Source organism: Mesoplodon mirus (assembly GCF_964341445.2).
Source record: "Mesoplodon mirus genome assembly, chromosome: 15".
NCBI classification, from domain to species: domain Eukaryota; kingdom Metazoa; phylum Chordata; class Mammalia; order Artiodactyla; family Ziphiidae; genus Mesoplodon; species Mesoplodon mirus.
In genome coordinates, this window is record NC_138991.1 from 34540445 (window position 1) to 34677833 (window position 137389).

A 137389-nucleotide genomic window follows, 5' to 3' on the forward strand; every position below is an offset into this window, starting at 1 on the left:
CCGCCTCCTGGTTCTGCCCAAGTAAGCCACCCTTTGCTCTTGCCACACTTGCCAATGCTCTAGTCCCCTCTGCCTACCCCCTCCCCTCTCCCCTGGCTCCCTGAAAGTGCCACCCCCATGTGGAGTTTCCCAAACATGACATTTGCAGGGTAGGGACAGGGACATGTGTGAGTGGCTGATGGGAAACACTCCGGCCTGGGTTTGATTAAGATTCCTCTCATCATCCCTCTTCTGCTGGAGGGCAGCAGGGGAGTTTTCTAGGCCATGCCCCACATTTACCACCCTCTGAATACCCAGCAAAAGCTGGCTAAAGGAAGAGCCAGAGAGATAAATGATGCAGGGTTGGGGTGGAGGGTAATACATTGATCTACACTCTTTTAGGAATGCCCCTCACTCCTACCCCCATCTCTTCAAGTTAGCATCCAAACAACGGAGACAAAAGGAATCACTTCCGCAGATGAAACAGGCAGAACTACAGCTTCTAGCTGGCTTCCGACAAAGCAGAGTTTTAAAAATCCTTCTGCAGAAGCAAAGAGGGTGCCGGAGGCTGAGACTGGATAATTCCAGAATTTGGGGGAAGCTTCCCACCATGCTTACCCCAAATTTCCAGATACCATAATGCCAGGCTTAGGGAAAGAGGATAATTTAATTGGTTAGCACGCACTCTCTCTCTCTTAAAAAAAAAAAAAAATAGAGGTAATTAGTTGTGCCCTGATGGGAAGCAGAGCGAGAGCCCCAAAGCCTCGCTGCTGGAGTCCTCCTCAGGCTCAGCTCTCGAACACAATCTACAGACCGGGTTTTTGTTCAAATATCCTTGCAGAAGAATTTGCCCTTCCCCCTCTCTCCCCAGTCAGACTGAATATAATTGTGCTGAAACTACTGCCTTATTTGAGGAAAGTAATTAGTCATAGGTTCAAGGGGGTGGGGAGATTGCAGGAAAATGTTCATTAGTACTAGAATCCCCCAGCAAGGAGGAGACCTTGCAAACGGATTTGAAAAAACAAGCTTCCCATTTCTACTTTCTTTTTCTTTTTAAATAAATAAATTTATTTATTTATTTATTTTGGCTGCGTTGGGTCTTCGTTGCTGCGTGCGAGCTTTCTCTAGTCGTGGCGAGCAGGGGCTACTCTTCGTTGCGGTGCATGGGCTTCTCATTGTGGTGGCTTCTCTTGCTGCGGAGCACGGGCTCTAGGCGCGCAGGCTCAGTAGTTGTGGCTCGCTGGCTCTAGAGCGCAGGTTCAGTAGTTGTGGCACATGGGCTTAGTTGCTCTGTGGCATGTGGGATCTTCCCAGACCAGGGCTCGAACCCGTGTCCCCTGCATTGGCAGGCGGATTCTTAACCACTGCGCCACCAGGGAAGCCCCCCACTTCTACTTTCACATCAGTCCCCATCCTGTTGGTCTGTGGGGATGGGGATACCTGGTAGGGTTAGAGGTGGCCTGAGCTTGAGCTGTGTCCTGCTCCTGTCTGCAGGTTCTCCCTGGAGAGTGAAGTTGACCTCAGGAGGCCCCTGGAGAACTTGGGAATGACCGACATGTTTAGGCCAACCCGGGCGGACTTCTCAAGATTTTCAGGTAAGAGGTTTTCCTTTCACTTTCTTCCCCTGGTGGACAGTGGGGTCGCTAAGAGGACTAAGGAGCTTCTGAGAACCAAAGCTGATGTGTTTTGGTATCCACCTCTGTTTCAGATCAAGAGCTTCTGTACGTGTCGCAGGCGCTGCAGAAAGTGAAGATTGAGGTGAATGAGAGCGGCACGGTGGCGTCCTCCTCCACAGGTGAGTCAGGCTCAGGTGAGGCCTGGCAAGTCTCAGCCCCAGGCTTCCAGGAGGGGCTGCAGTCTGGCACCCAGACCCTGGGTGAACCGGGAAGACCCCACTGCCCATGTCAACCAGGTCTCTCCTGGTAGAGCTTCGCTTCCTGTGTGGAGAGCATCACCCCGATCCCACTAGAATACAGGCCTGATTTCCCCAGCACCCCGTTGCCTCCCCACTGGCTCTGAGGTCCTCTGACTGTGAGGTCCTGGCTTGCTCTCAGAGTGGTCAGTCAACTTAAAGGCACTTGCTTCCAATATGCCCTAAAAGGGTTTAGAGAAACGTGCCTGCGAGTGACTACCTGAGAGATCTCTACCCGATTCCTGGAGGAAACCAGGCCTCAGAGGACATCCCAACACTTTTAGGGTTCACATCCAGGAAACAACTGAGCCTCCTAAAACCGCCCCATCCCAGTGCCGCTGTCACTGGATCACCTGTGACCAGTCCAGGCTCCTGTGCCCACGTCCCTCTGCTCTAAGACATGGTCCCTTCTCTTCCAGCCCTTACAGTCTCAGCCCGAATGGCCCCCGAGGAGATCATCATGGACAGACCCTTCCTCTTCGTGGTGCGACACAACCCCACAGGTGAGCCGGAGGCCCAGGAGACCTCCCACCCCCCCTGCTCTCCTGGACTCGGGCACTAGTCCGGGCAGGTGTAGACGCCCCCACTCCCCCCAAGAGGACTCCAGGCAAGGAATCATAGCTCTGTTCCCCTTCCCCTCCTCGGAGGCAGTGCTCTCTCCGGACGGGGTGCTCAGTCTGTCCCCCAGTCCCAGCTTAGTCACTAGAGCAGCTGTGCCTCCAGACACTCACTCATCTCCCCGTATCTCAGTTCATCCGTAAACACCCAGCTGGGTGAGCTGTGCTGTTCCCCTTCCCCCCACTTCTCATCTCCCATGATTCTTCCGTCCTCAGGAACTGTCCTTTTCATGGGCCAAGTGATGGAACCCTGACCATGGGAAACACAGCCCTCATCTGGGACGGAACTGGAGATGTCCAAGAAGAAGAAAGTCCGGAGCAAAGAACTGTTATTTTAATTCATTTTTCTGGAGAAAGAGAAGATATTTATCTTTTTTTTTTTTTTTTTTTTTTTATAAATGGTAAATCTTTCGAATCTGCCTCTTAGACCTCCAGCTCTCCCAGGAAGGGGAAAGAGGACCTTTGAGTTCATCTCCCCAGTGGAGACTCTGGGAGAGATCTCGGAAGCACAACGCCCCGAAGGTCTCCCAACAAGACTGCAGAACTCCCAGGATCATTTGCGCAGCTGCTTCTGCCCATCGCTCTGCCCGTTCAGGTTTTCGGACCCGGATCCCACTGAGGCCCTGGCAGGATGGCACCGCAAGGCTCACGGGAAGGAGCTTTTGTGTGTTTGCTAGAAATAATTTGTGTTCCGGTCACGTTGCCGTCACTCTTGCACTGTCTGCCACTGCTGAGAAAGCTGGCTGCAGGCCAAAGAAGGTCGATGGGAGAAACACTCTTTCATGTCAAGGTCCGTCCTCCCCCAGCTCAGAGGCACGAGACCCACCCAGGCCTGGCTGCTCCCTCCCCAGAAACAGTGTGCATATATTATTTTGGAGTGTAGGTGACTTGTTTACTCAGAGAAGCAGGTTTCTGCTTCCCACAAACTTTATGTTGCAGAAATGGAGGGAGAGAGATGAGATGTATGCCTCATTCTTGGCGCCAATATCCTGATGGGGAGGGTGGGATGCCAGGGGTGTCCCTGAGCATTTATCACATCCTTGTCCTTGTGTGCTTGTGAGAGAGAAAGGACTATGGAGAAAACCTATTATTTAAACTTGTTCATAGTGTTCCTTTGGGGTCTGTGTCATTGCACCTCAGGAGTGGCCACTTGCCTGTCATTCCCCTCCTGGCAGCAGGAGTGATAGGGCCCACACTGCCACCTGGTGGCTGCCTGAACCCCATCGCTCCTCTCCTGGCCTTTCCACTCCGTGGAGCAGGACCCCTGCCAGGACTGTCCAACTTCAGCCCACTTTAGGGACCAAAAGGATGTGGTGGGTGAAGGCAGACAGAGCTGTTGTTTCAAAATTTTCCAATATACTTAGAAGCAGGAGTGCAAGGGGCTACACGACCTAGCAGGACAGAACTTTCCCCAATTATAGGGTGACTCAGAGCCGCATTGGTGACTCACTTCAGTGTGTCATTTCCGGCTGCTGTGTGTGAGCTGTGGACACGTGAGAGAGAGAGAGAGAGAGAGAGAGAGAATGAGAGAGACAGCAAGAAGCTCGGGCTCAATTACCCCCGTTAGATCATCTTTCTGAAAGCCAACTAGCTGGTGGGTAAGTCATGAAGACCAATTTATTGAAGAATTGCACATAGATGTCGAATGAATGTAACCTAATAGAACCCTAATCATCCCACTGCACCCTTCAGTGAAAAATCTTCGTTCTTTGTGTGTTTTTTTTCTTTTTTCATGATGCACTGGACAATGACAGCCACACACAGTACCCTCAAGGATACCCAAATGTGGGGTCCAACGTTCTTGAAAGTGTGTTGATTTCTATGCTTTTTCACTTTTGATATAGAAGCAACTAAAAAATGTTTTTTTAAATAATAAATAAATAAAAAGAATATTCCAAAATCGTCCCTGGCCTTGAATTTCCATGTTTCACACGGTACAAAATCCAAACCCTGTCAGTTCACAGACCTCTAGGGTGAAAGGGATCTTTAGGAAACACACAACCACAAGTTCAAGGCACACTGTCCTGTCATGGGCGAATCCACAGGGCTGGCCACCGGGGCTCTGCAAGACCCCTAGGGATACATTGTGCAGGACATGATTCTCCCTTTGGGCATCATCCTCAAAAAGGAAAGAGGGTTCCCCAAACACCTGCCACCTGCCCAGACACACCTGCTCACTGTCCCTGTCACTTCCCATCTCTGTTCATGCCATTTCCTTCCCCACCAAATGTCCCCACCCTCCCCCATGCCTACCCCACTCCCCATTTCTCAAAACCCAGACCAGATCCATTTCTCCCACCATGGATCCAGTCAACACCATCGCTCTCTGCTTGGCATGTACCCATCTTTCTTTCTCCTGGTGTGTAACAGTGCGTGAATGTATGTATGCTCTTTGAGTGTGCATGTTATCCTCCCCACCCCCATTGACATATCAGGTTCCTTGAAAACAAAGCTCTTTTGTTACATAGATTCTTTTTTTTTTAACATCTTTATTGGAGTATAATTGCTTTACAGTGGTGTGTTAGTTTCTGCTGTATAACAAAGTGAATCGGCTATACCTATTCCCCATATCCCTTCCCTCTTGCGTCTCCCTCCCACCCTCCCTGTTCCACCACTCTAGGTGGACACAAAGCACCGAGCTGATCTCCCTGTGCTATGCGGCTGCTTCCCACAAGCTATCTATTTTACATTTGGTAGTGTATATATGTCCATGCCACTCTCTCACTTCGTCCCAGCTTACCCTTCCCCCTCCCCATGTCCTCAAGTCCATTTTCTATGTCTGCATCTTTATTCCTGTCCTGCCCCTAGGTTACATAGATTCTTTTTTTAAAATTTTATTTATTTATTTATTTATTTAGGTTGCGTTGGGTCTTTGTTGCTGCACACAGGCTTTCTCTAGTTGTGGCGAGCGGGGTCTGTTCTTTGTTGCAGTGCGCAGGTTTCTCATTGCAGTGGCTTCTCTTGTTGCGGAGCACAGGTTCTAGGTGCACAGGCTCAGTAGTTGTGGCTCATGGGCTCTAGAGCGCAGGCTCAGTGGTTGTGGCACATGGGCTCAGTCGCTCTGCGGCATGTGGGATCTTCCAGACCAGGGCTCGAACCTGTGTCCCCTGCATTGGCAGGCGGATTCTTAACCACTGCGCCACCAGGGAAGCCCCTACATAGATTCTTAATATCCTCCTTAAAATGTTATCCTGAATAGTCCTTTATTGTCTTCTTCCAGTATCTTGAAGGCTTTTGCCAGAGGACATACTTCCCCCAATTATTTTCCATTCATATATTCAAAAATAATTTTTAAATGGAAAAAATACCAAGAACTAGCTGTCAAAATTGCGTGCTATCCAGCTCCAGAGCCCTGAAGACGGGATTGATAGACCCAGCCCCACCCCTGGAAACCTAGATCATGTCTTAATAGGAACTAATTATTGTCCAGAGGCTCTTGATCAAAACATTGTCTGATAGTTAAGCGGTAGTGACTTCTCCATCACTGGAAGTGTTCAAGGACAGCCAGGATGACCTCTTGGTGGGGATGAGTCAGCAGTCAGGGTAGAGGTGATTTTTTTAAATGACAAGGAACGCCTGCTCATACTAAGACATTCAAACAGTTTGAAAGGGTAAAAGTGGATCACTGATTGACACTTTGGTTGTTTCATGGCTTTTAAAAAAATGTCATTGTTTTTACCAACAATGCTGAGACGGACATCCTTGCACATTTATCCCAGTGCACATGTGCTCGAATATGCATAAGATAACTTCCTAGCAATGGGACTAAGTATCGTTTAAGAATTTCCTAATCCCGCAAGAATGTGATTATGTTGGTAACACCAACATTTTCAAATGGTACAAAACAATCAAAGGTGATCCTCTTGCCTGGTAAGAATTCTACCTTTTCTGAAGCTTAAAAAAGCCTTCACAACTTTCCTGAATAACCCCACTGCCTTGAATAAAGATAGATTTTTAGACCTTGAACTGAAAGAAGCTTCACATTATAATTTTCCCTAAAATTACGTTAGACTTCCTTGGAGCAAATTTTGATTATAATGTTTTGGAGAGTAAATCTAGAAAAGGTCTCCATTCACTGACTCCCTCCTCAGTCATTCAACACGTACTAAGGCCTTCTCACTGCCCTTCCGCCCCTGTATCCCTCTCAAGGGTCAGTCCAGGGGCATTCTTGGGGCCTCCAACACGATGCACTAGGATGTTCCAAGGAGATGTGGTTGTTACACCTCCTCCTCATGGTTTCCTCTCTTTACATTCAGGATTTCTTGTCTCCCACGAGGCTGATGTAGTAAGAGGGGCCCCAAAGTGCAATCAAGCCTGGAAGGAAGGTCTTCCTCTCCCCTTAGAAAGCCAGTGGGAACCAGGGCAAGACCCAGAGGAACGAGGCCTAGAATGAGTAGCTTCCCAAAGCTACTCTCAGCTTTAGAGAGAGATGCTCTCCTTTAACCTCGATGACTTCTCCGTCTTTCCTTTCCTATTCTCACTGTGCAACTGGCAAGCCTTGAAGGACTAAGATACGGTTGTAGAACTACAGGGAAAAAGGCCAGAGAGGCCACTTTGCCTCTTCCTAGCTGGCTTAGAGCCTGTACACAAAAACTAGATGTAGCCTGAGCCAGTTCACAAGATACTTCTATGCTGAGATTTATGGCCAAAACTTCAGCTGGGGCTAAAGGATTCCTCTTCCTGCAGGAATACTTCCTTCCTCTCATACAGATCCCACTTCGGGCTCATAAAGGATAGCTGGCTCATGAAGGCGAAAGTCCAAGAATTTAGGACACCAGGATCCAGATTTATCTTTTGTCCTCCTTATACCCTGAAAATATGACCAATGTCAGACACTGGGCTAGTTGTTGAGGAGCTACCCATCTGTGACAATTTTGCTTAGAGACCAAAAGAGCCTCCTTTTTGCACAAGATGCTTCCAAAAGCAGAACACATTATAGCCTTAATTCTGCAGGATGTAATTCAAACACTGTCCATACATGCTGAGAAGGCTCAGAAGAAAAGAGTTCTTCAGAAGGTCTCTTCGCCACCAAGGGAGTTTGCCCCAGGAAGTGCCCCATTTAACAGTACCTTCTGTTCTTCTCAGATATTTTGAGGACAAAGACGGCGATGCAGCCTCACAGTGTGAAGCCCACCCAGCCCTCCTTGGCCACTCTTCCTCTCTCTATTTCTAGGGATGAAAATTCCACAAGATCTGCCTGCATCTATCATAACTGCAGATTTCTTGTTCACCTCACCCATTGGAATTATTTATCTGCCCAGGTGTGGGCAATGAGTATGGATTTTGTAAATCCCTCAAGGGTAAAAAGATTCTATCAGAATGAAACTTGTCAAGGAGACACCATTTGTTTTTCAAATCATTTTTTCCCCCAGGTGGTTCCTCAAGTAAGTTTCATTGTACTAATCATGGCATGCACTTCTGTAGAGATGAGGAAGGTAAGACACAGGAAGGTTGAATCACTTGCCCCAGCCATGCCTGTGCTCCTGGCCTCTACACTGTACCACCCTCTCTGTGGCATTTGTGAACACAGGTCTCCCTGAACACAGAGGAGGGCTCAGACGCAGTCAGGAGCAAAGGTGCTGCCCTCACGTGCCCGTCACCCGGGCATCCTGTGTGCACACCTGTGCCTTACCAGCTTGAACACCAGCATCCTGAAGGTAGTCTTTTCTCCCCTGGCCACCAGAGGTCGCTTTGGCGCCAGTGGAAAGCTTCTGAAGCAGAGCAGCTATGGCTTCAACCAAAATCTTGCCAAGTCTGAGCTCCAATTTAACAAGTTTTTCTTTAAACGTGTAACTGTATACTGGGGGAGGTGAAGCACTTTTAAAACAGAGTAAGTGAGGGACTTCCCTGGCGGTCCAGTGGTTATTAAGACTCTGCAGAGGGTGCGGGTTCCATCTCTGGCCAGGGAACTAAGATCCCTCATGTTGCTCAGCGCAGGCCAAAAAAACAACAATAATGTAAGTGATTGATGTTTCCTACTCTCAAGTACAGGCATACCTCGGAGATACACTTAATTTATAAATAATTTACTGCTAAAAAACGTTAACCATCATCTGAGCCCGTAATTGTAATTTTTTGCTGGTAGAGGGTCCTGTCTTGATGTGGATGGCTTCTGACTGATCAGGGTCATGGTTGCTGAAGGTTGGGATGGCTGTGTCAATTTCTTAAAATAAGGCAACAGTGACTGACTGCACTGATTGACTCTTCCTTTCACAAGCAATTTCTCTGTAGCCTGCAATGCTGTTTGATAGCATTTTACCCAGAGTAGAACTTCTTTCAAAATCGGAGTCAATTCCCTCAAATCCTGCTGCTGCTTTATCAACTAAGTTTATGTAATACTCTCATTCCTTTCTTGTCATTTCAACAGTCTTCACAGCATCTTCACCAGGAGTAGATCCCATCTCAAGAAACCACTTTCTTTGCTCATCCAGAAGAAACAACTCCTCACCGTGAAAGTTTTATTGCGAGATTGCAGCAGTTCAGTCACATCTTCAGGCTCCACTTCCAATTCTAGTTCTCTTGCCATTTCTACCACATCTGCAGTTACCACAGTAGTCACAAAGATCACCGATCACAGGTCACCATAACAAAGATAATAATAACGAAAAAGTTTGAAATATTGCAAGAATTACCAAAATGTGACACAGAGGCATGAAGTGAACAAATGCTGTTGGAAAAATGGCGCCAGTAGACTTGCTCAGTGCAGGGCTGCTGCAGTACAAACCTGCAATTTGTAAAATACTCAGTATCCGTGAAGCACCATAAAGCAAAGCGCAGTTAAATGAGGTCTGCCAGCATCTACGGAGAATACTCACCAAAAAGCTGAAATGTTATGGGAATCACTGCAAAAATGGTTGAAAGAAACATTCTAGAAATTACCACTGGAGTGTAAAGGGTCATCAGGAACGGCTGCTTTGTTCAAACTTAAAGGATGAATAAGATGGATTTGGGTCTCTGGGGAGGGAATGGCAGGGCATTCCAGAAAACAATATGAACAAAATCACAAAGGAAAAATAATAGCAAGGCAGGTTCCAGGGACATGCCTGAGAATGAAGTCCCAAGTCATCAAGTTGGTTTTCAGATTGCTGCCTCCCTCCCCTGATAACCCAGCCAGTCTCCCCTTTTTCCATACTCTCTCCTAGTCTATCAGGCAGGTCTGATCTATGTCCCTTGAATAAGCCATGCTTTTTGTGATCCTTCATGTCCCAGGCTGATAATCTGCAAACTTAGGAAAAGGTGGCGAAGCTGACCACAGTGGGAAACCAAGAAATGGGACGGTTTCAGGAGAAGGTGGAAGGAAGTTACTCATTTTGGGCAAGTGAAGTTTGAGATGACAATGAAATTTTCAAGTGGAGGATCCAGTGTACCTTTCTTCAACAACTCTTGTGTACCTGCTGTGTGCCGGGCACTGTGCTAGGCACAGGAGAAACAGCAAAAGAAGGCAGTTTATCCTCTAGCAGGAATAATAGATATTAAATATGTACTATTATATAGAAAATTAGAATTTAGCATATTTGGGGTGAGATGCAAGATTTAAATATCTCGATTAGGTAACCATGTATACCAATCATAATTGAAGCCAATCAACAAGCACTGTGCTAGGTGCTGTAAAGAAATAAAACATGAGTAAGACACTTTCCCAAGAAGAGCTTACAACTCACATGTGCCATCAACAGACAGTGTGGCATGATTACCTAGTTTACCAGTCAGAGTCCTTTGTTACCAGGAACTGAAACCAACTCTGGCTAAATGAAGCAGAAAAGGAAACTGGGGAGCTCAGGGAATTGCCAGGAGGGCCAGAGAACTAGCAGGAGGTCTCACACTAGAGACAGAGCCCCAAATCACAAATCACCAGGTACCCCCACCCTACCTCTTACTGGTATGGGACACTGCCATTGGCGCCACTCCACCTGCGCCCTAGGTTTTGTCCTCTGACCCTCTGCCAGAGTCTTACCTATCCTCATCACCCCATCCCCCCTCATTCCCTCCTGGACCAAAGTCCAGGTGAGAGTAAAGATTGGCCGAGTCCAGCAGACATGCCCATGCTGTGGGCACAAAGAGGGCTGCCAAAGGGAATATCTGGGAAATTCGAATGCTACACTGGGAGGTTGCTCTATCTCCCCCTAGACTTGTAAGGTGGGGATTCTGAAACCCTAGGAAGGGGGTTTAGAGCCAGGGAAGTGAAAAAGAATGGCAAACATCTACCACAGAAAGTATTCAGGACCCTTAGGAATAGCAGACGATAAGGTCCCAACTGCTTAGTTAAAAAAAAAAACCCCAGGGCTTCCCTGGTGGCGCAGTGGTTGAGAGTCCACCTGCCGATGCAGGGGACACGGGTTCGTGCCCTGGTCCGGGAAGATCCCACATGCCGCGGAGCGGCTGGGCCCATGAGCCATGGCCGCTGAGCCTGCACGTCCGGAGCCTGTGCTCCTCAACGGGAGAGGCCACAACAGTGAGAGGCCCGCGTACCGCAAAAAACAAAAACAAAAACAAAACCCATCGATGAGTGCAAATGACATCATCAGGGAACAATGAGTACTTAAAGAATACACCAAAAATGGTGGCGGGGGCTTCCCGGGTGGCGCAGTGGTTGGGAATCCGCCCGCCGATGCAGGGGACACAGGTTCAAGCCCTGGTCCGGGCGGATCCCACATGCCACGGAGCAGCTGGGCCTGTGCGCCACAGCTGCTGAGCCTGCATTCTGGAACCCGCGAGCCACAACTACTGTGCTGCGGCTGCTGGAGCCCGTGCTTGACAACAGGAGAGGCCACCAAATGAGAAGCCCTCCCACCGCCGCGAGGGGTAGCGCCGGCTCGCTGCGCTAGAGAGGGCCCGCGCACAGCAACGAAGACCCAATGCAGTCAAAAATAAATAAATAAAAAATAAATTAAAAAAAAAGGTGGCAGGGAGCATCATCACAAGAGAGAGGAACACAGATCATAGACTCAGAAATGAAAGGCTTTGGAGGCCATGTGGATCACCCTTCCACCCACCACAGGAACCACCGCTCCACGCAGATGAGGGAAGAGGGAAGGCTTGGGGAGGTGTCAGCATGGGGTTCCCAGGATAACAATAAAGACACCATCCACACTAATGAAGGAGAATCTCACCTCTTCTATTTTTCCATTTATACAAATGGCACCACTAATTCTCCAGACTCATCTTTGATTCTTCTTCCTTCTCTACTTAGATGAGTTCTAAATTCAGGTGATTGGCCCATTACAGGTATCTCTCCAATTTGTCCCTCTCCATTTCATTTTTGTGCCTAGATTCCCAAAACTGCCTCCTAGGTGATCTTCCAGCCTTCCATTTGTCCCTTCAAATCATCCCCCATATTACTATAAGATTAACTTTTTCAAAGCTGTTTTCACCAAGTTATTCAGCAGCTCAGACAACTATAATGACTCCCAACTGCCCACTGCATCAAATCCGAACTCATCTGCAGACAAAAGCTCATTGGACCCACTAACTCATAGATTCTCTACGTGTATCATTCACTAACCATGAAGAGATAAATGCGGTCTGTCATCTTCTAGTTAGTTTAAACCACTTGAGTCTATGATTCTATGTGAGCAAAACCCCTATTTCTCACAATTCTCTCATGGATCTTATCTTCTCTGCAGCTAGGCATGGCACGTTGAGACAAGGAATTCTAGAAAGTGTCATCTTTCCAAGGTGTGTAGGAGGTTACATCTCTAGATCTTCCACACTTCCTCGGGCTGTTGCCTAGATCTCTGCTTTACATCTTTACCTCACTGCTCATTACTTCTTCTTTTTTTTTTTTTTTTTTTTGCGGTACGCGGGCCTCTCACTGTTGTGGCCTCTCCCGTTGCGGAGCACAGGCTCCGGACGTGAAGGCTCAGCGGCCATGGCTCACGGGTCCAGCCTCTCCGCGGCATGTGGGATCCTCCCGGACCGGGGCACGAACCCGTGTCCCCTGCATCGGAGGCGGACTGTCAACCACTGCGCCACCAGAGAAGCCCTGCTATCTTCATTTTTTAAATGAGTAAACGGAGGGTTAAAGGACCCATCTGAGACTATACATCAAGTAGAGATCAGAGACTAGATTGCATCCCAGGTGATTAGGCCCACCCCCTTGCAACTAAAGCATATGACCTCCATAACAAAGAGTAAGAAGAAAAGAATGCAAAGCGGAGTCAGGGAGAGCCTTACCAACATTTGCTTCAAGTGCTACTCAAAAACAATAGCATCATTAGTTACCAACAATTACCTAGAAATATGCCATTAAGTTTTCGGCATGACAAAATTTAAGATTTTTCTCTTATCCATTTATATGCAAACTCCTTTACTACGTGGACACACACACACAAATATACACACTCACACATGCACATCCTCAGTCAAAAAGCTTGTATTACAATTTACATCCTTCTCATCTTTACACTTGTGCCTGGGTTACGACTGTCCCTTTTTAGCTTTGACCCATGCCAACTTTTTAAGATTCTCTTTATTTCTTCCTCTTTTGCCTTAATCATGCTTCTCCTCCTCTTCCTTACATCACTTTTCTATCAGCCCCTCCTTTTCTTGTCTGCCTCATTACCTACACCTTTCTCTTACTTTGAGTGTTGTTGCATTTAGCAGGTTCCCAGTAGGTATCTATTCTGAGCTCCATACTTCTCTCATGCCTGCCCCACCACCACCCTTTGTCTTTGCCTTCCTCGTCATTCCTCCTTCCCTACAGACAATTCCCACCTTGCTCCCTCTCAATCGCCCACGCCCCTTCCATTAAATCACCCTACTTCCTCACAAACTCCAGCGGTCATCTCATCCACCTCTCACCCCTTTACCCGCCTTTCTCCCCCAAGGTTCCAAAGCGCGAGGACCTCATTGTCCTCCTCCCCCATCCTCCAACCAGCCCACAAGACAGCCTTGTTACCATGACGACAGGGCTACTCAAAGCTGAAGTCAAGGACCTGGTTGCCATGGCTTCCGCTTCTCCACCTCCAGCCCCGCCCGCGCGCTCCGCAGCGTTGGCGCCTGCGCAGTACTCAAAGCCTTGGCTCTCTGAACCGCGGCGGACAGGGCGGGGCTTCAAGCGAGAGGGAGGGAAGGAGGCGAAAGGATAAGAAAGGGAGTGGAGCTGGCGCCTACGGTGGCCGAAGAGGGACGCGCAAAGCCGGAGGCTGCAGGATGGTAGGCTGTGCAAAGAGGGAGGGGAGGGGGAACCGAGGGGCGTGGGCTGCACCTGCAGGGGTCCTTGGGGCCGCCCTCGGTGTGAGCCGCTCTTTCTCCCTCCGGTCCTCAGAGGCCCTCACTTACCTGGGCGGGTGGGCTAGCCGGCCTCGGAAGGAAAACCAGCTGGAAATGGCTTTAGGGAGAAGGCGCGGAGAGGGGGCGCATTTGTAGGGAGAGAGGGAGGTGACTAGGGGGCGGTGGGACCGTCCGAGGCCAGGGGGAGCGCGCGGGTCGCGATCCAAGGGGTCCCAACCACTGCCGCAGGGAAGTCGCCCGAGGAATGGGGGCTCCGGGGCCTGTTGGCGGAGGGAGACAGCGGGGGTCGCAAGTCACCGAGACCCTCTGTCCACGTGCAGCCCAGAGCAGCGGCGGCCGGCGGGAGGGGCGGTGTGTGCGAGGGGATAGTTTCCGGGTCCGAGGAGTGGACGTCCTGCCTCACCTAGAGGCGGGGGTGAGGTGGGGAAGCCATGTGGGCTCGAGGTTTTGCTCTCGGGGACCCAGGCTTTGGCTTCCCGGTTCCGGTGCTCTTGGCTCTCCGGCCCCCACCCCATCCTCTTTCCGGAACTCGGGCCTTCCGTCTTCCTGCTCCCGGCCCACCCGCATCGTAGCCGCACACGGCTCCCTTGCGCCCCTCTGTTGACCACCCGCCGCGCTAGCAGTGCTTCCCCTTCCCCGCCACCAAAAAAACCCAGTTCTCTCGAATTCTGATCCTTAGCCGTCTAAACTAGTGCTGTTCCGCACACCCAGGACTCCGGCCCTGGTAATGTACACGGAGAGAAGAGCTCCAGGGAGAGGGAGATGACTCCAGGATGTGGCCCGGACCCGCCCACCCCCCGAACTGGGAAGCTGTGGTTGCACGGGGTAGTGAGGGCTCTGCACGCCCCAGTCCACCCCCCTGAGCTTGTTCCACAAACATTCCCTAGGCGAGCCACCCTGAATGGCTGTGTCCAAACTGAGGGACTGAAAGGGAAATTGGTCACCTGGTATCTGGGGAGGTGTGGGCATTCAGCAGGAGGCACCCTAAAAGGAGGAAAAGAGGAATATGGCTGGCCAAATGCCTGGAGGGCCGAGGAGAGCAGAGGGTGGAATCCGGGGCTCCCAATACCATGTGCTAACGTGAAGGATACCCCTGGGCACAGGACTGGCACTGGAGGGCAGTGTGTTGGGGACATCAGCAAGGGTGTATGGCTAGGATGGGGTGGAGGATTGAGGTAGCTTCTTGAGAACAAAATACCTGATTTCAGCGCGGTGGTGGATAGAAAGAGCAGGAAAGAAAGCAGACGTCTCTGACATCAGCTGTGGGCTGTTTGTCACCGTGATAGCATTTCACCCACCTTTGGAAAACAGGATTAGGAAACAGGAGGTCAGGAAATAATAATAATGATACCTAATGTGTTATAGTGCCTCGTACGTGCCAGGCACTGTTTCACGTATCAACTCCTTCAATCCCACTTAACAACTCGGGAAAGTAGGTACCTTCATTATTTCCATCTTGCACACCAAGAAACTGAAGCCCAGAGACATAAAGTAATTGCCCAAGGCAAATTACTCAACTACTAGAGCCAGGATTTGAACGCAAATGACAGACTCAGAAGCTCTGACACCCCCTACAAGGAAAGGCACCTGCTGGTGGGAATAGCCAGAGTTACAGCAAGGGCTGATGTTTTGAAGAAAGTAGGAGCCGTGAGTAGAGAAGAGTTAGATGGGATGAGTTTGGGGCTGTGTATTTCTGGAGGAAACCAGCTCAGAGAGGCAAATCTCTGACCCTTGGCTCTGACTCCCCCCTACCCCCAGATGCGATTTATGCTGCTGTTCAGCCGGCAGGGGAAGCTGCGGCTACAAAAATGGTACCTGGCCACCTCAGACAAGGAGCGAAAGAAGATGGTTCGTGAGCTCATGCAGGTCGTTCTGGCTCGCAAGCCCAAGATGTGCAGCTTCCTGGAGTGGAGGGACCTCAAAGTTGTCTATAAGAGGTGACTCCCCACCTCCTTTCAGACCTGCCTGGATCCTGCTTGATTGGGGTCTGGGATGGGTTCACCTGGCCAAGAAATAGGCAGTCCCTTAGGTCAGGAAGAGCTTAGAGCTAAGGACGTCTGGAGGGCAGCGATGAACTCCAGCTGCCTTTACTTTCCAAATTCACCTTGAAGAAATTCTTGTTCCCTTTTGGCTTTGCTCAAGCCTGACACCTACTTCATGCACCTACCTCTGCCCCGAAGGCCCCATCTTGTCTCTTGCACACGTCCCTGGCAGCCTCATTCAACAGTCATAGATCCTGCACCACTTTCCTAACACATACACACACACACACACACACACACACACACACATATGTGCACCAACCCTTTCCAGTTCCTCCTCTGAGCAGGTGAATTCGTGGCTCAGGTGTTTGCTGAGTCAAACTGAACAGGTCAGAGGTCCAGAGGGAAAGAGCTTGCGTCTGTGAGAGGCACTCAGAGGCAGAGTGAGTTACTGTTTGCGTACCCTGGGGCCACCCCGCCTGTGTCCAGTAGGGGCACAGACTGGGAATGGGGGGAAATGAGAGGTTTGGGCACAAGATGCCTGGGTCCCAAAGCAGCCCCAGCAGCCGTCCCAGCCATCCCTCCTGTGCCCCTGTCCTCAGATATGCCAGCCTCTACTTCTGCTGTGCCATCGAGGGCCAAGATAATGAGCTGATCACGCTGGAGCTGATCCACCGGTATGTGGAGCTCCTGGACAAATACTTCGGCAGCGTAAGTCTCCCCATCCACCCATTTCCATACGCAGCAATCCCCTCTTTTTACCAAACTCTGGGATCCTTCTGATCTCTGCCCTGGAAGACTCAGGAGAGGGGAAGTTGGAACAGTGAGAACAGTAGTTAATCTTCCTCTTTAAGCCTTAAGCCTATTAGCCATGCCCCTTAATCAGCTCGGGGGAGGAGGGTGGGGACCAGAATCTGCCACTTAGTCAATCCATCTAGAGCTCAGCTCAAACTTCTCACACAAGGACAGAGGCCATGTTCAGATTTTTATCAGTGGTTCCTGACCTTGACTTTGCTTTGGAATCTTCTGGAGAGTTTTTAAAAAATAGCGATGCCTATGTCTCACCCCCGGAGATTCTGAATTAACTGATCTGGGCTATAGTCTGGGCACTGGCAGTGAGCTCAGATATTAGGTGGGGAATAGTAATAACTCCATAATTTGTATTCCACATAATAATTTACACAGTGCTTTCAGGTTCTCCTGTTTGCTCCTCATTCCGTCCTATGAGTAGGTGTTGGTGTCTCCATTTTCAAATGAGAAAACTGAGACTCAGAGAAATTAAATGACATGTAGAGTTAGCTGGTTAGTTTCACAGTGCTGCTTGGAACTGAAGTCATTTGCCTCATGATCCAGAATCTCCTTCCCTGCCCTGTCACAGTCCCGAGGGAGGGAAGCTAGCCCAGCCTCTGGTAGGAGCTGTGTCACAGATTTGGGGGGAAGGCAACAGGAGTGAAGGTCAAGAGTAGACTAGAGCAACTAATATTTCATGATCACAGAGAAAGAGGCAAGAGAAGGAGAAGGAAAAGCCGAACTAAGGACTAAGGCCTAGGGGTTGGGAGGACATAGACCTGGGGCAAGAACCCAAGGCGGGGAGGAGTGGTCACGAAGGCCATGGAACCGTGATGAGAAAAAAGTGGGGTCGAGATGCACCTTGACGCTCAGTTCTGCCTCCCCGCCTCCTCCCAGGTTTGTGAGCTGGACATCATCTTCAACTTTGAGAAGGCCTACTTCATCTTGGATGAGTTTTTGATGGGGGGCGACGTCCAGGACACCTCCAAGAAGAGTGTGCTGAAGGCTATCGAGCAGGCGGACCTACTGCAGGAGGTTCGGGCCGGGACAGTGAGGGGGAGGAGGAAGAGGACCAAGGCCAAGGGCGCCCCCCCTGCCCTGGACACCTTGCCTGCGGGCCCCAGCTGCCCGTTCCCACCCTCCCTGTGGCGTCTGGCCCCCAAGGCGCCTGGTTGGCCAGCTGGCCCTCAAGCCCTAACTGCTCGGGGTGGGAGGTAGTGGGGGTGGCAGACGGCCGCCTGTGCCAGTTCCCCCCTCCTTCTCCCAAGACCCAGGGTATCTCATCCCAGCCAAATCGCCTTTGTCCCCTGCTTCTCTTGGCATTTAGGGTTGCTCAGAGAATTGGAGAAGGGGCACATGATAGGTCATTCTTTCTTTTTTTAAAACACACACATATTCAAAGCCTCTGCTTCTCAGGAGCAAAATTTTGCTATGGGGATTTGGGGGTTGGGGTTGAGGGCGCCTGGTTGTTGATTCTCCCTTCTATCCGGCAACCCCGCCCTCACGCCATTACTGCCTGCCCCCTCTCTGCTGTGCCACTGCTGAGCCTTGGTGCAGGGAGATGAGTCACCGGAACCTGCAATGATGAGCAAGCCGGCCTGAGCTGGCTCTGAGGAGGGGGAGAGATGGGGGGCGGGGGGGGCTCATCCCTGCAGAAGGAGAAAGGGCAGAATCCAACTTGCCACCTCACTGGTCCAGCTCCATCACACACACACGCACACACACACATGCACACTCATACACATGTGCCCTGGCATTCACACACCCACCCTGTTGCTAGTGCTCTGCTCAGACCCTAATGACTCATCTCTCTGCAGTCTGGTCCACCTTTCCTCGGGGACCTGATGCCAACTTCTTACTCCCTCCCCGCACCCAACCATCTGCCACCCCCAGCCCTGGGAAAGCCAGTTGCCCAGCCCCCAGTCCCAGTTTTACTCCCTCCCCTTCGGATACTAAGGCCGAGCCCCCTGCTTGCCAAACTCCTGGCTTTGGGTTCTCTGGGTGGTGGTGGACTCAACCTGGACCCCACTCCTTGCCATGGTTGGCTCTGGGGGGTGCACCTGGGAGGCACTCCTGGGAGACTGGAGAGCTTCCCTGAAGGGTCCCCAGCTGTTCCAGCCTTGGGCTCACGTTGGCTTCTCTCTTCCCTCCCCGTGTCTCTCTGTGCTTCCCCCCTCTGTCTGTCCTTACGATTGCTGTCTTGCCCACCCTCCACTCCCTCACCCCGTCTGCCTCTCCTGGTGTCTCCACATCACCCTCTTTCTGTCTCTGCCTTAGGAGGATGAGTCGCCGCGCAGTGTGCTGGAGGAGATGGGTCTGGCCTAGCCTCCGCCCGGGGCCGCGTGGAGATGTGGGGAGCTGGCGGAGAGGCAGGGCATCGGTGGCCCTTTTCTTGGTGGGACCCAGCTGCTCCTCGTCTGCTGCCTCACCTTCTTTTGCAGTGAGCTGTGGGCTCAGGACCCTCAAACATTCCCTCCCTCCACCCCCTACCTCCTGTTTCCCCTTTCCCACTGAAGGTTTTAGGACCTAGGAGGCAGGAAAATGTGACCAAGTCGGGGGTGCTATTTGGCTTTCATCCCCTGCCTTTGAAGAACTAATGTCACCCCAAACTCCCCCCCACCCTTATAACTGTAAATATATAAATATGTCAGGTTAAAGGGAAAAGGTTTTCAGGGCTCTTCTCTTCTCCCTGCCCCATAACCTACCTCCAGCCCTCCCCGCAGCCAGCCAGGGCAGCTTCTCTGCCTGGGAGGGGTACCTCCGTGTCTCCAGAGGGAAGTCCTTTTCCCTCATCTGTCTCCTCCCCTTCCTTCTTGGCTGCAGTGGGGCCTCCGTTCAGTTCCAGGGGAGGAGCAACATAGTTAATGTTTTTCTAACCTTGCTACTTTGAGGGAAGGGAGGGCTGGGGGAAGGGTAGGCTTTACAGAAGACTGGGCCCTGTCCCTCCTTCACTCCCGAGTTCCCGGTGAGGCAGGAGCTAAGTGGGTGGGGTGGGGAAAGTGTCTGATTTCTTTTTTCTTTTCCTCCAAAATAAAAGGAAAAGCATTTCTGGACTTTGCCTGGCTTAGGCTCTGTGAAGGAGAGCTGCTGCGATCAGTCAGGACGGGAAAGCAACACTGCCCGTTCCACTCATCCTTGGAACTAGGGCTGCCAGATTTAAGGCCAAAAAAAAAAAAAAAAAAAGGAAGATACCCAGTTCAATTTGTTATGATAATGAATAATGTTTTTAGGATAAGTGTGTCCTGTGCAAATGTATTCATTGTTTATCTGAAATGCAAATTTGACTGAGTGTCCTGTATTTTACCTGGCACCGCCCTCCCCCCAAACAGACTTGTGAGCTCAGTGTCTCTCTGACCTCAGTGACCACTGACCAAGGTGCCTCCAGCTCCCTGAGCTGCCTTCAGACAGGGAGGAGCAACTCCTGGGTAGTGGTTTCACTCCTTTGAGGTTTCTTTGTGGTCATTCACCTGGTTTAGTTTCATTTGGGGAGGAGACTCAAGAGTTCAAGGATATATCCCATCCTCTATGATTAGAAAAGGCTTGAGAAGCAGTTAAAAGCAGGATGTTTCCGTGGCCGCCAACCCCTTCTCCCCATATATCTTGTGAGGTACATAATAGGACCAGGGAATTTAGGGAGCAGTTAAGGGAGGTGGGTGGGTAAGGTAGAGTAGGGGTGGTGGGAGCCACCGACACTGCCTAGGTGGCCCTGAGATCGTGCAAAGAAGAATTTACTAGGTGGCGCAGAGCTGCAGCACCTTATCCGCTCTGCATCTCTCTGCCAGGGCCTGGGGACCTGTGACTTTAACCCCCAAGCTGGAAGTGGAATTTAGGGTTTCCTAAAGGATGTGAGCCTATTCTACGCCCCCCCCCCCCGCGCCGAATACGGTTGAAAGAGGTTCTATCACTCAACCTTCGCTTTTGAGCAGGAGGAGATGGGTGTTGTGGATGGCGCTTCCCTCACCGCCCCTTGGGTAGGACCACGCAGGCCCAAGGGGACGGGTGAATAACCGAGAACAAAGTCCTAATAAAATAGTCACTTTTATTTCTTAGCAAAACTATTTCCTCCGTGAGGGGTATTTACAACAGAGTAGGGAAAGAAGGGATAAATTCACAGCGATCCGGAGAGGGTGGAGAGGCTCTTGGGAGGCCCAAAGGGCGGGAGACAGACACTTCTTCACACAGTTAACTGGAAATCCTTTTTCCGGTTTCAGACCGGGACATCCCGAGAGGGACTAGGTGGGGACGGGGCCCCGCGGGGGCAGGGAACTCGCACAAACTACCCGCCCGCCTGTGCTGGCCCCGAGACATCCGTGAGTGAGTTTGGGATTTCGGGCTTCCGGCGCACGAAGAGGTCTGACAGGTCCCGGCGTAGCCCGGGGGCGGGGCGGCCCGCGGGCGGAGGGGTGGGCCGGGGCGGGACTGGGCGGTGGCCGAGGGCGGGGCCGGGCGCATGCAAACACTGAGAGGGGAAAGGAGCGACACGGAGGGGGGTGGCGGCGCGCGCGGCGGCGCGCGGGGGCGGGGCCGGGGCCGGTCACGGGCGCCTGAGCAGCACGTGTTCGATGTAATTCTCCAGCTCCTCCTGCTCCTGCAGCCGGCGCTCCTCTGCCTCCGCCTGCTCCTGAGCGCGCCGCGCCTGGGCCTCCCTGTCGGGATAGTGGCTCGAAGGCGGCAGGGCGTGGTGGTAGTGGCGGCGGCGCGAGGCAGCGGGTGGCTGCAGTGTTCGCGGCCGGATGTAGTTGGGAAAAGGGTGGTAGGGCCCCGGCGGAAACACCTCGTCCTCCTCCCGATCCCAGGGCGGGAGCACCTCGTTCCAGTCGGGCAGCTCGTCCCGAGCCGGGGCGGGGGACAGGGGCTGGGGCTGCGGGGAGCGGGCGTGAGTGGGGACGGGGGCGGCCCGGGGGGGCGGCACAGGCTCGGGAGGGGCGTTCTTCTTCCGCTTCCGCTTCTCTTCCACCTCCTCGATGATGCTGACCACGTCGTCCGCTGGCAGGTGGAGTTTGGTGGACAGCTCAATGAGGCTGTCGATTGTCTGCGGGTCCATCTCTTCGTCGTCCTCCTCCTCCTCCCCGCCCTCCTCTGCCCCCTCGGCCTCCTTTCGTCGGTGGCCGGGCGTCTCCTCCTGGGAGCGCTTGTCTTCGGCTCCGGCTTCCCCGTCCTCCTCCTCGGCGAACAGTAGCGCGTTCTGTCGCGCCCTCTCCGCCTCCTCCGCCTCCGCCTCCGCCTCCGCCGCCTCCTCATCCTCTTCCCCCGCCCTCTCCTCCCCGCCGCGTCTCTCCTGCTCCGCCGCCTCCTGCCCCCTCTCGGTCTCTCGCTCCTCCTCCTGCTGCAGCCCCCGACCCCCAAGGCCGCGCTGCCGAGCCCCGCCCTGCAGCAAATACTGGAGCAGCAGGTCGGAGGCGAGGTCGGCCAGCCGCTCTTCCTGGGCCGCGGCCTGCCGTGTGGCCTCCGCCTGCCGCCGCCCGGCTTCCACCTGCGCCAGCCCTTGCTGTAGAAGGCGCTCTCCCGCCTCAGAGCCGCCCAGGAGTGAGGTCTCCGGCCGGCGCGCCTTGGTAAAGGGAGCGCCCAGGCCTTGGTACGCCTTGGACAAGGGTGCCAGTGCCTCACCTAGGTGCGTTTTGGGGGAGGACACTCCTTCCCCGAACTGGTGGGCTTCGGGAAGGGGACCGCTCTCGGGCATACGCGCCTGGAATTGCGGAGGAGCAGGCGGCGGCAGGGCCGCGCGCTCCGGGACGCGCGCCTGGAACTCTCCCCAGGAAGCCCGCCACACGCGCTCCGGCCCGGGGCTCTCCAGGTTGACTCGGGTCAGCGTGTGCGTGCGGGTTTCCGTCTCTGCTGCCGCCGTCTCTTGCTGGCGCTTGGCACTGCTCGGACTGAAATCTCGCAGTTCCTGAAGCAGGGAAGCCAGCGCCTCGAGCTCCTCGGAGGGGTCGGTCGCCTCGGGACCATTCTCCTGAGTCTGAGGGCGAGGCGGGGCCGCGGGCGCCTGGGTCTCTGGCGCTGGGAGACTGTGGGTCTGGCTGCGCACGGTCTCGGTCAGCAGAGCTTCTGCTGCTTCTTCCTCTGGCCGCTGCTGGGAGCCGCCAGGCGCTGGGGGCGAGGCCGGGCGGTCGAGTGCCTGCAGCAGCACCGCGGCCAGCGCCCGGGGATCCACGCCCTGGAAAAGCTCTCCCTCGTCCTGCGGCTCTGAATTCCTAGCGGCTCGGACCTCTGGGGCGCTAACATCCTTCGGCCCGAGCACTGCATCCCCAGCTACCGGCTCTTTATGCTCAGAGCTGGGGGGAGGTGGCTGAGCCTCAGGGTGCCCCGGGGGCGCTGCTCCCAACCCCTTGGTCAGTAGAAGGAAGCAGAGGAGGACAGGAGCCGGCAACCTGAGCGATTTCATGACCGAAGGGCTGCCGGAGACTGTGAAAAAATAGAAGTGACCAAAGAAAGAGAGGGTTTCTGTAAGAATTTTCCGCTCTCTGATTTTATATTCCCTTCCCCCACCTTTAATCAGGAAAGCCGGGGCTTCCCTTATCCCCCTAACCTTACCCTGAAAAGGGACGTTTAGGAGCAAAGGAGGAAGATGTTGTGCCGATCTCTGGAGTCGTGTAAATGGGAAAACGCCTGCAACCCTTGCTCCCCCGGTGCCTCCTCGCCCCCTTCCCTGAGCCAGCTCACTGGCAGCGCCCACGTACTAAGCAGCAAGGATACGGGGAAAAAAAAAACCTCTGCTCCCTCCCCACAGGACTTCCCGGATGGTGCGTGGGCGACTTCAGCAGCAAAAGAAGAGCGGCGACTCCCCCATTTACCAGGGACCCTTCCCGGGGGCTCCCCGCTGTGTTTTCAACACTCCCAACTAGGGGAGAGAGAACCCTCCCTCACGCCCACGGCTGCTGAGGGTTTGAGGGACGGACAGCAGAGTATTTACCAGCTGGTGCCACGACGCGAGAGGTGGAGAGGAGGGTCGGGGCGGGGTGGGGACAGGGGAAGATCGGGACTCGTCCGCCTCGGCTCCGAGCGGTGGCTAGGATACGAGCGATGGTCGAGGTCTGGCGTCCAGTGGGCTGGGCTCAGCTGGGTCCGCGCGGCTCCGGGAGACTCGCTCGCTCAGGCTTCAGCACGCTGGACAGCGCCCGCGCCGCTACCGCCTTATAAAGAGGAGCGCGCGGGGTCACGTGGGAATCGCCCCGCCCCATTGACGTCAATGTTCATTCATGGGGAAGCGGGCGGGCGCCTAGAGGCGGGAGGCCGCCCAGCGATTGGAGGATGTGTGCCTCTCCCGGCCCGCGCCTGCGCGCTGCAGGCCTCGGTTGGAGGGGTGTGCGCTATCCTGGCACCAGGGAAATGAATGAATGAAGGAATGAATGAATGAAATGCTGAGGCGGGCGGGGCAGGGGGGCTATGAATGAATGAAGGAGGGACGAGGAGAAAAGGATGAATGAATGAATGGCAGAATGAATGGAAGGGTGGATTCAGAGACGCTGCAAGGCGGGAGGGTGGGTTACAGAGCAACTTGGAGCGGCGGGAGCCCGACGAGCGGAATAGGGTGGGGGCTCTCCCAGCGTCTGACTGGGCCCCATAGGAGATCCACACTGGGAAGGGGGAAGATAAGGATTCCAAAACTGAGGAGGGGGACAGACTCCCCATTCCCCGACTGCACGGTGCGTGGGGAACACGCCCAAGGACGGCGTGAACCTGAGAGAGGAGGGATGGTTCTGCGCGCCTGCGGGCGCTGTCCGCGGATCTGCGGTGCGGGATGCGGGCCCTGGGCCGGGGCACATGGGTGGATCTTGAGGCTTGGGTGATCCTGTCGGAAAGGATCCGAGTTGGAAGAGATAGGGAAAAGACTGAGGATGTGTGTGCCTCTGTGTCGTGTCTGTTCATGGTCTGTGCGTGTCTCGAGAAAAAATGTGTGTCTGTCCTTCTGTCCAGCTGACTCTGTTGGCCCCTTTTCAGACCACCTCTCCCCACCACCCTCCTGCTTCTTCCCCTCTCGCTGCTACCCCCCAAAGGACGTTTGGAGGACGAGAGCAGACCAGGTGGGGAGGGGGTGCGCAGGTGGGGGGTGACTCAACTCCATCTCTCTCCATTGCTTAAAGGGAAGATTTAAACGCGATGGGGGGGGGGTGGAGGGTGGGAGTGCAACGTCAGAGATCGCCCCTCTCTGCCACCAGACCCCTCGTCCGCATCTCCTGCCAGAGGGGTTGGGATTGGGGGCTTGGACAGTTAGAGGTTCCGGGGGGATGGGGGGCGATGACGCACAGATTGCGCAAAGAGAATCCATCAGCGAGCCGGGTCCAGTGAAGGGAGACCAGCCGTGGGCGGGGGTGGGGGAGGACGGAAATGAGGAGGGGGGCAGGGGAGAGGGGAGGGAGGCAAGGGGAGCAGCCACTGCAGAAATGAACGGGAGGGAGGGAGGCTGGAGGGGGGCTGCGGTGCAGGCAGAGAGCTGTGCGGGGGCGTGGGCAGGGTAAGGGGGGAGTGGAATGACACATGCCAGACACACAAGGACTGCAGACACGGGTGCCTGTGGGCACACACAGGGCACTCGCGCCCTAAGACTCAGGAAACCGGGATCAGAGCTGAATGTCAGGAGCTCAGAGACTCTTTCAGAGTCAGTCCTCAACCCCTTCCTCATCTCTTCCTAGCACTGACCCTCATCCTCTCCTCTCTCTCTCTCAAACTCTCTCTCTCTCTCACACACACACACACACATACACACAAACACACACACACACACAAACACACGCTCACGTGCTTTCCCTCTATAGCCAGCAGTGGCTTCTCGGTTCCATCAGTGGCTCCACTTTCCCAGAAGAAACCCCATCAGCTCTGCGGGGAAAGAGGTGGGGAGAAGTAGAGAGAGAGGAAAGAGGAGAGATGGGGGCAGGAGAGGGAGGAAGGCAGGCAGGCATCTGGAACAGGTAAAGCATCAGGCTAAAGAAAAAAAAAAAGAGAGAACCAAGGTGACAGTGAAGATGCCAAAGAAGGAGAGGAGGGGGCAACAGACCTGAGACTGTGCCTCATCTCCCTCCCCAAACTATCTAGGACATCCCTCTGCCCCTATGGGTTCCCCTCATTCCTCTTCCTCCTCATCCCACTCCCCTATATCTTCCCTGCCTAGTTACTGAGAGCAGTGGAATGGGGGGGGTCACGTTACCTTCCTGAGGAGGATGAATCAGAGAGAGATGGCTCAGACATCTGGTGGGGGGAGGGGAAGCCATCCAAGAGAGAAGGAAAGAGGGAGGGAGGGAGGCGAGGTGGGGGGGCAGCCTAAGAGGCTGATGGGGCTAAGAGACCAAGTATGAGATGAGGGAGATGGGCATCTAGAGAGATTGTTTGTGTTCCTGTGGGCTTGTATATGTGCACATGCATGTACATATGTGAGCATTGCGTTTGTGTGTGTCCAGAGATTAATGAAACATGGGGGAAAGAAAAATAAAAGGAAAATGTGGGAACCAATTGTGTATTTAATCAGCTAGAGAGTGGATGGGCATGGTAGTGTTCCAATTTAAATATGTAATTTTCTCTTCCAATCTGTGGAGCTGTGTTTTTGCCTGTTTCCAGGTGTCTCTGTAACGTGTGAGTGTGTGTGGGTCCTGATCCCTCTGAGTGCCTGTATACCTGTGCGGTTGGGAGTTTGAGTGCATCCAGTCTGGGTATCTGCTGGTGTCTGAAAATTGTGCCTGGCTTGGTGTGTCAATAATATGTGTGTACCCGTGTGTCTTTGTGCATTTATCTGGATCCTTCCATGTCAGTTGATATATGTTACAGGTTATGTGGACTGCTATGTGCTTTTGATCTTTCATGCCCCTCCCCACTTACCTTCACTTCTAGATTTCTGTGCAGAAAAGCCTCAGTATCCTAGCCACTTATCTGCAGCCCCCAAGTTCAAGTCTTGCCCCGCGTTTTTTAGAGTGTTCCCTCATTCCTGCATTCTTCCCCAACGCTTTCCTCCTCCACTCCGCCCAGAAGTCCAGGGGAGCGTCTCAGAAATCGACATCCCAAGAGTCTCAGCCATTATGACATGGGGGAGGGGGCAGTGAGATGGAAGCCAGGGCAATAGGTTTGGTGATTCCACAATCTGGATTGTGTCTGCATGGACTCTGAATCTCTGGGTCTGTTTCTGCCTCTCTCTATCCCAGTTCCCTGCCTGGGTCAGCTCATTCACACGCAACCCACCTCTCAAAAATGTGCTGTGTTCTTCACACCTGGCTGCCTCTAGGGGCTTCTGGAAAAGAGCTGGACTGGGGACAGGTTCCTGGGGTTTGGGAGAGGAGGGAGATGGCAGGAAAGAAAAAGGAATGAGAGAGAGCTGGGAAAGGCAAAGCTGAGATGGGGACCAGGAGGGGATGCCTGGTGTTTGCTCTGAGATGTTTGTATAAATCCGTCTCTTTATCTTGGTTTCTGAATCTCTCATACTCTCCAGGAGGGTAGTAAGAGAAGATGGGGTGCAACCAAGTAGTGGTCCAAGCTGAAGATTTGGAAAACCAAGGCGGGGGGGTGGTCAGAGCACTGGGTCTTTTCCCTGAGAAGGTTTGGGAAAGAAAAAGAGGGCAGGGGCTTGGGGGTCCCCGCAGCTCACCTCCCCTCTCTTCCTCCCTTCCCCCCAACCGGTGACTCACCTCTGCAGCCTTTCAATGCGTCAGCTATGGGGGGAACAGGCAGGGAGGGGCACTTTATGAGAAAGGCAGGGGTCTCCACCTTGAATTGAAAGAAGGTGCTGAAGAACCCCGTGGAAATGGCCCCATGAGAACACATCATTGCCTATCCCCTGCCCACCCCAGTTCAGGAGAGTGGGGAGTCCTGGGAAGGGGACTGGGAGAGGGCTACGGGCCACTGGTGGGTCTGGGAATGATGAGTAATAAAGGGGTGCTCACCCTGATTTTTAGTCCCAGGGTCCCATTCCTTCATACCCCCACCCTCTCCTGGGTGGGGGAGGGGAGACCCAGCAAGATGGGGGAGGGCTAAACCGCAGAGATGAGTCACCAAGAAAGGAAGAGAGAAAGAGGGAAAGAGACAGAGATGAGGAGAGACACAGAGACAGCCACTGGAAAGACTGAGAAAGGAACACACGCACACACACACACACACACACACACACAAACCATGAAGGTGGTATCCACAAGCTAACAGGAGAAAGGAAATTTTGTATTTCCATAATCCTGGACCAGCCTCCTCCAGCATCCACCTGTTACACAAACACACACACAACACTATCATTCAGAGTTATACTGATATCCTGAGACACATCCACTTACACAAACACAATGTCACACCTAGTCCAGCAGAGTCACCTGTCCAGGCACATGCTGAAGATGTGACAAGTGTAATGGAGGTTCAGGTTGAGAGCCCTCGATTCCTTTTACACAGGATGGTGGGAGGGCATAAAAGCGCTAAAGGAATGTAACTTCAAAAATCCAAGACTCACAGGCTATGCCTTGCACATGCGACGATACACACAGTCCCCTGCTTCCCCGTCCACACGTACATAGTAACCTATCAAGCGCCTCCTCGTCAAGAAGCCACTTGGAGTACCTGATTCTGGGGTACTCCAGGCCCGTAGCCCCGAATATATCCCACCCAGACACCCCCTGATTCGTACACACATGTACAGAAACACAGACACACAAAGACGCCCATGGACACACTCACACGGACGGAAACCACCTTGCGCTGCCTTGCCCGCGTCCGCACACGTCCTGGCGCCCCCGCGTGGTACTTTTCGGGATCGCAGTCTCCGCCGCTTCGGAGCTCGGCTCCCGCGGGGCGGCGCCCAGGCTCCCTCCACCTCTTCCCCCTCCGTGCGGTGCCCACCCAGGAATGGGGAGAAAGCAAGGGCGCTGGCCGCGAGAGAGCCGAGAGCTGGGAGTTAGACGCCTGGATCGTGGGAATGAGGCAGGCTGGTTCTGGATGCCAAGGGGAACTTGCGAGAGAGCAAGAATTTGGAGCAGCAGCAGACTCCCAGGTCCAGGGGAAAGCGAGGCCGGGGGCTAGTCCAAGCGCCGCGCCGCTGCCCGCCTCGGTTCTGAGCAATCAATTCTTTCTGCCGCTTGGCTGGTGTGGGGGGTAGGGGCGCGCAACGGCCAGCAGCCCTCCCCAGCTCCCCTCCAGGAAGTCATTAGCCCCAGTGCCACAGGGCTTAGAGATCCTCTCTGATACAGGCTGCTGGGGAAGGGGGAGAGGACAATGCAGCTCATCCCTCCCCACCGAGAAGAAGTGAAACAGACACAGACGGTGGGCCAAGGGCCCGTTTTATTGCAATACAGCCATGGTTGAAGTGACAGGGAGGAGGGCAGCTTGGTCAGGTGCAGGAGGCAGCCGAGCAAGGCACAGCAGCACAGCCGGAATGGGGGAAAGAGGGGAGCAGCGGCTGTCTTCTTTGTCCACCTTCTTCCACCTCTTGGCGCCCTCCTCTGTCCATGTCTTTGATTCCATCCCCAGCGAGCCCTGTGCTTGCTGTCCATTGTCCAACAAGAAGTTCCAGATACAGTGAGGTTTGAGGTATGCTCTGGGCTGGGGACGCCTGGTTCCTAGTCTCTGCCAGGCTCCCAGCTATTGTGAGCCACTTGGAAGGCACTTGAGTCTTTCTGAGCCTCTCTGTCCTCCCTCTGCGGGAGATGTGAGGATCCCGTGTAGGAGACATCGCGGTGCAAATGCAGCTGTTACTACTTGCATTTAAATAGAAGACTGTCAAAGTCCACAAAAAGCATAAAGGAGCAAGAGGATGGGAGGGGTTGCAGAAATATCTGGAGGAGGGGGTTCCAGTCACACTAGAAGGCAGCCCGCGTGGAAGCAGGAGACAGCCTCGCACCAGGCTGAGGGACCTGCCCTCCACTACACCAGGCTCTCCACCCAGAACACTCTGGTTCACGGGCCTGCTTTGGGCCCCTGGTTGGGGGCATAGGGAAGGGAGCCTGCAAAATAGCACCACTGTGCAAAGTTGGAGGAAAACCCAGTCAGAGGAGGCAGCCTCAGAAAAGTGTATCACCAGAGCGTAAGCAGGGGCCAAATGGGGGTGGGGCATTATAAATCTATTTCCTTTACAGGTCCTTCTCCATATTACACACAGGGCGGGTGATGAAGAGATCATGGGGAAGGGGAATGGAGGGGCAGACAAATGGACAACGGAAAACTAAGAGACGTCCAGGCACAGGAGACTGAGAGGACGGTGAGGAGAGGAGCAGAGGGCAAGCTCTGGGGCCCTGAGAAAGATCGGGAGGAAGAAAAGTAATACGTATTGGGCAACTGTGCTCCTGGCCGGGTATTGGGCGTTGCACACACTTCTGCCAGCTTCCATCCACGACAGGGCAGAAGGGAGAAGTCACAAAGCGCAGAGTACACTCCCAGGCTGGGGCACGGACAGAGAAAGGCTCTGAAGCTGTGAAGGGACCCATTCTTTGGCAGGGAAAGGGAATGGGTGGACAACAGAAGCGCGAGTGGCTCTCCCAAACCCGGCGGTTCAGATCTGGGTGTGGGCAACTGCGTTTGGGGGCGCTAGAGTCAAGATGGCAGACAGAGATGTAAGGGGAAAAGGGAAGGGAAGGGTGGACAGCTGGTAAGTGTAGGCAGCAGAGCCGATGACCGAGGGCGGGGGGAGGGGGCGGAGCTTGAAAACAGCAGGGGCGGGGCTTTTGGGGGATCCGAGGAAGGAGGTGGGTCTAAAGAGCATCTTCTCTCCCCTCCGACTGGAGAGGCCTTAGATGTCGGCCTCCAGCAGGTATTGTTCGGTATAACCCTTGACCAGCTCGAGCCCCAAGCCAGCCTGGCAGAAATCAGCCAGCCTGGCAGAAATCAACCAGCCTGGCAGAAATCAGCCAGCTGTAACCACAGCTGGGGCGCCAGGAAGAGCTGACACATGACGTTGAGGTCGACGAGACGCGGGGCCTGGCGCTGCAGATGCCACAGAAGCTGGCTCTGAACCTGCGCGCCGTCGCTGCCGAAGGTGTAGATGTTGAGGTAGCGCCACGTGCCGTTGCCGCCAGGTGGGATGGGGAAGGGGCGCGTGCACAGCGTGAGCACGCACGGGCGCGCGCGGCTGTCCACGCGCCACTCCAGGCCCTTGGCCGCCAGCAGGCTCAAGTTACTCTCGCTCGGCCGGTAGGGCTGCCAGTCCTGGATGATGGTCCCGCCCGGAAGCACGTCGTGCTGCACAGAGGGCGACAGCAGGAGAGGCGTGCCACGTCGCCGCCAGCCTCCGACACGGCCTCCGTGGGCAGCGGCGAGAAGGTGCCGGAGGCCCGCAGAGCCGCCAGCCGCGCGCCCAGCCCCTCCAGCAGGGCCGACACGTTGAACTGGACCGAAAGGATGCCCTGCGGGGGGCACGAGTGAGCGCGGGGCGGGCGGCGGGAGGGCTGCGAGCCCGGCGCCTCTTGGCATCGTCACTCCCACATTCACACCCACGGGCTCCCACCTGGGCCCCTCGAGGGCCGACCGTGCGGGGCCGGGTGGAGTGGGATATGTGAGAGCATGCAGGAACCAGGGGCAAGGCCTCCGTAAACCTGGGTCCCCAAGGAGAGTGGAGATCAATGTGGAGTAGTCAGGGTCGTGGGGATGTGGACCCCAAGAGTGGAAGCGAGGGAAGCTGATCAGTCAGTAGGATGGGGGAGACGGAGGGGAAGGACAAAGGCTCAGATTAGGATGTTTGGGTCCCTGAAGAGAGGCGGGATCAATGTAGGGGAGGCAGGGACACTAAGTCCGGACGCCTGGGCTCCAGCCTCGTGGAGTAAGGATGGAGGATTTAAAGACTGGACGTTGGGAGCTGTTTGACTTTCCTTGGGCAAAAGGGCCTGGGTAAGGACTGGGAGTCCCAGGGCAGGGCTCATGGGCGCCCCCACTCGGCAGAGCCGGCAGCGAAGGAAAGCCGGTGACCGGCTGCATGTAGGGTGACAACGCCCGGAGGCCCCTCGGGGACAGGGCCGCCCATCCGAGCTCCCTTGTCCTTCTCACCTGCTTGGTGATTAGGTGGTATTTCTTCAGTTCCCGGGACCCCTGCTGGTCGTCCCGGGTGAGTCGTGCCACCTTGATCCCCGGGTGCCTTCGCTTGACCAGCTGCGAGCAGAAGCGCTGCAGCATCCTAGCCACGCCCTTGCCGCACTCCCAGGGCGCCGCGCGCAGCCCCTCCACCAGAGCCGTCTCCCCGGCGTCGATCATGTGCACCGACCCCAGGGCGATCTGCGGACCGAGGCCGTTAGGGGGCCCCCGCCCCGCCTTCGCCCCTGCCAGGGCTCTCCGTTCAAAGGGCTCGCCTCTTCCCACACGCTGAGCACTCCGTCGTCACCACCCCGGGCGCTGGGCCAGACCCGGGGCCTGCCCAGGGAGCTCTCCTCAGCACTTGGGTCTTGGATTCAAGAGCCTGCGGAAAGATCATTCGCGGGCGTCTCTTCCACCTCTTGAGATGCTCCAGACCCCTGAGCCTCAGGTCCTTGCCCATTCGCCACGCCCCCTTTCTTTGGCTCCACTCCCAGGAGCCTACTACTCCCAGTTTCCTCTTAGTTCCGCCCCAGAGCCCATCTCTTAGCTGCTCCTGCATTCAGGCCCTCTTGGTGCTAGAGTTCAGTCTACCCAGGGGTCCAGACCCCATTCTAGCTGCTCCCAACCCCAGACTACCCCCTCTTGTCTGCTCCCCTCTTTCTGTGCTCCTTCCCCCAGAAACTCGTCAAAGGAATCCTAAATTACAGAAGCTGTCAGGTTCCTCCGCTATTCTGAGTTCTACACATCTGCCACGCACCCTTACTGGCTGGGCCCCTGGATCCACACGCCCTTCTCTCTCTCTTCTTTTCTTCTTTTTGGGAAATTTCTTCCTGTAATCCTTGCTTCGTCTCCCACTCAGGGTACCCCTGCTCTTCCCATTCCTCAGAGTTTCCTTTTTGGGTCAATGGCCTGTGGATCTGGTACCCCTTTGGCATCCAGCTCTTCTTTTTCCCCTGCCCAGAGACAGGATGAAAGAGACAGGCCCGTCCCCAAGTCCGGATGACTCCTCATTTCCAGATCTCTCTCCCCCAGACCAACCAAATCAACCAATCAAATCCCCTCTTCTCTCTTTCAGCCAATTAGAATTCTCCACTCACATAACCTACATAAGCCTCAGTAACCAACATCCCATGGGACACACATACCAGCTACTTTGAGGAGGGTGATTTTGGGATGATTAGACTTTTTTTTTTTTTTTTTTTTTTTTACAAGAACATGACCTAGGTTTAGGAGATGGGACCAGCAGGGGCACCAAGGGGTGGGTTAGGGATAATTTTAGCTTCCATATCACAAACATGGCTTATGTAAGCACAGAGTGGGTCCGATACAAACAAGCTTCAAAACAAGGGCTCCATCTCCCTCTTTCTTTTCAGTCTAATTCTTAAGGCTTAAGTCTCCCCAGGTAAGCTGGGGTGAGGTAAGACAGCTCAGGCCAGTATCATCAGAGGGCAGGGAGAAGCACAGGCTCAGAGGATCTTAGAGCCCCTGCTATGGCCACTAGGGACCATCAGGTTCAACCCGTTCCTTTCACAGAAAGGAAATCAATCAAGGCCCTAGATGGTTAAGATCTTGCCTAAGGTGAGTCAGCTTGGACAAAGTCGGGCTAAAAGTTAAATTTTCCTGGATCTCAGGCCAGTGGGGAGATCTCCGACCCCAGCCTGAAGAGCAAGGATAGGAATGACTGGGTCCTTGGCAGGAGTCAAAGTTTCCAAGTGCTAAGGGTTAAGCTGACTCAGAAGCAGAGATGAGATTGCGGGAGGAACCCCCACTGCCCTCTCCCCACCGTCAATAATTTCTATGCCAAAAATGAGCTCAGTCAGATTACTTGAACCAGGTTCTAGGGATGATGAGTCCCAGAGAGGAGCAGGTTAGCTTGTGGCTCCCATCTGGATCTCCAGACAACCTCATCAGCTGTTCACAGGTCCCTGGAACATACAAGCTGGTACTTCAGGGATATTCCAGCAATTCCCCACTGCCTCCATAAGGGGGCAGAATGTGAGCAACTTGTAGACCGGAACACATCCTACTAGGTGCAAACATTAGGCTCCATTTTCCCTCTTACTTTCAAGATGGGGAGACTATTGCCAAAGAGTGTGTCTGCATTTCAGATAAAGATGTGTGTAAGGGGAGGGGATTCCCAGGGTCACAGGAAAGAACGGGGAACTTGCTAATTCACCCTGCATCTTTTCTTCCCCGGCATTCTACTCCTATTCGCTTTGGGGGAGATGTAAACGTTCTAAGGTCCTTCAACCCTGGAGGAGTTGGGAGCTGGGAACAAAGCAGGTCAGGGGTAACAGGCCAAGCGAAAGCAGCCAGCTGGCCCCACAGCCCTTGCTCCACACTCTGATCCCTTCCCACCCTCCAACGTGGCTCCTTGAGTTCTAACTCCCATTAGGTGTCTAGGCAGAGACAGAGGCAGCCCTGTGCCCCTGGGCACTATGGGAAATGTAGTCCAAGCACCCCCTGGACCAGGCTCCAGGAAAGGGGGCAGCATTTCCTTATCATCCTTGTATCCTTTCTCTCAATCTCATAAATATGAATGATCCACTCTGGCGAGAGGATGATTCGAGTCATCGCTGGTAATGCCGGGAGCCCATCCCCTACCCCATCTCTCTCCCACCAAACACACCTGAAATATTGATGGCCCTGAGGTCGCAGCTTCTCTGAGCTGGAACACGGAGCAGAGGAAGCTGAGAGAGGAGAGGCGGAGTCAAAGAGACCGCAGCTACACAAAGCGCCCAAAGAAGAGAGCGAAAAGGACTGGAGCCGAGGCAGAAAGGAGACCAAGGCAACCTGGAGATGATGGGGGGTGGGGGAGAGGCACGGATACCAAGTCACAGACATGACACCTCGTGACACAGGGCACAGCAGATGCCATCAAGTCCTAGCACGCGCCCCCTCCCCAAGGAGACCAGAAATAGAAAGCAGCTTGACACACCCCCTTCTCCCCGCGGTGTGTGGTGGGGAAAGGGGTCACGGGGAGGAGAAAATCAGCAGAGGCTGGAAGAGAACAGAGACTTGAGAGCAGAGGCAGGGGAGACAAGATGAAGTGAGGCAGGGGCAGGGGATGAGGAAGATGGACCAACGAACTGGGGAGAGAGGGTGCCTCCGAGGGCCACGATCATGGAGAAGGGGCGGCTGTATTGGATGGTGGTCCCCGGTCTTTTGGGGAAGCAGGCGGGAGGGAGATCCGAAGAAAGCTGTCTACTAGGCAGGGGTCCCCCTGGGCACCAGTCCTGGGACAGGTGGGAGCCAAATGATGATGGGAGGCGGAGGGAAAGCGCCTCTGAACACCTGGGCGAAGTCGGGTCTCAAGTTATCTGGGACGCGGGGCTGGGATGGGTTGGGCGGTAGGGGGCGCAGAGACTCTCTTCCCCTGAGGGGCGTGGTTTCTGCTGCCCCCATTCCGCGGGGGAGGAGCATGCCAGCCCCCCGCCCCCAGGCCCGGCTGCCCCCCTACCTCTCTCAAGCCAGGGCCAGGGACTGGCTGCTGAGAAGCCGATCGGGGCCGGTCGCGCAGACAGCGAACGGTACCTAGAGCGGGGTCACCTCGGAGCTCCGAGGGTCAAATTCCGATGACGCGCGGGGACCCGGCCGCCGCCGTCCGGTCCCGACTCGGAGTTCCGATGCGAAGGTCGGGTCTGCTCAGTCCTGCACGCGGGCTCGGGCGCCCAGAGCTTCGGGATTCGGGCGGTACGCGCGGCCGCTGCTCTGCTCGGGCTCGGCCGAGGGGAGGAAACCCCAGTGATGCAGAGGAAACATGGCGCGGATCTGGAGCGGATTAGGTTGCGACCGGGGGCTGGCGGGCGCTGGGGGCAGGCGGTGGGGTGGCGGGGCGCCTGGGAAAGCGGAGTTGCCCCTGGGCGGTGAGGTGGGCACTGCTGGGTGGCCTCTAGCCTTGCAGACGAGAATCCGCCCCTTGTCCCAGTGTGGGGCGGGACTGAGGGTGGGTAGGCGTCTTGAGCGTCGGTGGAGGGGCCTGACTGCTGGCTTAGTTATGGCCCCATGCCCGCAGCATCTCTATGTTGGGTCCGGGAATACCCCCCACGCCCGGTCCCCCTTCTCCGGGGGCCACGCCCCTACCCCCCGCAACGTCAGCCCCATTCTCTGACCTCCGGCTGCTAGACAAGTAACAGCGGCTGGAAAGGGGACGCGGAGCCCAACACCCTGGGGACCTGGTCGGAGAAACTGATAGAGGAAATTGGAAACCCATGAAGATCAGGAAGGGTAGAGACACCAAGTGGCAGAAGCCAAGAGCTGAAAGGAGCAGAGCAAGGCCAAGACGGGTCAGACGGGCCACCACTCCCCGGGGGTCGCCGAGCAGCCTCACGCCCCCCTCCCCGTCCTCCGCACTGGCAGGCTCAGCTCCACTCAGCCGCGGACATCTCAGCCGCGGGCATCTCACCCGCCGTCAGGCAGCAAGGCCCCCGCGGGGCAGCACGCAGAGAGAGACTTCAATGTACACCTGGGGACACCCGAGTACAAGAACACATACCTCTGTGCACACGGCTGGGCACCCGTGCTAACCCGGTGGGTGGACGAAGGGTGGGAGGGAGAGCGCAGTGCAGACCCAGAACCGGAGTGGCTGCAGCTCTGCTGTTGACTCTGAACAAGCTGGTGACCCAGGCTCTTAACTCCTGGGGGCTCCCCACCCCGTAAAGTGAGATAAAAACACCTGCAGTTCTACCTGCAAGGAACCAGGAAAGGGATGGATGTGAACGTCCTTTAAAACCTGTAAAGTGCTGCGGAGGATGGGACACCACCCCCTTGTCTCCACTCTCGTTCCTGCCCAGCTCCCATACCCCCCGCTTCCCACCGAAGTTGACCTCTCACCTACCTCATCCCAGTTTTATACTTTCCAAGGTAATCGCTCCATAGCCTGGTAATCCCACTGGCTGTGCTAATGTGAAAAGATGGAGGATCGTGTTCCTGGACTTCCACACACAAAGCCACCCCAAGAGTTAAAGGGATCAGAGTCATCTCTTGTTCAAGGCCAATAGGTCAATAAGTAAGTCACTCAACCTTTTTTTAAAAATAAGACTTCCCACCATTTCTGATTTTTTGAAACTGCTAACACACTGCGCATCTCACAAAGCTGCAGTCAAGGTGGAATACATTCCAGTGTGGGAAAGGACCTCCAAAAGTTAAAGGTGTTGGAGGAAAAAGTCACTAGTGGCCGAAAGGAGATGTGATCACACTCTAATTCCTTCTCTTTCACCAGAAGACTCCCCTCTGCCACCAGAAACGCTTGGATTGGTCCAACATTCACCCACCTTTAGTTTCCTCAACCAATCAGAATCGAAAGTTTCCCAAAGTTCCAGTTCTTTCACGTCCAAGCTATAGGTGGTGTTGCATTCTTCCCTCAAAGGCTCAAATACGGTTGTCTTACAGAAATTTTATCGAATATTGATGTTCGATCTAAATCCAATCATTTATTAGGGGTTACAAAACGGTGATATTCTTAATCCGTCATTCTGGGTTTTTTCCCCCCCTAGCTGGAATATGCCTATAAAAGGAAACTTGTTCTCTTCTACTATGATTACCCTTAGAGATAGTTTGTTGAAGGAAAGACCGGATAAATGCTTACATTTTCCCCTTTGTTTGTTAACTGTTCAAATAATGTGGTGGTTCCTCAGCATCCTTCAGTGGTGATCCATTATTACTTTCAGACCGTTATGAACTCATTGATTTTAAACAGGCTTAATATGGTGCGATCCAATGCTGTTATTGCCCTTATTAATGTTGAAGCTAGCCAACTTTTTTGATAAATTGATGTTTTAAAGCGACACAGAGGATCGTGCTAGATCTTCAGGAAGCACTACGTGGATGCAGAGGAGAGGATGCCCTGGACCAGCCTGGCACGTTGGCTGGTCAAGGGAAGTGAGACCCCAAGTGCGTCTTAGAAATTCCCCTCTGGGGACTTTCCTGGCAGTCCAGTGGTTAAAACTCCGCGTTTCCCATGCCGGGGCGGGGGAGCTGGTTCGATCCCTGGTCTGGGAATTAAGATCCCACATGCCACGGGGTGAGGCAAGAAAAAAAAATTCCCCTCCAGGTGACAAAGAAGGGCAGGGTCCCTCCTGTGCAAGGGGAAGCCTGAGCAAAGCCCAGAGCTGAGAAGCAGCCTGCTTTGCAAGAACAAGCAATTCTGGGTTGCACCCACCCTGTAGGCAGGGGCTGGCCAGCTAGGGGAGGGCTTTAAACAGGAGAGTGACAGATTGGCCTTGTGAGTAGAGGTTGCCCTCTGGTGGACACATGGACAATGGCAGGGAAGGAAGAAGGCCTGCCAGGAGGCAATGAGCTGTGCTCCTAAGGCATATATTCATATATTTGTAAGTTAGACTCTTCCAGATAGGAGGAGAAACCACACAGTGTTGGCGGTTATTATCCAGATACACGGCAGGAGAAATGGGACAGGGAACCTTGACGGCTCTGTACTGTGGAGTCCAGAGCTCTTGAAAATACAATAGATCCTTTAGGCAGTTTAGTGATCCATCTTCTCTCTGTGCACGTGGCACCGGCACTTCCCCAAAGAGAAGAACCCATAGCAAATGTTTGTCACCGCCCAACCTGGAACATTCTTTGCCTAATTTGCACAAAGACCACGTCTCGGTGGATGCAGCCCCCAGGCAAAAGCAGACAGCACTTTTGTGTGTCTGGTAACCCTGTGTGTCTACAGGGTAGGGCTCTGTTTGTGAGGTGCCTCAAATGCTGTGCTGAGGAGTTCACACCTTCTGACAATGAGGACCCGGTCCCAGTGAACAGGAGGAATGACATGATGAAAACAGTGTTTTAGGGAGAGCATCTTGCCAGCGTGAGAAGGTGTTAGATGGGAGATGAGAGGCAAGACCCCTACTCTCTGAGGAGTGGTCCCAGAGGACGTCCACGGGAGGGATGGGGGCCTGGAGTAAGAGAAGAAGCTAAGAAGCACTTAGAAGACAGGAGGCCAGGAAGTGTGACTGGGGTTCTGGAAGGTGGGGAGAGAGGAAGGAGGTGAAGGTGATTCTGGCATCCCTAGCATGTTACCGGGGAATGATAATGTCTGGTGGCAGCAGGCAGTGCAGAATATTAAGCTCCTTGGATACGCAGATGCTGTGTTTTGTCTACAGATGGGTTGCTTTTCAGGGCTGCAGGGACTAGCAGTAGGGAAGGACCCACTGGGGCTGGAGCTCTGGAAGAATGACCAGAAATAGGTCTGTAGAAGAGCCCACATTAGGGTCTGCATGGGTGGCAGGTGAGTGGGGATAGCCCTGGGCGCAGGGCTGAAGTCTGACCCAGTGGGATTCTCACTGTCAGGGGCTGGAGCTTCCGAAACAGCTGTAAAGATTCTCTAACCGACCCTAACCTCCTCCAGCCTGCTGGGTCGACTCCTCTACCCATTCAAAAGGCTTGTCTCCAGCCCAGCCCATCTAAGTGCTGACCCCTCTCTTCTTTCTCTGAAAAGGCTTCCAGATGTTTCCTCCTGGCTCCATCCTGGGTGAGTGGGCACCCACCCAGCAGAGAAATCCAAGGGTAGAGATGGGTGGGAAGACGATGGCTGACAGTTCTCCTCAATCCACACACAAGGACGCCAGTGCAGCTGTCCCATGAGCCTGAGTACGTCTCATTCACTTCCCAGGACAACCCCGTGTATGTTCAGTGGATGAAAAATCAAGCCGTGCCCTTGTGATCTGTGCACTTCTCTGTGCTGTATTTCAATAAAAATTAGAAACCCTGCAACTCTGAAGTAGGTAGCCCCATGTTATAAGGAGGAAACTGAGGTTTAAAAAGCTTAAGTGACTTGGATAAGGCTACAGTCAGTTGCTGGTGGAGCTGAGAATCCGATGGTGGGCATCCGATTCTATGAAGTAGTGGTGTGAGAGAACTACCTTTTATTGGCGCAGTAGCATGGCAGTAGGTGGGGGTCTCAGGGCACTGGGATCAGAGGCTGGTGGGGCTGGTGAGTGTGGGGGGAGGGGTAAGGCCGGGGCTAGATGAAGGTGGGGCGAGTGGAAGCTGGGACACCACAGCTTTCCTTGTGCTCATCAAACAGTTGCTCCAGAGCCTTCATGTAGAGCATGTGAGAGTGGTCCACCTGTTCCTCGGTGGGCCGGAGACACTGGGGCACCGGGATGGGGCAGCCCACTGAGGGGAGAGGGGAGACACAGGTGAGGTGCTGCTCATGAAGCTGATGGCAGCCTTCTTCCCTGGAGACGGGCACTCACCCACAGTGGTCATGGGCCTGGAGAAGGGCACCAGGCCCCAGGAGTTGGCTGAGAAGAGACCACAGCCCCAGAAGATGCAAGGAGAAAAGCCCAGGAGCTTCTTGAAGCCCAGCATCTTCTAGCACAGATGCTGCCATGAGTCTGGGGCAAAAGCCTTAACTCTGAAGATATCATTCTCCCCAGAGGAGTACACGGGCACCAGAGAAGTGCTGGGAAGGGGCGGCAAGAGAGAAGATGGGTGGTCAGATCAGTGTCTCAAGGAGTGCCCCAAATTCCTCCCTCACATGATTCCACTTCCCAAGGCCATTTGAAGCAAATGACAGTGGCTACAAAAGAGATCTGAAAGAGGGATTTACATTTCTTGAGGAAAGACTGTGTACTGGGCCTTCCTATATACATCTTCTCATACAGTCTACAACTGCAACATGGTGGCCAGGTAGGTATTAACCCTATTTCACAAGTAAGGAAGAGTGCAAGCATTTGCCTTTGAGAGAGTGTCATAAAAGAATGTGAACCAAGGGCGTCTGAGCCCCGGGGTCCTGTGACTTGCACTGTGATCCTGTCTCTCTCCACCTGGGAGGAAGCCTGAGAAACTGGCACCGGTGCTTGGCACAGAGGAAACACTAAAGGGGCAAGAGCGCCCTCTAGGTGTGGTCACAGTGTAAGCTCTGGGAACACACAGGCCCACCTACAGGGGTGCGGGTGTGTAAGGACAGAGAGTGTAGACCCCCAGACGCACTGTGACTTCTGAGAATTCAAGGCAGCACCCCTGGGCACCCACTCACCCATGCCTCCGTGCCAGGCAGACAAAGCATTTCCGATTCTGGACAGTGAGGCAGTGCTCCCCTGGGATGGCATACAGGGACCCGTGGGCCCCCTAACCAGGACGACCACAGCCTGCCCGACCTGAGGCTGCGACAGAATAAAACCCAGGCTCTGGCCATTCCTGGAACATCCTCCTGCAGGCACGAGGAGGTGTGGGAACAGTCACTACCCCGTCCTTGACTCCCTAGTGCCTTACCCCACCCTTTAGCCTAGGAAGGGTGGGCCCCCCATCCCTTTCCTTCCAAGCTCCCCTACCCCTGTGCCCATGTCAGTGTGCCCTACAGCACCTCTCCCAGCAAGGATGCAGGACACTTGCTCCAAAGCCATTCACCGACGCCCACTGTGAGCCTGGCCAATGTTCAAGCCAGGTCCCTGGGCTGAATGGTGGATGGGGGCCACTGTGGGGGGGTGGTTGGGGGGTGGCTGCCTCCTCCCCTTAGCTCAAGACTCACCAAAGGATAGAAGGTAGTCTCGGTAGACTGGGAAATGGAAGAGGCCATTCAGCATGGCCGTCAAGGGCCGAAGCCTGGGGAACTGCTGGGAGAAGCTGGAGCTCTCAGTGGAGAAGTTACAGAGGATTCCCATGGCCATGATCCCATGTGGGTGAGTGACCAGCAGGTAGTTCTGGTCAGGGGGCAGCTCTACTGTTTTCACCAGTTTTGGGGGCAGTGGGCAGGATGAGGGGAAGAAAGCATAGACAGCAGGATACCAGCTGAACAGAATTCCCTCCACACCAACAGACTTAACTTAGGGTTAGAGTTCAAGGTCCTACGATGGGGTCAAGGGTACAAGGGGCCCCCTCTGGTACACCATCCCACCCCTCCCCCATTGCCTGAACTTAGGCAGCTGGGGGGCTCAGACTCCAGCATAGGGAGGAGTGAGTAGGTGGGGTACATAGGGGAAAGGGAGGAACCAGAGCATCTCCTTGGAGGGTGACCTGTTGCCTTAATGGGGAAATAATCCCTTAGGTGCTTCCAGTGGTCCAGTTCCTCATCCACTCAGAACGCCTTCCTCCTTGGGCAGACAGATAAGGGTGGGAGAATTCCTGGAGGCACCATTTATCACCTCTCACTACTTGGGTCCTTGTTTAGTGCTCACCTGGGGGGCGGGGTGTGTGTCCCGGTCCAGGAAGAACCATACCAAGTAGAGAACAGAGAAATACCAGAGCGACGTGAAGAGGAGGAAGAGAAGAAGGGAACAGAAGGGGCCTGGGGGAAACATGAGAAAGAAAAATGAACTAGCTTTTGAAACTCGGGGGGCTCCTCCCCTACACCCTCACCAATGAGATCACTGGCCATCTCCCAGCTGGACCTCTGGCTCCTTCCCCCTCCCTTGGTCCTCGGACATCCTGGCAGGTGGGGCTCCAGCCTTTCTCCCCCCACACTCCCCCTTGCCTCCTTCCCCAGTGGACCCCGGGCACCACTCACCCGTGAAGAGGAAAGTGAGCACGTAGCAGTAGGCGCTCAGTATAGTAGGCGCTCAGGACTTCTAGCCGCTGCTTCTTCAGGGTTTTCATACTGCGGGAGGGCGGCGGGGCTGTGGAGACTCCCATTCGCTCCCCTTCTGCCAGCAGGGCTCCAGGACCCGGAGGACAAACGATGAAGATTTCGGTACGAGCCGGGGAAGCCTTTCTCGTCTGAGTGCCCACGCCCCTGGGGCCTCCCAGGGTTGCTTGTAGAGGGCTGTGCGGATGGGGAGACCTTGGGATCCGGAGCGCCACAGGTCTTCACACACTGATCTTTGAACTCCAGACGGTAGGTCTGGGCTGGCCGCTGGGCGGGGCTGGGAGCTGGGGTAGGGGCCGTGCGATGGAGGTCCACCCCCGCGTGTATTAGGAATCGTTGTGGGGAGCGGTCGCAGAAGAAACCGGAGAGCCCACCGACTGGGTCCCAGCCGAGACTCTTTGATCTCGAGTGCGGCCAGCAGATCCTGGACGCGCGCCCCGGGTGTGTTTGCGGGTCTCCGGGAGTGTCTGGTCCCCTCCGAGGCCCGGCCAGGCGCGCGGACTTGCCCCGCTAAGTACAAACACACACACACCGCAGGTCTGTACCCACCTTTAATTTCAGTCCCCACCCGCAGTCACCGAGGGCACCGGTGGGGACCGGCGGCGCGTCTAGGTGGGGGGAGGTGCCTGTCGGCGGGGACGACAGAGCGCGCCATGTGCTCTTTCAACAGCCGCTCCAAGTAGACCTCGTGCTGCGCGTCCACCTGCGCCGGTATCGGGGCCCCCACTGAGGGCGGAACAGGAGGCCAGAGGGGTGGTCGCTAGCAGCCGCCCGCAGGTCACCTTCGCGCTCGCCGCGATTAACTGGGACAGAGTTCAGGGCTGGCGCGGTTGCCAAAGGCAGCCTGGGGGCATGGCCGGAATCCAGGATTTCAGGCCCCAACCCGGGGGACCTTCACCTCCCGGCGCGGGGAGGGTGCAGGGGCCTTCAGCCCGGGAGGAGCAGGCGGGCGGGCCGGATAGCGGAGCGGTTAGAGGCCGGGGCTCGCCGACGGTGTGGATGGGCGTGCGGAAGGGCACGAGGAGGCCCCGAGGGCCGTGGAACAGCGGCAGGGCCACTCTCAGCAGTGGCTGCAGCGCTTCCTCTGTCCTTCGCACCCATGAGCCCGGCGGGTTAGGAAACTGCTGGATGAGCTAGTTCTCCCCGAAAAAGAAGACTGGCACCAGGGAGGCCCTGGGGTAGCAACTGACTCCGGACCCTGCCCGGCGCGCGCTGCGCTCCCTCCCGGGCAGCGCTGCCCTCTTCCAGCGCCAACTTGACAAATCTCTTCTTTTTTTTTTTTTTTTTTACGATACGCGGGCCTCTCACTGTTGTGGCCTCTCCAGTTGCGGAGCACACGCTCCGGACGCGCAGGCCCAGCGGCCACGGCCCATGTGGGATCCTCCCAGACCCGGGCACGAACCCGTGTCCCCTGCATCTGGCAGGCGGACTCTCAAGCACTGCGCCACCAGGGAAGCCCGACAAATCTCTTCTGATTCCGGATTCGCAAGCTCAGCGCTCCGGGCTTTGCCTCCCACGCCTCCAGGGGCCCTCCCACGGCCAGGAGGCCCCCGGGCAGGGACAAGAGATAGGAGGTGCTGGCCTTGTCCGAGGACACTGATCCTGCGAGAGAGGGCGGAGGCCGGGGGACCTGACGCCTGATTCTTCCAGAAAAGAGGGCGCAGGGCTCTGGGAAAGTAAGTTGAGGTGGGACCAAGTGCCGGCATGCGGGAGGAGGGCAGGTAGGAGGTGACAGCAGGGAATGGGGCTCCTGAGACCCAGCGCTCTCCTCACCAGCACACATGATGTAGTCCCGGAAGTCAGGGAGCTGGAACCAACAGGGGACTGTGAGCAGGTGGGGCTGGAGGTGAGGGAAGAGGTGAGAGAAGCCAGTGGTCTCTGTGCAGAAGTTGCTGCAGGCCCCGCTGACCAGGACTCCGTGAGGGTGGAAGCCAAAGAGGTAGTTCCAGGAGGGATCCGGATCTGCGGTTTTAACCAGCTGGGGGACAGAGGGTGCACACCCCACTGGGGAGCTGACATTGGACTTTGGGGGTGAAGGTCCCGAGAGTCCATTCTGAAGCCCTGCTCCCAGCCAGCGCACCGTTCCCGAGTGCCTTGGCGAGATGGGGAGGTGGTCACGGATATGTCTCCGGATGGCCCGGTTGCGGACCCAGGCAGAGCAGCGGCCCCCTGCCCCAGGTGTGTTTCTATCTCCATGGAGCCAGACCAGGTCGAGGACCGCTAGGATCCAGACCCGGCCCAGGAATACAAGGAGCGAGGCAGCCAGGCACACCTGGGCAGGAGGTGGTGGTGGTGCGTGGGGTGTTGTGGGGACTCAGGATCCAGAGGTTCGAGTCCCAGGTCCCCCGTTTGCCCCCTTCCCTGTTCCATGGTTTCAGGCCCATCTGACCAATCTACATCTTTCTCCCTCATTGAAGGACCCCACCCCACAGACGCCTGCCCTGCCTCCCTCCCTCCCGTACTGGGATGGGGAAGCAGAGTGCCAGGCACAGAGCTCCTCAGGTCTTCAGGGACTCAGTGAGCCCCCAAAAGGGGAAGACCCATTGCAGGATGGCAAACACTTGGAGGCCCCGGAAGAGGTGGCTGGAGGAGGATGCAGAGGGGAGTCACTCAGGGGCCACCATGGCTGTGAAGTGTACCTTCTTTTTTTTTTTTTTTTTTTTTTGCGGTACGCGGGCCTCTCACTGTTGTGGCCTCTCCCGTTGCCGGACGCGCAGGCTCAGCGGCCATGGCTCACAGGCCCAGTCGCTCCGCGGCATGTGGGATCCTCCTGGACCAGGGCACGAACCCGTGTCCCCTGCATCGGCAGGCGGACTCTCAACCACTGCGCCACCAGGGAAGCCCAAAGCGTACCTTCTTTGACCCAACCCACTGGTCCTGATCCCTGGCCTGGATTCTGCCCTCGCTTCCGCCCCTGCTGCTGACCTGCACATTGGAGCATTGTGAACCCCGGCATGGAAGGGTTAACCACTATTTGGGCTCACAGGGCTGTGACCAGTAGGACCAAAAGGAAAGACCAGGTCTGTGGCTTGGAGCCTCGGGGTGAGGAAGGTGTCTGACTTTGTGGAGGTCAGGACTGGCTCCCTGTTAGGAGCAGGGCTGGGAGAGGTCTGGGCCGGCAGGGGTTGCCATGTGTGTGTACCCTGAAGAGCAGAGCTCCCCATTTGTCACCCGGGCCTGGCCCCTGAACGGTAGGTGACCTGCAGGAGGATATATTCCCTAAGGAGTAGCTTAGGCCTCTGTGGGGAGACCTCCAGAGGGAAGGGCTTTATGGGAAAGGCTACGGATTGGGGAACCCCTCCAAGAGAGAGCCCACTGATCTGTGGGCACACCCTCCAGTGGGCTGGGGCCAGTCCTCACTGTGACCGTGGCCCTGTTTAATATTGACCAGAGGCCTGCAGAGCCAGCACTTTTTCCAGGTCAGGGAACGTCACTTGTTTCTGGTTTTTTTTGGCTGCACCTTGCCTTGTGGGATCTTAGTTCCCTCACCAGGGGTGGAACCCATGGTCCCTGCAGTGCAAGCCAGGAGTCCTAACCACTGGACCACTAGAAGTCCCGGTAAAAAAAAAAAAGTCCCCGGTCTTGTCTTTTTCAAGGCTGCTTCCCATCGCCCCTCTTCCAGGAAGCTTTCCTGGGCTGACCCTCAGGATTCCCCTCTCCTGATTCCACCTAACAGCTTAGATGGAAGAAGCCACAGTAAGGTTCCAGCCTGTCTTCCCTCAAAGAACACACGCCCCCAGGGGGACTTACTTCCCCAGCAATGTCCCTGGAGCCCAGCTTAGGGCTGTGCCACCCCACACGTCATGCACTGGAGAAGATGCCATCAGGTGAGGAGAGAATCAGGGAGGAGAGCTTGGGGGCTTTGCGGGGGTGGGGATGGGTGGTTCTCACCTTAGCCCAAGAAGGGAAGTCCTTCTTTCGGTCTGGCCCTCCTCATGTCCTCCCCCAGCTCTGGCAATGACAGGGAGTTAGACATGGGAGGCAGGGAAGCTTCCAGGCTCCCACTCTGCTCTCAAATCATGTTTCCGCCTTTTCTTCTTCTCTGTTCTTTTCCTCTGGAAAACCCTGGGTCTCCCCTCTACACTGGGTGGCGGGAGGGATAGAGGGTCCACAGGTGGATGAAAGAATAAATGGACTCAAGAATTACAAATCCTCTTTTATTGAGAGGGAGACTGAAAAACAATAATTTATCACGTGGTGAACACCCAGAAGCCCTCTCCCCGGGAACTCTTGGGGGCTGAGGGGTGGAGCAAGGGGGCTCCCTGAGCTTCCTGAGGGCCGTGTGGTAGGGAGCGAGGCGACACATTCAGTCCCAGGCACACGGAACATACACCCAGGAGGCGAGGAGCCGGACAGACCCCCTCCGAGGAGGGGGGCACAAGAAGGCACAATGGCAGGGAAGCTTGGGCAGAGTGGTGGAGTGTCAGGGGTCGACAAAGGACACCATGATGTAGCGAGTGCCCCGAGTGGTGGGCAGCCCCTCGTGGTAGTGGGTGAGGCGGCCAGGGTGCAGGAGCCCCCAGCCCTTCCGGGGGGACGACACCACACAGTCATAGCGCAGGAAGCGGCAGCCACCTCCCTGGGAAGATGAGAAGGGCCAGGAGTGCAGAGTGAGCGGAAGTGGGGACTGGGCGGCGGGCTGACAGAGCGGGGAGAGCCCGACCGGGGGAATCAGGGAGGGAGGACACAGGAGGTTTGGGCATCAGCAGATGGGAGACCCAGGAGAAAGGGTGAGGCTGCCAGCCCGGAAGGGGTCCAGAAGAGGATACCCACAAAGTCACTGAGAAATATAAAGAAGGCAGACAAGAGGGAGGGAGGTGACTGAGGGGTGTGTGTAGGGATTGTGAGGGGGCGGGACACAGGGTCCTGCGTGTGGGGAGGGGCCCTGGGGGCGCCCTGAAGTGGAGGGCAGTAGGGACTCACCTCATAATCCAGGCCCTTGTGGTTGAGGGCAACATTGAGGGTGAAGGTAGATGAGTCGTGATGTGGCCGCAGAGAGGGCTGCTCATCTGGCCGGTAGCGGACCACAAAGTTCATCACCGCCCGGGTCTGTGGGGCCACGGGAGGAGAGGCTGGAGGGGTGGCCACCAGGTCCGGGGAAGGGGAGGGGTTCTCACTGGTAACTGCGGGCTGCCCTCCTGTAGGATCTCACTTTATGGGGCCCCAAACACCACGGGGGCCAAAAAGGCATCGTGTGGAGACGTCCAACCCGGACGGGGTGTGGGAAGGCGGAGGTGCAGGGGTGGCGAGTGCAGCGGCCCACCTTGGTGTGGTAGCCGGGGAACAGGCTCTCAGTCATGGGCCCCACGTACGTCCTCAGCAGCTGCAGCCACTGGTCCTCATAGCCCACCTGCTTCATGTGGATGTCCACGGTGGGCACGTTCTCGTAGCCTCCAGCCAGCCTTGAGTCCTGTGGGCAGTGGGCACTGAGCCGATAGGGCAGTGCCAGCCTCCCCCTCCTCTTGCTCCCAGGCCTTAAAGCCTATACTCCCTCTGTCTGGAAGTCTCGACCACTTCTTAGCTTGACTCACTCCTCCTGTCCTCTAAGTGTCAGCTAAGATGTCACCTCTTCTGTGAAGCCCCTCGGTCCCCCCACGTCTGGGTCAAGGGTCCCTCCTGAGGCTCCTGCAGCACCTGGGCTGCCCATCACAGCCTTTAGAAGCTGGGTTGCTGCTGTTGCTGACAGCAGGTGAGACCCAGGAGGGCAGAGCTCGACCTGCACCACCCAGGTCAGGGGCTGGCATCTAGGACCCACCCCGTAAGTATTTCTTGAACGAATGGATGAATGAATGAATACAGTTGTGCCTCCTGTGGGCCCCTCCCCCTTGGGGACCCCTCTTTGCTCCCACTCTTTGGATTCCATTTTCCCTCAATCAGGGAAGTTTCACCTCCCTCCTCCTGGGGTCCCCCCTCCCCCCTGCCCCAGCCCCTCACCTCATGCCGGCCTCCTGACCACTGGCCGTAGTGCTCCATTTCCTCCACCAGCTCATCACACATTTGCTCAGACAGCAGAGGAAACCAGTACACGTCGGGGCAGGGCTGAGGATGGGCAGGGCAGGGCAAGAACAGCAGGGCTGGGTCATGCTCGGGGAGTGGACAGGCAGCCAAAGGAAGGGAGAGAAAGCAGGGAGCAGAAAGGAAAGCCAGGAGATGAGAGAATCTGCAGGCATGGGGATCTGAGTGTGGCGATGGGTCAGGAGGCACTGGGCCAGAGAAGCTGGGAGCAGTGCTGAAAACATGGCGCAAATGGCACTGGGGTCCTGGAGCCCCAGGTTCTGGGACAGTGGTTTTCAAACTCGTCTTAAAAAGTATCATTTCAGGGCTTCCCTGGTGGCGCAGTGGTTGAGAGTCCGCCTGCCGAGGCAGGGGACATGGGTTCATGCCCCTGTCTGGGAAGATCCCGCATGCCGCGGAGCGGCTGGGCCCGTGAGCCATGGCCGCTGAGCCTGCGCGTCCAGAGCCTGTGCTCCACAACGGGAGAGGCCACAACAGCGAGAGGCCCGCGTACGGCAAAACAAGCAAAAAAAAAAAAAAAAAAAAGTATCATTTCAGGGCTTCCCTGGTGGCACAGTGGTTGAGAATCTGCCTGCTAATGCAGGGGACACGGTTCGAACCCTGGTCTGGGAGGATCCCACATGCCGCGGAGCAACTAGGCCCGTGAGCCACAACTACTGAGCCTGCGCGCGTCTGGAGCCTGTGCTCCCCAACAAGAGAGGCCGCGATAGTGAGAGGCCCGCGCACCGCGATGAAGAGTGGCCCCGCTTGCCACAACCAGAGAAAGCCCTCGCACAGAAACAAAGACCCAACACAGCAAAAATTAATTAATTAATTAATAAACTCCTACCCCCAACATCTTCTTTAAAAAAAAAAAAAAAAAGTATCATTTCACCCATACACCAATATACCCAACAGGCAAGAGAGGACCACCCTGATTAATGCCAGGATGGGGGCTGCAGGCCTATCTGCTCAGCCTTTGCCCTCATCTTGTCTGAGCAGAAAACCCTAGGGCACCACTAATCCAGGCGGTGGACCCAGGGGGTGATGGCCATGCGATGGGTCGGGGTCCTGAGTGGGGCTCACCTGTTCCACGAATCCCTCCCCTTCCAGGGCCCGGCTGTAGTTCTCGTGAATATACTGCTCCTTCCAGTCCTGGGGGATGGGGGGAGGTGCACCTTGACCCGGGCCCTCTTCATTCCATCTGCTCCCACCCAGGAAGCCCCCTCCCCAGGCAATAGGAGAGCCTGCACAGCGCGCATGCACGTGCGGTGGGTCTGGGGCATCCTCCTTTAGTGAAGGAGGGGAAACTACCTTCTGAGCGAGGGGCCGCCTACTCACCAGGGGGTTGTCGAAGATCTGCCAGAGGTCAGGGTGCAGGTGGTCTGTGTCATACCGGGAAGTGGCCAGGAGGCGCCCAAATTCATGCTGATTGCTGAGGTGGAGAAAGATGCCCTGGCATGGGGGGAGGGTGTGAGAAGGGTGACAGGGAACAAGGGCCTTGCCCCGCCTCGAGCCCTCAGGCCCACTCACCTTATCCCGCAGGCTCTTGCAGAAGGCCATGTCTGGGTCAGTGTCACTGCCTGAGAACACCTCCCTCTGGGGCAGCTCCGTCCTCAGGGTCTCCCCGCGGATCACATAGGCCTGGGATATGTAGGGCACATTCCACACGCCCCTGGAGGCACCCACACCGGGGTCAGCTAGGTGGGCGAGCCCCACAATCCTGCCCTGTTCCTCCCAGGGGCCCCTTCCCTCGAGGGCTATGAGCTGCTAGGTCCCACTGGCTTCCCCTGTCAAGCCCTGTTGGTCGCAACCCTCTCATGCCCCGCTGCACGGTCAGTCCCTGCCCACAGCCCCCAGCGCGTCTTATGGGTGGCCACTGGACCCCCAAGACTGGGGCTCTGGGGCAGGAGGCAGGGCTCTCCGAGGGCCCAGGTAGGGGCAGGGGCGGGGCTTCAGGACTCACACTCGCTTCCGCTGCACCAGCTCCACGTAATCCTCGGAGCGCGCGTAGTACTCATCGGGGCTCAGGGCTCCCCAGAAATTGGACCACAGCTTCCCGTGGCGGGACAGCATGGGCGCTATCACCTTCCTGTGGACGAGCAGAGGTGAGGGCCGGGTGGAGTTGTGCCCCACGCCCAGGGGAGGAGGTGGGGGTTCCCTGGGGACTATTTGGGGGCCCTCTGGCCGAACCAGGTGAGTGACCTGTTCTCTTCGATGAGGATGCGCAGGGTCTGCGGGTTGCTGATGACCGCGTCTGCGTCCAGGCTGAAGTAGAATTCACACTTGGGGTCCTGCCGGCAAGTGTCCCTGGAGGTGACAGACCAACAGACAGGTGAGCTGAAACGGAGCAGGTGGTGGGGAGAGGGGACTGTAGAGTGGGTGGAACTCCCCCTACGCGCTGAGAAGAGGAGGAAAGTGGGTAGAAGCACCAGCAAGAGGACAGGAGGGAGAACAAGACTGGGGGGGAAGGGGAGGGCGGGAAAGGGGGAGGCCGAGGCCTCTGTGCCTCCTCCCCCAGGACCCCCAGATTCTTCCATCTGTGCGGGGCAAGGGAGGGACAGCACACGTAGTGGCTGGGAGTGCGCCACTGTGGAGGCCGAGGAGAGGCTGGATGGGGAAGGAGAGGGAAAGGGGCGTGCAGTGGGTGGCAGCTCCTCCCCCACTGCTTTCACCCCTCCCCCGCAACACCCGCCCAAGGCTCACTCACATGGCCATGTCCCTGGCCTCGCCTGGTGTCAGGCCCTCCTCGGGCCCCACCAGCTTCACAGCTGAGAAGTGGTCCTGCAGCTGGGGCCAGGAGTCAGCAATGTGGGGCTCGTGGTACACCTCCTGGAGATGGCGGGGGGGAGAAGGGGGAGATGGGGAGACTGAGAGGGCAGAAAAGATGGTGCCTGAGGGACAGGAGCGGGGAAGGAGGTGAGCGGAAAGGGTGCAGGAAGGAGTCTGGGATAGGGAGTGGGAGTTCTGATGAGAGCAGGGGTGGGGTCCCTTGGGAGGGAGAGGCTGTCAGTCGGGGTGTCTCACGTTGTTGTGCAGGAAGAGGGTGACCCTGTTGGGCGGATAGTCCAGGAGCAGCAGCCGCTGGAGGAAGCGGGGCAGGAACGGGCTAGGTTGTTCCACGAACACTGCCAGGAGCACCCGGGGGGGAGTCTGGAAGATACAACGTGATGGGGCTCAGAGGAAAGCCCGCCAGTCTGTCCTCCACAACCCTGGCAGGTTTGCGGGTCTCCAGGGCCTTTGCCCTTGGAATGACCTCCCTGCACCCCCTGCTTCCAAGCGCTCTCCCACCCACGCTGGCACCCCCTCCTCACCTGCCCCCCCGGGAGTGGCCTCCGGTCCTGGTCGCAGAACCCACAGCCTCCCTCAGGAGTCCAGCCATTGGGGACGTAGTTTCCCAGGTAATTCAGCTGGAGCTGTTGGGAGAGACGGTGAGAAGCTGAGGCTGAGGAGTCCAGGGCCAGAGGTGAGGGAAGTGGGGCAGACAGGCAGGGGACAGGGCAGGATGGGGAGCGGTGGCCATCCCAGCACCTGTGCTTCTGGGGCTGGGGAGGACTCACTACTTGGAAGGGCTGGAGGAACCTGGGGGCTGGGGCGAGGTCTGGGGCAGGGGCTGTGCGGCCAGGACTGACTGGGGCTGGGGCTGAGGGTATAAGCAACTGGGGCACCTTAGTGGGGCCATTCCCATGGACCACAACAGGAAGTGTGTCATAGGCCACATTCCGGATACGCACGCGATTCCGACCAAACTTTAAAACCACCTCATCTGGGGAAGAAAGGCCAGGCTTCAGACTCCCTTTCCCCCAAAGCTGCCAAACAGCACGTGCTTCTAAATATGGTGGTGGGGGGCTGCCCAGCTTCTCTAGAGGATGAAGGACTGTGACCCATGGGGCAGGGATGGGACACCTTCTCTCTCCGAGGGCACTGACCAGGCTGCTGCCACCCTGGGGCACCCCACCACTTACTACCTGTGCGACCTGGGCAAGTCACTGGCCCCTCAAGGAGGCAGTTTCCCCATCTGTAACAGGTGGATAACCACAGACCCGCCCTTTGTAGAATTGTTGTGTTAAATGAAATTACAGAAGTAAAGCCCTGGCCCAGAGTCTTGCCACACAGTATGTCAAACAGACATTAGGTACGACAACTGCTGCTTCTGTTACTATTTAGCACAGTGCAACTAACTCTATCAGCCATTCTGACATTTGATGAAGTTAACAACGAGGTGAGCTGAAGATCACCCCAGTTCTCCAGGAGCCCCTCCCACATTCAGGACCCCCAGCAGCCTCCCATCACCCCTTCTGATTGCCTTTTCCTCACCTAAAGCCCCGTTGAGGTTCTGAAAGATCTGCGATTTATGATCCAGATTAAGGCTGAGTTTCTCCTGGATGGGATGAGATGGGGCAGTTAATTAAAGAGGGGGTGGGATATCATTTCCCACTCTTTTCTCTTTATGTCTTTCAAGAAGCCTCTTTACCCCTTCCCTCCCATTCAGCCTGAGAGGCCCGCCACCTCCAGAGCTTCAAGTCGGGACCCCTCCTCTGCCCCTCCCTACCCTCAGTCCTGGGTCCAGGTAGAGCCGAGTGTAGAAGAGCTGATCGTCATCGTCATCTTTGTACTTCCACTGGCGGACGATTTGGTGGATAGCGGGGGCGAAGCCAATGAATCCTGGGTGGGGGGAGGGGAGGTGCTGACTCCAAGATTCCCAGGGTCCCAGGACCTGTCCCCACTCCGTCTCCAAGCCCTCAGGCACCTGGAACACTCCATGCCCCACCGCTTTTGGACACTCTGCCACTCACCACCAGAGTTGAGGAAGCGCTTCCCCGTGCCCACCTCAGGGTACTGCTCCGCCAGCCCCCACTCGGGCCAGCAGAAGCCCTCTGCAGAGAAGAGCAGGCGGCTGCCACTCTGGACAAACTTCTTCAGCAGCTCCGAGGGGCTGCCAGCCAGAATCACATCGTAGCTGGGGGAGGAAGGGGAGGATGAGCAGGACAGCCACTAGGAACCTCAGTATCCTCACCCCCTCTTTCTGTCCACCCCTCTTCTTTCTCCCCAGCCCCAGCCCCTTTACCTGTCCACAAACATGATGACCATATCTTCCCTGTCTGCATATTTCTCCATTTCCTTCTTTAGCCACCTGACCTTCTGTCCTCCACCAACCGTTCGGGCTACATCGCCCCCTCGCCACTCCTGTCCCAGGCCCAGGGTCTGTGGAGGAGACCCAGAATGCCAGGGAGGGGCTCAGGCGGCCAGGTGGTCCCACCGCCCTGACCAGGCTCACCGTGGGGTCCCAGGCATCCAGCCCTCAGCCCACTCCTAGGCTAGACCCCACCCCCACCCCTTCTAGAGGCCACGAGGGTGTTCCTCTCCTCACCCGCACAGTGTAGTTGAAAAACTCCGCTGACCGCAGGAAACGCCGGTATCCTTCTGTCTCGCCTGTGGCCACGGTGATCACCAGCAGCTTCTCTGTCACCAGCCAGGAATTGGCACTCAGGACCCACTCGCCCAGCTCGCTGCCCCGCGCACTCCACTCACCGCAGGCCCCCTTGCCCTCCCTCTGACTCTGCTCCTGTTCCTCACCTCTTTTCCGCATTCCCTCTTAAACTCTTCCAACCCAGGGAAACTTGACTCCAGTGAAAGCGGGATGGGAGTAACACCCAGAAATTCGGGGTCAGTTCCCATGGGGAGGGTGGAAACAGTTCAGAGCCAGGAGTGGGCGAGGGGCCCTGTGATTCGGCCCTAGGGAGCCCGCTGGGAGTGGAAGAGGCCGGCCTCGACCCTCTCCCCGGGGTCAGCCTGGCGCCACTCGCCCCTCCCGGGGTTCTCACCTGGGTTGACAGGGTCGCTGCCCCGGGGACGATTTGAAGCCGAGGCCTCAGGAGGCGGCGACAGCAGTAGCAGCAGTAGCAGCAGGAGCCGGAGTCCCGGGCCCGAGGCCATGACGGGGAGCTGGCCGAGCGGCACACAGGCCCGCACCGGGCTCTGGCTGTGCGCCTGGACCCCAACTCCGGAGAGGGGCTCTGGGAAAAAGGATGGGGGCTGCTGTGCGGCCCGCAGCTAGGAGGAGCCGGGTTGGGGCTCCGCCCTGGGGAAAAAAAATCGTACCCGGAGGTTACAGAAAACTCGAGATGCCGGGCCTTAGACAAGGCGAGGATTGTCCCGGGCGGTGAGCAGAACTGAACGAGCGGAGGGGGCGCCCAGCCCGGAGGCGGGGGAGGGGCGGGGACTAGGGCTGGCGATCCCGAGCAAAGGACTTTTAGAGCCAGCTCGGCCCACAGCCAGCCTAACACTTGAGGAAAGTGACCCCTTGCGGGTCCGGCGGGATGCGGAGGCGGGGCTTTGCCACAGCCCTGCCTCGAGCAGCCGGGCGGAAGACCCGGAAAGAGAGGCGGTGGGGACGCGCGGAGCGGGTTTGACGGCAGGGAGGGAGAAGGCCGAGGAGTTTGCGGCCCCAAGGGATCTGGGGGTTGAGGTTTTGGCAGAGGGTCACCGGAGACCTCTGGGATTGCCCACTCAAGCCAAGTTCTTTGGTACTCCGGCCCATCATCTTCACTGCCCAGGGGAGAAGCTCCAGGGGATGCCTTTGTGATGACTGTATCTTCAGACGGACCAAAGGAAAATGACGTTTCTTGAAAGATCACTGGCAACACCTCTTTAAAATGACCCATTTCGAGGGTCCCGCAAAATACACAACTACACCGAGGTCGGAAGTAGTTTTGCCCGTATAAAATATGGCGGAAAGCTTTCTGGTCTCTAAGGGAACATTACGTAGTCACGCGGTGTATTACACTGCGCACGCGTAGGGGCACGCACCACAGGAAGTCGTGATTCCCCTACCACAGCGCGTGATTTAGAACGCGTGCGCAGTAGGCTCATCTGGCGGCTGTGTTGTGAAAATGGTGGAGAAGAAAACTTCGGGTATGTGAGCTCCTGGCTGTTGGCCCCCTATCCTCCTCTAAAATCGAACCTGGCCTAGGATTCCCTCAACCAGTTATTAGTCTTAAATCCCTACCCAGGACCTCGGGTCCTGACGTCGGGGCAGACCCCCAAACCTGCTGCAAGCCGGGCCCTGGGGATGGAGAAAGAAAAAAAGATCCTTAGCATCCAAGAACTGGCTTTCCGGGAGCTGGGCAGACGCGCAGACTCACCACTGCATTTCAGAGTGATATGTGCTATGGTAGAGGGATGCAGGGTGCCTGGGCTCGGGGAGGAGTGGCATCCAACCCAGCTTCTGGGAAGGAGGGGACTGGAGAGAAGGAAAACGCTTGGACTGAGTCCTGAAAGTCACAGTTTCGCTCCGTGCAGGTGCGTGGGGACTCCTTCCCTGCAGCGGGAACCGCACCTGCCAAGGTAGGAGAGCAAGAAAAAGCAAATCGCTTAGGAAGCCAAGTTCACAGTTCTGGGGCTTGCAGAGGAGAGAGGCTGGAGGGCTAGGAAAAGGTACCCTTGAAAGGCATTGTATACACTGCCGAAGAGTTTGAACTCTGGAGAGGGCGGTGGAGAGCCATCAAGGTCTTTTTTTAAATTAATTAATTAATTAATTTATTTATTTATTTATTTTTGGCTGTGTTGGGTCTTCGTTTCTGTGCGAGGGCTTTCTCTAGTTGCGGCAAGCGGGGGCCACTCTTCATCGCGGTGCGCGGGCCTCTCACTGTCGCGGCCTCTCTTGTTGTGGAGCACAAGCTCCCGACGCGAGGCTCAGTAGTTGTGGCTCACGGGCCTAGTTGCTCCGCGGCATGTGGGATCTTCCCGGACTAGGGCTCGAACACGTGTCTCCTGCATTGGCAGGCGGATTCTCAACCACTGCGCCACCAGGGAAGCCCCCATCAAGGTCTTTTAAGGCAGGGGAGTGACCCAGACACATTTATCTCTTAGAAAGGGAGTTTAGCTTCACTGCGGAGGATGGATTGGAGCGACTAGAGCTGCCCCGTCCAGTAGAAATTTCTGGGATGATGGGAATGTTCTTAATCAGCACTATTCAGTATGGCAGCTGGCAGCCACATGTGGCTGTTGAGCACTTGAAATGTGGCAAGATTGAGAAACTGAATTTAAAATTTTATGTATCTTAATTAATTACATCTTAATTAATCTACATCTAAATTTCAGTAGCCTCATGTGACTAGTGGCTGCTCTATTGTGTAGTGCAGGTTCAGAGATTGGAAGGCCAGTTAGGAAGCTGTTGAGGAATCCAGATAAAAAGAGATGAGGGTCAGAACACTCTGCCAGATTGACTTGTAATAAATCCAGTCATATCATCTTTAAACCCCTCACTGGATCTCCATCACCCTCACCATAAAATCCCCAAATCCAAATTCCTTTATTTTATTATTTTAAAAAAATTTAAATTTATTTGGTTGTGCTGGGTCTTAGTTGCAGCAGGCGGGCCCCTTAGTTGTGGCATGTGAACTCTTAGCTGCAGCATGCGTGTGGGATCTAGTTCCCTGACCAGGGATCGAACCCGGGCTCCCTGCATTGGGAGCTCGGAGTCTTATCCAGTGGACCACCAGGGAAGTCCCAAAGCCAAATTCCTTTAGATACTTAAAGGTAAGATTCTTAATGGTCTGCTTAACTTCATATCCCCATCCACCCCCCCACACACACACATACTTTATATACCAGCCATACAGAACTTTAAAAAATTTATTGAAGGCACTGCAGTCTTTCATTCAGGCCTTCTCTCATGCTGGTACCAAGGCCTAAGACACCCCACCCCCATCCCAATCAGGCTAACTTCTATTCATCAGTCAGGCCTGAACCTAGACTTACTTTCCTCTGGAAAATCTTCCTGACTACCCCAAGCCCCGGTTATGTGTTTCTGTCATGTGCTTTGTAGTACTGTGTACTTCCCTGTCCTAGCATGTACTATCCTGTACTGTGCTTGTTTATTTGATCATTTATATTCCCCACCTGACTGTAAGCTCTGGTTGTATTCCCAGAACCGCCTGGTACTTGGAAGGGAGGCAGTATAGTACAGCGATCAAGAGGATCTCTTTTGATGCTGGGCAGTTCTGGGTTTGAATTCTGACCCAGGTGCTTATTAGCTGTGTAAACTTTGGACAGATTTCTTAACCTCTGAACTCCAGTAGACTGAGGATGATAATGATACCTGTCTCATAAGGTTGATGTAAAGATTAAAGGATTCCATTTATGCAAAGAGCTTAGTACAGGCAGACCTCAGAGATATGCAGGTTTGGTTCTAAACCACTGCAATAAAGCGAATATCGCAATAAAGTGAGTCACACTAATTTTTTTATTTTCCAGTGCATATAAAAATTATGTTTAGGGACTTCCCTGGCTGTCTGGTGGTTAAGACTCCACGCTTCCAGTGCAGGGGGCACAGGTTCAATCCCTGGTTGGGGACCTAAGATTCCACATGCTGCTCAGTGCGGCCAAAAAGAAATCTTTTTTATTTTTACGTTATAGTCAGTTAAGTGTGCAATAGCATTATGTCTTTTAAAAATGTACATGCCTTAATTTAAAAATACTTTATTGCTAAGAAATGCTAGCCATCGTGTGAGTCTTCAGCGCGTTGTAACCTTTTTTGCTAGTGGAGGGTCTTGCCTCGATATGGATGGCTGCTGACTGATCAGGGTGATGGTTACTGAAGGCTGGGGTGGCCGTGGCAGTTGCTTAAAGTAAGACAGCAGTGACGTTTGCCACACTGATTGACTCTTCCTTTCGTGAAGGATTTCTCTGTAGCCTGCAATGCTGTTTGATAGCATTTTACCCAGAGTAGAACTTCTTTCAAAATTGGAGTCAATCCTCTCAAGCCTGTCACTGCTTTATCAACTAAGTTATATAATATTCTATTTTTTAAAAGTCTTTGTTTTTTCCTTTCCTTTCCTTTCCCTTTCTTTCTCCTCCCTCCCTCCCTCCCTTCCTTCCTTCTGTCCCCACACAGCTTGCAGAATCTTAGTTCCTCAACCAGGGATTGAACCCTGGCCCACTGCAGTGGGAGCTCATAGTCCTAACCACTGGACGGCCAGGGAGTTCCCTGTTATGTGATACTGTGAATCATTTGTTGTTGTTTCAACAATCTTCACACATCTTCACCACGAGTAGATTTTATCTCAAGAAACCACTTTCTTGGCTCATCCAGAAGAAGCAACTCCTCATCCATGAGTTTTATCATGAGATTTCAGCAATTCAGTCACATCTTCAGGCTCCCCTTCTAATTATAGTTCTCTTACTGTTTCCACCACATCTGCAGTTACTTCCTCCACTGAAGTCTTAAATCCCTCAAAGTCATCCATAAGGGTCGGAATCAACTTCTTCCAAACTCCTGTTAATGTTGACATTTTGATCTCTTCCCATGAATCACAAATGTTCTTCATGGCATCTAGAATGGTGAATCCTTTCCAGAAGGTTTTCAGTTGACTGCCCAGCTCCATCAGAGGAATCATTATCTATGGCAGCTATAGCCTTATGAAATATATTTCTTAGATAATAAGACTTGAAAGTCAAAATTACTCCTTAATCCATGGGCTGCAGAATGGATGTGTGTTAGCAGGTGTGAAAACAACATTGATCTTGTGGTCCATCTCCCTCAGAGCTCTTGGGTGAGCAGGTGCATTGTCAGTGAGCAGTAATGTTTTGAAAAGTATCTTTTTTTTCTGAGAAGTAGGTATTAACAATGGGCTTCAAATATTCGGTAAACTATGTTGTAAACAAATGTGCTGTCATCCAGGCTTTGTTGTTCCATTTTTAGAGCACAGGCAGAATAGATCTAGCTTAATTCTTAAGGGCCCTAGGATGTTCAGAAGGGTAAATAAGCATTGGCTTCAACTTAAAGTTACCAGCTAGCTGCTTTAGCCCCTAACAAGAGAGTCATCCTATCCTTTGAAGCTTTGAAGCCAGGCATTGACTTCTCCTCTCTAGCTATGAAAGTCCTGGATGGCTGCTGCTTCTAATAGAAGGCAGTTTTGTCTACATTGGAAGTCTGTTGTTTAGTGTTGCCACCTTCATTAATTATCTTAGCTAGATCTTCTGATTTTTTTTTTTTTTTTTTGGCCATGCTGCGCAGCTTGCGGGATCTTAGTTCCCCAATCAGGGATCGAACCCGGGCCCACAGCAGTGAAAGCGCACAGTCCTAACCACTGGACCACCAGGGAATTCCCTTAGAGCTTCTGAATAACTTACTGTAGCTTCTACAACAGCACTTTTAAAATATATATTTATTTATTTATTTGGCTGTGCCGGGTCTTTAGTTGCAGCATGCAAACTCTTAGTTGCAGCATGTGGGATCTAGTTCCCTGACCAGGGATTGAACCCAGGCTCCCTGCATTGGGAGTGTGGAGTCTTAGCCATAGGATGCTGGGGAAGTCCCTCTACCTCAGCACTTGCTGCTTCAACTTGCACTTTTATGTTATGGAGACGGCTTCTTTCCTTTTTTTTTTTTAAGTTTTTTTTAAATTTACTTATTTATTTACTTATTTTTGGCTGCATTGGGTCTTTGTTGCTGCGCACGGGCTTTCTCTGGTTGCAGCGAGCGGGGGCTACTTTTCATCGCGGTGTGCGGGCTTCTCATTGAGGTGGCTTCTCTTGTTGTGGAGCACGGGCTCTAGGCACACGGGCTTCAGTAGTTGTAGCGTGCAGGCTCAGTAGTTGTGGCTCGCGGGCTCTAGAGCACAAGCTCAGTAGTTGCGGTGCACGGCCTTAGTTGCTCCGCGGCATGTGGGATCTTCCCGGACCAGGAATTGAACCCATGTCCCCTGCATTGGCAGGTGGATTCTTAACCACTGCACCACCAGGGAAGTCCCTGGCTTCTTTGCTTAAACCTCATGAACCAACCTCTGCTTGCTTCACACTTTGTTTCTGCTGCTTCCTAACCTCTCTCAACCTTTGTAGAATTGAAGAGAGTTAGGGCCTTGCTCTTTATTAGGCTTTGGATTAAGGGAATGTTGTGGCTGGTTTGATCTTCTATCCAGACCACTAAATCTTTCTCCATATGAGCAGTAAGTCTGTTTTGCTTTCTTGTCATTCAGGTGTTGACTGAACTAGCACTTTTAATTTTCTTCAAGAACTTTTCCTTTGCATTCACAACTTAGCTAACTGTTTGGTGCAAGAGGCTGAGCTTTTGGCCTGTCTCAGCTTCTGACATGCCTTCCTCACTAAGCATGATCATTTCTAGCTTTTGATTTAAAGTGAGAGACATGTAGCTCTTCCTTTCACTTGAACACTTAGAGGCCACTGTTAAGGTTATTAATTGGCCTAATTTCAATATTGTTGTGTCTCAGGGAATTGGGAAGCCCGAGGACAGGGAGAGAGACTTGGGACAGCTGACTGCTGGAGCAGTCAGAACACACACACATTTATCAGTCACGTTTGCCGTCTTGTATGGGTGCAACTTGTGAGCCCGAAAAAATTACAATAGTAACATCAAAGATCACTGGTCACCGATCACCATAACAAAGATGATAATAATGCAAACGGGTGAAATATTGCAAGAATTACTAAAATGTGACATATAGGCACAGTCTCAGGCTAGGGAGAACTCAAGCAAACACACTGGATTTGGCCCTAGATGGTCACTGGTGTCCTGAGTGTGAGTGGTTCCCATTGAATGGAAGTTGGTTTGCCGGGGGTTGGTTAGGAGTGGATGGGAGGTAAGGAAATAAAACTTACCATGGACTGTGCTCTCAAAGCAGAGTAGCTATGAAGTTGGGTAGACACGTGAGAATTTAGCACGTTTTTCTATGGAGGGGAAAGTACCAGTTGAGTGGGAGGGGTTGAAGATGCAAGAGGCGGGGAGGACTCGAGCTAGAGGTAAAGGGTTTGGGTTTAGCAGTGGGACTTGGGGATGCATCCACTTGATGGATGAGCATCTCTCCGTGGTGGCTCATTTCCTTTTAGGTGGGAAATGAGATTGCTGAGTGTAAAGGCTGAGTGCATCAAGGTCCCAGTGGAGCCTGGAAGCCCCGAGTGTACCGTGGTCTCTGTCAGCATGGTTGTGTGATTTTGGCCAGCAGTGAGAGGTCTCCAGGAGGCATTTCATTGCCTGGGTCTGGGATTAGGAGGAAAGTCTGGGGCCAAAAGGATAGAAAACAGGAATGAATGGGGACTTACCTGGTGGTCCAGTGGCTAAGAGTCCATGCTCCCAGTTCAGGGGGCCCAGGTTCGTTCCCTGGTCAGGGAACTGGATCCTGCATGCCGCAACTAAGAGTTCACGTGCCGCCACTAAGAATCCCGCATGCCACAACTAAAGATCCCACATGCAACAATGAAGATCCTGCATGCCACAACTGAGACCCAGCGCAGCCGAATAAATAAATAAGTAAATAAATAAATATTTAAAAAAAAGAAAAGAAAACAGGCATGAGTGACTGAATCGGCAGTCTTAGGTAGCTGGGAAGGAAGCAGCCAGAGTGGGTGATATATTGGGAGAAGATACAGGGGCCAAGGGCTTGGGGACTAGGATGAGATCAGAGAACTGTGCCTCCCCAACCCCGGGACATCTTCCACACGCGGCCCAGAGCCAAGGCCGCCCCAGCTTCTCTCTTCTCTGACCCCATAACTCTTCTGGCCCCGTCCCACCTAGTTCGCTCCCAGGATCCTGGACAGCGGCGGGTGCTGGACCGGGCGGCCCGGCAACGCCGCATCAACAGGCAGCTCGAGGCCTTGGAGAATGACAACTTCCAGGACGACCCCCACGCAGGGCTCCCACAGCTCGGCAAGCGGCTGCCTCAGTTTGATGATGATGCAGACACTGGTGAGTCGGGTGGAGGAGGAGGCGGGGGCCAGGTGCCAGGAGACAAGGCTGCAGGAGGAGGGAAGAGCCTACCCTGGTCAGGGTGTGTAAGGACACCGGGCTGGGGGATGGGTGATCCAGGAGCTCCTCTGGCTCCTTTGAGCCAGCTGCTCTCCCTTTCTGTGCTTCAGTTTCCTTTCCTGTATGTATCAATAGAATGAAGAAGCTGGAGCCGATGAGCTCTGAGATCCCTTGAGCTCGGACACAAAGCTCTAGATATAGGGAGGGTGGAGATGGAGGAAGGCTTGGCTTGGAGAAGTGGGGGGCGGGGAAGGGTGGTAGAGAGAGGCCGGCTTAGAACCCAGGTGGGCACCTGGGCAATGAATGGACACGGGGGATCGGAACGGTGAAGCAAAGAACCAGTGTCTTCCTTGGCACGTGCCAAGTAACTCAATGCTCTTGACCTCTAGGAAAGAAAAAGAAGAAAACTCGAGGTGATCATTTTAAACTTCGTTTCCGAAAAAACTTTCAGGCCTTGCTGGAGGAGCAGGTGAGAGGAGCTGGCTGGGGAGGACCTCACAGGGCAGGGATGCACCTGCAGAGATCCTTGGCCCCGGCGCGTGTTCCTGGGAGGGGACAGAGGGGTCATAGGACCAGCCCCCTTGTCTCTGCAGAACCTGAGTGTGGCTGAGGGCCCCAACTACCTGACGGCCTGTGCAGGACCCCCATCCCGGCCCCAGCGCCCCTTCTGTGCTGTCTGTGGCTTCCCCTCCCCCTACACCTGTGTCAGCTGCGGCGCCCGGTACTGTACTGTGCGCTGCCTGGGCACCCACCAGGAGACCAGGTGAGAGGGGCCTCCCCCGGGTCCACACCCTCCCCCTCCTCCCCCCACAGCCTCCTGGACCCTCTGCTCATCCTGGGCTTCCTCTGCCTTGCAGGTGCCTGAAGTGGACTGTATGATCCTAGGCGTCCCCAGAGAGGAAGGCCTTCCGTGCATCACCTGGCCTTGGAGAGGGCATCACCGAAAGGAAGGGCGCTCCCCCTGGGTCAATAGAGGAGCCCAACAAAGCTCGTGTCCTGTCCTCCAGGGAAGACCAGTCTTACTCCCAGGGATTGTGGCAGGGCAGTGGGCTGAGCCCTCAGAGTGCTGTTGTAATAAAAGGTCTCGTGAGGAGGAGCCTGCCTGTGTGGTCCTGTGGGGTTTTGGGGGTGACGCTGAGGGGTCTCCTGTCTCTCGAACTCACTGCTCTGTGTCTTTTCCTACTCCTGCTGTCTGCCCCTCATGGTCCCTGACTGTGAAAGGTTATGTCCCATTCTCCTGCCATCCCCAGGTCTTTGCATTTCTTGGCTGCTTCTTTTTTTTTTTTTAATACATTTATTTATGTATTTATTTATGGCCGTGTTGGGTCTTCATTGCTGTGCACAGGCTTTCTCTAGTTGCAGTGAGTAAGGGTTATTCTTCGTTGCGGTGGCTTCTCTTATTGCAGAGCATGGGCTCTAGGCACACAGGCTCAGTAGTTGTGGCTCGAGGGCTCTAGAGCGCAGGCTCAGTAGTTGTGGCACACGGGCTTAGTCGCTCTGCAGCATGTGGGATCTTCCCAGACCAGGGATTGAACTTGTGTCCCCTGCATTGGCAAGCGGATTCTTAACCACTGCACCACCAGGGAAGTCCCTTGGCTGCTTTATGTCGCTATTTGGGTTATTGATCTAGTTCTTTTTTTTTTTTTTTAATTTTGTTTCTATAGTTACTCTGGGTATCTTTTGAGTACCGCTGGCTCCCAGGACTGGTGATGGGGAAGTGGAGTGAGGGGAGGGGTGGGGCTGGGGGTATAGAAGGGCACCACAGAAGGCACCAGCCCTGTCTTTGTCCTCTGGTTCTTAACCAAACGAGAGAGACTGGGACCTCATTCTTGGTGCTGCCCGTCTGAGGGAGCACTTGTCCTTAGGAAGCCCCTCTTACCAGGGGCTGTGGTGTGTGAAATTATTAGCAGCAGAGAGAACCCAGAAATTTCTGGGAAGCGTCAGGAAGTTCACGGTGTAGAGGCTCCTGTTCTTGGTGGCCCTGGATGCTGTAACTTCTGTGGTACTGGAGCTTCTTACACCCACACCTTCTCTAAGTGGATTGCAAGCTGTGAGCTCTTAAGTGCCTTGGAGTTGCTGTCTTAAGACCCTGTACCCTGTTGCAACGTAGCAGACCAGGTGCTTAGGAAATATTTGTTGCACAAATTACTTCAATAAGATATTAATGAGATCCAGCCAAGTTGGTGTTAGGGAACTTCTTAGGCTCTTGGGGACTTTCCTGGGGTTGGCCCAAATATTCCCAGTGTCTTCCTGAGGAGCTTCCTGCTCTTCCTCTGGAGACTTGGTTGGGCAAGTGGTGTTGGTGACATCTTCGTGTTGAGGACAGCGTTTAGAGACAATCCTCAGTGTGGTGGTTTTGAAAAATGGCTGTAAAATTTTTTACTGTCCTTTCATCAAAAGGTGGTGCTTGGTCCCCTTCCCCTGGGATCTGGGCAGGCTTATGACTACTTGGACCAGTAGAAAATGGTAGAAGAGCGATCACATGACACTCAAGGCGAGGTGGTAAAAGGCAGTGCAGCTTCTGCCTTGTCCCCAGGACACTTGCTTTTGGAGCCTTCAGCTACCATGTGAGAAATCCAACCATCCTGAAGCTGCCATGCTGTGAGGAAGCCCAGGCTACACCCAGAGGCCACGTGCAGGTCCTCCCATTGACAGGTCCGGCTGAGCCAAGCCTTCAAGCCATCCCAGCCCAGGCTTCCATCACAGGAGTGAAGATGCTTCCTGATGATTCCAACCCCCAGACATCAAGTTACCCTCAGCCATCTGAGTCTTCCTAGCCGTGTCCTCAACATCGTGGAGCAGACACTGGCCGTCTCTGCTGTGTCCTGTCTAAATTCCTGACCTTCAGAATCTCTGTGTATAATAAAATGGTTTATGCCTTTGAGTCTTGGGATGGTTGGTTATACAGCAATAGTAACTGGGACATCAGGAATTCAGTCTGCTGGCTGCTAACTCTTGGCCTAGATTAATTACCTTGCTCTCAGGAACGAAAACTTTCCTAGATCCTAACCTTTCTATTTTTCTCTCCACCAAGAAGTATACTCAAGAAAGTAAATAGAATTCCCTGGTGGTGCCATGGTTAGGACTCGGTGCTTTTACTGCCGGGGCCCTGGGTTCGATCCCTAGTTGGGGAACTAAGATCTCACAAGCCACAGGCATGGCAAAAAAAAAAAACAAAAAAACATTTCTGGGCTGAGAAACACCTGTGCTTCACTGTGATCACCTGTGTCGGAATTCCTGTCAGATTTCCACTGAGTCAGCACAATCCCTTTGGTTTTTCCCTAAATTTACTGACTTTGTTTCCTATTTTGTTGCTATAAAAAGAATCACAGAGGTTCTGCTTGCTATAAGATTTGTCTACTCAGTGACACACTCAGTCTTCCCCAACTGACCTTGATAGGACATAGCCAGACCCCAGGGGCTCCTGATGCTCTGATGCTGATTGGGTCCCCAAGTCATTCATTGATGTTCTCTAGGAAAGATCTCCAGACCCCCATTTGAAACCTTAACTCCTCAAGGAAAACCTTGAGCAATTTTTGCCAGCTTCCTGTGTACTAGTGGAGACTTGGTCCCCACCTTGGGAAACACCTTGGTCTTTGGGAAATCTACACTATGCCAAAGCTTCTAGAGGCCAGAAGCTTCTAGATCCAGTGTCATGTGATAGGGCAGCACAGACCCTTCCTGGGCCCACAGGGGCAGAAGAGGTTAATGCTAGGATCTGGAAGGCTGAAGACCGGGGCGCTCCCACCTAAAGACCTCAATGAGCTTTAAGTTTAATTGACATGGATTAGGGACTTCCCTGGTGGTGCGGTGGTTAAGACTCTGCACTCCCAAAGCAGGGGGCCTGGGTTCAGTCCCTGGTTAGGGAACTAGATCCCACATGCATGCCACAACTAAGAGTTTGCATGCCACAACTAAGGAGCCCATGTGCCGCAACTAAGGAGCCCATGTGCTGCAACTAAGGAGCCCACGAGCTGCAACTAAGGAGCCCACTTGCTGCAACTAAGACCTGGTACAACTAACTAACTAACTAACTAAATAAATAAAATAATAATAATAATAATAATTGACATGGATTAGTTTGGAGAACCAGGGATTCTGGGAAACAGGCCATTTGGGTCTTCAGTCTCAAACCTTGGGCCTACTTACTAATTACTTTACTACCAATTATTACTAGCTTGGACAGGTCACTTTGCCTCTTTGACTCTGTTACAGCCACCTCCCAGAAATTGTGAGGATTAAATGAGACTGTACCAAGCCCAGTGCCTGGCATCTGGTAAGTACTCAGCTGTTGATATCATTGCCCAAGACCTAAAGCAGTTTGTTGCTGAGCTTTCTCATAGCTAGTTCCTCAAAAACTGGAAGATTCCTGGAGTAGCCTTAGCACCTTGCCTATTACATGGTAACTAGCTGTCTGCATTTCTGCTCCCAGCCTGTGAGTTCTCTGAGGGCAGGGGCCCGGTCTTGCTGCTGTAGCTTCTAGCAAAGAAGAAAATAGTGTTGAAAAGGGTACATGTGTCTATGAGTCTGTTTCTATTTTGTAGATAGTTCATTTGTGCCTTATTTTATATTCCTCATAGTTGGTAGATGCAAACTATTACATTTAGAATGGGTAAACAACAAGGTCCTAATGTATAGCACAGGGAACTATATTCAATATCCTGTGATAAACCATAATGGAAAAGGATATAAAGAATGTATATATGTGTATAACTGAGTCACTTTGCTATACAGCAGAGATTGACACAACATTGTAAATCAACTATACTTCAATTTTTAAAAAACTACAAAAAGTACATGTGTCGATAGCTCTTTATAGCCATGTGACCCTGGTGCAATGGACAAAGGAATCAAAATTTAACCCCATGATCATATTCAGGCACATAGTAAATGCTCGAATATGAAACTCGGCTCTGGTTCGTTTTCCTAAAAGGGGGGAAGGGACGAGAAGAGGCAGGTCAGCATCACGTGGCCCAGGGCTCCTGGTAGATTGTTACACTAAGGGCCTGCATGAAATACACTTGCCAGTGTCTACGCTCCTGGAGAGTCCCTTCCACGTAGACTTTGGACTTGGCCAGGGGACATCCGCAAATGGTACGAAAGCAGAGTATTGGTGGTGGAGGGGCAGGGATAGGCCACGGAACCCTTTATGTAGGGAGCAGCGCAAAAAGCATAAGTGTTTCTGGGTGGAGCCCAGTAGGAAGCCTTGATTCAAATGTGTGTCCAAGTGAGCAGTCCAGCTTGCTGAGAGAGCACGGTTGTATGGAGGAATAGTAAGAAATGGGGACAGAAAGGCAGGCTAGGGCCAGGCAGTGTGTCAAGGTATAACTGTCTTTTTTGTTTTGTTTTTTCTGAGGCACTGGGGAGCTGCCAGGGCAGGGCAATGAACAGGGCTCCAGTAGAGGAATGGGGACTGAGTCACAAAGATGGGATGAGAAGCTTACTTAGGGGAATTCTGTAATGAGTCCAGGCAAGAGAGGATGAGGGCCGGACCCAACACCAGGCGGTCAAGGGGGAGAACTAGGTGGATGTGGAAGAACTCTGTGGAAGGAGAATTGATAGGATTTGGCAGCCCACTGAGGGGACGTGGCGAAGAGGAAGTGAAGGGAGAAGCCAGAGATGACTGAGGATGTCAGTCTGTGAGACTCAGAGCTTGGCATGACAGGAACTGTGGCTCTGGGGGAAAGTGATGCATTTACCTAGCCTGGTGAAAACACACAGGGGGTGCATGACTTCTGAAGCTCTGGAGAGAGAACCCAGCTAGAATGCAGATGTGGGAGGTCCCTACAACCCAGGAGAAAGTTGGTGCAGGTGAGCAGATGGATGAAAGAGAAAGGGGAGGGGGCCAAGTTCAGAACCCAAGCCACCCCCAAGTGACTGGTCGCTGTATTCAGCACGGCAGGGGATAGGTGCCAGGACAGGGCCCTGGTCCCCCCTCCTTCCACTGGATGCCAGACTTCTTTCTCACGGCCTCAGTCTCCTGTCTCAAGTGGGTACTGACTGCTCTGTTCAGTACTCACTGGGCCTGTGCCAGGCATGCCCATGACCCCGTGCCACACCCGAGCTGGATACTGAGTCACACACACACCATCAACACGCAAGCCTCTCTGAACAGAACTCCAGTGCCTTTTCTGGAAGTTATTATTTTTTTAAATAAATTTATTTATTTATTTATTTATTTATTTATTTATTTATGGCTGTGTTGGGTCTTTGTTGCTGGGCACGGGCTTTCTCTAGTTGCGGCGAGTGGGGGCTACTCTTCATTGTGGTGTGCGGGCTTCTCATTGCGGTGGCTTCTCTTGTTGTGGAGCATGGGCTCTAGGCACGCGAGCTTCAGTAGTTGTGGCTCGTGGGCTGTAGAGCTCAGGCTTAGTAGTGGTGGCGCACAGGCTTAGCTGCTCCGCGGCATGTGGGATCTTCCCGGACCGTGGCTTGAACCCGTGTCCCCTGCATTGGCAGGTGGATTCTTAACTGCACCACCAGGGAAGTCCCTCTGGAAGTTATTGAACCATCCCCAGAAAACTGTACTTGCACCAGGTCTGGTTGATTTGACACAGTTTCAAAGGGCTTTTCAGTTTCTGATATCCACTCTCAGGCCCAGGTAAAGAAACTCTGCTCTAGACCAACTGTCTCCTTGTACAGCTGTGAGAAAGGTCCAGAGTAAAAGGAGTGATCTGTTATCAGTCTGGCCAGAGGGTAGCTATTCCGGTTCCTAGAGCTGGATATTCCTTATCTGCTCTTTGATGGCCCTTATTGGTTAGTTGTAACAGTGCCACACTCTAGAAATCACCTGCCACTCCTCTCCTCGTCTGCTGGATGGGACAGCCCAAAGGCGATGGAGAGGAGAACAGGTGACAGCCTGGGGTCCAGGAACTGAGGCGGCACCCAGGGTCCCTTGCTGGGCCAACTGCCTCATGACCCCTTCAACCCCTGAACAGTTCGCAATACAAATTTATTTATGCGAGTATTTATACAGACCACAAACACTCGGGGATGCCTCCGCCCCCTTAACGGCCCAGAACCCAGACTCAGAAGGTTAAGAGGGTTCCAGCCTCAGGGGCCAGAGGTGAGTTCTCAGGAAGCAGCTTCTTGGCCTGAGAGGATCCAGGGGGCCAGACGAAAGAGGCGTGACCAGGGCGGAGCTCCGACGGGGAAGGCGGGGCCTGAGGTCAGAGCTGGGCGCGGCTTCCGGGCACGGGGCGGAGCCTGAAGCGTGGTTTGGCCCTGAGCTTGTTACCGCGAGTAGGGGCCTGCGCCTGCAGCCCCGGGTTTACGGGCACCCCTCTCCACTGGGGGTAGTGGAAAGGGAATGGGGTCCACAGGCCAGGCCACCTACACGTAAGCGTTTTTCCCGTACTTGCCAAAGCTGCTGTCGCCTTCTTCATCCGAGGCCGAGGTGGGCAGGCGGGCAGCGAGGCTTTTGGCGGGCATTGCCGGGGCCTTGTACGGAAGCCGGATGCTGGCAGGGGAGAGAACCTGGGTCAGAGGGAGATGCGGCCCTCGCCCCGCGCCCCGCCCCTCGCGGCACGCCCTCCCTTACCTGGCGCCGTGGTCCTCGTCCCGATAGCCGCAGCAGTTGGAGAAGAGGCAGATGCCACCCAGGATGGCGAGCAGGGAGGCGCTCCAGCCCAGGTAGAGGGCGGGGCCCAGCTCGTACCTGGGGACAAGAACGATGAGCAGGTGGTGCTAGCTCAGGGTGGGGCAGAGGCCCACCCACTGGGTGGGGCTCCCACACTCACTTGGTTCCGGGGTACAAGGGGTCGAAGAAGTCCCGGGTGATGTTGAAGGCGTACCAGGAGATGGCCACAATCCCACAGACACCTGGGGGAGGGAGAGGAGAACCGCACTAGGCCCTGCGGAGGAAGGGCGGCCCAGAGAGCAGGACGTGGGCATCAAGTCCAAGAGCAAGTTTCACTGGATCCCTTTCGCTTCCCCTCTCCAGCTCATGACTCTTGTTTCCTACGTCAACTGCAGGCTGCTCGATCCAGCCCCCAGGACCCTACCGCAGCCCACCTCTCCTGTCTGTCTTCACTCTGCTCCTCAGCCCCTCTTCCCCCTGTTTATCCCCGACCTGCCCTGGCATTCCTACCTCTAGCGCCTGGACCACAGTTTCCTCGCTGGGAATCTGCTCATCCAAGTCCTACCCATCCTCAAAAGCCCAAGCAGTCTTCCCCATCATCCTTGCCTGCTCTGACTCCCCTTTCCTTGGCCTCCTAGAGCCCTCAGCGCTGTGCCAGGTCTTCACCACTCGGTGCATGAAGGCCTGAAGCCAGCCGGGCCCCCGGACTACAGGTCCAGCCTGGCCGCCCCCTGGGGCTTGTCTTCCAGCAAGCCACCTGGCCTTTCTGAGCCTGTTTCCACATCTGGAGAACAGGACAAGACCTGCCCTGCCAACAGGCTTTTTGTGAGGTGATGCGTGCAGAAATGTTTTGCAAATTGAAAAGGGGTGGTGAGTCACATGGTACTGTTATTGTGTACAGTGTGTGTGTGTGTGTGTGTCTGTGTGTGTGCACATGTCCTAACTCTGGGCTTCCCATCCAGGCTGTAAGCTCTGGAAGGCAGAAACTCTCACCTTTGGAGTCCCTCCCACACCTCACTCCTGCCTGGCTCCTAGTGCGGGCTCAAGAAATATTGCTGATGGACTGATTTGTAACCAAGGGATCTGGTGAGTATGGGTGAGAGTGGGGTGAGCAGGGAGAGAGGGCAGGTGTCAATGCAAAGGGGAAGGTGAGGCAACCCTGCAGTCTGGGCCTCGGGCCACCCCACCCCCACCACGGCACAGCATCCCCCAATAACTTGCCCCAATTACCAGCCATTATGTGTAGGGCCCCTGCGGTGGCCGCCAGCTTGGCTTTCCTGGAGGGCTCCAGACCTCCAATGTTCGTGCAGCGCAGCCCCACCATGCCTAGAGAGAGGCCCAGGAAGCCCAGGAGGATGGCGGTGATCATGAGCGCCCGGCAGGCCTGGATGTACCCTAGGGAGGTGGGAGGCAGCCATGGGTCCCGGAGCCGGCCCCTTCCCCTCCATCTGCTCTCCCGGCTACGACAGTCAGCCCCTTATACAACCTGCTCAGGTCTCAGTCCCTAAAAGCCCTCAAGTCCTCTCCCTGTCCTTCAGGCCCCATCCAGCCTAAGGGGTCAGGCTGAGGGGTCACACCCCCCTCCATCCCAGGAGCTCACCTCGGTGCCAACGAGGCTCAGCGCCGCCTGACCCTCCCGCCTGCGCAGGCGCACTTCGCCTCTACCTCCGTTACAGGGCTTCTCCTCGGAGCCACTGACACTTGGCCGGATAATGCTTTGTTCTGGGGGACATTCTCTGCATTGTAGGATGTTTAGCAGCATCCTTGGCCTCTGCCCACTAGACGTCAGTAGCAGTCCCCCCAAACAGGACAATCAAAACGTTTAGACATCGTCAAAAAATCACCCCTGGTTGAGAACCGCCGTGCTCTGCTGGGTATTACAGACACTGCACCCAAGCACCCGCTCCCTTTCCCCACATCTACTAGGTCCCATTTACTGCCTAGCGCAGTGCCTGACATCCTGAACTGAGCCTCTTCCTGGAGTGACCGATAGGGGGCAGCAGTGGCCTATGGGTCACTGGGTAAAGGGCAGCTTCTTATCTGGAACGTGGGATACCTGGGCCTAGGACCAATCCAGGTCAGTCTAGCTCATATGCTTTCGGTGCCTGTTTCCCCTTTCTCAAACTCCCTTTCTGGCCCCCCTTCCTCCTTCTCTGTCTTTGATAGTTGCCAAGCACTCCCAAGGACCTTGCACCCTTTTACCAGGTGGGGCAGTGCCACCTGTGTTGAAGGGGAAAGGCTGGGTCCCTGCCAGGAGGATGTGAAGCGGCCCAGAGTTGGTGGGCAGGGAAGACCGACCAAGTTCTCTGGGAGCATTCTCTTATTCCCAGCCACTCCTTCCGGAGTTCCCACCCTCTCCCCATCCAGCCATCCAGCCATCCCCACCTGGGGCAGACCAGCTCCGGATCCTCAGGTAGCTCTCGTAGACAAAGAGAGATTATTGAAGGGCCCATAAGAGCATGGGCTGGGTGGCTGCGAGGTGGATAATTGATAGGAACCTTCCCAGGACCAGAACCAGCCTGGGAAGGAAGTATCAGCTGGCTCGTGATACACACGAGTCTGGATTCCAGCCCCCTACCACCTGCGTGGCTCTGGGCAGGCCACCTTGCAGTTTTCCAGCTTCTGGAAGATGAGGTTACTAACACCGCCAACAGCGGGGCTGTTATCAGCACTGAAATGGTGCATGTGAAGCATGCAGCACAATGCCTGGAACCTCAACCTGGGCAGCTGCGCTCTCTGCTCTCCCCCTCAGCACGCCCTCGCACCCCCGTCTTTCATTGTCTTTCGTGCACACTCACGAGAGGTTTCAAGCAGCAGTCCAAGTTGGGGCCCCTCCTTACACCATGGTGTGGTTGCGGGGTAAGTCAGAAGGGGGTGGCCAGGGCTGCTGAGTGGCTGCCGCCAATGTCCGTTCTGGCCACCCAGCATTCTGGGTGTCTGGCCCAGACTGTACTCAACTTTTACAGAGGGCTTTTTTCGGGGGGGCAGCATCCTGGATGGGATGAGAGCATGAAGCCCCTGCAGCTGCCTCAGGAGATTCTGGGAATAGTGGGGGCACGAGAGACCCACCTGGACTCCCTAATGGCTCAGAGCATCTTTGACATACACGGGGGCGATTTCATGGCATGCTGACCTCGGCTCTTTCCCCTACCCCCTGGCCCCTGCAGCAGGGGGCCTGGAAAAGCATGACGGCTCCGTGAGCACCCAGTGAGGGCATGGGAGCTGCACTGCATAGGGTTTCTTGTCATCCCCTCTTGGCCTGGCGAGGGGCCGACTGAAGGACTCTCCTGGGGAATAATGGGGGTGCTACTCATAGGTGAGCAGGGAGCAGGACGATGCTTCAGCCACCAGGGAGAAACTTTCTGGGCCAAAAGAGCTGTAGGCTCCAGCCCGCCAAGAACCTCAAAAAAGTACGTTGACCCGAGAACCCCAAACACATACACACACACACCCCTGCTTACAGTGGACACTGAGATGTGCAAGAGGACTCCCTTTAAAACAGTCCTTTGGGACTCACCATAGTGGTGAAACCAGTGCCCCAGTGGAAGCATGGCGAAGCTACTGAGACTTTTAAGTATCTCAACCCCCAAGAATCCAAGATGAGGTTTCCTCTTCATCCCACGAGCCCCAGCACTCCCACCCTGAAACTAAAATGCTGAATTTGATTGAGCGAATATAGATGCTCACGTCACATTAACATTTTGCACATTTTATCTCATATAATCCTCACGACCACCTGGTGAACCAGTGCTATTATGACCGTAATCTTACAGATGGGTCAAATGCAGCTCATTTTGTCACCTGCCCGGGGCACAGAGCTAGTCAAAGGTAGGTGCTGAAGCCGGCACTCTGGCCCCAGTGCCTGTACTTGTAGCCACAAGGACAGAGGGTCAAGTCAGAGCAGGGTGCCACGTGTGGTGAGGCCTCCACCGCAGTTCCAGAGGGCTGCCCCCAGCACTCCCGGCTTCAGAAACCCAGGTCTCCCAGCTGGATTGGGCCTCCCATATCTGTATGGTGCCCAAGGTCAGACCACAGGCAGCACCCACCCTTGCCGGGGTCTCTCCAACCTCCCGCCTCCCTCTGCTCCCCTCAGCTCTCCCCACCCCGTACCAGAGAGGGCCAGCATGGACGGGAACTCCCAGCAGTTGTAGACTCCAAGGGAGTCGGTGGCACAGCTATACCAGAGGTTCTCGAAGACGGTGCTGGTGGTGATGACGTTCCCGTGCACGGTGGACACTCGCCAGCTGCTGTGTGTCAGGGTCACCCCTAGCATCAGCAGCCCCAGGGCTGAGATGAAGAAGCCGAAGATCTCCACAGCCACCGACATGGTGGGACACAGGCCCCGAGGGGAGACTGGGGCCCCAGAGGAGGGGAGGGGCTGAGCCCCAGGGGAACTTGAAGGGGCTTTGGCTAAGGAGGGCGGTTAAGGCAGGCTGGGGAGAGAGAGGGAGGCAGGCTGCAGCCTCTGCCTCTTTCTTGGCCCAGGTCTGTCTCTGGTTGGTCTCTTCCCTCTCTCCGGGTCTCTCCGCTTCCCTGCAGGTCGGTCAGAGGAGTGAGACAAGCGTGCACGGCAGCTGTTGAAGAGGCGATGGGTGGAATAAACGAAACGGGCCAAAAGTCCACCCCCTCCCCGCCAGTCTCTGGGCTGCCCTGGGCTCCCCGCCCCGTGAGGGTGTGGGGAGAGGACTTACCAGGGAGGAACTAACGGATGCCGCCAAGGAAGGGCTCCCACGGGAGGCACTGGGAACCGAGGGGAAGCATCCGCCTCTGACTCAGCTTTAATCGGGGGCCAGAGAATGGAGTAAGAGGGACAAGAGACAGAGATGGAGACTGACCCCAGACAGGTCCCCTGCACCTTTCAGTGGGGAAGGACCAAGGGAGCGGAGCCACCCTCTCTGAATGTTGATGAGAACAATTCAAGAAACTCAAAGAGCTAGGGGTTGAGGCATTGAGTCTCCAAGGAAGATGAAGGTTGAAAAAGGGAATGGGGAATCTGGGAGAAACCCATGGCTCTGGAATCCAACCAACCTGGATTCAAACCAGGTCCCATCACTTACCAAAGGGATGTGGGCATGAAGTTTGAGCCCCTTGAGCTTGTTTCCGGTTCTGTGAACTAGAACTACCACTCCTCACTTCATGAGAATTGTGACTACAGATCAAAGCTCCCTGCAAGTATGAATTGCTCAATACTTGGTGAATGCCCTGGGTCTGGACGCCCAAGGGCCAGGGTGAGGCCAAAGGAGGTTGCTTTCCCCCAAACTTCAACTTCCTGAACTTGAATTTCCCCCCTTGTTGGGATGATCTTTGACTCTCGGCAAAAAGCTTGAGCTTGCTGCTAAGGGGCCTCAAGGGGAATAAATCACAAGCCCAGGATATGATCCTCTGATAAACTAAGAAGCAAAGAGTTATCAGAACTGTCACCAGCTCTATTAATTATGAGAGATTAGAAACTTCTGGGTTTGCCCCACCCCAAACTGAAGCTGAGCACCTGTCCCGGCACAGACGGTCTCAGTTCCCGCCCCAAGGCCACGGCTGGGGCAGCTCTGGTTCTCTTCTGGCAGGTGAGGCTGGGGCTCAGTCCAAGGGGCCCGTCCTACACCCAGGCGGTCACATGGGCATCACTGCGCTGAGGTGGTCCCCCATCCCCTCCTCGCTGTGTCAGGCTCCTCTGTGCTCCCCCAGGCGCCTCTGCCCCAATCCCCCCCCAAGCTGGGCTGAGGAACGAGAAGTATGCAGTGAAGTAAGGCAGGCCCACGCTGAGCCTGGCACGGGCCGGGTGTTGGGCAAAGCAGGCTGTGTGGGGACTGGGTCCCGACCTTTCTTCTGCAACTGGGATGTCCTGGGTTCCTGACCTCTCCCAAGACCTCTGCCAACTCCATGCCAAATGCCCATTTCCTTCCCCCCACTAGTGGCCCCCCTCCCCTAAGGAGTGGGATGCGGGGGAGGAAGGGGAGGGCGCAGGAAGACAAAGGGAGGGAAGGGTGGAGGTTTTGGAGGAAACTGAGTGGGGCCCCCCCTGGTGTGGAAAACTCCACACGCTGAGAGGCAGCTGAGTGGGTCAGAGGAGATGGGAGACGTCAATTCTTGCCTGTCCCTCCAGCTCTGCCCTTTCCGCCTCTGGTCACTGCTTTTTCTCAGGATTCTACGGCCGTGCAAAGGGCACGTCCCTATGCTGCCTGCCACTGCTCAAGGACGTGGCTGGGCTGGTGGGGGAGGAAGGAAGGGTGTAGGGTCTGAGCAGCTCAGCGGACAAAGGAGAACCCCACAGCCTGGGGGGCAGAAGTAGGAGGGCACAGAGCAGGGAAGGCCCATGCACGACCCCCACCCCTGGGCCCAACAGAACCTGCCCCTTCCTCAACATAGACACAGAGGTTCCCAAGCCAAAGCCCAATTTTATTTACACTCATCCCAAAACACATGATTTGGGGCTAGGGGACAGGTCTCAGGGGAGAGGAGGTTGAAGGTCACAGAGGACAGTGACAGGTGCAGAAGAAGAAAGGGACGGTGAGGACGGGTGGGCCTCTCTTCCAGTGTCCTCCATGGGCTCCACGTGTCTGTCCCCAGGCAGAGGCAGAGATGCCGTCTCGTTCAGGATTTGGACTTGGATACAGCAAGTCCGATGAGTCCAGCCAGTCCCGCCACGCCCAGGGCCATGCCTCCAACAATGGCCATGCCCACTAGACCATCTGGGGAGAGGAAAAGGGAGACCGTCATGAGTCCAAAACCCTAGTCCCTGCAGGGACCTTGGCCACCATCTTGCTGCCCGCTGCTCCTCAACAGAGGATGTGCCTCTTTATCTGGAGTCACAGGGTGAGGGACCCCTGAGGGATGGAGAAAGAAGGGGGTTTGGGGAGGAACTGCTTGGAGGGCACCATCTGAAGAGAGACCAGAGGGCCCAGGCACGAGGGAAGGAGGAGGACTTAACAGAGTTGAGAGGGACCTGGGGATGCTGGGGGCCAGGGAGACACAAGGGTGGAGAGTGGACGGAGACGCAGGGAGAAGGGCAGACAGGACGGCCTTCACCTTTCTTCATGGCCTTGTCAATGAGCTGTTCCAGTTCCTGGGCCTGGGTGTTCTGCGGCTCTGTCTGCAGCAGCCCTCGCACATACTTTAGGGCTTTTTCATATTCCTACACTCAGGGAGAATGACACACCCCCTCAGAATTCTATCCCTCCTCCTACCCATCAGAAGGGCCTTCCCTCCACGGGCCCCAGGGCTCTTCCCTCCACCTCCACCCCCTCCCTCCCTCCAGCCCGACCCAGTGGAGCAGAGTCCACAAACCACCCCAACTGTGTGGGGTTGATAAGCCGAGGGAGATAACAGCCCAAGGCTCGGGGCTGCACCCCACTGCTGATGTCACACTGCTCCCCACACCCTCAGCACCTGGATCCTCTGTCTCTCACCTTCCCTCAGCGTCCTGCTATCACCCTGCACCTCGGTACCCAACACCACCCCCTGCCTACCGCCCTCTTCAGCCTTCCAGAGGGCCTGGGCTCTGTGATGGAGGAGAGAGACGCGAGGGAGCTTGGCCACCAGGCGGGGTGGAGGGGCTCCCCGCCTTACCTTGAGCCGGTAGTTCCCCACAGCCAGGTAGAAGACATAATCCCGCTGCTCCTCTTTGCTCCCTTTGGGCAGCAGCTCTAGGGAGGGGGGGGAGGGAAGAGGGTAAAAACCCCTTCTCTCCCTTCCCAGTGCCTGTGTCCCAGAGACCCCCTCCACTCCCTGAATACCTATAAGATCCTGGGAGAAAGTCACTGTCCTGAGCCTCCATTTCGGCTCCGGTCACTCCGGGTTTCCCAGCCAGAGCTCTGGGGCAGCATGAACCCCAGCTGCCCCAATGCCCCAGTGATCCACACCCCGGTATCAACACTACAGTCAACTTTGGTTCATCCAAGTGAACTGAAAGGAAATCAAGGCACCGGAGAAGCCAAAAGGCATCTCTACTCAGCTGTGGCATCTGCTGTGTATTTTAACTACAGCAGCTTGCTGACCAGAATAGTGTTCAAAATCAGTTTGCACTCTTTTCCCCTTTAAAAAAACAGCTCCAAACTCACCTTCAGTTACCCCTCCCTGAAAAACCCCACCTGACTTTCTTAGTTCAGTGACTTCCCAGAGGCTCATGTGTTCAGTTGCACTCTGCATTCGAATTTGCTGCTAAGTGGTTTTGCAGGTGTTTACACATCTTCCCAAGTGTCTGTACTGCCTCCTCAACTAGACTGGCAATGTTTAGAGACCAATTCTACAGCTGTGCCCTGCTGTAGAGGAAACCTGAGAAATAGACAAATGGAGGCAGAGATGATTTGCACTAAGGAAGAGTCTTACTTTTATGGATTTACAACAGGCATCCTTGGCTAGTACAGTGATTGCTTATACACCATTACTTAACCAAGAGAAAGGGGGTACAGAGAAATTTAAAGGTCAAGTATTGTGGCCTCTGAAAAATGGTGACCCATCCAAAACCAGCAGGAAATAGGATTCTGAACAAAAAAGCACCATGTGCTCACAGGTTTTGGGAACCATTTTCTGTACTTCTTCCACACCCACCCCCCCAAAAGGTTTTCAACAACAGCTGCTAAATAAGCAACACGGTGGGGGTGGGGGGCAAAGAGCATGGGAATGGGACACACAAGCAGGAGCTTCTAGTCCCAATTCAGCCAAAAATCAACCAGCTGTGTGACCTGAGACAAGTCACTTTCCTTATGTCTAGACTACCAGATCACCAAAGTTCTGTGGGGACTGACATGCTATGACTCTGTCTGGCAAAACAACCATCGATGAGGTGGCAAGTAGCCAAAAGCACAGTGGGAGAAGTCAGGCTAAGTATAGCCCTTATTTTGCAGTGTGTTTACTGGTAAATAACTGTGAGGTGACTGCACTATGAGGTCCCATGTTGAAAAAGGATCCGCGAACTTGAGATGGACGGAGTGAGCCAGGCCAACGGTGGTTGAGGACGATGGCAGTTGGGAAGGGGAGAGCTGGGGAGCCAGCCTAGCACCTCACCCTCCAGCAGAGCAAGGCCTTTACGGATGTCATCGTTGTATTTGCTTCGCACCAGGCACCAGGCATATTCAAACTGCGTGCTCTTGGACACTGAGCCTGCTGCCGTCTCAGACTGAAATTTCCTTTCAAACTTCTGCCATAGGAGAGGAGAGGAGTCATTTAGAGGTGAAGGGGGCAAGCCATACTGTAGCAGGACCTGGGTGTCCCTTTCCCCGTTACTCTGCATCTTCCCCTCTGCCACATTTCCCTTTTGGGTCTTGGGGTCCGGTACCCCAGGTTCTGCCACCTCCATCGCTGGGACCCAGGCTTTCTGCTTCTTAGTGGCGGGCTGTCTTGGCCCCCCCTCTGCTTCCCTCCCCCTAGTGGTACCGACTGGAGATGCCACCTGCTGGCGGCTCCAGGCACCGCGCCCGGAGCAGCTGACCCCGAGAGGCTGAACAGTAAACACGCTGTCAGAACTGCTCAACAACAGCCCACGCGGTCCCTCGTCGGAGACTGCTTCTCCCATCCCCACCCTGCCGGTCTGGACCCTTTCTTATCTGAAAAACGGGAATAAAAATAGTGCCTACCTCCTACTAGAGCTACAAAGATTGAGATCTCCCCTGAAAGGTACTTAGCACCGTGCCGGATTGTGACTAATATATGAAAGTTTAAGGTGGTCACTGTGTTCCCCTTGCCACTGAAGGAGCACTCAAAATCGGGTGCCCTCACCCTGACCTCCTAGCTCCTGCATGCACTCAACACCCGTCAAACTCCAGGCCCCCAAGCTGAGGCGTGGTGGCGCAGGAAACTACATCTCCCATTAGCCTGTGGGGCAAAGTGGAACCTCTAGGCAGGAGCCGGGCGCTGCAGGGGCTGCCGGGAGCCGTAGTTCGACTTCCCTAGGTAAAGCTGATGCTGGGAAGAGGGTTTGGCCCCTACCCGGGCTCTCCTCAGGGCCCGCCCTTCCGAATCTTCCTTTTCCCTCCCTCAAGGCCGGGCCTCACCAGTAGGTCCTCCACAGACACCAACTCGTTCAGCACGGCCTCCATGGCCGCCGGCCCCGCAATGCTCACAACTCAGACGCTACAGTGCCACCTTCTCCATGGCCCACTGACCGGGGCGGAGAGTCACTTCCGGCGTCCGGCGGAAGCGGGATCGCCCTCTGCTGCGCAGAGCCAATCGCTTCACGTAGCCGCCGTGAGCCTGCCCCCACCCCGTCTCCCCCGCCGCCGCCGCGAAGCAGCGGGGATCACTGATGCGCATGCTCCAACAAGTCCTTCTCGTTTTCCCACGGCTCGCAGGCTGCACACGGTGCCAGACCTGTCCTCAAGCCCGTCTTCATCTTCCTGGGTACCCTGCGTGTGCCTCCGTGTACGGAGGCTGCCTCACTAAACTCTGAGACTATGTCTTGGTGGTTAGCCCCCAGGCTGAAAACAGCGGAAAGAGAAGGTGGGGAACTGGGCATGAATCACATAATTTTAGGGACCAATGTAACCCTCCCTCGCTCCCCCCACCACCAGTTCTCCCCTCCCAGATAGCTAGGACCCTAGACGCTACGTGATTTTTCAGTGCCTGCAAGAAAATCATAACTGGTACCAGGGTTTCCAGGGCCCCGGCGGACTCTTATAATGCAAGAGGAAAGAAAACTGATCTGTTAACCATACACCCAGGACTGGAATACATAATAATGGGGGATGCTATCAATGGGAATTTAAAGAAAAGCAGTTGCCACTGCTTGCAGAGAGGGTCCAGTCTTCTAAATATTATTTAATAAAGCATCCTCTGGGTGTACCCAAGGGGGAAAGGCCTGCAATGTGGGGTCATGGCCAGTAAGGAGCTTGGCAGTGTGAAGCAACAAAGCATGGAAAGGGGAAATGCTGCATGCCACTCTGGCATCTGTGCTCTGTGCAGTGATGGGACTGGGTAGGTAGTGATTTTCAAATTTCTTTTTACCTTGACCCACAGTGCTCCAGTACACATGTGAATGTAAGTTCCATGAGAGCAGAGACTGTATCTTGTTTATCCGTGCATCTCCAGCTCCGGGCACAAGGTAAATGTTCGAGAAATATTCGTTGAATAAACAGGAAATAAAGCCGACAGTAGTAATGACGGCAGTGCAAGTGCAGGGGATTATCATCCAAACACCTTTCACATTTGCAAGACCCCTTGATTTTTTTTTTCTTTCCTCATAATAGCCTTGTGAGTTAAGTTGGCAAGTTATTCTTCTCTATTTGGCTTGGACAGTTGAAATGATTGTGATATGAGCTCAGTAAACTTTGAGAGAAACCTCAGTTTAGGGAACTGGCTCCATAATAGTCACGGAGAAAAATTCACATTCATTCAAAGATGTATTGAGCTTCTAATTTTGGCTGGGCTTTGAGGTAAGCAGAGAGGGTAAAAAGATGTACAGAATACGAAGCAGATGGGTGAAAACAGGACCGAGCACAAAGGGCAACTACTAGCAAGGCAGGGAATATAAGAAAGCCAAAAGGGCATTATTTCTATCAGGATGTTACTTCCTTCGGGTGGCCTGCTGCCCCTTATCCGTGTTGTATCTGTTGCAGCTCTTGGCACAGGCCTGGCACGTGGCAAAAGCTCCATCAGGGTTTGTTAAATGTATATTTGTGGGGGGAAAAGGAATGCCTTACTCACATGGCTCAATTCTGTGCCAGTGAAGAGATCCTAAGTCTGAGTTTGTGTTTCTCTGGTCTAGTTAGCATAGCCATCCACCCTGGATCACAGGGATAAGAAGTAGTGCCTGTTAATTTTACATCCAAATTATGTTCCTCCGTCTTCTTCAAGCAGCATCCAAATGCAAACCATTGTCATCTCTGCCTTGGGAGACACTGACAGCCAGCTCACTGGTTCCCTGCATCCATTCTTGCCCCGTTACTGTCAATTTACCACCCAGCAGTCAGAGGGACCTTATAAAAACACAATTCTCAATTTATCTGGAACCCTTTAATGCCTTCTCATTGTCCTTAGAACAAAGGCCAAAATCTTGTAGCAAAGCCTAGAAGGTCTTCTCTAGTCTGGTCTGTGCTTACCTCTCTGCCTCATCTCTCCATCACTGCCTCTCCCTGTTAGGCCTTTTTTCAGTTCTGAAACCCCCAGTGGCCACAGGCCCTCTGCACATGCAGTCCCCTCTATCTGGAACATCTTTCCCCTCCCCCTTTGTTTATATGGCTCATTCATTCATCCATTCATTCATGATTTAATTCATTCAACAAATACTCGTTGAGCACCTGCTATGTGCCAGGCACTGTTTAAGTGCCAGGGATCAGTGCTGAATAAAGTTCTTGTTCTCATGGAACTTGCGTTTTAGTGGGGAAAACAGAAAAAATACTTGAACAAGTAAATAACTAAAAACACAATAATGGCAGGAGTTGAAAATGCTCTGAAAACAAATAAAGCAGGGGAAAAGGATTGTGAGAGAAGAGGATACTATTGGAGGAGAGCTCAAAGAAGCCCACCCTGCAGAGGTGACAGACACCTGGGCAGAGAACTGAAGGGCGTGAATGAGCCATGCAGGTAAATGGTGGAAGAACATTCCAAGCAGACAAATGGGCAAGTGCAAAAGCCTTAAGGAAGGAACGCACACGAGTTGTTTAGAAAATGAGGGCAGAGAGGTAGCCAGGGGCAGATCATGTAGGGCCTTGTAGACTCTGGGAAGGAATCTGGATTTAATTTGATGAGTGATGGGAAAGCACTGGAGGGTTTGGGGCAACCCAGTGAAATGATCCATCATAAAGGAATCCCTCTGGTGGCTGCTGTGGTGGCCCAGGCAAGAGGCAGTGGTGACCTGGTCTACTGTGGCAGCAGTGGGGGTGAAGGGGTTCAGGGTATATGGTCAGAAGGGAGAGTCAGCAGGGTCTGCTAATGGATCAGATGTGTGAGAGGGAAGTAGGGTGACAGATAGGTTTGTGCCCTGAGTGACCTGGTGAGCTCCTACTGACCCTCAGTTCTAAGCTCTAAGGCTCTTCCTTAGGGAAGGGCTTCCCTGGCATCCAGACTAGGTGAGGTCTCCTGTAGAGAGGCAGAGCATTACCAGTCCTACATTTTCAGAATATAAAACTATAACCCGCTCATTCCTTTCTTAGTTTGCCCTGTGTTTTTGTGAGCCACACAAGTACTGGTTTGGGTATGGTAATAACATCTGCCAGGAGCCAGAGACTTTATCCTGCTCTCGTCTCTTCTTTTCCCCCGTAAAGGAATGCTCATACATGACCTGTGGTCCAAAATCATACCAGGAAGGTATGAGCTCCATTTGATCCATAAGGAAACAGAGGCTCAAAAAGCTTAAGTCACCTGCCCAAGGTCACAGAGCTAGAAGTGGAGGAGCTGGGATTCAAACCCGAGTGCTGCTTCAGCTTCAGAGATGAAGAGTCAGTTAAAGAATAAATAGAAAGAAAGGATATGACAAGTTTGTAAGTACTCTCTAGTTTTTCATCTTTAAAAAATGTAGGTGTAAATTTGTAATTTTTTGGTTTTGCACGGTAGAGGACTTCCCTTAAGCAGTAGATGAATGAGGAAGGAAAACTTCAGATTAATTCAAAACAGGCAAAACAATCCTGACAAACCATTTTTTTTAGTAAAATAAGGTAGTAAAATTGAAAACAAAACCCCCCAAACCACCACCAGTGCTGCTGAGATTGTTGTAAAACTGGTTTCTGCCTCTTGGCAAGCAGCCTGTATTTTTAGTTCACACTATGTGTTAGTTTCTAATTATTGTGTGATGAGCCACCTTCCTGTACTAGACTGGAAGTGACAGGAGGGCAGGGTCTGTCTATCTTGCTCTTCTTATGCTCCTAGAGCTCAATGCCTAGCGCCAGTAGATACTCAATTTGTAACTGTTGTATAAATGGATATTGCTGTTGCCAGGACTAACTTTTTGGAAGAGAATCAGGCAATATATATAGTAAGAGCTATAAGATAAAATATTATTTAACTAGTAATCTACTCCTGTGAGGAACAAACATTCAACAAAAGCCAAAAAGAAAGAAAGAAAGAAAGAAAGAAAGAAAGAAAAGACATGAAGATATTTATTCCTTAAAGAAGATGTGGTACATATATACAACGGAATATTACTCAGCCATAAAAAGGAACGAAATTGGGTCATTTGTAGTGATGTGGATGGACCTGGAGACTGTCATATAGAGTGAAGTAAGTCAGAAAGAGAAAAATATCGTATATTAACACATATATGTGGAATCTAGAATATGTGGAATCTAGAAAAATGGTACAGATGAACTTCTGCAAGGCAGAAATAGAGACACAGATGTAGAGAACAAATGTATGGACACCAAGGGGGGAAAGTGGCGGGGGGGTTGGGGTGGTGGTGTGATGAATTGGGAGATTGGGATTGATATGTATACACTAATATGTGTAAAATAGGTAACTAATAAGAACCTGCTGTATAAAAAAATAAAATTCAAAAAAAGATATGAATACCTCTAATCTAGGAATTCCACTGCCAGCTATTCATTAGTGAGAAACTTGCACATGGGCAAAAAGCATGTCTAAGAATGTTTATAGGATCATTTTTAGTAACAGAAAAAAACCCCTCAAACTGGAAACAACCCAAATACCTTTTATATGAATTTAAGAATGAGTACTTTATGGTATATACACATAGAATTGAATATAGAACATTGAAAATGAAGTACAGACACATTTGTCAACATGGTAAATCTAAAAAAATGTAATGCTGAATAAAGAAAATGTATTTAAAAAAAAGATATTCATTCCTACATATCTGCGAAGGTAAACAAACAAAAAAAGCACCAGGGAATGGTTTTATTAAATGATGGCACATCAATATTACGTTACATCAATATAATAATAAACAGCCTTAAAGTCATAGTCATCTGGATTCTAGGCATGTGGCTGATAATACTCAAAACAAAACAAAGAAGTATGTACCTCTCAAATTCAGTCCTGTGAATGGGCAGAAAAGAAATGGACATTTTTTGTTGGTGGAACTAAAACCTAGAAGTGGTACTTGGTGGCAGATTCCCTCCCTTGACTATACCAGAAATTGGAGCTTGTTCTGGACTTCTGCCTTACAGCATCTTGTCAGTGGTCAGCCCAGGAGAAGTTCTCAGCAAACACCCACTAAACAGGGTTCTACTACTTGTTGTTCTTCCAATCTTCAGTGATCTGTCTCTTCTACTTCCCACTTTCATCTACTGTTTAATTAGTTAGGAAGTCCTATCAACCGCAAATTGATTTATTCATCCATCCAACCAACATTTGTTAAGGGTCTACTGTGTACCAGGCACCCTTCTAAGTGCTGGGTAAGAGAAATGAACTAAACTGACATAGTCTTTCCCCCATGTAAGTTACATCTTAGTGGAAGAGAAAAGACAGCTAACGAATAAATACATGACGTCAGATCACCTCTGCCTCCGTTCTGTCGTCATTCTCTAACAGCCTAAACGTGTTCTCCTCCTCCAACCCAGCCTGGCTGCCAGCTGCATTTTAAAGTTCAAATCAGACTTCACGCCTGCTGATTAAAATACCATCTAGACTACTCAGGACATTGTTTAAATTGCTTATGCATACGAAGCCCTTCAGGATCGCCTCTGCTTACCTCTCCAGCTTCATCTCCAGGCACCCACGCGCCCTACACACGGAGAGTTTTTGTGAGACGGCCACCTTTCTTCCACCCGGAATGTTCTCCAACCGGAGATCTCCATCCACCAAACACCTGAGTCCCTACATGGCCCGCAACTAGCAGCCGGGCTCAGGGCCGTTACCCTCCGGGACATCTTTCTTCTATCCGGCCCCCGCGCCTCCAGCCCCTAGGAGGTACAGCATTTATCACCCAGTCCTACAATCCTTTATGTGGACAGGGGCCGTGTCTTGTTCATTTCTCTGCCAAAGGGCAGGCACCCAAGAATCGTTCATGGGGTGAATGAAAGAGTAACGGCAGGCGTTCTAAAAAAGACGCTAAGAACCTCGGAGACGTTTGCACTTCCGGGTAGCGGTTTAGATGGGAGAAGTGGGTACAGGTACCTCCTCAGGGGCTGCTCTAGGAGAAGTGCTCGGTGATCCGGAGGACCCGGGGAGCCTCGAGGGGGAAGAGCGCGGCGTCTGCCTCTGCGCAGTAGTCGCCCTCCGCAGGGAGGCGGAGCCGAGAGAAGCCTGGGGCGGGGCGCGACTGAGAGGTGGAGGGGGCGGTGCCGAGGCCTGGGAGCCCCGAACGTCACAACTCGCCCTTGTGCCCCGGGCTGAATGAAGTCCTACTTGCTAACCCATGCCCCAGCGAGGCTCACTGTAAATTAAAATTTACCTGTTGCCTTCTTTAGAGTCTGTCTTGGCTCGAAAGTATGTGATGAGTGCACACAACGTGCCCATGAATCACCTGGGATCTTGTTAAAAGTGCAGAGTCTGATTCAGGAGGTCTAGGGTAAGGCCCAAGATGTTGGGTTTCTAATAAGCTCCCAGAGGACGTTGCTGTGGATTCTCCACCACACTTTGAGGAGCAAAGGTGTGAAACAGTGGGTTTTTTTGTTTTTTGGGTTTTTTTTGGCTGCACTTGGTCTTCGTTGCTGCGCGCGGGCTTTCTCTAGTTGCTGCGAGCGGGGGCTACTCTTCCTTGCGATGCGTGGCCTTCTCATTGCGGTGGCTTCTCGTTGCGGAGCACGGGTCTCTAGGTGCATGGGCTCCAGTAGTTGTGGCGCGGGAGCTCAGTAGTTGTGGCTCGCGGGCTTTAGAGCGCAGGCTCAGTAATTGTGGCTCACGGACTTAGTTGCTCCTTGGCACGTGGGATCCTCCCCGACCAGGGATCGAACCCATGTCCCCTGAATTGGCAGGCAGATTCTTAACCGCTGTGCCACCAGGGAAGTCCCGAAACAGTGGTTCTTTTTTTTTTTTTTTTGCGGTACGCGGGCCTCTCACTGTTTTGGCCTCTCCCGTTGCGGAGCACAGGCTCTGGACGTGCAGGCTCAGCGGCCATGGCTCACGGGCCCAGCCGCTCCGCGGCATGTGGGATCTTCCCGGACCGGGGCACGAACCCGCGTCCCCTGCATCGGCAGGCGGACTCTCAACCACTGCGCCACCAGGGAAACCCCCGAAACAGTGGTTCTTAAATGCGGTCCCCAGATTAGCAGCATGGGCATCACCTGAGAATTCTTTAGAAATGCGAATTATCAAGCCCGGCTCCATACCTGTGGAATTAGGATATCTAGGGATGGAAGCCAGCAGTCGGTATTTTTACAAATGCTGTAGGTGGTTCCGATGCACGCTGGAGTTTGAGAACCACTGGACAGCGGAAGAATCAAATTGAGCCTCATTTCTCTATAGACTTGTGACTGTGATCAATTTGCCTTATCTAGTTAAGCTTCAGTTTCATCAGCTGAAAAACCAGGATGAAATTACTAATGCCTTCCTAGTGAATCTGTTAAGAGGAGGGAACATGAGATAATGATTGTAAAGCACTTGGCACACATAGTAAACATTTTATAGTAGTTATCAGAGCCTAGAGAGCTTAGAGCAATTTCACTAGTGTGACAGGGGCAGAAAAAGACTTTAAAAGGAATGAGGAATGGGGGGAGGTGTGGTAAGCATATGGAGAAATGACTTTACTCTTTCAGGCCACTAAAGCGGAAAAGACAGGGCTGCAGTGGTAGTTACCATAGCAATGTTACCTCTCAGCCATGGTGATTATCCATAAAGCCATTCATTTAGACAATGAATAATTTCATTTAATTTATTTGGAGTGCCTCTTCCAAGCGAGTGAGTTTCAGAGGGCAATAACAGACAAAAGGTTCCCCCGCACCAAACAACAGATGTACCTTAAACTATTTAGGTGTGATTTTCCTACTTGTCTGTTCTGGGAATCACATTGCCTTTGCTGTTTACCACTTTGGTCTTAGGATTTGGAAAAGGGAAGGAGGCAAAAATCAGAAAGAGGCAAGAGAAATTTCTGGATCAGTGAGTTTTTATTCAGCAATGAATTCCAGATGCCAGAAGAAGAACTGGAATATCTAGTTGGAGGGAAACCTTCCCAACACATTTTACATTTCATCAGCACATTTTATCAGCATTACCCTGATACCAAAACCAGCCAAGGACACCACAAAAAAAGAAAACTACAGGCCAATATCCTTGATGAACATAGATTCTAAAATCCTCAACAAAATATTAGTAAACTGAAGCCAGCAATACATTAAAAGGATCATAGACCATGATCAAGAGGGATTTATTCCAGGGATGCAAAGACGGTTCAACATCCAGAAATCAATCAACATGATACATCACATTAACAAAATGAAGGATAAAAATCATATCATCATCTCAATAGATGCAGAGAAAGCATTTGACAAAGTTCAACACCCATTTATGATAAAACTCTAACAGAGTGAGTATTGAGGGAACATACCTCAACATAAGAAAGCCTGTATATATGAAAAACCCACAGCTAAAACCAAACTCAATGGTGAAAAGCTGAAAGCTTGTTTTCTTTTTCTTTTTTTAAAGTGAATGGTTTTTATTTTTTAAATATATTTATTTAATTTATTTATTTGGTTGCGCCGGGTCTTAGTTGCAGCAGGCGGGCTCCTTAGTTGTGGCATGCAAACTCTTAATTGTGGCAGTGGGATCTAGTTCCCTGACCAGGGATCGAACTCAGGCCCCCTGCATTGGGAGCACAGAGTCTTAACCGCTGTGCCACCAGGGAAGTCTCTGAAAACTTGTTTTCTAAGATCAGGAATAAGACAAGTCCACTTTGGCCACTTTTATTCAATGGTATGGAGATTCCTCAAAAAATTAGGAATAGGGCTTCCCTGGTGGTGCAGTGGTTGAGAGTCCGCCTGCCGATGCAGGGGACGCGGGTTCGTGCCCCGATCCCGGAGGATCCCGCATGCCGCGGAGCGGCTGGGCCCGCGAGCCATGGCCGCGGAGCCTGTGTGTCCGGAGCCTGTGCTCCGCAACGGGAGAGGCCACAGCAGTGAGAGGCCCGCGTACAGCAAAAAAAAAAAAAAAAAAAAAAAAAAAAAAAAAAAAATTAGGAATAGAAGTACCATGTGACCCTTCTATCTCCACTTCTGGGTATTTATCTGAAGAATACAAAAACACTAATTCAAAATGCTATCTGCACCTCTGTGTTCATTGCAGCACTATTTACAATAGCCAAGATATGGGGGAATGGATAAAGAAGATGTGATAAATACACAATGGAATACTACCAGCTGTAAAAAAAAGAATGAAATCCTGCCATTTTTGACAACATAGATGGACATTGAAGGCATGCTAAGTGAAATAAGTCAGTCATATATAAAAAGAAAGATACACTGTCCACATATTCTCATCAGTAGGACCCTTTATGGTCATCTGAAGGCTTTACTTTGTCTATTTCCAGGCTCACAACTGCTGAACTGCCTTTTTCTGTATAGTTTGCCAGGATTATCTGAACAGCAGGGAGTGTAACAAATTGGCACATTATAGGAGTGAAAACGTTTTATACATTTAAATCATTAAACCCTTATCTCTATTTTCTTGATCTTGACCGACAACATGCCACCGAGCTTACACGGTTATAGGGAAAATAAAAGGGCTGCACCTCTCTAAAGATGGGAAGCCCCAGTCTGGACATAGGGCATTTATTTTCAAAGAAATCAGGTCAGTTATCAGAGGACCTATCTGGTTAGCATGGAATTTGTTTTAAAATTATAATGCTTTCATTAGGGTAGTTGAGAAATAATATTTTCACTAAACTTTTGAATCACTCTCTGCCTGCTGAAGACCTAGAGTATAACTGCCTCCTATCTTATGTCATCTGTTTCTTCTATAATCTCAGTCCCAGGCTCACCACCTGTGTAAAACTCTCAGGCTACAACCACAGTCGCAGCACTTATGACACCAGATGTGTGGGGTTTTCCCACACCGAGCAATTCTCTGTGACACCAGCTGGGTGTCCTACCATTCAGTTCAGTTCTGACGCTAGAGTTAGCACAGACCCCGCAGGTGACAGGCTCAGTCCCACAAGACCGGCCCCCCAAACTTTAGATGCCAGTCTCAACTGATAGTTCCCCAGTTTACCTGTAACTCCTGTCTGACTTGGCTACAAATTGAAGGTTCCCATGAGCATCCCTCCTTGGATTCGACTCTGCTAGAACAGCTCACAGAACACAGGCAAACACGTTTACCGGTTTATTATATAATAAAGAATACAGCCAGATGAGAGGATACGTAAGTTGAGGTCTGGAAGGGTCCTGAGCTCAGGAGTTTCTGTTCCCTTTGAGTTGGGGGTGCACCACCCTCCTGGCACATGGACTTGTTCATTAACCCAGAAGCTCTCTGAATCCCAAACATTTGGGGTTTTTAGGGATGCTTCCTCATGTAGGCATGATGGATCATTAACTCCACTTCCAGCCCATCTCCCCTCTCTGGAGAATGAGGGTGGGGCTGAAAATTCTAAGCTTCTCATCATGTCTTGGTCTTTCTGGTAACAAGCCTCTCCTTCAGGAACCCACCAAGAGTCATCCTATTAGAACAAAAGACGCTTCTATCACTCAGGAAATTCCAAGGGATTTAGGAACCCTGTGTCAGGAACCAGGGCCGAACACCAAACATCAGAACGAGCTCCTATGCTCCTAGTGCTTTTTTTTTTTTTGCGGTACGCAGGCCTGTCACTGCTGTGGTCTCTCCCGTTGTGGAGCACAGGCTCCGCACGCGCAGGCTCAGCGGCCATGGCTCACGGGCCTAGCCGCTCCGCGGCATGTGGGATCCTCCCAGACCGGGGCAGGAACCCGTGTCCCCTGCATCGGCAGGCGGACTGTCAACCACTGCGCCACCAGGGAAGCCCGCTCCTAGTGTTTTTATTAAGAAATTACAAGGGTTTTAGGAGCTCTGTGCCAGGAATAGGGGGCAGAGACCGATACATTTATTTTCTATTATTTCACACTCCCCTAAACAGTACTAGCATGATATTAAAAATAATCCAGTTTATTTAATATTCGAGATTATTATTCCGATTTCTCACTTACATTGCTTTATTTTCCTGGTTGCTACACTTTAATTTCACACATGAATTCAAACTAATTAGTGTATGAGGAGAGTATTATGGTAGGTCTTTCACTAAAAGTTGTGAGTTTTTTTCTTTTTTTTTAAAGTGTGTAGTTTTATCACTTTCAAGTACTGTAAATTGACCTGGGTTAGTATTAATTAATAAAAACCCTTGAGGGTCATTTTGTAATAGGAATGTTCTTTACTAAAGTAGTGACTATTTGTAGATAAATCAGTATGAAAAAAGATGCTTGGAAGTTGTCAGCTCACTTAAGTAATTTAATTATTCCCTTGAAACCTGTGTAGTATAGTGAGAAGGCACCATCAATTTCTGATTCCCTGCGGAAATAGGAGGAGGTGACATAGGTCACATTTGCTTTAAGATAGTGATTAAACAAAACATGATGCAAAGTATATTTTTAAATGTAAATGTTTTTCATTAAAGCAGTCATTGTTTTTACACATGTATTCACACATTCATTGTTCTATAGACATTATTCAAAAGTATAAAACACCTTTTATTTTTTTAGATTTTATTTATTCAATAAACTATGCATGATTCATGAAAATGATTGTTAGTTTCAAGTCTTTTTCAGTGATTTCCTCCTCATAAGTATGAACTTACACAATGATAGAGCAACAAAATTAGCTGCTTTGACACCTACTGTTGAAGAAAGCAAAAATATTTATTGCAGTGCAGGGGTAGGTAAAAGATTTCTAACCATAATCTGCCAAGAACTGCAGGAATTATTCATACCCTGAGCTAAATAGCCACAATCAGTATTCTTGTTAAGTGAAATTTCATTTGTAAAACACCTTTTAAAACACAAGTACAAGGAGTTCCTGGGCAGTCCAGTGGTTAGGATTCGGTGCTTTCACTGCCGAGGCCTGGGTTTGGTCCCTGGTCGCGGAACTAAGATCCTACAGGCCACTTGGCCAAATAAATAAATAAATAAATAAATAACACAAGTACAATAGTTTGAAAACCAAAATATTTTTTAAAATTTCATAAATTGCTTGACAAAGAAATAGCCATGCTTCTAATAGTTAGAATAGTTTGTTATCTGTTTTGAACTGAGCTCTGTTTTTATAAGAGTAGAATGAAGTTGGTCACTGAACACACCATCCTCTTTGCTCCCTAACAGTCCAGTAGACATCCAGGGTCCTTGACCTGGGGGTAGGTTACAGTATCTACACTTGGGCTTTGAAAGAGTTTGTGAACTCCACAAAATTGTATGTGGGAAAAAATGTATACACATATATGCAAATACATTTGGGGGAGAAGAATGCGTTCATAGTTTTCAAAAGATCCTAAAACTAATAAATATAGGAAAGCAAGGACCTTTGTAAGACATGGGGCAGGGCTCCATAAGACACAGAAAGCATGAGGGCCAAGTCAGAAGAATCTGTTTTGGTTAATTGGGGAGGCCTCATGACAGAATTGTGGCTGCTGACTCTAAATCACTGCAGCGTGGTCATGGTTGTGCCCTATAAACCTGGCCCCTCCCGTGGGCTACATCTCTGCATTGCTAAGGAATATTTGAGATGAGTAGTATCTGGGTAACTCTGCCGAAGGTCAGAATTTAATCTGTAGTTTTAGGGTGAATTGGGAGGATGCCAGTGTGATGAAAGCTGCATGTTTGTTTTATATCTAACATTTAGAATTTTATAGCAGGAATGAGCTGAAGACCTTTAATCCAGCCACTCGTGTTTTAAGTGAAAAAACAAGATTGAAGAGGTGAAGTAACGTTCTCAGAGCTCCTAGGTCTCCTGGTTCTCGGTCCACAGCAGTTTTCCTATGCACTAATATTTCTTTTGATATGTGGTAGATCAGCTTTTTAAAAAAATAATTCTGATGCACAATCATCTGTTTCTGGTAAAAAGTTAGGTAGCTCAGTCATTCTTGAAGAAGAATGTCTGCGTGAGCTAGATTACTCAAAATGTTCCAGTCTCAAAAACATCCCCTCCCACCACTTGGAAGTGTTTAGATGCTAGAAAGGATGTTCCAGAAGGCCAGCTGTGACTAAAAGCTGAACAGAGGCTGCTTCTTCTGAAAAAAAATGAGATCATATCAAGCTGGGCAAATCTGAGAGCCAGCTAAGGCATTGAACCTTCCTAAATGTCAAAATTGTGAAGGTATTTTTTTTTTTTTTTTTTTTTTTTTCCGTACGCGGGCCTCTCACTGTTGTGGCCTCTCCCGTTGCGGAGCACAGGCTCCGGATGCGCAGGCTCAGCGGCCATGGCTCACGGGCCCAGCCGCTCCGCGGCATATGGGATCCTCCCAGACCGGGGCACGAACCCGTATCCCCTGCATCGGCAGGCGGACTCTCAACCACTGCGCCACCAGGGAGGCCCTGTGAAGGTATTTTTAAAACGTTGGGACTTTTACTGATTTAACAGCTGAGAGAAGATGAAAGCAGTGGAAAAGCCCAAAGAAATTTGAAGTTTAGATAAATCTGTATGTGCTTGGAAGCTTTTTGTTCAATGTGGAATTGCCTGAGCTTTATGGGCTGAATTGTGAGCCCCCAAATTCATGTGTTGAAATCCTAACCTCCAGTCTCCCAGGATGACTGTATTTGGAGATAGGATCTTTAAAGAAGTAATTAAGTTACGATGAGGCCATTAGCCAATATGACTGGTGTCCTCAGAAGATGAGGAAATTAGGACACGGACACACAGAGCGGAAGTGTGAGGACACAGCGAGAAGATGGCCACGTATAACTCAAGGAGAGGGGCCTCAGAAGGAACTAACCCTGCAGCACCTTGATCTTGGGCTTCTAGCCTCCAGAACTGGGAACCCTTTCCAGTTCGTGGTACTTTGTTAGGGCAGCCCTGCCAAACTAATACAACATGCAAAAGTCATTTTGCATGAGAAAACTCGTTTCTTTTTCTAATTACACAAAAATATTCTTTACGAAGCCTTGGTAAGTGCACAATGCAATCCTCCCTTGGGTTCTGTTCCAGAGCTTTCTGGACCTGATTCCCAGGCAAGCCTTGTGCACTCCTGGCCTCTCTGATGGCTTCTGCCATTCACTCTGAGTGTGGAATGCAGAGAGAGTTTTTCAGATAATGGAGCTTAACTCCAGAAGGCACTAAAACAAAGGTCTTTGCACACCTCCTATGATCGCCAGGGGTCTGTGGCCCCTCACCATTCCAAAAACTCTACTTGGTGTTCCGCTGCAGGGATTTGCGGGGGACAGGGGGTGGGGAGCTCCCTCACTTGGTGAGTCTGGAGGGGCTGGAGGGAGGAGCACAGAGATGGGCTTCATTCCGTGCCCTTTCTGAAGCACGCGGGGTGGTAGTTCTTGTGCTCAGTGAGGGGCTAGACTTGGAGACCTGTGAGCCCCAGTGCACTTTCCTCCCCTGCTCTGGCCAGACCTGGGTCACCCCACTTCCCCTCAGCTCTCACCATCCAGAGCGGCCCCCTTAGCTGGCCCTGACAGCCCTGCAGGGAGCTCTGGGTGTGGGGAAGGGTCTTTCCTCTGACCACACACCCTGCAGCCTCGCAGGGCTGGTGGGGCAGGAGCCCAGTCCCAGATGATTCGCATGAAATGTTAATAAAGGTGTTTAGCCCTAAGGGTGGGGTAGAGAAGCCAACCTTCATGAAAGTGTATATTACCATCTAATAACAGGCATCACTTTTTGAGCACTTACTGATACCGGCCTGCAGATAAATTCTCCCTTCATCCTTCCAGCAACTCTCCATGGTGGCTATTATTATACCCATTTTCCAGATAAAGACATAAGCTCAGGTGAGAACATTGAGGCACAAAGAGGTGAAATAACTTTGCTAGGTTTCCACAAGCTAGCAAGTAGCAGAGCCAGGAATTCCATACAGTAAAACTTTATTCAGGGGACTTCCCTGGTAGCGCAGTGGTTAAGAACCCGCCTGCCAATGTAGGGGACATGGGTTCGAGCCCTGGTCCGGGAAGATCCCACATGCCGCGGAGTAACTAAACCCATGAGCCACAACTCCTGAGCCCGCGTGCCACAACTACTGAAGCCCACGCACCTAGAGCCCGTGCTCCACAACAAGAGAAGCTACTACAATGAGAAGCCCGCGCACTGCAACAAAGAGTAACCCCCACTCACCGCAATTAGAGAAAGCCTTCACACAGCAACGAAGACCCAACGCAGGCAAACCCCCCCCCAACAAAACTTTATTTAGGACCCACTACGTGCCTGGTATAATGTCAAGTGTGAGAACTACAAAGATAAGGAAAAACCCAGACCCTTCTCAACACAAAGTCATTGTTTAGTGAGGGAAAATGGTAAAGCAATTATTACAATATGATGGGCAGAGTGTTCTCATTCAGTTATGCTGATGATGAGAGCACAGAGGGGAGGGGTCTTGAATGCAAGAAAGTTAAAGCCAAGTTTTGAAGAGGTGATGGCAGAACTGAGTTTTGAAAGCTGAGGAGTAGCTGGCCAGGCATAGAAAGGGATCAAGCACAGTTTAGGGTGAAAGCTAAGAATATGACTTTGGAGTCCTGCTCCCAGTTGGATCCGGGTCCAGTACCTCATAGCTGAATGACCTCGAGTGAGTTTCTCAACATCTCTTAGCCTCATTTTTATCATTTTTAAGATGGAAATAATAATAACCATTTCATACTGTTGTTTTGAGGATCAAATGAGATAATGCACACTACCTGAAAAAAAATAGGTGCTCAATAAATCATAAAGGGTTTCCATAAAGGACTGTTATCAGGGAATGGCAGGGGATGAGGGATGAGGCTAGTGAAGCAGCAGGGTCCAGATGATGCAGGGCCTGTGTGCTACGTTAAAGGAGCTGGGCCGTCATCCTGTGGGCAGTAAGGAGCTGTTGAAAGTTCTAAGCAGGAGACTAACATGATCAGACTTTTTTTTCTTTTTTTTTTAACATCTTTATTGGAGTATAATTGCTTTACAATGGTGTCTTAGTTTTAGTTTCTGCTGTGTAACAAAGTGAATCAGCTATACATATACAGTTATCCCCATATCTCCTCCCTCTTGCGTCTCCCTCCCACCCTCCCTACTTGCTTGATTCTTTTTTTTTCCTTTTTTTTTTATTAGTTTCTGCTTTATAACAAAGTGAATCAGTCATACATATACATCTGTTCCCACATCCCTTCCCTCATGCATCTCCCTCCCTCCCACCCTCCCCATCCCACCCTCCAGGCATTCACAAAGCACCGAGCTGATCTCCCTGTGCTCTGCGGATCTATCTACCTTACGTTTGGTAGTGTATATATGTCCATGCCTCTCTTTCGCTTTGTCACAGCTTACCCTTCCCCCTCCCCATATCCTCAAGTCCATTCTCAAGTAGGTCTGTGTCTTTATTCCCGTTTTACCCCTAGGTTCTTCATGACATTTTTAAAAAATTCCATATATATGTGTTAACATACGGTATTTGTCTTACATGATCAGATTTATGTCTTAACAAAATCACTCTGGCAGCACAAGGGAGAATGATATTGAGGGAAAGATGGGGCGATGCATTGATGCTGTGAGGAGTGATTTAGGGAGGGTCTGGATTAAGCAGGGAGGGTGGAGAATGGATGCCAGAGATATTTGATGGTAGGATCGCCAGGTCTGCTAAGTAGAGCGGGTGCAGAGAGTGAGGGGGCAGGATGTGTGGCGGAGGAAGAGTAGACACCCACATGCTGGGGATGATGGGCTTAAAAATCAGGAGGATGTGCTGTGCAGGGTGTGGGGATCCAAGCGGCATCAGCATCAGGATGGGAAGAAAGCAGTTGCTCCCTTGGACTGGAGAGTGAGAAGGAGGTGAGCTTAGGGAAACAGTCGGAAACCCATTTAAGTGAAGGTTGAACAGTAGCCCAAGAGATGGGAGGAGAACCAGGAATATGTATGCCTAAGCCAAGGAAAGAGAGTTTTAAGAAGGGAAGGGTTCCTATTATCACAGGCTGCTGAAAAGTCACGTAAGAAAAGGATGGCTTGGATTTAGCAAAAAGGGAAGTGCTGTGGCGGTTCAGTTAGACAGAACGGAGGAAGTCATTTGGAGAAACGAGATAGGTGACAGATAGAGGAGGACACATGGGTACAGATTTATATATGTATTTATTATAGTTAGTTGATTATTATCATTAATAATTAGTTGAAAGAGACGCGCACATGGTCAAGTACCAGTGGGGAAAGTGCCAGCAGAGGAGAGACTGACATACAGGACAGAGATGATTAATAACTTCAACAACACTTCTGTTGTCGACTTGCTCTTTGTCTTGGGCCACTACCTTCCGCACCGCACGGGCTGTCTGCTCCCTGCTACCAGAAGAACCTTCTCAACAGCAGACCAGTTCCTGACACTCCTCAGTTTAAGGTTTTCTTGGTCCTGTCTCACCTCTCGTAACTGTTCTACTTACACCAGGATCTCTCATACTTCTGGACCTTTGCACAGATAGCTCCCTTTTCTGAGGGCTAATTCCCTCTTTAGCCCATTAACTCATAGACGTCTTTCAAGATTCAGCTCAAGCATCTTCTCTGAGACCCTCTTGGTCTCAGTGAGGCATCTCTCCTGTGGATTTCTGCGGGCCTCTCACTGTTGTGGCTTCTCCCGTTGTGGAGCACAGGCTCCGGACGCGCAGGCTCAGCGGCCATGGCTCACGGGCCCAGCCGCTCTGTGGCATGTGGGGTCTTCCCGGACCGGGGCACGAACCCGTGTCCCCTGCATCGGCAGGCGGACGCGCAACCACTGCGCCACCAGGGAAGCCCAAATCAATTTTTTATATTATCTGTTTCATATTGAGTGAGTTTAGGTAGTCTGTGGTTTTCAAGGTATTGGTTAATTTCATCCAAGTTGTTGAATTTATATGGGTAGAGTTGTTTATAGTATTCCCTTATTATCCTTTTATGTTCTACAGAGCCTGTAGTGATAGCCAATATTTTATTCTTTTTGTTTTCAAAGCATGTTTATGGAAAAATTACCTGACTGGAATTCTAACTATAACCCTATGTGGCAGGCAAGACAAGTGGTATTATTTACATTGAGTTGAGAAAGAAACATACTTTTTCAAAAAAACTGAAGCGTAGTTGACATAAAATATTATGTTAGTTTCAGGTGTAAAACATAATGATTCAACATTTAAATATATTAAATAAAAAATGATCACCATGATAAGTCTAGTAACCATCTGTCACCATACAGCTATTATAGTATTATTGATTATATTCCTTATGCTATACATTACTTCCCTGTGACTTATTTTAAAACTGGAAGTTGGTATCTCTTAATCCCTGTCACCTATTTTGCCCAACCCTCTAAACCCCTCTCCTGTGACAACCACCAGTTTGTTCCCTGTATCTATGAGTCTGTTTCTGTAGGAAGACTACATGTATAGGGAATTGCAGAGCTGATATTAAAGCCCAGGGTTCCTGACTTCAAGCTTCTCTGTTGATAATAAGGTCCCAGATATCACTCCTAGGTAGTTCTGTTTCATTCTTTACCTATCTCTCAGCTCTTTCTTAACTGGCTGTCTTATTCTCCACCTAACCTTCCATGTCATGCTTGTTTTTGTTTTTGTTTTTGTTTTTTAAAGCAAATCCTATCTTAGAGATCTTTTGCTTATTTTTCTCCAGACCTTCTTATTCCTGGCCTCTCTCCTTTCTCTAGGTCAAATCATACTTGCTCTTTTGGAGACTCCAGCATAATAAAGTCTAACCCAGTGGTTCTCAACAGGAGGAAATTTTGTCCCCCAAGAGACATTGGGCAATGTCTGGAGACATTATTTATTTTTTAAAATTCTTTTCTTTTCTTTTATTTTGGCTATGTTGGGTCTTTGTTGCTGTGCGCGGGCTTTCTCTAGTTGTGGGGAGCGGGGGCTACTCTTCATTGCGGTGCGCAGGCTTCTCATTGTGGTGGTTTCTCTTGCGGAGCACAGACTCTAGGTGTGTGGGCTTCAGTAGTTGTGGCTCGTGGGCTCTAGAGCACAGGCTCAGTAGTTGTGGCTCATGGGCTTAGTTGCTCCACGGCATGTGGGATCTTCCCAGACCAGGGATCAAACCCATGTCCCATTGGCAGGAGGATTCTTAACAACTGCGCCACCAGGGAAGCCCCTGGAGACATTCTTGACTGTCACACTGGGGGTGGTTACGGGCATTTAGTGGGAAGAGGCCAGGGATGCTGCTAAATATCCTACCATGCACAAGACAGCCTTCCACAACAGGGAATTATCCAGCCCACAGTGTCAGCAGTGCCGAGGTTAAGCAACCCTACTTTAAGCCTATGCCTCAGGAGACCTTGTCTGACTCCTGACCGGCTCTTTGAGGTGGCACAGCTGTGCCAGGCCTTCAAGGCTGTATTGCTTTGAATTTGTGGTGAATGACTTGACAATCCATGGCTTTGTGGGCTACATGGAGGGGAGTGGCTTCCTGCCACACAACCACAAGATAGGGCTTTGGACCTCTTGGACTTCCACTTAGAATTCCACGGATACTGAATTACATTTGCCAGTATCTCGGTGTGGGACGTCAAACCCAACAGCCTGGGTTGGTCACTGCCTCACCCACACTTACAGCATGTGCTGGTCTGAGGCTTCAGTGGAGTGTTGGAGTAACAGGTGTTGTGGTGATGCCGGTGGTGGTTTTTTTCCCCAAACATTGGAAATCTATTGGTTTTCCAGCATCAGCTCCATGGTGCTTATGTTTTTACTGGTGGGTTTGTGGCTGTGATTCTCATGTGTGTGCTTTGGAAATGACCCGGTTCAGTACAACTTGGATGAGATGATGATTGACCAGGGTGACAATGGCTGGAAAACTACCCATACAGATGTCTTCCACTTTCCTCCATACTTTGGTCTGCTCTGTGCTGTGCTTGGCGTGGGTGCCCAGAAATGTGGGACATTGATTTCCTGGCCTTGGCACTGGTGAAGTGATGAGAATTATCAGGAATTTCTCTTAAGGGGTAGAACTAAGTAGGTAGTTTGTTCAGAAAAGTTTTGTGGATCTTCTCTTCTATCCAAGGTGAGGGGCAGACTTAAGGGGTAGACCTAAGACCTAAGGAGCTTTAGCGATGATGCGTATATTTTATTGTAGGTTTTCTGGACAGCAGATGGGGGAGAATATTTTGCTGGAGGCCCTGCGTCTGGAAGAAGCGGCTAATTCCTCTGAAATTGCTAGAAGGGTGATAGGTGGGACCTAACACAGACTTTCCGCTACTACCCTGCAGGCATTATTACCATGGTGCTGCGTGGCGTGTTGTGTGCATCCTTGTGGGGCCATTAACTTGGCACCGTCTTGTATGCCCCAACCTGCTGCTTCTCTGGCTATGTGTTCAGCCACTTCTTTTGGCAGATCGGAGGTGAACATTGGGTGTGGGACATCATTCTCACCACCAGTCTCTTCTGATGAGGACTTCCATTTCCCTGGTAGGCAGGCCTGGGCTTAGGAACTTAGAAACGTCATGCAACCTGGAATAGAGTTAGTGTGAGGTTTCCTGCCTGGACCCTCACATGCCTGCTTGCTCGTCCTAGATTCACCAGTTCACAGCCATTCAGTGTTTTATTCTTGATATTGGCAATTTGTGTCTTCCTTTTCTTTTATCAGTCTTACCAGAGGTTTATTAGTCTTTGAAAGAGCCAGTTTTTTTGTTGTTTTTTTAAGAACCAGTTTTTTGTTTGTTTAAATGCCTTTCTGTTGTTTTTATCTTTTTCACTTCGTTGATTTTGGCTCTTCATTATTTCCTTCCTTCTGTTTGTTTCAGGCTTATTTTTCTTTTCCCTTCCCTTCCCTCCCCTCCCTCCCCTCCCTTTCCCCTCCCCTCCCCTCCCTTTCCCCTCCCCTCCCCTCCCTTTCCCCTCTCCTCCCCTCCCTTTCCCCTCTCCTCCCCTCCCCTCCCCTCCCCTCCCCCTCCTCTCCCCTCCCCTCCCCTCCCCTTCCCTTCTTTTCCTCCCTCCCTCCCTCCCTCTCTTCCTTCCTTCTTTCCTTCCTCCCTCCCTCCTTTCCTTTCTTTCTTTCCCCCATCCTGCAGCTTGCAGGATCTTAGTTCCCCGACCAGGGATCAAACCTGGGCCCCCGGGCAGTGGAAGTGTAGAGTCCTAACCACTGGACCGCCAGAGAAGTCCCCTTATTTTACTTTTCTTTTTCTCGTTTCTTGTGGTGGTCGCTTAAATTATTGATTTGAGATCTTTTTGTGAACATTTAGTGTTACCAATTTCCCTCTCAGACTGCTTTAGCTGTGTCCCACAAATTTTGATACCTACAGGTAATACACTGTTTCTTTTAAGAAATAATATAGCTATTTTGAAGACTTTTTTCTGATTCTTGGTATTATGAGTGACTTTCTATTGTATCCTGGACAATTGGGGTATCACAAGACTCTGAATCTCATTTAAATCTTCCATCTTAGTGGCTCTGCTGACACCGTAGTGGTGAAGCAGAGTGGATGCTGCCTCAGTATCACCGGGCAGAGATGAAAGCTTAGGCTCCCCACTGATGGCACGGTGGCGGGGGGAGGAGCTCCCCATCAGTACCAAGTGGGGGGGGGGGTCTAGACGCACACTCCTTCTCTGTTTGTTCTGGGGTGGGGTTTTTTCCCATGGTGGTGGTCTGGAGTACGGTGGACGTTGTCAAAATAAGTTTGTCTTGATAGGCTGCTCCTTTCCTGGTCCTTTAGTTAGAGCAGGCTTTGATTGGGGCTTTTTTTCTTTCTTTCTTTTTCTGTACATATTGGCTTTTCTGGGTTGCAGGCTTCTTCTGTGCTAGTCCAGAAGGACTAGGGAGCAAAAAGAAAATCTGGTAACTCATTGCTGTGTCATCACTTGAGTTTCAAGTTTCCTAGATAGTCGCCTTCTTCCCTCTACCTTTCAGACTCTTCCTATAACGTTATGCATTATGTCCAGGGTTTTAGCTGTACTTGGTGGGAGGGATAGAGGAAACTGTGTCTATGTCATCTTGTCTGTAACCATCATTGACCTCTTTTAATACTTTTAGGTTATTTTTATTTTTTTTTATTTTTATTTATTTTTTTTTTGTTTTTTTTTTGAGGTTATTTTTAAATAAACTTTTAATTTTAGAATAGTTTTAGGTTTACAGAAAAGTTGCAAAGATAGAGAATTCCCATATACCCCATACCTAGTTTCTCCTATTACTAACATTTTACGGTACATTTGTCATATTCATGAACCAATACTAATATATTATTAAAGTTCATACTTTATCTAGATTTCCTTAGTTTTTACCCAGTGTTCTAAGATGCCATCCAGAATACAACATTACATTTTGTCATGTTTCTCACACTCTTCTTGGATATGACAGTTTCTGACTTCCTTGTTTTTGATGACCTTGACAGTTTGAGGACTCGGGCATTTTGTAGAACGTCCCTCAACTGGGATCTGTCTGATGTTTTTCTCATGATGAGACTGGGGTTGTGGGTTTGGGGGATAAAGACCACAGACAGAGGCGAAGTGCTGCTGTCATCGCATCATATCAAGGGTACCTACTATCAACATGTCTAACCACTGGTGATGTTGACCGTCACCTGGCAGAGGCAGTGTTTGTCAGTCTTCTCCACTGTGAAGTTCTCCCCTCCTCCTGTTTCCATATTGTGCTTTTTGGAAGGAAGTCACTATGTGCAGCCATTATAATATCATTTTTTACACTTACATCAGATCTTGTTTTCCTCTTACAAATTCTGACTTATTAGAGGCATTAATTTTTACTGGGTCTGGACTTCCCTGGTGGTGCAGTGGTTAAGAATCCGCCTGCCAATGCAGGGGACATGTGTTCGATCCCTGGTTCGGGAAGATCCCACATGCCACGGAGCAACTAAGCCCGTGCACCACAACTACTGAGCCGCGTGCTGCAACTACTGAAGCCTGCATGCCTAGAGCCCATGCTCCACAACAAAAGAAGCCACCACAATGAGAAGCCCGCACACTGCAACGAAGAGTAGCCCCTGCTCGCCACAACTAGAGAAAGCCCATGCGCAGCAATGAAGACCCAATGCAGCCAAAAAAAAAAAATTTTTTTTTACTGGGCCCATATTTTCCCAAACATTTCATTTTAACATTCATTACACCAATATCAAGCACTTACACAGAAAAGATGAAAAATAAAAGGCATGATTTGAGAGACTAGTTCTCTTAATACTTCTGGGCACTCAAAACTAATGTCCTAAGGAAGTCTTTAAATACTATAATAGCCAATTTTAGGAAAAACCTAAAACCATATGCAGCCATAAGACCAGTGGAATTATTCTGAATGCTTCTATTTATCTCAAGGAAAGTTATCGGAAGAAATAGAGCCATTTCAGTTTTCTTTGGAAAGCTTATTTTAAGAAGAGTCTTGGATCTTACATATAATTTCCTCATGACTCTCCGAAATTCCAAAAAGGGAAGCACAATTGTTAATGTTATATTTGTCCTTTTGTCATAGATGGGGCTATTTTTAGACTAGATAGAATGGTCTGTGCTTTATGTGGACTTCACAGTACATTGAAGCCCGTAGAAGAATCATCTTGAGTACACACGTGGCCATATAATAGGACTTGAAACATAATGTTACCCTTTTATATTACTAAAGACCATCCGAAGTTTTCTGTTTCGGCTCTCATGACCTATTTATTAGAACCATAACCTGTTTGATGTTGAGTTTCTGGATATGAGGAGTTATTAAGAGAAAATATGACTTTTTTACAAAACAGTTCCAGGAATACATTGTAGAGGAAAAGGATAAGTGCTTAAAATAAGGATATTGTTAAAATGCTACCTGTGTTAAAGAACCTTTGTGCAATCCCTGATGTCATAATAAACAGAATATTTTGTGAGGATGTTACATTATTCTCCTTTCATCCTTTTCCGTTTGATTGAATGTCTTGGTCATACACACGACTGGCCACATTGAGTCTCTCGAGGACAGTGTTCCATCTCTGACACTCACCAGCTCCAACTGACCCACCTTATTTTCACCCATGAGCATTTTGAAAAAGAAGAGCAATGAGGGAAGTAACCTTATCAGATATTGAAACAACTTATAAAGTAAAATAATTAAGATAATGATGTATTGGTCGAGGTACAGACCGATAAACAGAGATTCAAGGAAAGACCCAAATTCAAATGGAATTTAACACATGATAAAGGTAGCATTTCAAAATAGTTGGGAAAATATAGTTATTCCCTAGACAGTGTTGCGAGGTGATGGGAGTAGAAACCTGAATCTTGACCTAATTCTTTACATTGTATTGAATTCCACTTGGATCCAAGATTTAAACATAATAAAATGAAACCATAAAGGTACTATTAAAAAGAGTTGGCATTTTAACAGTTCTGGAATGGGAAGAGTATAAAAATTATGCAAAATTCAGAAGCCATAAAATAAAAATGCAATAACCTCTGGTTTAAAGACACACACACACACAAACTCAAAAAACAAATGCCACATTTGGAAGGCTATCCGTAACACATTTGACACACAAAGGGCTAACATTTTCAATAAGTACAGACGTTTTGCAAGGAAGAAAGGGAAAGACAAACAGAAAATAAAACAAGAGGCAGAAAACATAGGAAAAGATGCCTAACCTTACTCACAATCAAATGTAAATCATTTCTCTTCCACTAGAATACAAACAATGAAAAGTCCGGAGATGAGAAATTTAAGGCCACCAGGACTGAGTACCTTCCTTAGGCTCACTGCCTTCTTTTGCATGTGGCCCTCCTGCATGTGCTCACAAGATGGCTGCTGCACCTCCAGGCGTCATGACCAGGACCCAGCAGAAAGAAGGGGGCAGGTAGGGGAAAGGCAAAAGGTTTCTGCTCCAGAGTTCGCTCCCTGTCACAGTTTTCTTGGAAGCCCAATTCTGATCCCATCTCATCTGCTAGAACTGTCCTGGGGCTGCCTGGGAGGATGGGGAAGTGATTTTAAAAAAACTTTTCAAAGTAAAAAGTATACCACTTAGGGATTTTCACAAAGTGAACACACCCATCTGACCCGCACCCAGATCAAGAAACAGTGGGAACCACCTCCTTGCAACTGCCCACGTGCTCCTTCCCAGTCACTGGAGAAGGTGAGCATTTTTAATGGGTGCCTTCTTACTGTGGCCAAAATCGGGTTAAGAAAGAAAAAGAGAATATCAGAAACCAGCAGTCTGTCACACCCATCGCTTTATATATTCGCCCAAAGGCACTCTTATCATCAGTTTCCCCAAATCTTTCATTCTCAGTCCAAGAAATTTTATCTTAAGAGACAACAGTTGAAATTTACATTTTCTGTAATTTCATATTGCGAGCCTGGGACCAAGAACAACAATCTGGCCTGAACAGGAACTTTCTGCAGCCGTAGATTCATAGGTGGATGCATTGAGAAAGTACCTGTGGGATACTGACCAGATCTGAGTTTCGAGAGGTCTGTAAATACAGAGACATCCTAGAGAACCATGAGGGACCCCGTCCCATGAATGGGATGAATATGGGAAAATCTGCAATTCTATACACATGTTTTTTAGGAGTGAGAAAACCCACAAGTAAGATAGATGTGGCCAACTCTTAGAACAGAATTCAGAATTTATTCAATATTACAGTATGCATATTGGAGAGAACATCTTTGTTATGTACAGAGGCCACTTTTCTCAGGGCTCCCAGCCTACTGAACATTCTAACATTCATCTCGGAGAGAATCCCTGTTTGCAGGAGGCATCTGGCAGCATTCCGACACCACACAGCATCAGCTAATTCGCTTGCAGTAGAAATGCTACAAATGCGATAAATGTGAGGGCTTTCAGGAAAAGTAAAGCTCATTCAACGTCAGAGAATTCACACTGGAGAAAAACCACATTCACGTAATGGCTGTGAAAATGCTTTTAGACAGTGCTCAGAGCTAATTAGACATCTGGGATTTCAGAGCGGATAGGAGCCCTGGGAGCAGAATGGATGAGGAAGAACCTTCAATCGGAGTTCTAGCCTTAGACAATGTCAGCTAATTCATTTGGGATGTGAAGCGGGCGTGTGTGAATGTGGAAAGCTGTCTAGGGGAAGCGTGGAGTATGCTGAACGTGTCAGATCATTCATGCTGGAGAGAAGCCTGTGAGTACAACCAACGTGGAGCGTCATTTGGGGATAGCGCAGCCCTTTCGCATCTTTGGAGAATTCACAGGAAACAAACACTCTCGTTGTAAAGATTGTGGGAGAGCTTTTAGTCAGTAATCAGGCTAATTCATTCTGGAGAAAAACCTTGATTGTGGAGACTGAGGAAAAGCCTTCAGTTCTTTTCCTTATTGGATTTCAGAGAATCCTTAGTGATATATGGGGAAACTTTGCCGGGGTGGGGTGGCGGGGATTCAGGGTTTATTAAGTATCGCATTAAAGCATTAATTGCATTAAGAAGGGGTTTAAACTTTTTGCTTCTTCCACTGCAACCAAAGCTTTCATTTCTGTCCCTGATTATCTCATAGACGTTTTTTTTGTCTCTAATGACTTATCTTCCTTAAGGAAGGTAAGGAAGATAAGCTTGCTTTTATAAGCTTAACTTCTAATTCTAGTAGATATTCAGTACATTTCTGCTGAATGAATGAAGTAATGCAATAGGTAAACAGCAGAGTCGGCCTGGCTTGGGCCTTTGGGGTCAGGACTCCATAAATCATGTAGGGCGGGGCGTGTAAGGACTGCGTTGAGGGGGCGAGGCTTGCTGGCAGGATCTGGAGGTTACAAATTCTACTATGACTGCAACATATCCATGTTCAGGCCCCATTAACTCGAGAAACTTCTACGGGCCACATCTCTTTACTGCTGAAGACTATTTTGTGATGGGAAAAGGGGGTGGTGATTTTTCTCAAGTTTTAAATGTAATGGAATCATTTGTATTTGAAGGCTACATTAGGAGGATGCCAGTTTCTCTTTGTTTTGTATCTAAAACTAGACATTTAAAGAGGAAGGGCTACAGTTCTTCAGTTCAACTTCTCATTTCATGAGGGAAGGGTCAGGCACATTTTCTTGTGTTGAAGCAACACGAAAACCACATTGCTTGATGGAAGCTGGATCAGAAGAAAGCTTCATCTAGTTCTTATCCACCGACTGTGTTCTCTCCTCCCAACCTAACTCCTTATCCCTAGCCTAGGATTCTGAATCTCCTAGAAGACATCCTTGCTCACCACTATATCCATTCCCCAGTTGAGGGAGAAGAGATTCAGTTCGTGTGCATTTCTAGCTCCTGGCTTTGCATAGAGAAGACAGGAAGAAAAGGTTGAGAAAAAAGGGACAGGTGGAGAAGGGACAAAGAATGGAGAAAGTGGGGAGTGGCCACAACTCATGGCACCTTATTCCTAAGAGGATATGCAATGTCACTAAGGCTGGCTGGAGAGTAACTAAAGGGCTTAGTTTTGCACCAGTTTAGTTCTAGCTGCCATACATTTCTTCCAGCTAGTACGTGGGGCTCTTAAAATCCTGCTACATGAGACTGGCCTCCTTCTCTAGAATTCATCCAACCCAACCCACCACTTGCCCATTCCAACTTGCTGCTCCTTCCGTGTGCCTTCCATGGCCTTCTGGCCCTTGCTTAGGCTCTGCATCCCAGAGATTCATACCCCCCTACCACTATCCCACTGATTTGTTCTAAAATTCATCATTAAGCCCCATTTTAGAAGATGACCCCCATTTTAGAAGACATGCTCACATGCCTGAACTTTCCTGAATCTTTCCTTCCTTGTCGGTGCCCTGTAGGCCCTGGGAGTCGGAACTAAGTGCTAAAGTTGCTTGCCTATGTAGGCTGTGACCAACCTTGACTTGCATTTCCTACCATACAAGTAAGATTTCCAATGTCTAAACTTGGGCTGGTTTTCCATTTGGAGCTACACCAAGAGCCATGGGGCTCTAAGGAGTTGATGACAGAGAGGTTCAGAGGAGTGCTGTACTGGTTAAGAATGCCAAAGGCTGCAAATAGCAGAAATCTGCTTAGAAAATAAAGACATTCAATTTAGCGATCAATAAGACTGGAAGTAGGTGGTTCCAGGATAGGTATAGTGGCTCAACGGTATCATCAAGGACCCAGGCTTTTTTTGTCTGTCTACTTGGGCAACCTTGGTATATTGGCTTTTTCCCTTGGTTTTGTTGCCTCCTGGTCTCAAGATGGCTGCTACAGCTCCAAGTATCACGTCTCAAACATCCCTGTTCAAAGCAGGAAGACGGGACAGGCCTCTTCACTCTCTTCTTTAATCAGAAAGCAAAATCTTCCCAGAAGGTCCCCCAGCCATTTCCCTGTAAGTTTTGTTGGCAGAACTAAGTCATGTGCCCACTTCTAAGCCAACAGACAGCAAAGGGAAGAAGTTATGAGCTTGCTGCAGTGCAACACATGGGTGGGGGAGCGGGGCAAGGCAGGCCTGGTGAGCCCGGGCAGCAGGGCGGCTCCAGGGCTGGCTCCTCTCTCTGCCTTTTTCACGGAGTCCCAGCTCTGCTCAGGTTATTCCCTCCTTTATCTTCTTCCACAAAAGGCTCATTCTTCCCCCAACTCTAAATGCATTTTCTCCCTGTCACAGCTTGTTTTGCTTTTCTTCAGTCTCCAATTTTCCTCCTCAGTGTAATTCTGGCCAGCACATGGCCCTACTTGCCCTCACGACATCGTGTCACACACTGCTGCCTATACGGTCTGATTTGGGGGTTCAAATTTCCTGAAAGGGGAAACTGCCTGGCCTGACTGGCTTCCTTTACATTTTTGAGTCGGGTAACTTCAAAAGTTGTTGGCCAGCCTATAGAGATCCTGGTCCCCTGACCTGCCTGTGTGTGTGGTGTGGGGAGGGTGACAGAGAGGGGGTCATGTGATACAACACAGCCACCTGGCGGTGGCCGCTCCCCACAGGAGGGGCTGTGTGTGTGTCGGGGGGGCAGGTGTAATGGAGTGGAGAAGAGCAGAGACAGTGGGTTCCTGGAGCCCAGGGAAACAAGATAAGATCAGGCCACTCTACACAGAGAGACGCCACAAGGCAGAACACGGAGGCACCAGGCACAGGAGGGAAAAAGCCATTTTTGGACATTTCAGCCCCATTTTAGTGGATGCCATGTGGAGAAGAGGAGAGAAACCTGGCTGGCAGACAGAACCAAGGCCCTTGACTTATGGCCGCAGTTGAACCTGCCCAGCCGAATCCAGATATTCGGGTCACCCTATTTAAGGTCCAGACATGGTGGAGCAGAAATAAGACGTTCCTGCTTCACTCTGCCTGTTACCTGACTTACAGAATTGAGAGCATAAATCACAGATTCTTGAGTCTGCCACCACCTGGAATCTCCCCAAACTCCTACTGCAGAAATTCCAGTGACTGCTAGTAGGAAGCCGGGCATTCTCATGAACATGGCTTTAATAGGGCTTGGAAGCATTTGGTACTTTACTGGACTTGTATCTTAGAAACCCTTTTGTGGCTTTGACAGGCCACAGAAGAGACTGACTGGAGAAGCAGGACTAATTCAAGATGACCATGTAACAGGGACAGAAAATGGACTGGTGATTCCAGCAAAGGGAATTAAAAAGCCCGCAATGGGAAAATGAGAACTTCCAAGAGCATGGATAATGGGCAGACCTGGATTTGAACCTTTGCTCCTTTACTTCTTAGTTGCATGACCTTGGGCAAGTTACGTCACCTCTCCAGGAGACAGTTTCTTCATTTGCAATCTGAGGACAGAAACGTCCCATTTTAAGGGTTGTTGGGAGGATTAAATGAGATGCTGCACGTGAAGCACTAAATGCACGTGAGTTACTGCTACAGTCAGAGCCTCTCACCCACTCGGTGAGTGGGGCTGAGCCCCAGCAGGGAGAGGCCGCTTGCCAGTCCCCATCGAAAGAGCTGGCGTGGCGGTTCTGACGGGGAGCTCCGCTGGGGCCCCTCATGGTGGGGAGTGGGGAGCCATGACCATGGGTGCTCAGAACATGGTTCCCTCACCACCCCCTTGTGAAACAGAGGATTCAGCCAGTGGTTCCTCTTCTCGCTGCTGTAATCACAACAGCCAGAGGCTAGAGGGTTCGCGCAGGCACAGAGCTTTGTGTGGCCGAAGTGGGGGCCTGTGACACTCTCATTTCCTATGGTGTCATCACAGCGTGAGGCCAGGGCCAAGGACATGCTGTCAGCACCTGTGCTCAGCCTTTCTGCCAAAGCAGCACGGTGGGGGCCATGTGGGGGACTGCTGCTCCTCAGGGGCCAGGATCTGGAGCCTTTATGCTGAAGGTATCATTTTGGGAAACCACAGACTCTAAGCCCAAACCTCGCTCCGCCGGCATGACACACGTGGCCAAACACTTGGACCGGATTCTGGCAGAAGATCAAAGAATTCATTCGGCAGAGGAAATCTTTGGATATTCTGAATAAGGGGAAATTTCCATTCATCTCGTAATTCATACTAGAGAGATTCCCTATGAATGGCGCCAATGTAGGAAAATCCTCTGAGCGAGGCAGCCGCTATCACAGTTGAGAACTCACAGGGGGAGGGCTGGGGGCACGGGAAGCAAAGACAGCGCAAACAAAGAGCCTGGAGCCCATCACACGGGAGAAAACCTACATCCTCATGAGCACAACGGCGCTCCGAGAAAACACAACCCTCACCCAACAATGGCTAAGCCCTTCTGCAGATTCATTTGTGTAATGAATCAGGGGTGGTGATCATTTCAAGAGAAATCAGCCCTCATTCATCACCCGAAGGTTTCAACTGGAGAGGGGGCAGATGCTCGTCTTAAATGAGGGGGCTCTTGGGGGTTCTCTGGCCTCAGGAAACACGGAGACCATGCAGGGCCCCAGGAGGACTGTCAGAGGGGCCTCAGAGCACACATCGTATCAAATGGTCATGGAAGAGGAAAACATGATGAAAGGGCAAATTTAGAAAATGGTTTTGTTGGAACTTGCACTTTTGGCACCTGTAATGGAACGACAGACTTGGGCTGGAAGGGATGCAGACACCCCTTGGGAGAGAGTCTGCTCTGGGGACACGGTCATTCGCTTGCAGCCCGTGGGGTCCACTTGCCCAGGGACCTAGTGCTGTGCAGGGGAGAAGAAGCCAGGCTCCGGAGCTCTCAGCAATTTCCTTTTCCACAGGGCCTCGATGTCGATGTTTCTTCATGGTCCCTCCTCCTTCCTCTCCCCTCAGTAAAGTCCTAGCCTTGTGTCTGCCATGTGCCCACCTGTCACTGGTGCTGCCCAGGGGGCAGGAGGCCATCTGCCCACCAAGAGGGTGATGACCACCATTACATCTGACAACTTGCGAACACGCCGCAAGGGATGCTGCTGTGACCTGTCCCTTCATTCATTCATTCAACAAATATCTTTCAAGCATCTCCTCTACTCTGTGGCTGGCACATTGTTTGTGTTGGGATAAAGGACAGGGGAAAAGGAGGTGTCAGCCACAAGTGGCTCAGGCCACCCTGGGGAAGAGAGAGGGGAATCAGGAAACCAGGAGCACCTTTGAGACTGCAGGGGTGTCTGTGTCCCTGGTTTCAGAGGGGGGCTTTGGAGAGAGCGCTGGGGAGGGAGGGTGGAAGAACTCTGATCTAATGACTGCCTCCCAGGTGACAGGCTAGCATGTGCTGTCTCTGAGCCCCCTGCGTGCGTGGCATCCATGGTCTCCACTTTGTAAATAAAGAAAATTAGGTGCATGCATAGCTAGCAAGTGGCACAGCTGGTCTAGGTCTGTCTCACTCCTGATCCCAATGTCTTCCCATCACCACAGAGAGAGAATGGGTCCTCTAGTGCCACCGTTCCTTGGGCGATGTTGCCAGAGGTCTCGGGGACAGTGGGAGGCCTCTGGTGAAGCGGGAGGAAAGGGGATGGAAGGGGAGAAGGGGACTGGCTTTGGTAGACTCTACTTTAGGGAGCAGAGAAAGGCACACTCATTCATTCACTCCTCCCTTTATCCACTAGGCAAATCTCTACAGAGCCCTACGGAGGGCCAGGCGCTGTGCTTCAGTGCTGGGGATGTGAGTGAGGAAGACGGACACGGGACTTCTATTCTAGAAGGAGGCGGGCGATCCAGGAAGCTATGCGTTTTGAAGGGGAAGCCAGAGGAGAACCCTAACCTCAACCTGCACCGCTAAGGCTGACTTCTGGGAAGGGCTGACACGTCAGGTAAGAGCCGAAAGAATAAGCATCAGCCTGGTGTGTGCTGGGAAGCGCCTTCCAGAGAGAACCGCGCAGGCAGGGCTGTGGGTGACGAGCAGGGCGGGAGGAGCCGGAGCCGAAAGAGGGCCAGTGTCATGTACGTGAGGAAACTAGCGCGAGACACGGAGGGGCGCGAGGAGGGACCAGGTCACCCAGGGCCCTTAGAAGGAGCCCAGACTGGACCCTGAGAAAAACGGGAAGCCCTGAAGAATGTTAATCGCAGGGAGGCCCCAAGCGGTCTGCAGTTTATCCTTTCCCTCGGAAGCCCAGGGCTGCAACTGCCAGGAGAGAGTTCCGAGGATTCGTCTAATTAGGGCAGATGTGGTCAGAGAGAGCCTGTGAGTTCTGTCGTTTTTCCTCGTGAACCAAGGAGGTTTCCAACAGGTGCAGTGAGCTGAGTGAGCAATAAAGCTAGGGCCGAGTGCGGGTGCCTTGATCCCAAGGAGGAAACATCTGGTGCGTGAAGGGCATACCTGAAGGGCCCCACGAGAGCTTTGGGATGGACGTGCGTGGGCAGGCACCCCCCTCTTGTGGCCGAAAGAGGTACTGCACCCGTGTTTCCCAAACAGGCCGGACTCTAGGTTCTCGCTGGGCTGGGGAAGCCCAGTGAAATGAAGCTGGGGCTGCAAGGAGCTGTGGATCCCAGGAGGTTCCCACCTGTTTTTGTGTTTGTTTTTTTAGAAACCTGAACAGCGGATAAAATGTATATATATGCTTAGAAAGAAAATGCTAGAAAGACACTCAGTGTTACCAGTGATTCTGGTATAGGCTCTGGAATAGGTGACTAAATTTTTCAACGCGTTTATACGTATTTTAAAATTTGGTCATGTATTACTTTTGTTGATAAGAGAAAAAAATGTATTTTATTTTATTTTTTTAAAAGAGCAGAAGTGACAGAAAAGTGCCCCAAGGGGGTACTGAAGTGGAGGCCAGGTGGCTAGTGTGAGAGCTGAGTGGCTTGGTGAGGAGCTGCTGCCCAGGCAGCCCTGGGCATTTCACACCTGCGGAGCATGAGCCACGCTGAGAAGGTCCGTGCTGGGGACCAGGCTTCCTGGAGGCTGCCCTCCTGGCCATTTCTCTCTAGCTGCGTCCTTCAGCTCACACACACCCAGCCTCAGGGTCCCTGCCCCTCTGCCTTTCTCTCATGTGCTCATCCTTCTCCCATCAGAGTAGCACACTCCTGACCTGGTCTCGCAGTGGCCCCAACCGCCAGGTTCTGGGTGACCTGGAAGTGTATTCCACATGCTCACACTGGAGGGTTCTCTTCTGCGTGGTCTCTGATTTGTAATGAGGGCTGGGTCTGCTCAGAAACTACAGCCACGCGTGTTCCATCCATGGGGTCTCTGCCTGGACAACTTTTCTGGCTGGGGACAAGTAGCTCACCTGGCCAGCAGTTCTGGTCACTCTGGTCACCTTCCCAGCTTCTCTCTTCCCTCTCTTACTTGAAACTCTTCTCTGGGGCAGGGCAGCTCCTCGGCCTCCCCTCTGGGAAGTTCTCTGATGCTGGTCTAAGGAACTGGATCTGGAGGGCCAAGGACACAGCCCCCATCATTGCTAGGGTCATTCTTGACTGGAGAAGTTTCCAAGGAGGCTCACTTGTGCCGTGGGAGGGTTACATTTCAAAGAAACTCCTCATGAGCTTAATTTCAGAAACGTTCTGAAATATATAAAATATGTTTTTTTAAAAATCAAATAAAATCCCTTCATTATAGAAATTTTCAATCCCACTAAAGAGAATATAATAATACAACGAACTCTCATGTTCCCATCACCTAACCTCCATAGCTATTCATTTACTGCCATTCCTGTTTCCAACACACCTCACCACATTTTGTGTGTGTATGTGTCTGTCGAGTATTTTAAAGTAAATCTCAGACAGTGTATCTTTTTTCTGATAGGTAACTCAGTATGTATCTCTAGCAGATAATTAAATTACACTTGACGTTTTGGGGGAATATGTATGATAACAGAATAGTTTAGTGATCTCCTGTACCCATCTCCACCTCCAGTAGACACCCAGCCAATCTCCTTCATCTGCTCTCCCCTCTCCCACCACAATGGATATTTTTCAAGCGAATCTCAGACATCATTTCACCAATAAAATCGGCAATATGTGTCTCTAAAACGCTTTTCCTTTTTAAAGCATAACCCCAATATCATTATCACAACTAAAAATTTTAAACAGTAATTCCTTAATATCGTCCATGTTCACATTTTCCTGATTTTAAAAAATTTCACAATTGGTTGTTACAATCATAATCCAAATAAGGTCTACAGGTTGCATTTGGTTTAGTCTCTTCAGGTCCACTTCCCTCTTAAAAAAATTTTTTTTTTAATATAGTAATTTGTTGAAGTATTTCAACAGTTTGTCCTTAGAACGGAATGACACAATGCTAGAGCGCCAGTTCTGTGCCAGGCACTGTGTTTTGTGCTGGAAATAAAGGCGTGAGCAGATCTGGGGCAAATCACTGACTCTTTCTGGGCTTCAGTACCCGTTTCTCTAACAGAAGAGGATTGGACTAGATGCTCTCTAAAGGCTCCACTCTGATTCACTCGGATCCCCATCTCATCACTGGGATCCACTGTGTGAGTCTACGCGAACCGCAGTCAAACTTACTCCCAGGGAACCCTCGCCTTGACCCTACCGAGCGGGGCCGGTGGGGACAGGCCGGGCCGACACCCTACCTCTCTGGGTGGCCGCCCACCTGTCGGGGTGTTCGGAGGTCGAGATAAAGCGGGAGGAGCTCGCCCGGACGCCGGAAAATCGCTCTGACCGCGGCAGCGAGCTGTAAAGGCAGAGACCTTGCGCACGGGCCGGCCCCGCCCAACTACACTTCCCACAGCCCTCTGCAGCCAGCCGGTTACCACGGAGACGGGCCGGGATAGTCGGCTCTGAGACTGTCCGTGGCCTGGGCCTCCGGGTGGCCGTATGCAGAACAGCCTCTACGCCCACGGCTTCCAAACGGGCCGGCCACGCGCGCCCGCCACCCAGCCCTTGATTCTGGAGCCCGAGGAGGCACAGCCATTTGGCTGGGTCTGGGCCGCCGGGAGGCTGAACTACATTTTCCAGGAGCCTCCGGGCACGCTCGCGCGGGGCACAGAAAAGGTAACATCGAGTTGTTGCCAAGGAGACCAGTCCCGGGGTATTTGGGCCCCTGAAGCCCGTGGACAGAGGAGTTGGAGACAGAGAAGAGGGATAGAAGAGAGAATGACGATGGGAAATTTGTTTTAAAGCAACATAAAGAGTACACTCCCTCCTGTTTAACTTTGTTTCCACCAACGCTCAGGGCCATCGTGAGCATCGCACAGCCCTCTGGGAAATGCAGATGGCGCTGCCCTAAGGGCTATGGGAAATGTAGTCATTGATTAATAGCAACTACCTCGAGCACCTACAGTAAGGAAACGGGATTGAATCCTCCCTGCTTCTCCCTTCTTTTCCACTCAAACACAATGTTTACCTCCCCAATACTTACAGAATCTCTCCCTTTCTCTTCGTGCCAACCCTCAGTGCTGTATTTCAGACACTCCCTTAAATCTATTCTCCGCATAGCCACCAAAGTAATTGTCCCTGCTCTCTTAGGGCTCTTACACAGCTAATAGAACCAAGTACACATTAACCGGCTGGCATGTATATTTGACCTCTCACCTACTGTCTCCCACTAGTCTCTTCATATGTAAGAACCATTCTCTTTAGATTGTTCATCTCATTTGTGATTGATATCTTAAAGCCATTGCCACTTTTTTTTTTTTTTTTTTTTTTGCGGTACGCGGGCCTCTCACTGTTGTGGCCTCTCCCGTTGCGGAGCACAGGCTCTGGACGCGCAGGCTCAGCGGCCATGGCTCACGGGCCCAGCCGCTCCGCGGCATGTGGGATCTTCCCGGACCGGGGCACGAACCCGTGTCCCCTGCATCGGCAGGCGGACTCTCAACTACTGCGCCACCAGGGAAGCCCATTGCCACCATTTTTTAAAAATGCAGAGCACAACTCCTTGCTTTTAACAGTTGCCCCCCCCCCAAATGGTGATACATTCCAAGTGTAGCTGGATTTGCAAAATATTCTTGAAAAGTACTTGAAATAGGTTTCTATCAGTAGAAACCAAGTTCCTCATACTTTGATAAAATTAGGATTTTATTTCTCTGAACAAAATATTTCATTACATGATCTGGTTAATTCACACCTAGGTGTTTTCCAGGCCTTGTAAAGTCACACAAAAGATTAAAACAAAAAACAAAAACATGACGGTTCTTGTATGAATTACTTATCACAAAATTCCGGTAGGATTATAAACAGTCTTAATAGTTTTTTTTTTACACAACACTTTGAAAGTCTAAGATCTATAGTTACACTTGATCCAAAGAGCTGTAAGTGTGGAGTGAATCTTCCTCAGGCTTTCGAGAAAGGAGGCATACTTTTAAAGGCTATCAGAAAGCCTAGATAGGAGTGAACTGTACCGTGTAAGAAGACAGATGAGGTGTTGCTCACATCAAAGCACCAAGAAACTTTCCTTTTGAAGTGGGAATACTTGGCAGACACAACATTTCCATTAGCTTTTAACTTTGGTAGGAAGAATGGCCCAGATCATAAACATAGAGAATTATTTAACTGATAAAGCAGTTTAGAAGTCACAGTCAAAAATACGTAATCTCTTCTTAACATTCAAAAGCAGAGTTTCCATCTTCCTCATTTATTTCTTTGGTTTTGGTTTTTAAAATGTAGAATCCTTCATGTCTTGCCTGAGGAAAGAGTACGTTTGTTGAAAAAGCATCAGCCAAAGCCAGGATATTCATGTAGTTCTCAGCAATCAGGTGGGGAAAGCTGAAGTCAAGATCTAGAAGGGCCACAGTTCAGAATGATTTTCTTAAGTGGTACCAATGCAGTTACCTTTTCAATGGGTATCAGGAGCACTGCTCTTTTATCAACTCTTATATGTTCTCAGTTACCAGCAAAGCTCCATCTGTGTTATAGCAACTTAGCCTACACTTTGGACATAAGGGTCTTCTGGTGTTCCAGCAAATGTATAATGATCTCCAGGAGCTTTCCTGAACAATTTTGAGATATGGACATTCAGGTTACAATATAAGTTGTAATTTTCTTTACAACAGAGCTTCAGAATACTACTTGGTCATTTGATTGGTTTCAAGAAATATGATGGGGCTTCCCTGGTGGCGCAGTGGTTGAGAGTCCGCCTGCCGATGCAGGGGACACGGGTTCGTGCCCCGGTCCGGGAAGATCCCACATGCTGCAGAGCGGCTGGGCCCGTGAGCCATGGCCGCTGAGCCTGCACGTCCAGAGCCTGTGCTCCACAGCAGGAGAGGCTGCAGCGGTGAGAGGCCCGCGTACTGCAAAAAAAAAAAAAAAAAGAAAGAAATATGATGCCAGATCTATCTGCAACATACTTGCAAACCATTTTGTGGGTGGTTTGGCTCCAAAAATGGTTATCTGCCCTGCTGTTCTTGCTGTGGTTGTTATTGCTTTACTAGGTTCAGTCTCAAAGGGTGAGACTCTTAGCCAGGTCCACTTGTAAACTCATCTGCCCAGTTACACAAGACAGTGGGAAGAGTGGGGGCGTGGGATTCAGTTCTGTCCCTGTCCCTAACTTGCTGAGTCACCTTGAACTAGTCATTTGTCATCCCCCAAAACCTGCTCCTCCTCTTCCATTAATGCCTCAGTGAACGGCATCTGTGGTCGGCTGAATAATGGCCCACAAAGACATCAGACCCCACTCCCTGTAACGTGCACATCCTGTAAATGATACTTTGCTTGGAAAAAGCGTCTTTGCAGATGTGACTAAATTAAGGACCTTTAGATGGGGAGATTATCCTGGGCCCTAAGTGCAATTATAAGTATCCTTACAAGAATGAGGTAGAGGGAGATTTGAGTCAGATACACAGAGGCGAAGGTAAGGTGAAAATGGAGCAGAAAGAGATTTGAAGATGCTGGCCTTGAAGACTGGAGTGATGGAGCCACAAACCAAGGAATGACAGCAGCTACCTCTACACTCGTCCTCCTTCCGATCCAGCCCTCACGCTGCGGTCAGAGGGGCTTTTCTACCATGGAGATCCGACCACATCAACCTGCAGTGAACGTCCTTCAGTGGCAGCTCAAACCCTGACACCTTGGCCGGGTGTAAGAAGCCCTTCACCATCTGACCCCTGGTCTTCTCTCCTCACCCACACGTACACCCACCCACCTCCACTCCCCTCCTCCACACACTCCGCCTCACTCACTCAGACACTCCCCCCTCCACACATCCTTGAGTGACGATCCACTACCGAGTTTCCCACACGTCTGGGCTGTTTCATGGTTCTGTGGCTTTCATGTGCCTTGTCACATCTGTGATACAGAGAAAGGAATTTTAACCATATGCCAGCACACACAGCAAAAATCATTGTGCACTTAGAAAATGGTTCTGTGACACTGTAAATCAGAACTAGGATTCTAAGACCAGCCATCTTATCCTTCCCTCAAAAGCGCTGACGGTTGAAACCACTTCCCTAAAATTCCACATTCAACATACTTATGTCCCAAATCATGTTTTTCAATGCCATTAAAATGTCCATCAATAAAAATATAATATTTCAACATAAATTGTTAGTAAATGTAATATAAAATTCCCAAGTAAATGATTAAGTGGAATATTACGCAGCTGTAAAAAAGAAAAAGGCAGCTCTGTATATAGTTACACAAATCCTCCAAATAAAAAAAGTGAAAAAGTAAGTTGTAAAAAAGTGTGAATAGTTTGCTGTTTCCATTAATAAAGCACAATCGTACGTGCACAGACTTCTCCTGACAGAATACGGAAGGTAAGGGGGCTTCTGGAGAGGGGAACAGGGTTTGGGGACAGGGAAGACAGGGAGACTTCTTCACTAAATGGTCTCTTGTAACCTGTGCACATGTGGCCTCTTAAATTTTAAAACATTTTTCTCGATTCAAGGGCTCACAAGGGTTGTACTCTGGCTATGAACATAAATGAAAGCTGCTGGGTTAATTTTTCTATTGAGCTCTTGGATAATCATTAAAAATCAGATAAAAATAATCTCTGTTTTGGAGCTGTAGTCTCAAGATCAATTATTATTATTGCAGCTATTGCGTTAAGAAGATTTACTACAGTTTGCATTAATGTAATCTTGTGTTCCTTGCAAAAGTTCCAACTGAGAGCAGGTCAGGCAGAAGGAAATTAACCTGGGCCTAAAATGTGCTCACAGATAATCCAGGCAGTTTACTAAGAGTTGACTGTAGTTCAATCGAAATTTACCAGGGGGGCTTCCCTGGTAGCACAGTGGTTAAGAGTCCGCCTGCCAATGCAGGGGACATGGGTTCGATCCCTGGTCCGGGAATATTCCACATGCTGCAGAGCAACTAAACCTGTGTGCCACAACTACTGAGCCTGCACTCTAGAGCCCGTCAGCCACAACTACTGAGCCTGTGTGCCGCAACTACTGAGCCTGTGTGCCTCAACTACTGAGCCTGTGTGCCTCAACTACTGAAGCCAGTGCACCTAGAACCCGTGCTCCACAACAAGAGAAGCCACCACAGTGAGAAGCCCGTGCACCACAATGAAGAGTAGCCCCTGCTCGCCGCAACTAGAGAAAGCCCGCGCACAGCAACAAAGACCCAACGCAGCCAAAAATAAATAAAAATAAAATTTAAAAATTAATTAATTAATTAATTAATTTACCAGGGAACTGTCATTATCTGCCAACACCACTCTCTCAAGTAGACTGCCCACACAGCTGCATTTCAGCCCTCTTCATTGTAAGAGTGAAACGCAGCCAAGCATATTTTTCATCTCTTGTGTCTCTACTTTTCTTCCACTCTCAGTTGAAAAGACCTACATCTAACTTTCTCTTTTTTTTTTGGCTGCGTTGGGACTTCTTTGCTGCATGCGGGCTTTCTCTAGTTGCAGCGAGCAGGGGCTACTTACTCTTCGTTGTGGTATGCAGGCATCTCATTGCAGTGGCTTCTCTTGTTGCGGAGCACGGGCTCTAGGCGCACTGGCTTCAGTAGTTGGGGCACGCAGGCTCAGTAGTTGTGGCTCACTGGCTCTAGAGCACAGGCTCAGTAGTTGTGGTTTATGGGCTTAGCTGCTCTGTGGCATGTGGGATCTTCCCGGACCAGGGCTTGAACCCACGTCCCCTGAGTTGGCAGGTGGATTCTTAATCACTGCGGCACCAGGGAAGTCCCTACATCTAACTTTTGATCTACTTAATATATTTTCAGGTTGGCTGTTTTAAAAAATTCAAAAAGTACAAATTATGAAAGAACAATAATTCGTAAGATCACTAAAACAAACTCACTTGTACAATAAGCTATAAACTCACCATATTTGCTTATCCTGAGCATTAAATCTTTTGACTATTTTTACAAATGGTTGTTATGACAACATAACATTGTTTTTCCCTGTATTACATGAAATAATATTTAAGAATTAAATTAAAAAAAAAAAAGAATTCCCCTGAGATAATAAAAACGTTTTTAGAAGATGTATATGTATTCAACCTTCCAGTGTGATATGGTGTCCAGATATCAAGGACATCTAAATAAAAATAAAATCTTGGAGAGGCTAAATGCTAATATTTTTCAAAAATATCCTAGGCAAATTGTACAGATTAAGGAATGAAAATCACATTTAAACCAATGTACGTGGATTAAACTACTGTTGGTATCACTGGGCTATGACAGTTACAATTCCACAACTTTTATAGTATGACATAATGTGAAGGGGAAAAAAAACCACCTGTTTTCCAGCTCTCTGGAGAGATGTGGGGCAAAGGAATCAGGATTCAATAACGGGAGTTTCTCAGCTGAACTAAGGACAGAGAATAGATGGTATGAATCAACTCCCTGGCTGACTGTTACCTTTGGCCAAATAAGGAAAATGTCTTCTACAGCCAAAGGGAGATGAGAACCTTAGTAGGTGGATGGATTTCAGATCTGCACTGAAATTGACTTCATTTGGGATGCAGAAGCATCTAGGTGAAGGCCGGTTAGGTGATAATTGACATCTCCTCCCGGTCTCTGCTCTCAGACACTGAGTTGATTATGCTTCTTAAATACTTGATGAACTCCATTCTGATATCTTCTGGGTCATCCTCAAGATTTGAGTGCACCAGCTTCAGCTTGTTCAAGGGTGGCGCTTAAAAAAGAAAATAATGTAATTAGGCATGAACTTTTAGTGAGGGGCTATTTCTAGCTCCAAAGGACCTGAGTCTTTTATTTTTTATTTTTAGAAAATATTTATTTATTTATTTGGCTGAGCTGGGTCTTAGTTGTGGCATGCAGGATCTAGTTCCCTGACCAGGGATCAAATGTGGGCCCCCTGCATTGGGAGCGAGGAGTCTTAACCACTGGACCATCAGGGAAGTCCCAGGACCTGAGTCGTATAGGAGCCAATTTGTTTAACTTTCCCAAGTCCAAAAATAAAGTTGTGCCTTGCTTGACACAATTTAACAGAGAAAGGTTTCATCACACTGCCACCTGGCAACAGGATCACAGCTCTCCAAGCCACTTCCAGGCCCTCTTTGTTCTTACACCAGAGGAAGGCATTTCTGAGTTTTGAGTTGTTTTTTATGGTCACTTTGACACCTCTGTAATGGTGTGTGTCACATGCAAATTGGAGCTTAAAGGCAAGTCAGGAAAGAGTGTCCCTAATAGTACCGATGAGTGGCTAAAACCAGGTTTTTTTCCCCTCTTAGTGTCTGCCTACTTTTAAAGTGTCTGCATCCTAGCCTGGATAGTACAGCAATCTTCCAACCCAGCAGTTCTTATTTACATGGTAAGAAAAACAAATGTCTAGGACACAGCAGATGCTCTTTAACTGCACAGGGCTGCTGGTTTCCAAGACACAGGGCAATATACAAATGCCCAGAGCATTTCAGACTACAGCAGAAAGGAGAAGTCCAGGCTTCCTACCCAAAGCCAGATTTCCTTTGTCACTTCCAGAGCCTGGTTTGCGGTGTGCAATTAACAGACATTGAGTATCCTGTAAAAACTGCTGCTGGACGAAGCAGGAATACCACATCTCAATTTCCTTCAGGTGGCTTGGGATGTCAGCATTGAAGATGATCACCACCCCGTGAGAGTCCTTCATCAGGGCTGGCCAGCAAGACTCGAACCTGCATGGCAGAAAAGGACGCAGCGTGAAGGGTAGGTGGCTCTGGTTTCTGCATTTGTTTTGTTTTTAATTTTTATTGGAGTATAGTTGATTTACACTGTTGTGTTGGTTTCCGCTATACAGCAAAGTGATTCAGTTATACATATACACATATCCACTCTTTTTTAGATTCTTTTCCCATATAGGTCATTACAGACTATTGAGTCCCCTGTGCTAATATAGTAGGTCCTTATTAGTTATCTATTTTATACACAGTAGTGTGTATATGTCAATCCCACTCTCCCAATTTATCAGCCCTCTGCTACTTTCCCCCCCGGTAACCATAAGTTTGTTTTTTACATCTGTGACTCTATTTCTGTTTTGGTTTTTTTTTTTTTTTTGCGGTACGGGGGCCTCTCACTGTTGTGGCCTCTCCCGTTGCGGAGCACAGGCTCCAGACGCGCAGGCTCAGTGGCCATGGCTCACGGGCCTAGCCGCTCCGCGGCATGTGGGATCTTCCCGGACCGGGGCACGACCCCGTGTCCCCTGCATTGGCAGGCGGACTCTCAACCACTGCGCCACCAGGGAAGCCCTCTATTTCTGTTTTATAAATAAGTTCACTCGTACCATTTTTTTTAGATTCCACGTATAAGCAATGGTTCTGGTTTCTAACTGTGGACTTTGAGAATAATGTCTAAGTATTAATCATGGATGGATGACTTCTCACTATATCATAACCCAGTCACTAAAGTTTCAAGAGCAATGCATGTCACCAGTAACTGATGGAGCCCCTAACACATGCTAGGAAGGGCGCTCGCTAGGCCCAAGTCCAAGGTGCCTGGCAGGCAGCTGAGTTTTGAGTCATTTGATGGAGCAAATGCTCTAAAGGAAACATACTTTGGATCGCCACCACAGTCCCAGAGCTCAAATTCATGCCCCGTGCTTTTGTCGTTGCTGGTAACGTGTGGGTTCTCAAATTCCAGGATCCTAAACATAAAAACAAGAGCAGCACCTCTCCTTAGGAAACATTATACTTTGGGAATGCCACCAGCACCAAAGTCAGGGGCGGGTGATGGTCAGGGACTCCGTGGGACATGGACTGGTCAGGGCTCACCTCACTCCTTGGGTTGGGTTGTATTCGGTGATGTCAGAAGATTCTGTCAGGAAGTTGGCCAAAACAGTTTTTCCACTCTGTGAAAATGAAGACAGTGAAAGATCGTTGCTGAAGAGCAGAAAAGTAAACCATAAGCAGGCCCTCCAATAGCCAGCTTGGACCCAGGTGGGATGCAGTAGAGGCCACGGCCACCCTGAGATCACCAAGGCAGAGGGCTCTCTCTGGTTGGGTGGGCACAGCCTGCTCTGGGTTGCAGGGAGCGCAGATTTCAGTGCTGGCTCTGCTGCTGAGTGACTTTACCTGCTTCCAAGCAGAGGGAATAGCTAGTCCAAAGGCACCAGGCAGGAATGGACGTAGCACATTTAAGGACTAGAAAGGCTGGTAAATTAGAAGAGTAGTAAGGGAGAGGGAGATGTGTATGTGCAGAAATAATTTTGTTGTTGAAGCTAGGTAATGGATACTAGGGTTCATTGTTCTCTCTCCCCTTGTATATGTTTGAGAATTTCCATTTAAAAAAGATATCTATGTTTGTTTTGCTTTTCATAATTCCGAGCATATTGTTGTTACTTGCCTATTTAACAGTTTAAGTCTTGGAGAGTTCTGTGTGTCAGTTTACATGGATTTGCCTTATTTTGTTTCACTGCTGCACAAAGTAAGAATGTACCTTAGTTTATTCAGACATTTGCTCATTGATGGGCACCGAGGGTGTTTCCATCTGTTCAATATTGTATAGGACTCATGGGGAACGTGGAGGAGTCTTTAGCTACAGTAGCTTTTGAGAAATGTAATTGCCATGCTAAAAGCTGTGCACATTTAAAACTGCAATCCCAGAATACTCCTTTCCCTGAAAGCATTCTAACACTGCATGTTATCAATATTCTGAACTTTTCTCATCCAAACTGATGAGCAAATAAGTGCCATCTGTTTGTTCTATGTTCTGAGACTGTGCGACTGAGCATCTTTTCATACTTATTGGTCAGTTGTATTTCTTGTGCACAGACTCTGCTACATTATCTTGAGTTGCTTCTCTTTTCTTTATTGATTCTTAAACTTTCCTGTATGTTCTACCTATGAATCCTTTCTTTGTCATGCATTTTGCTAATACTTTCCCCTGGCTTTAACTTTGCTGTCATTTCTTTTAAGGCTTCTTCATTTTTGTGCTGTGTTTAAGACCTTCCCTGTCACAAGATTAAAAACATAGCTTTCCATATATTCATCTACTACAGTGGTTCCCAGCAAGTGGTCCCTGGACGACCAGCATCAGCAAAATGCAAATTCTCAGGTCCCTCCCAGACCTACTGAATCAAAACTCTGGGATAGGACCAGCGAGTTGTGCAACTGACCACCAGGCAATTCTGATGGGTGTTTAAGTTGGAGAGTTATTCATTTACTACGTCCACAGTTGTTCTTTTACACATTTAGCTTTTTAGTCGATCTGAATTTTATTCTTGTGTACAGTGTGAAGTACACAGGTAGGCTTAATCCCTGGCCATCACCACCCACATGGAAAAGCTAAATGTTCCAAGACCAGGTAATGGTTCAGTCTTTCCTCCTGGTTTTCTTGTTCCACAGACATATCTCATTAGGGAGAGCCACAGGCGCAAAGGAAAGTCGTGAGATCTAGGCTCTGATTCCATAACGCCACTCACTACCTTGGGCCTTCGGGCCTTAGTACAACCGGGTCGAGGTCTGGGAACATCGAGTTCACGGTGAAGCCAGCGGCGCACACCAGGATGGGCGCGGTGGTACTGGGCTCCCGGCTCCTGGGCCCCACGCCCGCCCGGGTCCCGCTTGCCGCCCCGCCGGCCCAGGCCTCACCTCGCAGGGCCCCACGAAGAGGATCTTGGCCTTCATCATCGCGGCCCGCAGCCCGCAGACCCGCCGGAACCCCAGGCGCTGCCAAAGTCCTCGCCGCCGTCAGGGAGGAGCGGAAGCCGCCGCGCCGGTTGGCTGCCTTCGTTCCCATGGAGACGGGAGCGGCCGCGGGGGCCGACGGGAGTGGGCGGGTTTCTGCCGGGCCGGCGGGCCGGGCGCCCGAGGGGCTCTGGGTTGGTCTGCCGGCTGTCTTGGGGGCGGCGTGGGTTTCGGGTTGGGGGTGGGCGGCAAGGCAAAGCAGGAGGGTAAGAGGGGAGTAAAAACCCGGATCCAGATTCGCTTGTGAGCGGGGAAGCCCGCAGAGCTCGCGGGGTCCCAAATCTCCTTTTTTCCTCCCCGTAACCCCGAGAGCTCAAACGGGCCAAATAGCTGGTGAGGTGGGGTGGGAACCAGGCATCTGAAGCCTGTATCACTCTGGCATGATACTGCCCACATTGAGAACGGATTTATCATATCCCTGGCCCAGTCTAGAAAAGGTCAGGGAGAAAATGAGTCTCTATGGTTCACCGCTCACCGTCGTTTGGATAATCTGGGAGAAACCAAGAGGATGATAACGCCCCGGCCTTGTTCACGGGCAGTGCAGGTGTCTGAACGCATTGCTGCTAAATTCAGTCACTAGGTCAGTTTTAAATTACGGAGGCGGAGCCGGTCCAGAAATCTGGGTGAGGCCATGAAGTTGTATGCTAAGGGCGCCAATACAAAATACGCTAGTCCCCCGAAAGTGCTACTATAACAACTACAACAAGAACAACAACAGAACCAAAATAAATCCAATACCAAACTGCGTTTTTTGCAATACAAGGTGAACCGGGACTTCCCTGGTGGCTCAGTGGTTAAAAATCGGCCTGCCAGTGCAGGGGACACAGGTTCGTTCCCTGGTCCGGGAAGATCCCACACGTCGCGGAGCAACTAAGCCCGTGCGCCACAACTACTGAGCCTGCGCTCTAGAGCCCACGAGCCACAACTACTGAAGCCGTCTCGCCTAGAGCCCGTGCTCCGCAACGAGAGAAGCCACTGCAATGAGAAGCCCGCGCAGCGCAACGAAGAGTAGCCCCCGCTCGCCGCAACTAGAGAAAACCCGCGCATAGCAACGAAGACCCAACACAGCCAAAACAACAACAACAACAACAAAAAAAAAAACAAGATGAACTGTAAGGAAGAGACTGCCTTAAGTTCAAGATGTCCTTAACTGATTGATTGAATAAATATCTTTTGAATGCCTGCTGTGTGTTCTTCTAGGTACTGGGGATGTGCCTGTACCTCTTTGAAGCTTTCATTCCAGTGGAGTAGATGGATATTAAGTAAACAAGTTAATTTAAAAAAGTACTCTCAGGTAGAGACAATTTTAGATATTGGTAAACACTATGAATAAAAATAAATCACTAAAGAGTTAAAGAGTGTGAAGGAGCCAATTTTGGTTGGAGTAGTCAAGGCAACACCTTGGTGCAGAGGTGACATTAAAGCAGAAAACTGAGTAAAGAGAGGGCGCAAATAAAGCATGTGAAAGATCTAGGGTATGAGCAATGCAGCAGAACAGCAAGGGCAAAGACACTGAGGTGGAAATAAATGTGGTATGTTCCAAAAATAGCCCAGAGGGCCTGTGACACCGGTGCAGGAAGAGTAAGGGGGAGAGTGGTAGGAGATGCTTTTGGAGAGGTTGTATAAGACTTTGGGGATTCATTCTAAGGGTGATTGGAAGCCTGTGCCAGGACTGTATTTGGCTATGTGTCATAGAAACTCCACCACAGCAACTTAACCAAATAAGGGATTTATTATTTTCTCACCTAACAAGGAATCCAAGGATGGGCATAGAAGGGCTGATGCAGCTGCCTTCTCCTTACTTTCCTGGCGTCTTTTGGCTGCTTCACCTTTGTGTATTTGCTTTCTAGGCAGGAACAAAGGAGAAGAGCAAATGTCAAAAGATATAGAGTACTACAGACTCCCTTTTCTCAGGAAAACAATGGCTTCCTTAGAATCCCTATCCAGTGATTTCTCCTTCTGTCTCATTGGTTAGAACTGTGTCACGTAGCCTCCATAACTGCAAAGGAATCTGGGAAATATAGATTGTAGCTTTGCACATTTCTTTTCTCAAGAAGTGGGGCCCAGAGTGGGAGTGGGGGTGGGGATGGGGAGTTGATATTGGCTAGGAAACTGGCCAGCCAAAAAAGTCATCATGGAAGATTCTGAGCAGTGGACTGACATGATCTGATTTATGTTTAAAAGTGATCACTGGCTGCTTGTGGAACAAAGGGGGCAAGCGTGGATGCATACATGGCAATTAGGTGGGTATTCAGGTAGCTTAAGAGAGGGATGATGGTGGTTTGGCTAGGGCAGCAGTGGAGGTTGGGTCTGGGACACATTTTGAAGGTAGAGGTAGCAGGAGTTGCTGATGGATTAGATGTCAGGGAAAGAGGAGTTAAGGATGAGTCTCAGGACATCGACTTATGAATGTCCTTATTCATTGACATGAATAATGTTTGCCATTTCCAGACTTGGGAAGACTGAGGCAGGGTTTGTGGTGGGAGATTAAGAGTTCTATTTTGGTTATGTTAGTTTTGAGATGCCTGCTAGTTGTTGAGGGAGAAATGGGATATAAGATTCTGTACCTGATAGGTGAGGTAAGGACTAGAGCTATAAATCTGGACAAGATATCAGTCAGCATGTAGAATGCCATGAAAGCCATGGACTAGATGAGAACACATAGGGGGTAAGTGTTGGCAGAGAAGATAAGTGTAGACAGATAGTGCCCTGGGACACTCTGCTATTTAGAGGAGAATCTAGCAAAGAAAGCTGAAAAGGAATGTCCAGAGAGGCAGGAAGGAAACTAGGAGAGTATGGCATCATGCAAGCCAAGTCAGGATGGTGTTGCAAGACAGGAAGTGATCCATTTTGTCAGATGCTTCCAAGAGATCCAGAGAAGTCAAGGAAGGTGAAGAATCAACCATCAGATGTGGTGGAGGTCATTGACCATTTTTAAAAAATACTTTTCACTTACTATCTTTAAACACGTGACCACACATACATATAGCTTTGTAAAAATGGCTAAATATGATCATGCGTTTGCTTTCTTTTGGTGCAGTCTCCTTTTTCTTTTTTTGTTTGGCTCCCTTACCTCACCCTTGACCTCCCCCTTTCCCTCTTTACTGCTTGAAGTTTTCATTCTAGTGAAGATACATACAGTGAGTAAACTCCCAATGGAGAGGCTATGATTACAACCTGGGGTGCATCGTTCAATATTTTTCTCCGTGCATCTTATAAATCCCCATTCTACAAGGCTCTAAATACATAGAGATCTGTAACAGGTTGCTAAAAGGGTGACTGTATCCAATTTTGGCTGAAGCTTTAAAGGCTGACAATAGGTGTTGAGTGTCTCCCAGAGTCTAGTCCCTTTCTGTAGAACTTAAGCACATCACCTGAGAGTTATCAACGAGTCATGAAGTTGAAGAGGGAGAAAGGGAGAATTTCTTTGAAGAGCATGCTGTTTGCTCATCTCGGGTCAAGTGAGACATGAGTCTTCAGAGAACTTGTATCCCCTGGCATTTGGGCAGCCCCCTGTTTTCACAATGCACCTTTGAAGATTATGTGCTTGAATCCTTAGATTGGGGTTCTGGAAGAAGAGGAGGGATGCATTCTCAGTTGATGAAAAATGAAGATAGAGTGGAAATAATTTGGATGGAGGGGCTTTGTATTTTGGGTGTGAATTAATTTGACTGAAATAACAAAACTGTATTCTAGTGTGAAGGTTAACAGTCTAGAGATGGTCCAGCAGCACAAAAATGGCCTCATGCACCAGGTTCTTTACACCTTTTTTCTCTGCTGTCCTAAGGTTTAGTCTTTGTCCTCATGCTTGTTACCTCATAGTCACAGGATGGCTGCTGTGCCTCTAGGCATCATGCCTGCAATTAAGGAAAGAAGAAGCGGGAAGAGCATATGCTTTTCTGGTTGAGTCTGTCCTTTTTTAAAAAAATTAACATTATTTAGTCATAATTTACATATAATAGAGTATACCTATTTTAAGTCTTCTTTGAGTTTTGAAAAATGCATAGACTCCTATACATTTACTACCTTACCATCTTGCTCAAGATATGGAGCTCGAGTCTAGATGGGGAGACCAACCTGTATTGTGCTTTTCACCTTGTGCTTTTCCAAATATAATCTCATTTTAATTCACAACTGGAGCTATTACTAAAAGGCACGTGATGAGTCCATACCCTAAATTGATGTCAGGGAGGAGACAGGAACCATGAGGCTTTGCAGTGGTTCTCCTTTCTGTGTGAAAAGACGCTGTCTCCTCTGTGCACAGTAATGGCTTTTCCTCTCAGCCTGCACCAGCTGTGTCGGGTCCAGAGTCAGGGCTTCCTCAGCCCCTGTGTTTCCTGAGCCTCACTGGGAGATGCTACATCCTTTAACAACCCGTGACTTCTTTGAAGAGTCTTATTCATGTTTGGGTCCACTGGACCCAGTTCAAAGCCTGGTGCACAGTAGGTGCTCAATAAATTTCAGTTCTGTCTCCCTCTCTCCCCACACATACGTGCAGACACACATACACGTGCACATTCATTTATTCTATAAATATGTAAGTTAATGAAAGTTCCCTTATACTTGCCTTGGGGACTTTAGTTTTTGTTTCCAGGTGAGAGAAATAAAAATTGTGAATTGCTTTACATTTCTTGGATATAGTTACTATATAAATTTGGGATTATTATTATAGTAGATTACTGAAATATTTTGCTTTATGACTTTCATTTTAATTAGAAGAGGTTGACTTCAGATGGCTTAATACCCAGCCTTTGGTCCTGAAGGCAGCAAAATGACATTGGCAGGGACCAGACCTGGATGACCTAAGAGTAATTTTTCTCCTGATTCTGTGACTTGATGCAATAAAACCTCTCACTTGAAAAAACTTAAAGAAATACATTTGAAATATTTCATATCCTTTCTATAAATTGTTGAAAAGATTTAATATAACTGCCCTGTCATAAAATCTTTAATTTGAGTTGACCTTCCATGGTCCCAATTCTTACACATGCAGTTTTTATAACTAAAGAGTAAATGATGGATTTCCTGTTATTCAAGGGAATAAAAATGCCCTTCAATCACCTCCTCCTACAACATAGAGATTTGAACATATTCAGATGAGCTCTCAAAGATAGGAATGATCTCAAAATGGATTGTAACCTGGAAGTATTTTGTCTTCTATTAATGCAGGCATCCTTTTTTTTTTTTTTTTTTTGCGGTACGTGGGCCTCTCACTGTTGTGGCTTCTCCCGTTGCAGAGCACAGGCTCCGGACGCGCAGGCTCAGCGGCCATGACTCACGGGCCCAGCCGCTCCGCGACATGTGGGATCCTCCTAGACCGGGGCACTAACCCGTGTCCCCTGCATCGGCAGGCGGACTCTCAACCACTGCGCCACCAGGGAAGCCCCCTTATTTTTATTATTGTCTTTTAAAAAGCTCTAACCAAGGATAAGGCTCAGCAAGTTTGGTTTAGGGAAAGGTCAATAAGATAAAATTATTTTTCATCAATTCCCATTAGAAAGTCTGAGCTATGCTTTATATATATATATATATATATATATATATATATATATATATATATATAAATTCCCAGGAGGTTGAAAATAAAACTTTTGGCAAAAACAATGAAACAGGGATGTGGCATAACTAGGACCTTTTGTCTTCACTTGGCAGCATCCTGCATGCAGGCTTTGGGGAGGCAGTTGTGTGGTGGAAAGAGTGCTGATTTCGGAGTGAGCCGGGATTTGAAAGTAGCTGAGTGATCCATAGAAGATTACTTATACTCTTGGGCTCAGTGGGAGCCAGCATTCAAGATGGCCCCATGACTCTCTCTTCTTGGTTTTCATGCTCTTGTGTAGTCCCTCTTGCACTGAATAGGGCTGACCTGTGTAACCAACAGGGTAGTGAGGGGTATGTGACTTCTGAGGCTGGGTCATAAAAAGACAGTGTAACTTCTGTCTTCCACTCTCTTTGATCAATCGTTCTGGGGCAGGCCAGCTGCTATGTCTTAAGGACACAAGCTACCCTGTGGAGAGCTCCATGGGGTGAGAAACTGAAGCCTCCTGCCTACCAGCTGGCAGCAACCTGCTGGCCATGTGAGTGAGCCATCCTGGATGGATCCTCCTGGTCCAATCAAGCCTTCAGATGACTTGCAACTCTGCCGACATCTTACCTACAACCTTGTGAGAGATTCTGAGCCCGAACCACCCAGCTAAGCTACTCCCAAACTCTTGACCCACAGAAACTGAGATAATAAATGTTTATTGTTGCTTTAAGGTGCTAAGTTTTGGGGTAATTTGTCATGTAGCAATAGATAACACCGAACCTTAGTGTCTCACCCAGTGAAATGGCATTCCTAGATCAATCCTATAGGGTTTTTAGGAGGATTGAATGAGATAAGACGTACAAGCAATGTAGCCCAGTTCCTGGTACATTAGGTGGTTGATATCTGGCAATTACCATCACTTGTAACACTCTCAGATCTTTATAACACTTGTGATGTTTTTTTTAAATTTTTTTTTAATTTATTTATTTTTGCTGTGTTGGGTCTTCGTTTCTGTGCGAGGGCTTTCTCTAGTTGTGGCAAGCGGGGGCCACTCTTCATCGCAGTGCACGGGCCTCTCACTATCGCGGCCTCTCTTGTTGCAGAGCACAGGCTCCAGACGTGCAGGCTCAGTAGTTGTGGCTTACGGGCCCAGTTGCTCCGTGGCATGTGGGATCCTCCCAGACCAGGGCTCGAACCCGTGTCCCCTGCATTAGCAGGCAGATTCTCAACCACTGCGCCACCAGGGAAGCCCACTTGTGATGTTTTTGATGCACTCTTTCCATGCCCTTGATCACAAGAGTTTTTCCACTATACTGATTGTACCTTTTGAGCATTAATCTACCTTTGCTGTACCCCTCCCCCCTCCTTTTGGAGGAGGGAGCATTTATATGTTTAACTTATTGCAAATAAGTTAATGCCTTGACTAACACATGATATATTCCTGTTGAAATTTCTTCATAGAGAGTTTTTTCACTCTTGCTGAACTTAGCTAATTTCCTGCTTTCTCGACTTAGTTTGCTCCAGATTCTGTTTGCTTGAAATGAAGGCTATTGTCCAGTCAATGGGTAGCTGCAAATTCCAGCCACATTCATTACCTAAAGAAGTCTTCATTAACTCACCTCCCACACTGAGATTTTGTTTAGGAGCAAATTAGATCATGTAGGCATGTGAAACTGTAGCTGACGATGCCTGGGAAACACTGTGGATTGCTTAGAAGGTTTGTGTTACGGAGTGTGCAACATTTATGTATTCACGGAAAGATTCACTTTCCTAATGCAGTTTCAGATTTGATGCATTGTCTCTTCTGGGGCCAGACTTTAATCTGAAATTTAACCAAGATGATTCTAGAGCCTTCTTTTCTGAAAGAATGCCACCCTCATATAAAGCTGTTTTGAAATGTCGTCTTTATTATTCAGGTCTGGTGAGGCCAACAGATCAGGAGATGGTTGCAATTGGGAAGAGAGTTTGTTCTCACAATTCCTAAGAGGAGGGTGCACATCACCCCATGGGGGACCACATGGGGAAGCACCAGGGTCAGTGGAAAGACAGAGGGAGCAAGAGAAAACTGTGGGCAGGAGCCTTTACTGTGGTTTCTGTAGGAAGGAGAGGCTAAGGCAGGGTCAGCAGGATTAGGATTGGCTGGTTGGAATCATTTCAGGGGGCTCTGGGATGTAGGGGCTGTCCCTAGTTGCCTGGCACCTGGCCCTCAGGTGATTAGGGCAGGGGGATAGTGGTCCAGAGTTTGAGAGAAAGGAGGTGGTTGGGATGTGGGCTCCGGATTGGTTGCTTTGCATATGAAAAGCATGCTCAGAGGCAGGCCTGTGGTTTACAGTCTCTAGGAATTAGCTAGTCCAGGGAGGGGTGGTCTCTCCAGAGTCAACGATGCCCTGGATGTTGAAGCATCAGAAGCACATGGTTCATTCAAAAGCCCATCACTTAATAGTAGTTAACATATTATAAAATGTACTTTTTGACTTTCAGTAAAGGTCATTATTTTTATAGACTGTTTTTGCCACTTGGTATGGATGGGTTGAAGGATTTACTCGTTGCTTTAATACTGTATATTTAAACCTTTTTTTCTCTTTTACTTACATTTAATTTTTAAGCTAAAACAACGTATGAAAGGAATATCCGTATGTGTTTTTTAAAGTCTGTAATGAAAAATAGTGAGAATTCACCTCTCACCTCATTCCCCACACTGTCCCCCTACCAGTCACCCAGACAACCACTTTCACCCACTTCTTTTGCTAGTTATCTCTATAATACAAAATTTTTATGCTTACACTGCTTTTTTTCTCAATATATCAGTTTTAGACATAGTGTATTGATTGACTTTTCTGTTATGATAATATGTGAAGTATTAGCTTTCTTTTTCTTTTTTTTTTTTTTTGTGGTACACGGGCCTCTCACTGTTGTGGCCTCTCCCATTGCGGAGCACAGGCTCCAGACACGCAGGCTCAGTGGCCATGGCTCACGGGCCCAGCCGCTCCGCAGCATGTGGGATCTTCCTGGACCGGGGCACGAACCCATGTCCCCTGAATCGGCAGGTGGACTCTCAACCACTGCGCCACCAGGGAAGCCCCTCTTTTTTTTTAATATATATATTTTTATTTGGCCACACCATGTGGCACGCGGGATCTTAGTTGCCTGACCGAGGATTGAACGCGTGCCCCCTGCAGTGGGAGCGCGGAGTCTTAACCACTGGACCGCCTGGGAAGTCCCAGTATTAGCTTTCTTGTTACCACCTCCACCTGTTGTCTCCCCATCCTCTCAATACAGTTGAATCACTATTTTTTATTTTATATCAGTAATCAGGTAAACCTTTTGTTAATAGGTTGTATTGGGAGATGTAATTATTGTGTGATGGAGTGCAGAAAAACTCTTTCAGTCCCTCTTTTAGAGGTGGGAGAGCTGGGGTCAGGAAGACCCTCGTTGGGGGGGTGCTGCGTGGTACCCTACACAGGGAAGAGGAACATATGAAGAGGGATATGTTCCCTACACAGGGAACAGCTGTTTCCTCGTGACAGCACCTGCCCTCCAGGCCAGGCTGGAGAAGCATCCAAGGTGCCCTAGCAGGATAATGCCAGGTCATCATTTCCCAAGAGACAAGAGGAACATTTTTTCCTCCTATGAGACTAGATCATGTTGTCTCCTGAAACAATTGCTATTTGACTTGGAGAGACGTGCTTGCTTCTTAAATAATTAGGAAGGAAGTTAGCTGCAACGCTGGTTGTTAGAGAAACTGAAGTAGGAAACCCCCTGCCCACAATAGCCTTCCTCAGCCTGGGAACCAGGGCGCAGTCCTCCCCTTGGCCTTGGCAGTGCTTCAGTAGCCTGTAGACAAAGTCTGAGGTCCTGGAGATGCAAGACCCAGGAAGGGAGAGAAAAGCAAGGTCTCCTCTCCCTGTGGGGAGGGAATGGAGCATTCCATAGCAGGGGTGGATCCCTGAGCTGGAAGGCTGGATTACGGAGGGGGATGGAGAAGAGAAAGCTCAGGAGACCTTGGCTTAAATGGGACTCTCTACCCTCTGCTCACCAACTTTCTTCCAAAAACTTAAGGCTAAATTTTGTTTTATTTATGTTTATTTGTGTGTTTAAATAGGTAACAAACTCACATGGTTAAAAATAAAAATTAGAAAAAGAAAAATCCGGAGGAAGTCTCTGTCCCACCTGTTCCCATCCCCCCCAATTCTGCAACCCCTTTCCCAAATATAGAACCACTTTTCTTGATTTCTCATGCACCTTGCATTGTTTCTCCATATAAGCAAGTATTAGTATATGGCCTTATTTCTCCCTTTATTGCGCAAAGGGCATCATGCTCTATATATCCTCCTCCACGCTTTTCTATTCTTCACTTAGCAGTATAGCCTGGAGATCTTTCCATATCAGTGTAGTGAGAGCTTTTGTCTTCTTTTCTACGGCTGCACAGTATTCTGCCATGTAGATGTACCATACTTTAATTAACCAGATCTGTTTTGATGTACACTTGGTGGTTTTCAGCCTGATACCATTGCAAACTGTGCTGCAATGAATAACAAACACTATGTGTATCTCATTTCTGACATACGCTGGTATATATGTAGGATAAATTCCCAGAAGTGGGTCAAAGGGTATATGCACTTTTTTTTTTTTTTGCCATACTCCATGGCATGTGTGATCTTACTTCCCCGAGCAGGATCGAACCTGTGACCCCTGCAGTGGAAGCATGGAGTCTTAACCACTGGATTACCAGGGATATGTGCACTTTTTGATTTGAATAAATAGAGCTAATTTGACCTCTACCAGATTGTGCCATTTCCACCAGCAATGTATAACAGCCCCTGTTTTCCTTCAGTGTCATCCACAGAGTATATTATAAAATCAGCTTTCAAAGTTCCCAAACTAACGATGCCTATGACTTGGGATAGGAATATTTATGTTGAAAACATCGGCTAACCTCTATGATGTGTTTCTTCTCTTACTTATCATCAGCTAGTAATTCATATACCACCTGCCCAGTGGGTAAGGTGTTCAGATGCAAGCTGTTGACTCCTTGGCTGGGAGAGGAGGAATAGACCATGGATGTGGTTGGACTAAGTGTCCTGAGATACTCCTTCCATCCTGATTCTGTGGTTTGATACTGCGTCTCATCCACTGATCTCATCTTCTTCTTTCCTCCCAATAAAATTTACATATTGGAGTCATGTTCTAAAACATTTGGTAATTGTTTTCTCCAAAGGCACACTTTGATGTCTAAGTACATGTCAACATTTCATGGACCAGCCCGTGGTGGAACTGACTGTGTGAGTTTCCTTTTCCTCGCGTGATGGCCAGGCTGAAGGAAGACTTGCCTGGGTGTGGAGCAGAGCCTGGTGATTTTGGCAGCCCTTCCAGGAGACGTGTTTTGGGAAACAATTCCTTTGTCACACAAAGCAGCCCAGCCACCAGAGCAGATCCATTCAATGGCCTTAAGCGCTGTCTGAAGTCCCTTGGGAATCAAGCCAAACACAAACACAGGGTGTTTCCTCCATCACTGCCCTTCAAAGCACTTTGCCTCTGGTATCTAATCAATCTTCATAGCAAGTTTTGGAAGGGAAGATTGTTTTCCTCATGTCATGGTGACTGCAAGTCAGGAAACATGAGGAGAAGAAGGCAGGTTTCCTGTAGCTGTCCTCCCATTGGTGCCTTGGGAGAGTCCTGCTCTGTTTCACCTCCAGCTTTTCTCTTTGAATCTCTTGGTGGAAGTTTGGAGGTCAGGATCATGTCCTCTAGTCTATGAGCCGAAGGCCCTCTCCCATAGCCACTGGCAACTCAGCTTTGTGCACTCGGTCTAAACACTAGTAATATGACTTTGGGTAAGCATAAGTCTTTGTTTGAGCCTCTGTAAGATAGGAATAGTAATCAGCATGTCATGGGATAATTGGGAAGATAAAATGAGATAATGTACATGAAGATGCTTGACACATCAGAGCCAGAATTAATTCAGGCAGGGAAAACAACCAACCAACCAAACAAACAAACAAACCAAGCAGTATCATTACCATCATCAACAACAAAATGGTTTGATCCAATCAGTTCAGTAGCCATCAGAAAAACATCCCAACATATCAGACAGGAACTTTATAGTCCCTGGCTGTCCCTGTTGGGTGAGTTGCTGTGCAAAGCAGTGCTACAAGGAGTTTGGGCTCTGCAGCTGGACGGTCTGAGTTCAAAGCTTGGCTCCATAACTTCCCAGATGGGTGACCTTAGATCAGTTACTTAACTGCTTTGTGCCTCAGTATCCTTGCCTCTAAAATGGCCATAATAATAGCACCTGCTTTGTAGGACTGTTTTGAGGACAAATGTGCTAACCCACCCCAGGCACTCAGCTCAGTTCCTGGTACCTGGGAAGGGCTCCATCACCATCAGATTTTTAGAACTGTGCAAACCTGGCCCAACTCCAGGGTAACGCTGTTTCGTGGAATGGTCTTTCTCCATAGGCATGAAAAATTGCTAAGAAAGGCACTTAAGATTTCTACAAATTAGAACCACAAGAGGAGCCAGAAAGAGGCTTGATTGTGTTGTGTAATGCTGTCACATGTAAACTGACTAGTTACATACCTGCCCTGCAAAGAGCAAGTGTGCTCAGATGAGGATGGGTCAGCAAAGGATTCCTTTCAATGTCTTTCAGCTCACGGCACAGCTGTCTTGCAAAGGCTGGACAGGACGCTGGGCTGCAGGACAGCAGGGCAGATCATAAATCAAATGCGTGCTCACTCCTACACAGACTATGGGAGAGCCTGGTGCCACAGGACATGAGGTCCCCTCTCCCCCAGGCAAATGAATCATCAAGGATCACCATCACATCGCTTCTGTCATCAGCTAGTTATGAGGAAAGGCCAGAGAGTTTGGCAAATTCTTACTTGAAAAGAGATCTCTTTGACCCATCTGAAGACTCTCAAAATGGTGAAGGGCATTAATCAAATTGTTTCTGATTAGGAGCATGTGAAAACTAAAAGGCACAGTTGTAGCCAAACAACTTGAAGCAATTCTTAGCATTCATATGGGATACGTTACAAAGTCCAGGGGAGGCTGGGGAGCAGGGGACAGGAACACGATAGTCACCGGGTTACAGTGGCTAGGGAACGTGTATTAATGGTAATGAAATCAGCTAACATGTGCTGAGTCCTTACTGGGTGCCACACCCAACTTGAAGCACTTTGCACCTATCCACTCCTTTAAAATTCTCAACAACCCCTCATGGTAGGTACTATTATTACCTTCATTTCTATTTTATAGAAGGTAGAACCAAGGTACAGGGACTGTTTGAGGCCATCCAGGATTTGAATGAAGGCTGTGGGAAGCCAGGACCCAACTCCCTGCTGCTACCCTGTCCTGCTACTTTGC

At 50.8% G+C, this 137389-nt stretch overlaps 10 protein-coding genes, 2 long non-coding RNA genes and 1 pseudogene across 16 annotated transcripts in view; 4 read left to right on the forward strand and 9 right to left on the reverse strand.

Annotated features, from left to right (window-relative positions):
* Positions 1-2896, forward strand: part of SERPINE1 (serpin family E member 1) — a 6375-nt gene extending 3479 nt beyond the window's left edge. Inside the window, exons 5-9 of the mRNA XM_082645598.1 lie at positions 1-21; positions 1474-1574; positions 1688-1774; positions 2311-2394; positions 2725-2896. The exon at positions 1-21 is cut by the window's left edge and continues 178 nt beyond it. Coding sequence (XP_082501724.1) covers positions 1-21; positions 1474-1574; positions 1688-1774; positions 2311-2394; positions 2725-2762 — 331 coding nt within the window. The 3' untranslated portion in view covers positions 2763-2896. The remainder of the gene's footprint in view (positions 22-1473; positions 1575-1687; positions 1775-2310; positions 2395-2724) is intronic.
* Positions 2897-9180: 6284 nt separating this feature from the next.
* LOC309816246 lies at positions 9181-13478 on the reverse strand. The gene is made up of 3 exons (XR_014295986.1): positions 13406-13478; positions 9324-9460; positions 9181-9232 (listed from the first exon to the last, which is right to left on the reverse strand). It is a non-coding gene; the product is annotated as an uncharacterized lncRNA (long non-coding RNA).
* An 82-nt stretch (positions 13479-13560) lies between these two features.
* AP1S1 (adaptor related protein complex 1 subunit sigma 1) lies at positions 13561-19564 on the forward strand. The gene is made up of 5 exons (XM_082645604.1): positions 13561-13662; positions 15499-15677; positions 16325-16433; positions 17409-17546; positions 18789-19564. Exons 1-5 carry the CDS (start codon positions 13660-13662, stop codon positions 18834-18836), a joined length of 477 nt encoding a protein of 158 aa, XP_082501730.1. The 5' UTR covers positions 13561-13659; the 3' UTR covers positions 18837-19564.
* Positions 19565-20549: 985 nt separating this feature from the next.
* Positions 20550-23607, reverse strand: VGF (VGF nerve growth factor inducible). 2 transcript variants are annotated; one of them, XM_082644742.1, is made up of 2 exons: positions 23425-23607; positions 20550-22916 (listed from the first exon to the last, which is right to left on the reverse strand). In XM_082644742.1, exon 2 carries the CDS (start codon positions 22894-22896, stop codon positions 21046-21048), a length of 1851 nt encoding a protein of 616 aa, XP_082500868.1. In that variant the 5' UTR covers positions 22897-22916; positions 23425-23607; the 3' UTR covers positions 20550-21045. The 2 variants fall into 2 exon arrangements, with proteins under 2 accessions (XP_082500868.1, XP_082500869.1); XM_082644743.1 differs by lacking the exon at positions 23425-23607 and adding an exon at positions 23046-23092.
* A 5145-nt stretch (positions 23608-28752) lies between these two features.
* NAT16 (N-acetyltransferase 16 (putative)) lies at positions 28753-36311 on the reverse strand (the record flags this gene model as incomplete). The annotated part of the gene is given in 8 exon segments (XM_082644514.1): positions 28753-30261; positions 30300-30668; positions 30671-30808; positions 31446-31757; positions 34099-34159; positions 35019-35120; positions 35167-35409; positions 36307-36311. Coding segments are annotated over 8 exon segments (1296 nt in total). The 3' UTR covers positions 28753-30195.
* Positions 36312-39435: 3124 nt separating this feature from the next.
* On the reverse strand, positions 39436-42655 carry MOGAT3 (monoacylglycerol O-acyltransferase 3; the record flags this gene model as incomplete). Its single annotated transcript, XM_082644516.1, is given in 11 exon segments — positions 39436-39590; positions 39671-39788; positions 39792-39879; positions 40456-40549; positions 40552-40629; positions 40948-41221; positions 41440-41474; positions 41477-41513; positions 41594-41703; positions 41923-41957; positions 42579-42655. Coding segments are annotated over 11 exon segments (1101 nt in total).
* An 8-nt stretch (positions 42656-42663) lies between these two features.
* On the reverse strand, positions 42664-45805 carry LOC309816734 (2-acylglycerol O-acyltransferase 2-A-like; annotated as a pseudogene). The gene is made up of 7 exons: positions 45801-45805; positions 44985-45084; positions 44081-44272; positions 43774-43978; positions 43449-43602; positions 42899-43173; positions 42664-42803 (listed from the first exon to the last, which is right to left on the reverse strand). The product of its transcript is annotated as a 2-acylglycerol O-acyltransferase 2-A-like (transcript).
* A 338-nt stretch (positions 45806-46143) lies between these two features.
* Positions 46144-54309, reverse strand: PLOD3 (procollagen-lysine,2-oxoglutarate 5-dioxygenase 3). Of its 2 annotated transcripts, XM_082643575.1 has the most exons (19): positions 53820-54307; positions 53366-53457; positions 53063-53199; positions 52791-52954; positions 52547-52659; positions 52312-52375; positions 51663-51760; positions 51309-51410; positions 51022-51147; positions 50705-50826; positions 50200-50304; positions 49961-50086; positions 49528-49669; positions 49336-49449; positions 49081-49149; positions 47935-48039; positions 47264-47410; positions 46924-47049; positions 46144-46579 (listed from the first exon to the last, which is right to left on the reverse strand). In XM_082643575.1, the coding sequence occupies exons 1-19, from the start codon at positions 53929-53931 to the stop codon at positions 46424-46426; spliced, it is 2220 nt and encodes a 739-aa protein (XP_082499701.1). In that variant the 5' UTR covers positions 53932-54307; the 3' UTR covers positions 46144-46423. The 2 variants fall into 2 exon arrangements, with proteins under 2 accessions (XP_082499701.1, XP_082499700.1); XM_082643574.1 differs by having other exon boundaries at positions 49336-49669; positions 53820-54309.
* A 125-nt stretch (positions 54310-54434) lies between these two features.
* On the forward strand, positions 54435-62855 carry ZNHIT1 (zinc finger HIT-type containing 1). The gene is made up of 5 exons (XM_082643576.1): positions 54435-54909; positions 61529-61699; positions 62149-62228; positions 62353-62522; positions 62617-62855. Exons 1-5 carry the CDS (start codon positions 54888-54890, stop codon positions 62636-62638), a joined length of 465 nt encoding a protein of 154 aa, XP_082499702.1. The 5' UTR covers positions 54435-54887; the 3' UTR covers positions 62639-62855.
* Positions 62856-68821: 5966 nt separating this feature from the next.
* On the reverse strand, positions 68822-74683 carry CLDN15 (claudin 15). The gene is made up of 5 exons (XM_082643502.1): positions 73449-74683; positions 70569-70733; positions 69499-69580; positions 69300-69416; positions 68822-69218 (listed from the first exon to the last, which is right to left on the reverse strand). Exons 1-5 carry the CDS (start codon positions 73663-73665, stop codon positions 69092-69094), a joined length of 708 nt encoding a protein of 235 aa, XP_082499628.1. The 5' UTR covers positions 73666-74683; the 3' UTR covers positions 68822-69091.
* LOC309816248 lies at positions 69135-73559 on the forward strand. Its single transcript, XR_014295987.1, has 4 exons — positions 69135-69391; positions 69977-70168; positions 70301-70424; positions 73432-73559. It is a non-coding gene; the product is annotated as an uncharacterized lncRNA (long non-coding RNA).
* A 1027-nt stretch (positions 74684-75710) lies between the features above and the next one.
* FIS1 (fission, mitochondrial 1) lies at positions 75711-79477 on the reverse strand. Its single transcript, XM_082644869.1, has 5 exons — positions 79325-79477; positions 78339-78471; positions 76902-76978; positions 76362-76467; positions 75711-76024 (listed from the first exon to the last, which is right to left on the reverse strand). The coding sequence occupies exons 1-5, from the start codon at positions 79367-79369 to the stop codon at positions 75927-75929; spliced, it is 459 nt and encodes a 152-aa protein (XP_082500995.1). The 5' UTR covers positions 79370-79477; the 3' UTR covers positions 75711-75926.
* A 38120-nt stretch (positions 79478-117597) lies between these two features.
* Positions 117598-125189, reverse strand: IFT22 (intraflagellar transport 22). 2 transcript variants are annotated; one of them, XR_014296135.1, is made up of 6 exons: positions 124405-125189; positions 122587-122663; positions 122370-122459; positions 121292-121494; positions 120239-120515; positions 117598-117712 (listed from the first exon to the last, which is right to left on the reverse strand). XR_014296135.1 is itself a non-coding variant. In XM_082645851.1 (5 exons), exons 1-5 carry the CDS (start codon positions 124441-124443, stop codon positions 120367-120369), a joined length of 558 nt encoding a protein of 185 aa, XP_082501977.1. In that variant the 5' UTR covers positions 124444-125189; the 3' UTR covers positions 117758-120366. The 2 variants fall into 2 exon arrangements, 1 of the variants encoding a protein (XP_082501977.1); XM_082645851.1 differs by lacking the exon at positions 117598-117712 and having other exon boundaries at positions 117758-120515.
* Positions 125190-137389: the final 12200 nt, after the last annotated feature.

Bases quoted from the DNA above. Each gene is read 5' to 3' on its own strand.
- CLDN15 (XM_082643502.1), bottom strand. From the start codon at position 73,665: ATGTCGGTGGCTGTGGAGATCTTCGGCTTCTTCATCTCAGCCCTGGGG. The intron at 70,734-73,448 runs GTACGGGGTGGG...CCACCTCCCTAG, and splicing joins GTCCATGCTGGCCCTCTCTG to GGTACATCCAGGCCTGCCGG. The intron at 69,417-69,498 runs GTGAGTGTGGGA...TCTTGTCCCCAG, and splicing joins CCCTTGTACCCCGGAACCAA to GTACGAGCTGGGCCCCGCCC.
- VGF (XM_082644742.1), bottom strand. From the start codon at position 22,896: ATGAAATCGCTCAGGTTGCCGGCTCCTGTCCTCCTCTGCTTCCTTCTA.
- IFT22 (XM_082645851.1), bottom strand. From the start codon at position 124,443: ATGATGAAGGCCAAGATCCTCTTCGTGGGGCCCTGCGAG. The intron at 122,460-122,586 runs GTGAGCCCTGAC...TTTTATGTTTAG, and splicing joins AACCCAACCCAAGGAGTGAG to GATCCTGGAATTTGAGAACC. The intron at 120,516-121,291 runs GTAGGAAGCCTG...TTCTTTTTTAAG, and splicing joins CAAAGGAAATCTGGCTTTGG to CGCCACCCTTGAACAAGCTG.
- ZNHIT1 (XM_082643576.1), top strand. From the start codon at position 54,888: ATGGTGGAGAAGAAAACTTCGG. The intron at 54,910-61,528 runs GTATGTGAGCTC...CGTCCCACCTAG, and splicing joins GGTGGAGAAGAAAACTTCGG to TTCGCTCCCAGGATCCTGGA. The intron at 62,523-62,616 runs GTGAGAGGGGCC...TCTGCCTTGCAG, and splicing joins GGCACCCACCAGGAGACCAG to GTGCCTGAAGTGGACTGTAT.
- PLOD3 (XM_082643574.1), bottom strand. From the start codon at position 53,931: ATGGCCTCGGGCCCGGGACTCCGGCTCCTGCTGCTACTGCTGCTACTG. The intron at 51,148-51,308 runs GTGAGGAGGGGG...TGTATCTTCCAG, and splicing joins GGCCACTCCCGGGGGGGCAG to ACTCCCCCCCGGGTGCTCCT. The intron at 50,827-51,021 runs GTGAGACACCCC...CGCCATCTCCAG, and splicing joins CCCTCTTCCTGCACAACAAC to GAGGTGTACCACGAGCCCCA.
- AP1S1 (XM_082645604.1), top strand. The intron at 16,434-17,408 runs GTAAGTCTCCCC...GCCTCCTCCCAG, and splicing joins TGGACAAATACTTCGGCAGC to GTTTGTGAGCTGGACATCAT. The intron at 17,547-18,788 runs GTTCGGGCCGGG...TCTCTGCCTTAG, and splicing joins AGGCGGACCTACTGCAGGAG to GAGGATGAGTCGCCGCGCAG.
- FIS1 (XM_082644869.1), bottom strand. From the start codon at position 79,369: ATGGAGGCCGTGCTGAACGAGTTGGTGTCTGTGGAGGACCTACTG. The intron at 78,472-79,324 runs GTGAGGCCCGGC...CTCCTATGGCAG, and splicing joins TGTCTGTGGAGGACCTACTG to AAGTTTGAAAGGAAATTTCA. The intron at 76,468-76,901 runs GTAAGGCGGGGA...CCCTGAGTGTAG, and splicing joins TGGGGAACTACCGGCTCAAG to GAATATGAAAAAGCCCTAAA.